Source organism: Delphinapterus leucas, chromosome 1 (assembly GCF_059928025.1).
Source record: "Delphinapterus leucas isolate spDelLeu-1000000601 "Yukka" chromosome 1, BTC_Dleu_Yukka2, whole genome shotgun sequence".
Lineage (NCBI taxonomy): Eukaryota > Metazoa > Chordata > Mammalia > Artiodactyla > Monodontidae > Delphinapterus > Delphinapterus leucas.
This window is the reverse complement of record NC_143129.1, coordinates 41864201-42008379: the sequence shown is the minus strand read 5'-3', so window position 1 is coordinate 42008379 and position 144179 is coordinate 41864201. Positions and strand designations below refer to the sequence as shown.

The 144179-nt window shown below is 39.8% G+C and overlaps 5 protein-coding genes and 1 pseudogene across 15 annotated transcripts; 1 reads left to right on the top strand and 5 right to left on the bottom strand.

Annotated features, from left to right (window-relative positions):
- LOC111184737 (C4b-binding protein alpha chain-like) overlaps nt 1–2848 on the bottom strand; it is an 11779-nt pseudogene extending 8931 nt beyond the window's left edge.
- A 13576-nt stretch (nt 2849–16424) lies between these two features.
- Nucleotides 16425–22085, bottom strand: LOC111184736 (apolipoprotein R-like). Its single transcript, XM_022593543.3, is given in 5 exon segments — nt 16425–16448; nt 16451–16579; nt 17171–17346; nt 18464–18634; nt 21894–22085. Coding segments are annotated over 5 exon segments (585 nt in total). The 5' UTR covers nt 21979–22085.
- A 16744-nt stretch (nt 22086–38829) lies between these two features.
- On the bottom strand, nt 38830–72861 carry C4BPA (complement component 4 binding protein alpha). Its single transcript, XM_022593533.2, has 11 exons — nt 72714–72861; nt 71549–71734; nt 70753–70852; nt 57843–57928; nt 57477–57671; nt 50067–50249; nt 48227–48427; nt 46937–47125; nt 41781–41954; nt 40602–40777; nt 38830–40055 (listed from the first exon to the last, which is right to left on the bottom strand). The coding sequence occupies exons 1-11, from the start codon at nt 72829–72831 to the stop codon at nt 39882–39884; spliced, it is 1782 nt and encodes a 593-aa protein (XP_022449241.2). The 5' UTR covers nt 72832–72861; the 3' UTR covers nt 38830–39881.
- Nucleotides 72862–76168: 3307 nt separating this feature from the next.
- C4BPB (complement component 4 binding protein beta) lies at nt 76169–95863 on the bottom strand. 2 transcript variants are annotated; one of them, XM_022593568.2, is made up of 6 exons: nt 95755–95863; nt 95026–95196; nt 93099–93275; nt 89214–89307; nt 87206–87329; nt 76169–86228 (listed from the first exon to the last, which is right to left on the bottom strand). In XM_022593568.2, exons 1-6 carry the CDS (start codon nt 95810–95812, stop codon nt 86085–86087), a joined length of 768 nt encoding a protein of 255 aa, XP_022449276.2. In that variant the 5' UTR covers nt 95813–95863; the 3' UTR covers nt 76169–86084. The 2 variants fall into 2 exon arrangements, with proteins under 2 accessions (XP_022449276.2, XP_022449277.1); XM_022593569.2 differs by lacking the exon at nt 76169–86228 and adding an exon at nt 86254–86452.
- PFKFB2 (6-phosphofructo-2-kinase/fructose-2,6-biphosphatase 2) lies at nt 95795–127766 on the bottom strand. Of its 10 annotated transcripts, none has more exons than XM_089908851.1 (16): nt 127658–127766; nt 126426–126533; nt 120400–120525; nt 119787–119883; nt 119293–119359; nt 119086–119160; nt 118662–118718; nt 117640–117764; nt 115619–115826; nt 114844–114990; nt 113978–114082; nt 113091–113220; nt 112259–112321; nt 111935–111999; nt 96412–96597; nt 95795–95954 (listed from the first exon to the last, which is right to left on the bottom strand). In XM_089908851.1, the coding sequence occupies exons 2-16, from the start codon at nt 126511–126513 to the stop codon at nt 95904–95906; spliced, it is 1590 nt and encodes a 529-aa protein (XP_089764977.1). In that variant the 5' UTR covers nt 126514–126533; nt 127658–127766; the 3' UTR covers nt 95795–95903. The 10 variants fall into 10 exon arrangements, with proteins under 10 accessions (XP_089764977.1, XP_089765007.1, XP_089764991.1 ...); XM_022593553.2 differs by lacking the exons at nt 95795–95954; nt 96412–96597 and adding exons at nt 102470–104782; nt 111147–111338; XM_089908865.1 differs by lacking the exon at nt 112259–112321 and having other exon boundaries at nt 95850–95954.
- A 1122-nt stretch (nt 127767–128888) lies between these two features.
- On the top strand, nt 128889–137222 carry YOD1 (YOD1 deubiquitinase). Its single transcript, XM_022593567.3, has 2 exons — nt 128889–129729; nt 130716–137222. Exons 1-2 carry the CDS (start codon nt 129387–129389, stop codon nt 131417–131419), a joined length of 1047 nt encoding a protein of 348 aa, XP_022449275.2. The 5' UTR covers nt 128889–129386; the 3' UTR covers nt 131420–137222.
- Nucleotides 137223–144179: the final 6957 nt, after the last annotated feature.

Below are 144179 nucleotides of genomic sequence, written 5' to 3'. Positions count from 1 at the left end.
TAAAAAAATAAAATGCTTTGAAAATATTTTGGAATTCAATTGTTCCATTAATAAAATGGAAGTCAATAAACAATTTATTATACTATTGATAAAGCAATTTGTTAATTGAAATTAACATTAATAAAACAAATTATTATACCTCCCACAAAGTAGTGTAAATTACTTCAATTTGATCATACTTTTAAAATTCTTTTTTTAATTTTTTTATACAGCAGGTTCTTATTAGTCATCAATTTTATACACATCACTGTATACATGTCAATCCCAATCGCCCAATTCATCACACCTCCACCCCCACCCCCTCATGGCTTTCCCGCCTTGGTGTCCATATGTTTGTTCTCTACATCTGTGTCTCAATTTCTGCCCTGCAAACCGGTTCATCTGTACCATTTTTGTAGGTTCCACATATATGCGTTAATATACGATATTTGTTTTTCTCTTTCTGACTTACTTCACTCTGTATGACAGTCTCTAGATCCATCCACGTCTCAACAAATGACCCAATTTCGTTCCTTTTTACGGCTGAGTAATATTCCATTGTATATATGTACCACATCTTCTTTAGCCATTTGTCTGTCGATGGGCACTTAGGTTGCTTCCATGACCTGGCTATTGTAAATAGTGCTTCAATGAACATTGGGGTGCATGTGTCTTTTTGAATTATGGTTTTCTCTGGGTATATGCCGAGTAGTGGGATTGCTGGATCATATGGTAATTCTATTTTTAGTTTTTTAGGGAACCTCCGTACTGTTCTCCATAGTGGCTGTATCAATTTACATTCCCACAAACAGTGCAAGAGGGTTCCCTTTTCTCCACGCCCACTCCAGCATTTGTTGTTTGTAGATTTTCTGATGAAGCCCATTCTAAATGGTGTGAGGTGATACCTCACTGTAGTTTTGATTTGTATTTCTCTAATAATTAGTGATGTTGAGCAGCTTTTCACGTGCTTCTTTGCCATCTGTATGTCCTCTTTGGAGAAATGTCTATTTAGGTCTTCTGCCCATTTTTGGATTGGGTTGTTTCTTTCTTTAATATTGAGCTGCATGAGCTGTTTATATATTTTGGAGATTAATGTTTTGTCCGTTGATTCGTTTGCAAATATTTTCTCCCATTCTGAGGAATGAGTACATTTGTGTAATATGGAATGAGTGCATTTGCAATTGACTGGTCTATAAACTACCGTCTCTCCATTAACTGAGAACTTCTCTAATTGCTTTCCTGGGGCCCTGAGAACCAGCAAGTACTTTACTCACCATGTAGGCTGGCGGGGCAGAGGAGCATGGTCAGAATCCCAAAGAGGTACAGAACTGGGGACTTGCTCCCTAACAAAGCCCTCATGGTGAATGTTGACAACCAATCGTGCACCAACCGAAGCTCAAAAATCTCAGATGTCACCCAAAATATCTGGAAGGAAGAGAGTGAACTAGCAGCAGCACTCTCCAAACTGGAGTTCAGTTGCATAACAGTCAGCAAAGCCCCAGGGTAAAATACAGGTCAGTACTGAACTCTGAGTTCGGAAGAAACTGGGCAGAAGAGGGCAGAATTAGGGCTGAGTCAAAAAGTGCACTAGAAATCTCAATGTTGCTGACTTTTTAAAAAATGCACAACGTGAGAACTGTGAGTTAAATTTTATTGGGGGCAAAATGAGGACTGTAGCCTGGGAGACAGCATTTCAGATAGCTCTGAGAAACTGCTCGAACGAGGTGGGGGGGAAGGTCAGTATATATGTGATTTTGGTGAAGAGGGAATACATGCAATCAAACACATATTTTTGCAGGAGGTCTTGTGAGGGTTACTGCTAGTCACGAGGAGCAGATGTCACCATGAGGGAATTTAGTGCTTTTCTAGATATGAGGAGATACAAGAATTGGTCTCATAAAATCAGCTCCTAAAAATATCTAACTATCTGAAGACCTGTTCTCCCAGTTTTTCCCAGAGCACAGAGTGCCTCATTTCTGCTCTCCACCCTGAACTCCTTTCAAGGGGTGTTGAAAGTTAGCAGCTGCAGTGGCACCTGACAATCTTTGTAGAGGTAGATGGCAAGTGCCCATGGCAAGTGCCAACTTGTAGTTGACAATGCTATCATCAAGATTTGATGCCAGGAGCAAGTAGACTTTTGGAACTCTGAGAGTATTTAGAAGTGTAACCCTGATCTTTTCTTTTTGTGCTAGGAGTGATGCCAAAGGCTCAACTTCTCTGTACACTGGTGCCGAATTGAATCTCGGAGACAGAGTTTTGGGTGAAGTAGAAAAGGATAGCTTGCCAGGCAAAGGGGACACAGCAGCCTCCTGCATTGAAAAACTATGTGTCTCAACTTGGAGAGGACCGTGAGAAGTTTTATTGTAATGGTTCAAAGAGGGCATGATCAGCTCATGGACATTCTTCTGATGGGTTGGTTGGTGAGGTACGTAGGAGTCAGCATCATCAACTTTCATGTTCCAACTGGTCTCGAGTCTACATACTTGTGGGAAGCATACCTTTCATTAACTTCTCCCATCTGGAGGAGGTTTCAGTAGCTGCAAAACAGCTCAAAGGTATTTTTGTGTGTATCCATTGATGGGGAGCCAGGACCTTGCCCCAAGGCCGCACTACTTTTTCTCTTGACTGTTTGTTTCTCCGTGGTCTTGGATCCCTTTCCTTCCCTAATTAACAACTGCTTGAATCTGCCCGTTGGAACTCAGGGAAGGTCATGGAGGCTGAATGAAGCCTATTTCCTTGTAATCAAAGAAATGAGGGACAAAGAAAGGCTTTGTGTCCAGGAGTCCCATGGGGCCCTACCTGGGTATCAGGAGTGGGAAATTGCTATCTTGAAATGTAAATAATTAATTTCCAAGTAAAAAGATAAACAAATGATTTTATTTTTAAGCAGTTTGGTTCAGAGTGGGAGGTTTCAGCAACTTTCAAAGCAAAACTTGAGTTCGGTCAAGCTAAGCATTAAGTCCAGTTGAGTTTGGAAATTAGTGTGCGAGGAAGCCATTCCTGAGAAGCACTGCCTATTAGGAAAAGTTGTGACTTTGGTTATGAGTTTAGGCTGCCAACAGCAGGATGAAATTAAAACACAAACAGAACAAACACTGATGGAGAAAGTTGTTTCCTTCCTGAAGTTCTAAAGCCTAGTGGGGAAAGAGAGGCATGAAAAGAATCAGGAATATAGATGGGCCTGAAAAAATTACTCAGACAATATTTGAGTGGGATATTCCTTCTTGTTATTCTTGATTTACTTAAGACACCTAATGAGTCACCCTTTGGTGCCATTCTAATCCATTAGAAGAGGGAAGAGTGGTGCCTGAAACACTGAAAAAGCATGCACCAGACTTTGAAGTGGTTGGAAGTGGTTAAATAAGACGAACATTCTTGAAGACCTTAAGAATATTCAGAATGTATTCCGTCAGCCAAAAAATACATCCAGTCCTGTGTTATATCTCTGACAAAAGCAGCAAAAGACAAGTGTTTACATGCATAATTTTTATCTTTAACGGGAAGTAATAATTGAAAATATGCCGATGTTTATTAAAAGAAAACAATGAGTTTTGGCAAATGCCTGTAAACGACCTTCCTAACAAGCTTAGCTGCAGACTGTTGTAAGAGTTCAAAATCCAAAGTGCTGACTCTCACCAGAGATAACTGAGTAAATTATGGCGTAATATTGATCATAACGTAACCAAATTTCAACCTTCCCAGAGAGGAAGGAAAGCAAATAAATCCACCATGAATTTGCTTTAATTTAGAAAGAGAATTCAAGGTACTACTGAATATTATTTAGAAAAAAAGGAATTTAAAACATTCACTAGAAGACAATTTTGAATTATCCCTTCTATCTATTAAGCACCTATTATGTTCTAAGCACTTTCCATAAACAATTCTATTTAATCTTACAACAATCCTATAATTTTTTTATCCCCTTCTTGAAAAATGTTAAGTAACACTTGCCAAAAATTTTACAAGCAATAAATGGATGAACCAAGATCTGAGCCAGATATGTGCTTTCCACTATAACTTAGTACTTTTTAAATAATGTAAATAATTGTCAAAGAAAAATAGATAACTAGGTAGACATGATGAAGGTAAGGAAATGGGGTTAAGATCTAGAAAGCAAAAGCACTGTCTCTCTCCTCCAATCAAGTAAGGACATAATCAAGAGCTCATTCATACATATCAATGAGTGATATTGATATTGATACAACCCACTCATCTTATTCTCATTTTTATACCTGTGTGTGAATATATTCAGTTCTATACAGTTTTATCACATATGTAGGTTTGTGCATCCACTGCAACAATCAAAATACAGAAAAATTCCATCATCACAAGGAATTTTTATAACCACACCCACATCCCTCCTGGTTATCTCCTCATCCCTCACCCCTGGAAACCACTAATCTGGTTTCCATTTCAAAAATTTTGTCACTTTAAAAGTGTTATATAAACAGAATGACATAGTATGTAACCTTTGGGTATTCGATGTTTTTTTCATTCAGCATAATTGCTTTGACATCCATTCAAGTTTTTGTGTGTGTCAATAGTCTGTTCTTTTTAACTGCTCAGTAGTATTCCATGGTATGGATGTACCACAGTGTTCAACCATTCACCTAATGAGAGTCCCCACATCCTTGCCAGAATTTGATGTTGTCACTATTTTTTATTTTAGCCATTCTAATAGGTGTGTAGTGATAGCTTGTGGTCTTAATTTGCATTTCCCATATAGCTAATGATGTTGAACATCTTTTCATGTGTTTATTTGCCACTTATAGATGATCTTCAGTGAGATGTTTATTCATGATTTTTGCTCATTTCCTCATTGGATTGTTTTTCACTGTTGAGTTTGGAGAGTTCTTTATTCTAGACATTAGTTTTTAGTCAGATATATGATTTAAAAATATTTTCTCACAGACTATAGCTTGTCTTTCATTCCCTTCACATGGTATTTTGCAGAGAAAAAGTTTTTCATTTTAATGAGGTCCGATTTATCACTTTTTCCTTTTATGAATATCCTCTTATGGCTTGTGGTGTCAAACCTAAAATCTTTGCCTAGCCTTATACCCCAAGATTTTCTCCTTTTTTTTTTCTAAAAGTGTTATAGTTTTACACATTACATTTAAGTCTTAGATTCCATTATGTTTTTCCTGTGTTTTTTCATAAAAGTTCTTTTGATTTTATGTTTCACATTTAAGTCCAGGTTTCATTTTGAGTTAATTTTTATATAAGGTGTGAGGTTTAGATCAAGGTTAATTTTTTGCCAATAAATGTCCAGTTTCTGTAGAACTATTTGTCAAAAAGGCTACATTTTCCCCGTTGATTTGCTATTGCCTTTATCAAAAATCAGTTGAGCATATTTGTGTGTAGATTTATTTTTAACTGTCTAGCATGAGCTGTTAATTCAACAAGTAGGTATCGAACCCCTACAATGAGCCAAGAACTCCTCTACGTGCTGAGGGTGCAGTACTATCCAAGGCAAACAAAATTTCAATACTCATAGAGCTTATTGTCTAGTAAGAAAGATAAATATATACAAAAATAAAATTTGGTGTATAACATAAGGTCAGAAAGAGAAGTACTGTGAAAATAATATAATGCAGGGTAAAGTGGTAGATAGTAATGTGTGAGGTGGGATGGGCAGCATATATTAAACAATATGTTCAAAGAAGTTCTTTCCAAATAATTGACACCTGAGTGAAGACTTGAATTAAGTATGGGAATAAACCATACAAATATCCAGGGGAAAAATTTCCCAAAAGAGATAACAACATGTCCTGTAAACTTAAAAGACTGAATATGTGTAAGAGTATGTGGAGTTCTGTTTTCAGTACAGCTGTGTAAGCTTCTATGGTTCTACTCTCCCACAGATAACTATTATGAACTCTGGACAAGATATGTAGGCAGCGAGCACCTACCTGAAGGGACTAGTGAGTGAACCAAAGTGAATACATTCTAGAAAGCAATAACTGTGAGAGGAAGGGAACAGCATAGCACGAGTTTCCATTTGTTAAGGGCATGGCGGGGGATGGCTAACAGTTTAACAGAAAACCAGCTGACTTTCTGGCCTGGAGAAACAGAAACAGAGTTTGGGGCAATAAGAGCCCTGGAAAATGAAGGGCTAAAAATTAAGAAGCCAGAGAGAGGGGGAGACCATACTCTCTGTAAACCCTGCCCCAGCCTCTGGCTGATCTCTGAATCACTTATTAATGACTGAAAACAGCCCACCTGAGGATAAAAGAACTGAACTAAGTTTTGAGCTGCTATCCAAGACAGAATTTTCAGTTCGAGTCCAACTAAGTTAATTGCCTGCTTAAACAAACAGAACCTGTCTTTTGGAGGGAATATAACAGAATTCATTAACAATGTCCAGGATACAATCCAAAATTACTCGACATATGAAGAAACTAGAAAACTTCAACCATTCTTAAGAGGAAAAAAAGTCAATAGACTATCCTCAAGATTATCCAAATGTTGAATTAGCAAACAAAATTTTTAAATAGCTACTGTAACTATGCTCAATGATGTAAAGGAATAGAAGCTTATTAATAGAAACAAGAAATCTCAGCAGAAAAACAGAAACTATATAAAACCACCAAAAGAAATTCTAGAACTCAAAAATACAATCTTTAAAATAAAAATGTTACTGGAGGAACTTAACAGCAGAATGGAAATGACAGAGGAAAGAGTCAACAAACTTGCGGATACATTAATAGAAATTATCCAATCTTAAGAAGAGAGAGAAAAAATATTGACATGTAAGAAAATAGAGTTGCAGGGGCTTATGGAACAATGAAAAGATTTAATATACATGTAGTTAGAGTCTCATAAAGAAAGAAAAGAAAAATGGGGCAGACAAATTACTTGGAAAAATAATGATCAGAAATTTCTCAAATTGGTGGAAAGAGGTATATTTAGAGATTCAAGATGTTCAGTGAAACTCAAGCAGGAGAAATATGAAGAAAACCATATCTAGGCACATTATATTCAAACAACTACAAACGAAAGATTTTTTAAAAATTGTTTTTGAAAGCATCTAGGGAAAAAACATTATTTACATACAGAAAATACATTGAATGATTGCTAACTTCTTGCCAGAAGTCACAGAAGCCAGAAGGAAGAACACAGAAGAGCATTAGATCATGTAGGGCTTGGTAGGCCCTGTTGGGACTTAGTCTGTGAAGGGAAACTAATCAAGGATTTTGAGCAGAGGAACAACCCCAACAGGTCTCCATGGCTACCAGGAAGAGCAAGAGTGGAAGCCTATTGGAGTAATCTGGACTAGAAATGATGGTGTCTCAGTCCAGGGTGATACTGGTAGATGTTATTAGAAATGACAGAATTTGAGATATATTTAGATTCTATTGTTGATCTCTATAATCATTTCTTTTTATACACTCTCAACCTTCCTTCTTTAATCTTTCTTGAACACAACTTGTTTGAAAAGACTTTCAAAAGGGAGGTGGAGAATAATGGTAAGTAAAAGAGCAAAGGACCAAAGGTCCATTTTAGGTCAAAGAATTGTTGTAATTGGAGTAACAAATAAAAAACAGCCCAAAGAAACAACCAAATTACATGACTGATTAGATGTAGAGTGCAAGGGAAAGGGAAGAGGTAAAGAAACCAGTGATCTTCAATCTTGGAGAGAATCGTACTATTTTAATAAAATATAATGACTCAGGTGCAGAGAGTAATTATAGGATAGGCCCTAATGGCCTATTAGTTTGATTCCAAGAGATGTCTCAGTAACTAACCCTTGTTCCAGTTTAGGAATGTATTGGGGGTGGGCTGTGTTAGCCAAGGAGGCTAAGTCTTTATACCACTAGTCACTTTGTATATTGATGAGGTACACCTGGCCCAGATGAGTGGGCTCAGCATTTATCAAAAGCAGCCAGTGTGTAGAACTGCTTCAATGTTATAAGGCAATGCTCAGAAGGGAACATCTGAATTTCCAGATGTTCTGATGAGACTCTTACTCACTTAGATGAAATCATCTCAACACTGAATCCACTGTGATGATTTTGAAGTTTGGAAACTTGACCTCTGCCTAACCTGGAACATGTGACTGATCTTTCTGCCCTATGTCCAGACCTTGATGACATCCTTCTGTATTTCTGTATGTTTTATATAATCAAATGATTTGATTTACCCAACCAAGCATCTGATCTTCCAATCAATCTGAGCTCCCTCTTGACATTTGTCAATACTGTAAATACTATCACTGTGTAGATTAGTGATAACAGTGGAGTTGACGCAGTCTCCACACATATTATCTCTAAATCTCTGTGGAAAAAGTTGGGACAATGAAGCTGAGAGGTATGATATTGTGAAAGCCAGGTTATTTACCATCTATAGTTTGAGATACCTAAAACTTTGAGATGCATAATGGAAGGTAGAACTTACCAGTGGGACATAATAACTATGCCCTTAACTCCCAAGGATCTGGTCTAGTAGAACAATCTGGAGAGCAACAACAATGAAATTTGATACCCTGACTATTATTTCCTGCCCCCAAAAATTCAATGAGCCAATAGGAAACCAAACAACACAGATGAAGCATGTGGCTACTGGGACTTATTCACATTGTCCCACAAAACTGGTGCCACAGTAAACTTGGGGGTGTCAGGTGTAGCTGTAAAGGGGCAAAACGTGGCAGCCAATAAAGACATTGGAAAGATGAATTCTACAGTGAGAAAAATGGCAATTTCTCCTGTATCTGAATGCATTATTAATAAGAATATTCTAAGTAAATGGAAAACCTGTCATTACCCACACCCTCCCAGATCACTAGGGTATGGAAGATCCACCCTTTTTCCAATTATTAATTTAATTTATATTAAAATATATTATACCCCAAAAAGTGCAATTAAGTATAGAGCTAGTTGACTTTTCGTACATTGAATTACACCCATGTCACACCATCCAGGTGAAGAAACAAAATATTACCAAAACCTTCATAGCCCTCCCCATGCCCCCTTCCAAGGGGGATTGCTATTCTGACATTGAACACTGGATATCTTTTGCTTGCTTTTGTACATTACATAAATGAAATGAAGCAGTATCTACTACTCTGTGTCTGGCATCTTTCACTAAATATTCTATGTTTTGAAATTCATCCATATAATCATTCATTCCATTGTTGTGGTATATTTCATCATGTGATATATCACAGTTAATTTATCCCCTCTACTACACATAAGCATTTTGGTAGTTTCCAGTTTGGGGCTATTGCAGATAGGGCTGCTACAAACATTCTAATACATGTCCATTGTTGAACAGATGTTTGCGTTTCTGAGAGTTAATATCCAGGAGTGAAAGTAGATATGTGTTCAGCTTTGGGAGTTACTGTCAAAGAATTTTCCAAGGCAGTTGGACAAATTAACACTTTCAATAGCAGTTTTTCAGAGTCATGGCTGCAATACATTCTTGCTAACACTTCGTATTTTGTCATTTTAGCAATTCTTCTTGGTATGTAGTGAAATTGCACTGTGGTTTTCTTTATTTTTTTTTTACTGAACAGGATATGTATTTTGTATCAGTCTTCATGCCCCACTGTCATCCTGGGGTTTTCATTTTAATTTCCCTGATGACTAATGTAGTTGATCATCTTTTCATATGTTGTTGGCCAGCTGGATATCCCTTTTTGTTACGGCTCTTTCAGATCTTTTGTTCATTCTTTTGGTGGGCTGATTATATTTTTCTTATTGGTCTGTAAGAGTTTTTTTTATATATTTTGGATATGAGTCTTTAGTTGGACATAGGTATTGCAAATATCACTTCCCAGCCTGAGGCTTGCCCTTTCATTTCCTTAGTGGTGTCTGTATTAGTGCTGCCATAACAAAATATCACAGATTGAGTGGCTTAAACAACAGGGATTTATTTTCTCACAGTTTTGGAGACTGGAAGGCTGAGATCAAAATGTGAGCACATTCTGTTTCTTATGAGGCCTGGGAGGGGAAATCTGTTCCAGGTGTCTCCTTGGCCTGCAGATGGCCTCCTTCTTGCTGTGTCTTCACATGGTCATCCCTTTATAGACATGCACCCATGTCTGATATCTCTGTGTGTCCAAATCTCCCCTTCTTGTAAGGACACCAGTCACATTGAATTAGGGCCCACACTAATGACCTCATTTTTTAATTGAAGTATACTGTTATTTATAATATTGTGTTAGTTTCAGGTGTACAGCAAAATGATTCAGTTATATTTTTTTTCAGATTTTTTCCATTACAGGTTGTTACAAGATATTGAATATTGTTCCTTGTGTTACATGGTAAATCCTTCTTGCTTATCTATTTTATGTATAGTAATGTGTACCTGTTAATCACATACCCTTAATTTATTCCTTCTCCACTCCCTTTTCCCTTTGGTAACCATGTTTGTTTTCTATGTCTGGGAGTCTGTTTCTGTTTTGTATATAAGATTATTTATTATATTTTAGAGTACATATATAAGTGGTATAAAATAATATTTGCCTTTCTCTGTCTGACTTATTTCACTTAGTATGATATTCTTTAGGTCCATCCACGTTGATGCAAATGGCAACATTTCATCCATTTTTATGGCTGAGTAATATTCCATTGTGTGTGTGTGTGTGTGTGTGTGTGTGTGTGTGTGTATATATATATATATATATATATATATATATACCACATCTTCTTTAACCAATCATCTGTTGATGGGCATTTGGGTTGTTTCCATGTCTTGGCTATTGTAAATAGTACTACTATGAACTTTGGGTTTCATGTATCTTTTTGAATTAGATTTTTCATCCTAAAGACCTAATTTTAACTTAATAACCTTTCAAAAGATCGTATCTCCAAATACAGTTACATTCTGAAGTACTAGAGTACCACAGATTTGAACATATGAGTTTGAGGAGGACAAAATTCAGCTCAACTCAGTAGCTTTTTTTTGAGATATAATTGACATACCACAAAATTTATCATTTTAAAGTCTACAATTCATAAAGTTGTGCAACCACTATCACTATCTAATTCCAGAACATTTTCTACACCCCAAAAAGAAACCCCCTACCCTTTAGCAGTTACTCTGCATTCCCTCTCTCCCCTATCCCCTGGCAAATACTAGTTTACTTTTTGTCTCTATAGAGTTGACATTTCATATAAATTAAATTATACAAAATGTAGTTTTTTGTGTCTGGCTTCTTTTCCTTAGCATATTGTTGTCAAGGTTCATCCACACTGTAGCATGTGTCAGTACTTCATTCCTCTTTATGGCTGAATAGTATGCCATTTATGGATAGACCACATTTTGCTTATCCATTCATCAGTTGAGTTGTTTTCACTTTGGGGTTATTATGAATAATGTTGCTATGCACATTCATGTGCATGTGTTTGTAGGAAGATATGCTTTCAATTCTCTTGCATATATGGTTGAAAATTAACTGCTGGATCACATAGGGACTCTAGCTTTTTGAGAAACTGTCAAACTTTTTCCAAACAACTACAGCACTTTACATTCCTACCAACAATGTATGAGTGTTCCAATTTCTCCACATCTTCCCAACATTTGCTATTTTCTACTAAAAAAATTACAGTAATCTCAGTGGGTGGGAAGCAGTATGCCACTGCAGTTCTGATTTGCGTTTCTCTGAGACTAATGATGCTGAGTATCTTTTCATGTGCCTACTGGCAACTTGTACACCTTCTTTGGAGAACTTAATGATATCTTTAAATAAACAGAAATGTTTGTTTTAATATTAGGCAGTTTATAAATTTTTTCATAATGCCTTTTATGTTGTGTATAAGGTTATCTTCCTACTTCAAGATCATGAAGATATACTTTTACATGTGTTATTTATTTATTTTTTTACTTTTCACATGTAGATCTATAATCCACTTTGGATTTCTTTTTGGTAAATGTAAGGTGAGGGTCAAGATACAATATTTCCATGTAGCTCTACGACTAACGTAGGAAATATTCATTGAAAAGACATCACTTCCCACCACACTGAAGAGTCAAATTTTGCACAATTAAGGTAACTATACTACTGTAAATATAAATTTTATAAACATATATGTATGTATATTTTTTTTCTGGATATAGTCAGCTTGATTCTATTTGCACCAACACCCACTGTCTTAATTAATACACCTTTATAATCCATCTTTCTTGAAGTCTTTAATAATATTAGTTCTCCAGCTTTGTTCTGTTTCAAGATTATCTTGGCTATTCTTGGCCCTTTTCATGGCCCTGGGGTCTCGTGATAAACCCAGAAAATGAACAGATCACTTGTTTTTGTACTTGGCACCATAGAAAAAATTCCATTCAGCAGAGAGCTTTAAAGATTGATCTTTTGTACTAAATCTTAGCTCATGGAATTCAAACATCCTTTTATGAAATGGTTTTTGAACACTTACTGTGAACAAAGCCCACAAATGAAATGGTAAGTACAGTATATGACAGAGGTTAGTTCTACCTTCAGTGGGTAGTGGTCAGAGATACTCAATAGAATCAAAGGGCTATAAATGATGCAATATAAAAATAATAGTATGTTGATAGAGGTTGACAGGTGGAAAGGACAGTGAAGTTGAACATAAACTTAGAAGCACACATTTCTTCATTTTACATAGTAGTACATATAAGTGTTAGAAACTCAAGAGAAAAGACTAAGTTCGATAAATCAGTAAGGAAGGGATTACAGAAATCTTCTCAGAAGGCACTGAGCATCTCCTAAGAAAAGACCGATAGATACATGTCCCATTTAAAAATAAAACAAACATACAAATAGTTAAACCTTCTTGCCCACCATGCTACAAAGAAGTTCACCAGTAGAGAAGCCTCACTCAACATGCAGAGATATGAATCAATATTTAAGGGTCCCACTCTTTTGTATGAATAGAGAGAAAGGAATGTCCCCCAAACTCCACCTATAATTAGTATTTTCAGAGACAGAAAAAATGATATTGAATCTATGATGAAAGAACAGAATAATACATTAAAAGAACATGTAGAGAACAAGAGCAAGTTACTGGAAATTAAAATGTGATAGATTTTAGTCTTCAATAAAAATCTTAAAATACAAAGTCAGGAAAATCTTCCCAAAAGTAGGCTGCAAAAAACAAGATATGGGAAGTAGGACAGAAAAAAAAAAGGTTAAAACAATATTTTACTAAAGGGAGTTCTGAGGTGGGTGAGGTGGAGGGATAAGACAAAAATAAAATGAAAACAGAAAATAACAGAAAAAAATTTTAAAAATTTTCCCTGACCTAAAGGTTATGTGTTTACAGGTCAAAAATTCCCAACAAGTACCCAAGTTAATGTATGAAAAACATCTTACAGCAAGGCCACAGGGATAAAGAGAAGATACTAATATCTCCCAGAGAGAGAGAGAGAAGATAAAAATCAACAACACTGTAACAAGAACTGGAATACCGTGGATTCTTCCATAGCAGAAATGGAAGGCACATGGCAGTGGGAAAATGCCTTCAAAATTCTGAGAACACAAACTTCTACATGCAAACAATCTATCAATTAACTATGAGGGTAGGAAAAAAAAGTTAAACATGTAAGGACTCAAAAATTTACTTCCCAGGCACCTTCTGAAGGATCTGTTCCAACAAAAATGAGGAAATACACCAGAACAAAGACTTGGAATCAAAGTAATAAAGAGAACAGCAAAGAGAAGACCTAAGATTTAAAAGTAAACCATTTATTTCAGAATCACTGAGAAGAGAGCCTGGGAAGAAAATATCCAGGAGTGAGGGTGGAGAAGTATGTGGAATTAAAACAGCATCTGACATGTCTGAGCATTAGGAACTAGATTGCTAGACTATGACAGATCTTTTGGAGCACGTAGCAAGAATCAGCAATAGAAACATAGAAAACTAAACAAAAAACAAGATAAATTATTAATGCCTTAAAAATTAAAGAGCTGAAAAGCAATATATTCACAGATCACTGTTAAGCTTACCTTGGCTTAGCAAAGATCAAGATTTGCTTAATCAGTCAATACATAATGTTTAAAAATAACAAACATAAGTATAATAAGAATATTATTTGGAAATATGTAGATAAACATCATAACACAGAGCTAAAGGAGTTGAAAATGGTTATTTTGGGGGAAAGAGACCAAAGGGTGGAATTGAGTGGATCAGAATCTTAGGGTTTTCATTAAAAGGTTTTTTTTTGGATTATTTGACTTTTTAATTATTTGCTTGTAATACTTTAATAAAATATTAAATTATTAAAAATAAAGTTGCATAAATAATAGAGGTTTAAGTACATTATTTAAAGCCCTAAAGATAAGTAATCACTAAAAATATATAAAATTAAATGAGACTGACCAATGGAGAGAGAGAAGAGAGGGAAAGTCGATGCTAGATTGATCAATTTTGTAGCAGGAAATCAAAATATATGTTTAGAGATAAAAAGTCATGTGATATGAGTTCATATCACATAAGGCAGAAGAGGGAAGAATCTCTTATTTTTTATAAATCCGTTTGTAAGGTTTGAATTCTTGTTTTCCTGCACATATATTACTTCAATAATTATAATTATGTGTAATTAATTTAGAATTAACACATGAAAGATTGTGGCATAATTCACATCAGTGTGGAAAGGTCTCCACACTGCCCTGGATGGAGACTTGCAGGGGAGGAAATATGAGACTCAGGTTTCAGAGATGCCTCTGAATCTTCTCTACAACTTGGCGCCCAGACCTGGAATGGATAGTCCTTTGTTTATCTGAGTACATTCATGGATTTTTGGATATGAAATCCCTGAAACTAGGGAAAGACAGATTGCTAAAATGCTTTCCCTAATAAAGTAAAAAGAAATGGGTTTCCGAGGCAGTGATAGCAAGAACAGATGAAGTGTGATAAGGAGTGATTTGAGAAGGGAAAGCATCAGACCAGAAAATTCGGGAGGCTGGCAGGGTCATGCTGAGAAAGTCAGCTAGAAGAGGTTCCTGGTGGCAGGGAAAGGCAATGGTCTTTTAAGATCACAGTTATGTAACATTCGATGTGAAAGTCCAGTCTTGTGCAGCCAGCCAGACATCCCTCTGTTAACTCAAGAGCATTAGTAAAAGTCTGCTATGCAACTTTCTTATGTGACTGCTATTTTGAAGAAATCAAAGAAAAGAGGTGATGTTCTCTATAATTGATCAAGATGCAGTGGAGAACCAGAGGCCAGCCTTAGTAGCTAAGTAAGCATGAGTGAGAATGACATTTGGGGAGGCAAAAAAATGGAAGAAGAGGTGACCATAAGAAATTATAAGGCTCCCCAGAATATCCAGAGATATAAGAATAACACGTGTGGGATAAGCATTGAAAGCTCTACCCAGGCCCTCAGACCTCTTTACCATTTCTGTGCTCTACTCTCAGGCTTCTGTGTACTCTGGTTTCTTAGGGTTATACTTCCACTCTTTTGGGAGGACTCCCCTCAGGCTGCTAGTCAGATTTGTAGTCACACAGAAAGAGCTGGATGCCCTGGGGGCTCATGTGCCCACAGGGTGTCCCTTCACCAATAACTGACTGGTACAGCAGAACGAAAGCCCAGTTCCTTTACCTGGAATTGGGACAAAATGTACACAAACTTATAGTCCAGGGTTCCCTTCTGGGTCAAGGTTAAGCCACCCTCCTTCGACTTTGCCTGGTCACCCTACTACGTGCCTTCCCTGTCCCATCCTGCTTACCCTACTCCTTTTCCCATTTCTCCTTTGAGAACTTGGAGAAGTTCCTTAATAAATTACTTTCACACAAATTCTCTTCTCAGGGTCTGCTTCTGGAGAATCTGTCCTAAAAGAGACACTAAAGCTATTTTAGTTGAAGTATTAAAGAAAAGAGTGATCACACTGGATGGGAAGACTTGGACATGCTCAAGAAGAATACTTGGGTTTCACACAGGCTTTCAAAGGCATCCCAAGCTGGTTATTATTGGATGGAGTGTATGTCAAGCAAAACCAAATATACCTTAAATATAAAGAGGAACTGAGAAGTTGTTCCAGAGAAAATATTGGTAATCAATAGAAAGAGAAAGGAAAAGACGGAGGAAGATGTGATATTTGACCTGGGCACTGAAGGGTGAGTAGGAAGTGAAGATGTAGTGTAAATACATCTCAGACAAGGCTCCAGTATGAAAATAGAAAAGAAGCATTAATTAGAGAAGCATCCGGAAGTGATTGGTATAGGGCCCTAATTCCTCATTCCAAGGGAATCAAAGTGAAAACAAAGACACAGCATTTTTGATAGATGATGATTTATTTCTGCCATTCTACCAAATCTAAGGAAGCAGGAGCTTAAAATGAGATAGGATATAAACCACCAAGAGTTCCACATTAGCAGTGGCGTCAAAAATTTCAAAGATTCTTCTAACACAGGTATTTTTTCAGTAAATAATAGCACTTAAGGACCAGTAGAGTTGCTAATAAGGGAAATGTACCTAATTCTCTGTTTTTAAGGGGAAGAGAGGGGAAATAGATGTACTGATTTTTAACTGGTGCTCCACTTCAAGTCTGTAGCTCCAATCTTTCAATCTCCAGAGACAGTTTATACACCTCCAGGGCCATTTTTACATCCTCTGGACTTGGAAGACACTGCATGAGTTTCCTGCCTGCGAGTACTTGCTCACAGCCCGAGAGAACTTCCTAAAGGAGATAAAAGGATGGTTTGAGAGGCTTCTCTCCAAACTGGGAAGGTATAAGATTACTTCAGGATGCCTATTGATGACAATGAAATTGGAGTATCAAGACCCTCCTTAGGACTGATGCAAGAAATCAGAAGATACTTTGTGCATCTCAGCAAAGTATTTGCCCTAAGATCGAGACCAGCATTGCTCTAAGGCAGCAATGAAACTAAGCAGAGAAGGAACAGCACTGCAGAAGATACCCAGGGAACTTCTTCAGGGTCAGCTGAAGGGATGGATCTGATGTCTATGCAAAAGCATAGCACTTACTGTAATAGAAAATGTAGAGCTGGGAGCCAGGTTGCCTGTATCTATGGAACCCTCCTATCTAGGGGCTTGGTCTTTCTTGCTATAAAATAAGAGAATTAGAACTTGCTTTAAGAGCTCAACATGTGCTTTGAGAGTAAAAGTGCTGATTCTGAAATTGATTTAAACAACTCAGAAATGAGTCCCAATAAAAGTCAGATCTCATCAGTGTTGGCTGGAACAGTGCTCTGGAGCAGGTTACAATTTTTACAATGTGATAGAATACCCCGGAGTGTCTGCCACTTACCCACTCACACTTGGGCACTTCTGGGTACCAGGTTCTGTTCTCTGAGCAGCTGATACTCGGAGAGCCGACCACACTATAGCCAGAGTCACAATGGACAGTGACAGTTTCAGACTCAACATACTGATTCTTGTCCAGAGACACAGTTCCATCTTTTATCTCTGGTTTCAGACACATAGCTGTAATGGAAACACGATTTTGATCATTTTGTGATTCTCAGAATAAGATCTTACAATAGGAAAGAATACTGGGGGGTGAGAAACACTGATAATAAATTTTGCCTGCAGTCTGAGAGTTGTTCTTTAACTACATTTATTGTATTATTATAACAATAAAATTAATAACAACAATATTAATGTTAATGTATAGCTGTCACCAACATAAGACACTATTATTGTCTACACTTTGCTGGAGAGAAAAATTAGGTAAAGACAATTTATGTGACTTGTCTATGGTTGCGTAGCTTTTAGGTGACATGATTATGATATAAACCTAGGTATTGTGGTCTAAAATCTGAGTTTTAAAAACTACTGTATGTCAAAACCTGACTCTTTTCAGCATCTTAAGTATGTAATTTCTATTCTTATGCCCTTAGTATCTTCCTGTATTAAATGGAGACAATGGTGGGAAATTAGACACTCGAGTTGCTGTTAGCCGTGTGGTAAGAAAAAAAAAAAAATTGCACACCTAATCTTGGTCTCATATCAGGTCAGCTTCTCTATGAGGAGGTGATGACATGCACCAGGTACTAATGGAGATATCAGATACTTCAAGGAGGTTTGGGATTTTTCCATGAGTCCTCATTCTAACTTTCACAGGAATTCACTAAAATTTTGCTGAATCCTCACTATTCTCTTAAATTAAAAATTATTATCTCTAACTCTTGAATATTGATAAAGGTAGCACTGTAAAGCAGTGTAAAAACTACTGTCCATTTAATGTGGTGCTGGGTTCATTGACTACTCATTGGAGAAAAACAAATTTTGACCACTACTTTACACTATAAACCCATAGGAATTCCAAGTGGGCTGGGGATATCAATGTGAAAGGTAAAGCACAAAGCTCTGGAAGATAACATAGAATATTTTTGAGACAAATATTTTTTAATACCGCACATATTTTTTAAACAGCACAGTACCACATCCAAGTATTAAATACAGGAAATGAATAAATATATAAATACATACATACATACAAATTTCTAAGTGCTGCCTCTCGCTGGGGGGAAACCACACTGTCAGAACTTGCATGGCAGTCCTACCATCTTAGCAAGGGCCATCAGTAAAGTGGAGTTACCTTTACACTGAGGAACTAGAGATGACCAATGTGAATTTCTGCAGGTGATTTTTTCTTCTCCAACCAGAACATATCCTTCATCACATTTATACTGCACCACAGTAGTAAAGGAAAAAATTGGACTCACATCTTCATAGGATCCATGGGCAATGCTAGGAAACATGTCGCAGTCTTGAATGGCAAAAGAGAAGGGTAGAAGAGAATGAGCTAGAGTTTAATTAACTATTCAGAGTGATGGACTCTTCCCATTTTATAGAACAAAGTCATTAAATTATACTGCTGAGGTATGTTTCATTTACTTAAAATCACTAGGAATGATTTATTGAGTTCTTAACCACTTGCTAGACACTGTGTTAGTCATCATATATATGTTATACCATTTAATCCTCATGCTAACTCTCTGAGGCCGTATGAGCATCAGACTCACATTAGAGAAAAGGAAACACAACTTTACAAGGTCATAGCTAGTAAGTACCAGTAACATGAATCAAATTAAGGATTCAACTCAGGTTTGTGTTAGTACAAAAGTCCACTGTCACTTTCTGGAATTCTGCTCTCGGTACTGATCATTGGACTTTCACTTTCTACGGCATCAATGGATGCTTAAAGGCCATAAAATGAAAGTTTGGGCTGGAGAGCAATACTCTCCTGTGACTTGCAAAGTCTAGCAATGCTCCATATTTGATTAAGCAAGTAGCTCAGAAACCAGTTAGAAAACTCTTACCTCCCTCACTTAAAGACAATGTCAGGAATTTAAGACAGGTCAGAAATTTAAATTATTTTAAGAATAATACTTGGGGAAGTATTTTTATAAAGCTTTCGATATCCTGTGAACACCACCTGCAGTCCCAGGTGAGGCTAATGTGTGAGAGAATTTATGCTTCACATTGAGAGAAGGACCCTCAGAAGATCACTAAGAAAACCTAATGTGGCTCCTTTCAGGCTGGGGGGACATTAGTCACAGCAAACTAGTGTCTAGCTCCTGTCTGAGAAATCTAAAAGGCAAAGGATGGGCTGTCTAGTAACAGGCACTCTAAGGCTCTAAGGTGAGACTGAAGAACAGATTTCTGTTGCTTTGAGGTTGGCCTGGACTCCTGACATTATCAGAAGCAAGGCTGAGTTAGCACTTCCAGTAGATTAGAAATGGGCTGCATGAGAAAGACAGTCATGGTGGAATTGTCCTCAGGCCAGTCCAAAAGGGTCTCCTGAGGTGGGAGGAAGCCCTCTGTAAAAACAAAATAACTCTAGAAGTCACCAGATGATACCTAGGAGATAGGAAATAGGAAATGAACAACCAGGATCAGAGGTGGATCCCTGGATCAGCCAGACTCTGAACTGTAAATTGCGCTTAGAAGATCCTCAGTGATGATGAAGGACCAATTAAAAAAGAAAAAAAAAAACTCACAAGAGAGGATAAGCTTTAAATACCCATGAGGCCAAGAGCCAGCTCAGGTTCTTGTTTCCCTTACCTGTGCTCCTCCCAAAACTTCAACTCTGGAGGGTTCAGAAAGCATAGTAACGGTAACTCCAAGTAAGTTCTGTTTTAGTTGTGAGGAAAAGAAATTCATCTGTGTATAAATCAACAGCTTCCATACAGCCTTTCTTAAACCTCAGATTAAGCACCTCCATAAAAATATAAAAATGGCTCTGAGTTTTTATAAGTAAGTACATATATACAGTTCTGTACTAGGTTTTTCTTGCAGTGTACTTTAAAACATAAGATTTAACCATACAAATAGTTCTACCACAACACTAGTCACACTTGTGCCAGAGGATTAGAACAGGAAATTAGTTCTGTAGGAGAAGGTGGTGACAGAACTGGGCACCAGAGTATCCAGGGAAGGCATCCAGGAATAAGTTGGAGATACCTTGAAGGACGGATAGAAGGTAAGTAGTTGACAAGATGTGAGAGGCAGATGGATATTGAGGCAATGGCGAAGTCTCTGGCCTCAGAAGGTCATTACTGTGAGAGAGGGGAGGCAGAATCAGAAAGGGAGTTTTACATCAGAGTTGGCAGACATTAAATGCCATTTCAAAGAGTCGGGGTCATGGGTAATGGGAAGATTTGAGGGAACAGAAGAGAAAGAGAAAGGGAAACAGAAACATGAAAAAATAATTGAAAGACTTGTTGACAAATTTGATAAGGCTTTCCTCTACTACCTCAGTCTCTAGAAGAGGGGAACTTAGAGATAAAGTTGGAGGACTGAAAACCCCCAAGCATAAAGTTCTTTATCCTGTACTGATACTATAACCGAAATTAATACTGTCCCTCAATAATGTTCATGCATCTGATATGAAAAAATCATCTTTCAAATATAGATATTCCTCAATTAACCCATGCTTTCCCCCTTACCAGTCTCAGTGAGGAAGAAAACATGGCTTCCACATTTCTAAATCAGTAAGCTAGCTCACATAAGAGCATTCAGCCATTATTTTCAGCTCGGAATATTCCCTCTAAGCTATCCCAAATCTCCCATTTTTATGCCATGACAGCTGTTTCAGGGAACAAATTCATAAATATTTTAAATTTATTATGAAAATTAATTCTCCTAGATAAAATGTTAGCTAACAAAAGAATAAAACATCACTTTGCTTAGAGGACATTTCCATCTAAATTCTGTAAAAATAAATTAATTTTCATAGTGACAGGTCTTCAGTTCTGGTAAGTTCTCTCAAATGCTTTGGCTTCTCATTCATTGCTAAAAATTTTCTTACATTTCAATAACCATGCCTTACTTTTATATAATGGTTTAGAATTCATGAAGCACTCTATATTTTTACTCTAGAAAATTTACTCCGTATTTGTAATAACAGAAAATATTTTTGTTTATGGATGGAATTTTTAAAAATTAAGCAATAACTAAGATTGTAGATGGTATAATTAACCTATTTGGAAAGTAATCTGTCTTAAGCATTTTAGAGCATTTAAATTCAAGAAATTGTTTTAAAAATTAAAGATTATTCCTTGCTAAAGCAGCCTCACAAGAATTTTTGCATTTCAACACTTTGTTATTCTAGACACTATAAAATCCTCTATCTGAATTGGAACAACTTCTTTTATACTTAAATTTTATTTCTTATTAATATAGTTCATTGCACTCTCTCAAAAAGATTATGATATACCATCATTTCACTGAACTTGTTTTGTTTTTCTTTTTGTTTTTTTACCTCTTTATTGGAGTATAATTGCTTTACAATGGTGTGTTAGTTTCTGCTTTATAACAAAGTGAATCAGCTATACATATACATAATCCCCATATCTCCTCCCTCTTGCGTCTCCCTCCCACCCTCCCTATCCCATCCCTCTAGGTGGTCACAAAGCACCGAGCTGATCTCCCTGCATTTCACTGTATTTGATTAATTCTTAATTGGGTATTTTTCTACATATGTTAGAGAAAATACCCCCTTTTCCCATAACCTCTGTACTCACCACACAAGCAGGAAGGGCACAGCAATAGCACCAAGACCCCAAAAAGATGCAGTGCTGGGAAAATGCAAGACAAATTGGTGGCCATGGCACAGTCTCAGAGGGGCCACAGTGGCACTCAGCTGTTCTCAGACACCTTGGATCAAGATGAGGAAAAGTAAGCAACAGTTGAAATGGTGTCTAAGCAAAGAAAAGCAGCCTTGGCAAAGCCCAGCTATGTGCCAGTAAAGGGGAGGGATTGGGGGAGTGACTAGAAGGCCAGGTGCTTGGCATAGCTCTGACAGGGACAAGCTCAGAAGGCCCCTTCTTGGGCAGAAGCATCTGGAGGCCTCAGGAATTCTGTATGTATTTACTATTGTAACCCCAAGACTTTCTTGCAGTTCAGATACAGAACATGATGAATTCCTTTCTGGATTTATATACATGATGTTCTCTGAGTAAACAAGAACACATGGTGCAAGGACTTCAGCTCATGATGCACAGTGTCTAATGCACAGTTGTCTCCTCAGGAGGTAGAAGCCATAGCATGAGGGGAGATAAGACGTCTGAGAAGCAGTCCCTGTCCAGGGAGTGGTGTCTTTAATCAGGGGTATGAATTGCTCACAGATAAATAGGTTTTTTAAAAGTCTAGAAAATTATGTTTCTCCCTAGATAGCCCGCAGTCTAGCCAGAACAGAGTAAAATGTCTCTCAGTGTGAAAATACTAAAGATCTTGCCCAAACAATAATTGTTCTCACAATACTTCAGTAGGAACTTCTTTTCCCTATTTCCTGGGTCTTCTAATGCACATAAAAAAGCAAATAATTCACTATAGGAATATATTCTAGTGTAGGAACTATTTTAGCCTGTGTTTGTAGCACAGAAAAAGCATGCACTGAAAGTTAAGTTGTTGGGGATGATGAGTTAAGAAGAAAGGAAGATTTATTATGACTCTCAGAATATCTGAATGATGCTGGATTTGAGTGAAGCCCCAAATTTTGTCTCTAAGCACTAAAAGACAAGTGGATGGAAGGCACATGTGTTATTTTTCATGGATTATTAACCCCCAAGACTAAGATTTCTCTTAACCATCTGGGACTGCCTGTCTATTCATCCAGATCATTTCCTAAATTTTGTCTCCTTTAGTGGGCCAGAAGAAACTACTAACGTGGATTCTATACTTTGCCCACCAACTGTGGATTACTGTTCCTAGAGGAGATGAAGATAGTTGGCTAAACAAAAGAGAAGACTAAGTTCAGAGAACTGTCCTAATGAACTTCACTGCTCAGCTGACCTGGAGTGACTCTACATATCAATAATAGCCAAAATGCTTACTTCTCAAAAATAAATGAGAAGAATTACCAAATATAGCTGAGTGAACATCTTTGGCATACTAAAGAAAACAAAATTAAATTTCAACTTCCTAGATAGAAAGAAAAAATAAATAAACCTACTAAATGGCTGCTGCCTTTAGAAAGAGGAGCCACAATAAAGCAATTTAAATGATTAACCAGAAAGTTTTGCTGAGCTGCTTTTAATCTTTAAACACATCACATACCAGAACTTTACCTAAGTTATCATAACTGATCCTCAGAAAAACCTGTGACCTGGTTCTTACCTTCCTCTTTGCATAGATGAGGAAACAGGTTCAAATAGATTAAGTAAACTGCCCCCAAACATTTCAGATAATGAGCAGCTAAGCCAAATTCTGAACCCAAGACTGCTTATAAATTCAAGATTTTTTCTTTATACCAAAATAATTTCCACTTACTGGCCAATAATGGTTTTCCTTCAGAACACTGAACCAACCATTTGGGAGTAAATCAGCATTGTTGGCCTTTACTCAATAGTAGTCTCACCCTCCAGTTGCTGCTGGTGCTGCAGTTAATGGCTTGGACCTGTGACCTCCTCCAGGGAATGTGCTGGGATGGCAAGAAACACCCCATCCTGATGTACCTAGGAAGTTATACCCTGTCCCCCAGGAGCAACGAATGCCGACTGATATTGGAATACAAAAGCTATGACTCCTTGCCTCAAGGCTGGACAATGCTGTGGTGCAATCTACACTCTAGAGCCACCATGGATCAGGTGATTCTCCACTTAACCTGAGAACAGTCCTTGATCAGCTCCTTTCTCTCCGTATCCTGCTGCTTTATTCCCCTAGAGTTGTTTTTTCTTTTTGTTTTTGCTGAAGATCACGGCATCAAAAATTCACATGCATCTGAATGCCTTCTGAAGAAGCTGACTGAAGACAGTTTGTACCACTAATGCATCTAGGAAGCAAACTCTAAGAATGGGATCCTAGAATTGGATCATTCTTCAGCCAACTGACCATCAAGACTCCATCTCTGGTGATTCATGAAATATTGATAGTCCTGGCTTGCTGTGTCCTTGCAACGAAAAACATTTTTACCTGGTAAACTCTCATGGCATGTAGATGGAAGGAGATGCATTGGCTGTGCAATATCTCTGACACTTGAGAAGTGTAATAAAAATAGCAATTATTAGGATTTTGCAAGGGACAGTTGAGTACCATTGATGCAGGCCCAGTACCCCTTGCCTGAAAATGAGAGCTCAACACAATCAATCACAATTCAAATCCAAGTGTGAAAGCTACTAGTTACTATTTAAAGAAACCGTTATCTCAGGTAGCTGGGAGGCTAATCATGCTAAGGACCAGGTTCAGGGTATAATCATAAAGGAATACTAGAACCTCAATAAAAGGTGAATTCTTAACCCTGGCAAGCCTCCTACTCAGACTCAGGGCCCTTTTGGAAGGAATGGTGCCTTTAGATTTTCAATGAGGATATCTGGGTAGATGCACTACAGAACCATGAACACCAGATTCCCCTAAACCCAAAGAGCCTATATAATTGGCCCAGTATCCCTTGTTATAAGATAGTGTCCCTGTTGCTTGAAGACTATGCAGAGGAATCAAATGTGGCAGATATCTTATAAGGCCATAATTGCCCTCCTCAAGATTTACCCCCCCACCTCCCCTCCAGGCATCAGACCAATAGCTGGAATCAAATCTCAGCATGAACTGACTAAAGGCATGCCACGCCTGCTGAGGGAAGAGAGAAATCATATGCAGGATCTATGGGACCTAGTTAGCATGAGTTTGGAGATAGGAGAGCATGCCTAGGAGGGGATCCCAAAGCGGTATAAGGGAGAGTTTGTCAGGATAGGGGATATTCTCCCTTAACACAAGATTTAACACCCTGGCAAGTGCCCTGAATGTCAGTTCTTACATGTTTCTGGATGATTTGGGAAGGTTAGTAAAAATGATGGTCAATATTAAATGTGTAGAGATGTCAGAACGGCCATGACAGGCTAAGTAGGAAGTGATCAAAGGCTCAGAGAAGTAGACGTGTTAGAATGATCTAATTTATAAAACCAGAAGACCAACCTGCTATCTTCTTCATGGGAGCCCTGAGGACAATAAGCAATGTACTAGTGACAAGGACCAAAATTATACAGTAACTTAGTTGTGGCTGGCCCTCTGAAGGCTGCATCTTATGGTAGGAGATGCTGTTATCAAACATGGCTGTTTAGCAGCACTGGGGAATATAGAATCCCAGGATAGCAGGGCTAAGTGGAAGAACTTAACCTTCAAAAGCAGGTTAGGTGAAAAATACTGGAGGGCTAGAACCAGGGAGATGCAAGAGATGTGCCTAGGATGCAAAATTAAATAAGAACTTATTCTCAGGTTGTGGAAACGCTGACCCTGAAAATGAGAGCCTCCTTAAGAGTGAGGCATGTAGGGCAGTAAGGTTGGAATGCAGCCAAGGGAAGAGGATATCCTGACCTGTAGAATCTGTGAAGAGGGTTAATAGATACGATGTTCCTTAGGGTAAGGATCAGCCAACATGGGAATTTCTTGATATATAATTAAAAGAGGTCAAAAATGAATGATACAAAGACCAAGGTCAGCTACTTCCATTGAATGTCATGATCTTTTACTCAGTTACTTTCCACCCTCCCCGCTTGGTAATTTTCTCACCAGTTCTCAGACTGAAAGTGAGGACAGATTCCTATGAGGAAGGACTGTGCAACACCATGGCAAGTATATATATTGTATACTTCTCCAGTCCTTGCCCCAAAGGAATCTTCAGTAATTTACTTAAGTCATTGTGCACTAGAATCTTTAGAGACTTGTTGGATCTGAACTATCTCTGGTACCTGGGAACATAAAGTGTCACCATGACCCCATTAAAATAGATGCTACAGGAGCCAGGCAATAAAAGGATTCCTAGTTCATGTCAATCTCACAGTGATCTATTGGGTTTTTGGACCCACCTGGTGGTCATTTCTATGGTCCTCAAGTGTATAGCAGTTCATAGGACCCTCACATTAGTACTCTGATCTTTGGAATGAAAGCTATCAAGGTAAGGAAACCTACGTTTTTAAAAAAAACTATAAATATTATCATTTACTGCTAAAACAATGAATGCTTTTCCCTTAAGATTAGAAGTTGAGGCAAGGATATTGACTCTCATCAGTCCTATTCAGCAAAATATTGGAGGACCTAGCTAGTGCAATAAGGAAAGAAAAATGAATAAAAACATACAGTTTGGGGTTTCCCTGGTGGTGCAGTGTTTGAGAGTCTGCCTGACGATGCAGGGGACACGGGTTCATGTCCCGGTCCAGGAAGATCCCACATGCCACGGAGCGGCTGGGCCCGTGAGCCATGGCCGCTGAGCCTGTGCATCCAGAGCCTGTGCTCCGCAACTGGAGAGGCCACAAGAGTGAGAGGCCCACGTACCGCAAAAAAAAAAAAAAAAGGAAAGAAATCATAAACATCAGATCAGAAATAAATGAAAAAGAAATGAAGGAAATGATAGCAAAGATAAATAAAACTAAAAGCTGGTTCTTTGAGAAGATAAATAAAATTGATAAACCATTACCAGACTCATCAAGAAAAAAAAAAGGAGAAGATTCAAATCAACAGAATTAGAAATGAAAAAGGAGAAGTAACTGACACCACAGAAATACAAAGTATCATGAGAGATTACTACAAGTAACTACATAGCAATAAAATGGACAACCTGGAGGAAATGGACAAATTCTTAGAAAAGTACAACCTTCTGAGACTGAATGAGGAAGAAAGAGAAAATATAAACAATCACAAGCACTGAAATTGAAACTGTGATTTAAAATCTTCCAACAAACAAAAGCCTAGGACCAGATGTCTTCACAGGCAAATTCTATCAAACATTTAGAGAAGAGCTAACATCTATCCTTCTCAAACTCTTCCAAAATATAGCAGAGGGAGGAACACTCCCAAACTCATTCTATGAGGCCACCATCACCCTGATACCAAAACCAGACAAAGATGTCACAAGAAAAAACTACAGGCCAATATCACTAATGAAAATAGATGCAAAAATCCTCAACCAAATACTAGCAAAGAGAATCCAACAGCACATTAAAAGGATCATAAACCATGATCAAGTGGAGTTTATCCCAGGAATGCAAGGATTCTTCAATATACACAAATCAATCAATGTGATACACCATATTAACAAACTGAAGAAGAAAAACCATTTGATCATCTCAGTAGATGCAGAAAAAGCTTTCAACAAATTTCAACACCGATTTATGATAAAAACTCTCCAGAAAGTAGGCATAGACAGAAGTTATGTCAACATAATAAAGGCCATATATGACAAACCCACAGCCAACATCGTTCTCAATAGTGAAAAACTGAAACCATTTCCACTAAGATCAGGAACAAGACAAGGTAGCCCACTCTCACCACTATTAGTCAACATAATTTTGGAAGTTTTAGCCACAGCAATCAGAGATGAAAAAGAAATAAAAGGAATCCAAATCAGAAAAGAAGTAAAACAGTCACTGTTTGCAGATGAAATGATACTATACATAGAGAATCCTAAAGATACTACCAGAAAACTGCTGGAGCTAATCAATGAATTTGGTAACATAGCAGGATACAAAATTAATGCACAGAAATCTCTGGCATTCCTATACAATAATGATGAAAAATCTGAAAGAGAAATTAAGGAAACACTCTTATTTACCATTGCAACAAAAAGAATAAAATACCTAAGAATAAACCTACCTAAGGAGACAAAAGACCTATATGCAGAAAATTATAAGACACTGATGAAAGGAATTAAAGATGATACAAACAGCTGGAGAGATATACCATGTTCTTGGATTAGAAGAATCAACTTTGTGAAAATGACTATACTACCCAAAGCAATCTACAGGTTCAATGCAATCCTTATCAAACTACCAATGGCATTTTTCACAGAACTAGAAAAAAAAATTCACAATTTGTATGGAAACACAAAAGACCCTGAATAGCCAAAGCAATCTTGAGAAAGAAAAATGGAGCTGGAGGAATCAGGCTCCCAGACTTCAGACTAAACTACAAAGCTACAGTAATCAAGACAGTATGGTACTGGCACAAAAACAGAAATATAGATCAATGGAACAGGATAGAAAGCCCAGAGATAAACCCACGCACATACGGTCACCTTATCTTTGATAAAGGAGGCAAGAATATACAATGGAGAAAAGACAGCCTCTTCAATAAGTGGTGCTGGGAAAACTGGACAGCTACATGTAAAAGAATGAAATTAGAACACTCCCTAACACCATACACGAAAATAAACTCAAAATGGATTAAACCTAAATGTAAGGCCAGACACTATAAAACTCTTAGAGGAAAACATAGGCAGAATACTCTATGACATAAATCACAGCAAGATCCTTTTTGACCCACCTCCTAGAGAAATGGAAATAAAAACGAAAATAAACAAATGGGACCTAATGAAACTTAAAAGCTTTTGCACAGCAAAGGAAGCCATGAACAAGACCAAAAGACAACCCTCAGAATGGGAGAAAATATTTGCAAATGAAGCAACTGACAAAGGATTAATTTCCAAAATTTACAAGCAGCTCATGCAGCTCAATAACAAAAAAACAAACAACCCAATCCAAAAATGGGCAGAAGACCTAAATAGACATTCCTCCAAAGAAAATATACAGACTGCCAACAAACACATGAAAGAATGCTCAACATCCTTAATCATTAGAGAAATGCAAATCAAAACTACAATGAGATATCATCTCACACCAGTCAGAATGGCCATCATCAAAAACTCTAGAAACAATAAATGCTGGAGAGGGTGTGGAGAAAAGGGAACACTCTTGCGCTACTGGTGGGCATGTGAATTGGTACAACCACTATGGAGGAAAGTATGGAGGTTTCTTAAAAAACTACAAATAGAACTACCATATGACCCAGCAATCCCACTACTGGACATATACCCTGAGAAAACCATAATTCAAGAAGAGTCATGTACCAAAATATTCATTTCAGCTCTATTTACAATAGCCCAGAGATGGAAACAACCTAAGTGTCCATCATCGGATGAATGGATGAAGAAGATGTGACACATATATACAACGGAATATTACTCAGCCATAAAAAGAAATGAAATTGAGTTATTTGTAATGAGGTGGATAGACCTAGAGTCTGTCATGCAGAGTGAAGTAAGTCAGAAAAAGAAAGACAAATACCGTATGCTAACACGTATATATGGAATTTAAGAAAAAAAAATGTCATGAAGAACCTAGGGGTAAGACAGGAATAAAGACAGAGACCTACTAGAGAATGGACTTGAGGACCCGGGGAGGGGGAAAAGTAAGCTGTGACAAAGCAAGGGAGAGGCATGGACATATATACACTACCAAACGTAAGGTAGATAGCTAGTGGGAAGCAGCCGCATAGCACAGGGAGATCAGCTCAGTGCTTTGTGACACCCTGGGGGGGGTGGGATAGGGAGGGTAGGAGAGAGGGAGATGCAAGAGAGAAGAGATATGGGAACATATGTATATGTATAACTGATTCACTTTGTTATAAAGTAGAAACTAACACACCATTGTAAAGCAATTATATTCCAATAAAGATGTAAAAAAAAAAAGTTTCAGCAGATCTCCAGGGCACTCGAAAGCTGGATGGCCCTTTGAAGATGTCCAAGATTGGGTCAAGGGAAGTGGGCCTTTGAACCACTGTATCAACCTGTGAGTGATTATGGGCTGCCCTCAAGGAGAGATCGCATATTTGGTTCAGGCAGTTCCCCAAAAATGCCCTGTGGTGGTTAAAAATCCAGACTCTCAGGCCCCATCCCCTACAAATACATCCGGTAAGTCTTCAAGTATCTGAATTATTACTGAAATGCCCCCAGTGATTCTCATATGCAACAAATTGGAGAATCACTAGTCTAACAGAGATGCTTATTTATTCATTTCTCTATATATTCCATATTCCATGGTCCATCTTTGCTTCAAAATATAGCTTTAGTAGATATGTGTCTGGATAGACTCACAGTAGCTTAACTCCTTGCAAAAACATCAATCTCAACTTACGTTTTAATAGATCAACTCAGTTCTTATAAAACGCTATATATTTGGCTATTGGAAGAATAGCTTTGAAATTGGTGATGGTGCTGTCCATGACGTTATTCACAGTTTCTAATAAAATAACCCATGAGATAAATTTTAATTTTCTATTTTAATATCACCTATTTTAGTAAGAGCAAATAAGGTCCTCTGTCAGAAATATTTTTAGTTTTATCAACCAACAGGAAATACATAACCATTGTATTTCCCATTTTTTCCTTGGTGGAAAATAAACAAAATTTAGATTATAAACCTAGATTTTAATAAATTTGCTGCTACTCTTCCAGCATTTCCTTCTTTATAGATTTAACTCTAAGCAATCGTTGAGTGATTTTGACTTCACATTTTTATTTTAGCAACTTTAAGTTATTCATGCTCTGCTATTTATCAATGTATTGCCTTTAGCTCCAAATTCACCATTTATTACACACAACTGTGATCATGAACAGAATTCCTTTAAACATTTCCGCTTTGCAGTGAGCATGATGCTAAGCTTTCTCAGTAGAGGGTGCTAGAGGAACATTGTGGGAAGAAGATACGCTCCTGCTGTTTCCTGCTGCTTCACAGCGGGTTAGCATTGTGAGTGTAAGGATACCTACTAGCACTCTGCCCCAGCCCTGTGCCCAGAATGCAGAATCCCATGGTAATTTTGCAGCCCTGAACTGGTCTGGCCACCACCTTCCTGTGGTTCTCCTGACAGTGGTGCTATTCCAGGCCTCTTGCCACACTGGCACTCTGTCTGCATGCCTGCACACCTGGCCACCAGCTGCCATGTGCCTGCACCCCATCTCTGTCTTGTAGGCTTGCCACTGGATTCCCTATCACTCTGCACACCTATGCTCCTGGCTACCATCGGCAGTCACTTCACTAACACAGAATGCTCTAGTGCCCCTGGCCAGCTTCAGGCCCACGTGCATACTCACCAGCTGCAGCTCATTTATGCCCTGCCTGCATTCCCAAGCGTGGTTTCTGTACACCATCTCTGGTCCAGGCAACTTATTGAACTTCCCCAGCATCTAGTAGGTTGCAGTTATACCTTTTCCAATGAGATCGAAACCCAAGCATTGGAAAAGGCCCTCCTTTGAAGTTTGTCCTTTCTTGAGTACTTTCCCACAGCCCTAGGAAACCATATAGAGTTTTCTTAGAGCCTATAGCTTCTCTTTTATCACAATTTAATAATTCTTTATATTTAACTTCCCCTGTTTAAATCATTGTGTGGTTTCTCTCTCCTGATTAGACCCAGATTGATAACATGTACATTCTGGTATACCTTAAAAATGGATATAATTTAAAACTTGCAATACTCAAGCTTCCATCAGGTATTGAGCTAGATGACATCTAAAGGTTCTAAGAAAAAATAGTTTTGGGAAATAAATTTTTTTTAATTACATAAATTCATGTAGAGTATTTAAATATATTTTGAATATAAGAGAACTCATCATATATTTAAATCTGCAAATAGGCTCATTATCGGTATCAGAAAATCGGTTATTTGCCTGAAATTGGTGACAAAAGGACTAAGAAGAATAACTCCTGGATTCAAAGGAATTTTAGAAAATAACATGCCCCTTTTTTGGGCTCCCATAAATACAAAATGTCAGTACAATCAATAGAGTCTCCCCTTAGTTAAAAATTTTCATGGCAGAGCTTCTGGTTTACCAATTTCCTTCTCCCCAAGGTTATTAAACCTAGAATAGCAATAATCCACTTAGCTGTAATTCATTTTCCTGTGTTCAGAGAATATTTGGCAGCTGAGGCTTTGTAGCTGACTTTCTTAGACTGAACTAAACTTTAGCACCAAATTAACATTTCATACAACTGTATACACTTTTTACTCACAACATAATTATTCAACATCACTGTGAGCAAACCTCTGAGGGAAATGCAAAGATGAACTAATCATAGTGGAAGGGAAGACATTTCATTAAAACAAAGAGACAAATGCAAATCCTCTGCATTTTAGGAAAGGGAGCAACTATTTCAGGAAAAATGAAAGTTCTCTCAATGTTGATAGTGCAAAAGTAATGTGATGGAAATAGGCTGAGTGGTAGAGGGAGAAAACAGAATCCAAAGAGAATATAGAAGCAATAATCTTCTCGTCTTGCATGGTAGAAGTTCAAGTTGTAAATAAGCAAGCAGAAGACCAGAAGCTCTTTCTCTGGAGAAACTAGACAGCAGCAGAGAAGACACTAATAAACACTAATATTGGGGGCTTCCCCACTCTGTATTTGTCAAGAAACAGGACATCCAAAAGCTCAGTGGCTCAAATCAGACAGAAATGTATTTGTCTTTCATGAAACAGGAGGCATAAGGGCATTTAGGATGGTCAGCAGTTCTGCCCACATGATTAACCAAGGACCAGGTCCCTTCCTCCTTGTTGCTTCAGCATCCCACGGGATGCTACCCTCCTCGGCATGGTGGAAGTTGGTTCACCAGCACTCTGTCAGCATCTCAGCCTTCACCATGGGGAAAAAGGAATCAGAGAGCAAGCAGCTTCTTACCCCCACCCCCTTCCCAGTTTTATTGAGATATAATTGACATACAGCACTATGAGAGTTTAAGGTGTACAGCATAATGATTTGATTTACATGTATCATGAAATGATTATCACAATAAGTTTAGTGAACATCCATCATCTCATATAGATTCAAAATTAAAGAAATAGAAAATTTTTTCTTGTGATAAAAACCCTTAAGATTTACTCTCTTAACAACTTTCATATGTAACATACATCAGTGTTAATTATATTTATCATGTGGTACATTACATCCCTAGCACTTATTTATCTTATTACTGGAAGTGTGTACCTCTTGACTGCCTTCATCCAATTCCCCCTTCCACCTGAATCTGATCTCTTTTTCTATCAGTTTGTTTGTTTTTGAAGCATAATTGACCTACAACACTACGGTAGTTCCTGTTGCACAACATAGTGATTCAATATTTTTATACATTTCAAAATGATCACCATGATAAACATAGGTACAATATGTCATTATACAAAAATACTACATAGTTACTGACTATATTCCTCACACTGTACGTTTCGTACAGGTGGCTCATTTATTCCGCAACTGGAAGTTTGTACCTCTTAATCTCCCTCACCTATTTATTTCCTTCCCCCACCCTCTCCCCTCTAGTAACCACCTATTTGTTTTCTATATCTATAACTCTGTCAAGCAGCTTCTTTTTTAAGTAAGTGACCAGGAAGTCACATCCATTGGAAAGTTGCTCCAAGGTAGGCTCTAGTGAAGAGATGCAATGTGTCCTGCTGATAATTTTAAATGGTAGAAGGGGTTCTACTTCTTAAAATCAAAAGGGGGTTAATATAGAAAAACAATTAGCAGTCTCTGTTATGACAATTTAATTAAAAATGCCTCACCTGTCCCATCAGACTGCAAGTAAGCCTACAGTCAGCAAAATTTGTTCATATACGCGGAATTTTAAATGAGATTATTCAGGCCTCACTCTTCAGAAAGAACTGACCAGTGATCATTAATAAGGGTTTGCAGGGAGCAAAATAACACTAGCTATTACAAATAGCTCCAAGGAGTCAAGAATGAATCTAGGTAGAGAGAACAGGATATTATTTTTTTTTAAGAAAAAGAAAAGAATAGAAATCATTTGGAAAACATTAAATATTCTTAAAAGAAATTGAAAAATTCAACAAAAGTGTTGGAATATAAAGCCAAGAGAATCTCCCAGGAAGTGTGTGAAGAGCTGGGGGTAAGAATGAAGACAGAAAACATAGCAAAAGTAGACAATCAACCAATCAACAGGGAGATCCAATATCAGACTAATTGGACTTCAGGAAAAGAAAACAGTGAAGAAATATTATTGAAGAAATTACATAAGAAAATTTCTCAGACCAGAAGAACATGAGTTTACAGTCTGAAAGCACTCATCAAAAACCGGCAAAGTGAATGAAGAAATAAAATGTAGCAAAGTGCATCAACATGATATTTTAGAATGTCACGGGTGATGAGTGTATCTTTAAAACTTCCAGAGTAGGGGGCAGAAAATCAGGTCAGAAGTCAGGATGTCCTCTGACTTCTCAATAGCTGTACTGGAAGTAATAAGACAGTGGAGAAATCCCTTTAAAATGAGAGGGAAAATTATTTTTAACCCAGCCTTCTACACACAGCCAAACTATCAATCAAGTGTGAAAATGAAGAGAGTTTCAAACATGCCAAGACCCAAATTTTTACTTCCTATGCATCATTTCTCGGGCAGTTCCCAAAGGATGGGCTTTAGTAAAATGAAAATTCAAGGAAGAGGAAAACATGGATCCAAGAACCAGAGAAAGTAAGAGAAGTGAGTCTGCAGGTGTGAGAGCATCCACCATGTGCTGAAGTGTGTAGCAGACCATCAAGCATCCTGTCCATGTCACTAGGGCCCTACCACTTCAGCACGGTCTGGATAACTTCCAGATGCCAGTTCTGCTTCCTTTTGCCTAGGCTTTTCCAGAACTATTTAAAGCCATTCTGATTTTGGCTTAGCGGGAAAAATGGTGGTAAGTAACACCTCCCAGAAGCAGCTCTCAATTAACAACTGATGGAAGTTAGTATCACTACCCCAGCTCCCTCACCTTTGGGTGATTACCCTGAGGTGTGAGTTCAACATCTTTACCAGTTTCCCCTGGTGTTAGGCTCCTGTCATCTTAACTGGCTTGACAACATACCTTTATTGTCTGTCTTTCCTTCCCTGTCTCACTGCCCTACTCATTTCCTGGTGTTTCCTGCATCTTCCAAACAAACTACTTACACTTTAATTCTTGTTTCAGGGTCTGCTCCTGGTGGAACCTAAACTAAGGCCAAGTGGGAGAGTGGAGGGCTCTGAGAGGAGGGTCTATTGGGACTAGAAGGGAGTTGATAAGCACCTGATGTCCCTGAACATTGGAACAATCTTGGTAGACTGAAAAATCTCTTGGAGCATTTAGGAGGAATTGGAAATAGAAATATAGAAAACTAAGCAAGCAAGCAGACAACTTCACCAAAAAGGGCACCATCAACACAGGACAGAACAAAAGAAGGTTGTAAAGAGAGGAACATGCTCACAAAACACTACTTGATTTAGTTCAGTCACAACGTGTAACTGAAATTGTGCAATAACTACACAGGAAGAAGGAAGAAATGCAGGTGATTAAATTAGAAGATGATTGAATCTTTGTTTGTATTCAATAGACAACTGGACAATTCATTAAGAAGTAGAAAAAACAAGTTAGGTAAAAATATGGTGATAAATACCAGGACAAAAAAAATGTTAAAAGAAGTGACAGTGTTTCTCTGAGACTAGGGAAAAGGGATTGCGTGGGTCCAGTTAGTGCACTAACTTGTTAAATGTACTTAGGTTTTAAATTAATTTTAAAGATAAATAAGATTGATAAGTCAAGAAATAGTGTCAGGCCTTCCCTGGTAGCGCAGTGATTGAGAGTCCACCTGCCGATGCAGGAGACACGGGTTCGTGCCCCAGTCCAGGAAGATCCCACATGCAGCAGAGTGGCTGGGCCTGTGAGCCATGGCCGCTGAGCCTGCGCGTCCGGAGCCTGTGCTCTGCAACGGGAGAGGCCACAACAGTGAGAGGCCCGCGTACCACAAAAAAAAAAGAAAAAGAAAAAGAAAAAAAAAAATAGTTTCACTTGTAATGTGGTTTACAATTTATAATTTTTATATAATGTATAATTTTATATAATTTATAACTTTAATTTAAAGTTATAATTATAATTTTATTTAAAAATTAAAACTTTAAGTGTGAAATTTAAAATGAAAAAAGAAAAATGTAATGGAGTTGCACTGTTTACATCCACCTTTATTGTTTCAATATTTGTTTATGTGTACACGCATTTATTTTAGATATTTTGAGAGGCATTTAAATAAAAGAATAAAGTAAAGAATGGAGAAATAATTCATATCAGTGTGAATTATAGCCTCTGTATACTTTATACTTTATACTCACAGAGAATGGCAAGGAAGGAAACATGAAGGATTGACATTTAAAAGCCTCAACTAGGGCTTCCCTGGTGGCGCAGTGGTTGAGAATCTGCCTGCTAATGCAGGGGACACGGGTTCGAGCCCTGTTCTGGGAAGATCCCACATGCCGCGGAACAACTGGGCCCGTGAGCCACAACTACTGAGCCTGCGCATCTGGAGCCTGTGCTCCGCAACAAGAGAGGCCGCGATGGTGAGAGGCCCGCGCACCGCGATGAAGAGTGGCCCCCACTTGCCACAACTAGAGAAAGCCCTCGCATAGAAACGAAGACCCAACACAGCCAAAATTAAATAAATAAATATTAAAAAAAAAAAGCCTCAACTATTTCTGCTTTACAGCTAAAGAATGAAGCTTGAATGTATAACTGATTCACTTTATTATAAAGCAGAAACTAACACACAATTGTAAAGCAATTATACCCCAATAAAGATGTTTAAAAAAAAAAAAAAAAAAAAAAAAAAAGAATGAAGCTTGAGGTAGAATTCTTTATCTGAGCACATAAATAATACCAAAATATAAGCATACTTAGCTATTCAATTCTAATCCACTAATAAAATGATGTGGAAGTAAGAATCAGATAGTAGAAATCTTAATTTCATTTATGAAAATGAGAAAAATTATTCTTTCCCAACCTATCCCAATATCCAAACCAGTTTCTCTGTATCAGTAAAACATTCTTAAACACAGCTACAAAAATCTACCAAGGATTTCTATGTATATAATACATTTAAAAACATCAACTATCTTTATCTAATAATCAGTGAACTCATTAGTGAGTATAATTGCAAGCAGTGTTCAATGATACTATATAGTATGAAATAGAAATTACATTTTTATTCAATTGTAGAGAAGATATGCACTATAGTTAAAAAAATGAAATAATGTGATATAAATAATAAATGATATAAATTATAATGAAATAAGAAATTAATTCAATCAGCACATAACAAAATAAAATAAATAAGCAAAGACATGGTTTTCAAATTATTACAGTACTGAATGAATGAAGGCTTTTCTAGTGAGGTTTGTTGGCAAAGGAGGGAGATGGGAGCATATAATCACTCCTGCTGGTGGGAGAAGATGAGTGAGAAGTAGTAAAAGCCAGTGAGTGAAACAACAATTGCCAGATATTTATCCACATCTAATCGCAAGGAACTGGCCAGCGGCTTCTCCTCCAGTCCTTGCTGATGCTGGAAGTAGAGAGAACCATTGCAGGAAGACACAGACTTAAACAGAATGGACATCTCTTTGGGTTTCCTTTGCTTACAATTATCCAGCTCCTGCTAACATGAGACTATGCTGGCTATTTAAATTTTTTTAAAATAAATACATCTGCCCTACACCCTCCTCATAAGGCAATGGAAATTATTTTTCTGTATGTTCTAAACTTTAAATTTTTGGTATAAAATATCCAGGTCCCTTCTCTTCCTCTCACACAAACCCTCAATGAGCACCAAATTGAACAGGTTTCTCTCTTGCAGATTCTTCTAATAAAGCTTTCCTAAGCCTTCTCAGCTCACTCCCATTCCTAACAGGATATTCCACTTTCTTAGATCATATTTTTGGTGATGAATGTGAAGATAATTATAAAACACAAGGTATTTGGACAATGAGAGCATATGATGGTGCAATCCCATTCACAAAGTGTCTGAAGAACCCCTGAGGCTCATACTACATCCTCACATCCCAAACCAAAAAATAAGAGGAATAATATTTGTTACAGGGGATTGGTGAATTTTAACTGTTTTTTAGGCAGTGTGAGCAAATATATGATTTGTTAGAATTCATATAACAAGAAATACCACAATTGGAAAAGAGCCCAATGGAGGACGAAGAACTAAACTGCTCACTGTGAAAAAATGAAGGGAATTGTGTTAAGGGCTACAAAATCCAACTGTTGCAGGAGTCTAATAAAGGCAAATGAGAGATTTGAGTAGGGAAAAAAGCATAGACTGGAACAACATGTCCACAGAGAAAAAGCAACTGGAGAAGACATCATCTGTGTTCTTCCCACATCCCTGCTCTGGAGATTACCACAAGCTTCCCCACAGAGCCATTGGCTACCCGTGTGTCTCGGCCTTGATGTCTTATTGCTGGCCCCACCGGCCCACAGTGGGGTCAGATGTGATTGGGTGTCAGTGCTGCTAGAGCAAGTCTTTACCAATGAGAGGAGGGTACTGTTGAATAAATACCCCAGCTCATCCTCCTTAGAAAGACAACTCGGGTTTGTGTTCCCCATGTTCCCAGAAGGCAGTCAGCATGATTGAGCTTCTGCTTGCAACAGCAATGACCTCTTGAGGCTGTCCTCACTCCCCCATCTTACTACCCCACTCAATCACAGTGCTTTCTGGGGCACCTCCCAAGGAAAGTAGATCCCCACTTGTCTCAGGAGAAACCCAAAATAAACATCAACCAAAAGAAATTCTGAGTAAAAGGACCAGACAAATGGCTTTTAAGACCATGGTTATGGTAACTCACTTAGCAGTATTTCTATATGAAGATGAATGAGTATATTATACATAGAGTGAAATACAGTATTGGAATTAAAAAATAGTGAATAAAAAAAAAAAAGACCATGGACAGATACCTTCTATATTAAGTAGGTTACTATAGCAATTCAAACCTATCTAAGGTTTAGTGAAAGCCTGCTACACACCCTTGTCTCATTGGAGTATGTTTGGGGGAACTAAACTAAAGAGGTCACTGTTCCCCCATAGAGTTCTGTGTATAAAGGAGATAGAACAACCAAAGGAACTGAGATATGAATGAGAGAGAGATTTTAGAGGATGCAAGTGTTGGAGGAAGTCGCCAAACACCCCGAGACATAAATGTGATTAATATGGGGTTTCTCCTCATGTGGGGGGTAGTTGCTTGAGCCATTTTAATTTCTATTAAGGAAAATGAGGACCATATCAGAACAAGGACTTGGGAGCACAAAGGTGGCTGCCGGGTGGGCTTCCACTCATCAGGCTTTCAGAGTCTGTTCCTGAGGATGGAATCAGGAGATCAGACACAGACGTGAATCTCCTTCTCACAAGCCAAAAGCCGAAAGGGAGCATTAGTGAGGCAGAGGTCAAGTGCATGGGGGTTTAGAAAAGTGCGTGACTGCTTCAAATGGGGGACAACGGACAAGGCTTTTGGGGTGTGTTGATGTTTAATCTAAATACTGAACACCTGAGTGACTTGTACATGTGAACTGTGGAGTAAAGGCAATCCATGGAAATGTATTGGTGTGAACCCATGTTCATATGTCCAAGGTCCCTACAGTAAAATAAATATATCAACTTTATGTATGGGTTTTTTCATAGACCTCATTTCACAGAGTCCTAATGACCACGAAGACAAAATACTGTTGGATATGTAAATTGTTTAATTGATAAAATGTGTACTCTGTGTCCAGAAAAGCAAAAATATGAATCAGAAAATGGTCAATAATTCTACAGTCTCAAAGCACTAAATATTAACCAATTACTCTTTCTAGATAATTATTACCACAATTGATGGTGTAAAAGAGATGGTAATGGTGATTAACTGAAGTGATCCATATTGGATTTAAGGCAGCAAGGCACATTTTCCACCCCTTCATGGGAAACATTACGGTGAACCCTCCTGAGTGGCTTGCTTTGCCTCATCTTTCTGAAGCTCCAGTGTTTGAATCTCCAGGTACAGCTTATACACCTCCAGGGCCAATCTCACCTCCTCTGGATTTGGGAGACACTGCATGAGTTTCTTGCCTTTGACCACTTGCTCACAGCCTTCAGGGTACTCCTAAAGGAGAAATATGTGATGAGTGTACTTAAAAGGCTTCTCTTCCAATTGTTAGGGGGCATAGTTCATGCTGACAAAGGCAGGACTACAGATTCAGGACCAAGACCCACCCAGAACTGGTGGATGAGCAGGAAAACAAGAAAACACCTTGGACCCCACCATCTTCTTCCTCAGAGGAATATAACTCTGCTCTGAGACAGCCTCCCAGAAAGCCTCTGTGGGAACAGAGACTATTTCTGCTGACCATTCAGAAATGGGACAACAGTATACCATATCCCCTAGAAAAGTAAAGTTAAGGAGTCAGTACTCCCAGGTATCTGAGACCCTCCACTCCAAAGGGGCTCAGTTTTCCCTGTTCTCAAGTGAGAACAGGAAAACTTGCCACTCCTTTCTGACCAGAGGGCTTCAAGGCAAAATTGAGAGTTCCTTTGCATGAATGAATCTTGACAAGTCAGATGTCACCTTTACTGGCAGGACAGTCCTTTGAGGGAGACACCCATTTTAGGGTTTGTTAGATTGTAAACTTCCTTGAATTGTGCCACTTACCCACTCACACTTGGGCACCTCCGGGTACCACGTTCTGTTTTCTGAACAAGTGATACTTTGGGAACCAACCAAACCATAACGAGAGTCACACTGGACAGTGACAGTTTCAGGTTCAACATATCCATCCTTATCCACAGATAACCTTCCATGTTCTATCTCTGGTTTCGGACACAAAGCTGAAATGGAACATAATTTTAAGCAATCTGTAGATCTAAGAAAAAGATATGAGTCTACGGTACTAAGAATGAACTATATTGAAGTGCTGCTAATGGTTTTACCTTTTCTTTCATCTTGAGAACAAAAATAATTTTCATTAACATATTTATTGAGCATTGGCCATGTATTAGACTTTGGGTTAGTACTTTATGTGATTATCTTATTTAAGTCTCACTATTTTATCTAGGAGAAAGTGAGATACAGAAAAGTTAAGTAACTTGCCCAAGGACATAACAATTTTAAATAGCATGACAGAATATAAAAAGGGCATGTGACCCTAAATCCTCATCTATCAAATCAACTACCTCTCGTATCTTGAGCCCTATAAGATGCTGAATACAAGATTTTCCCTCTCGCCTATTATCCTCCCGTGTGCAATGGAAACAATGGTGGCAAATAATCCCTGCGGTTGCTGATGACAAGGTGATATTAAACTTGTGTGCATGTAGCAATCAGACCCGATCTTGTCCCCTCTTGTCCCCACACAGCTGGCACACTAGGAGTCCCCCACTCACAACATGCCTACGTCCTGGGCTGGTGGTGCCCTGCACTGGCTCTGATGGAAATACCTGTGACCTCACCACGAGGCTTGCAATTATCCCATGGGAGTCGACGTTCATGCTAGACCAACTTTCCATGACAATTTTGCTATGGGCCACAACTACACTCAGGTAAGATGTACCAACTGTAGAATATTTCTGGAAGTATACAAGAAACAAAGAATAGGGGCTGCCTCACAGAGGCTGAATTTTGCACCTGGGAGAAAGAAGTAGGGGAGATTAATGTTTCTGTTGTGCCCTCTGTACTTTTTGCTTTGGGTACTGTCAGAATATAGTAAGTATTTTAAATAAATCAAATCAAATCAAATATTTTTTTGCTGCCTCTGGCAGAGAAGAAACTGTGCTCTAAAGCCTTTCAGGATAGTTCCCCCACACACAAAGCTGAAGAGAGAGCTGGAGTTACCTTTACATTGAGGGGCTGCAGATGACCAGCCTGAAGAAGTGCAAGAGAGTTTGTTCTTTCCAACCAAGGTGTACCCTTCATCACATCTGTATGTAGCCTCAACACTTCTAAATACAATTAATGGCCCGGCAAGTGTAGGATGTCCATGGGCAATGACAGGAGGAGAATCGCAATCTTGAAGTGAGACATAAAAATCAAAGAGGGTCAGAGTGTCGAATGCTTATATCAACACTTCCCAGAATCTGTGTGGTTTGTAGGAGGCTTCCTTCTGTCCTTCTATCTTCTCTGCCCATCTGCTCACTTAGCCAAACCCAGGACCTATGCTGCCTTTCTGTAGGCGTGAGGCTGGGGAACCTTAGAAAGGCTCCAATGGAATGACAAGCACTTAAGATTTGTTTCATTTTATTGACAATTCACTAAACTTGACACTATTTAGGAGCCATTTTGGCATGAAGGCTGAATTCAGTCCAAAGTCTCATTGTACTAGTGGTACACTCCTCTGATTTCAGGCTAAATGCAGAGATGTACATCTGGGAGAGACTGTAAAGATGCGAAATAAATCCACAATCTCTGACTCATTGCTCCCAATCAAACCTGTCCATCCAACCCCCCAAGAATATACTTACTGTCTTCTAAAATATTTTAGAAAAGAGCTCATAGAAAGAATAAAAAAGGTGGCTTGCAGGTTGGAATAATAGATGTGGCATGGTGCTGAGTACCTCTCTGAAAGGGAACACTGTCAGGTTCCACAAACAGTGCATGAGAAATTTAAATAGAACAGGGCACCAGGAAAGTCAGGTACAATATTAAACTGACAGGCTATAGTATCTACAAGTACCATCCTCAGATGCCTCCTTGAGGCATAGAAAACATGATGCTGACCATGAGATTCAAATGCTGGAGTTGCCATGGCACGTGGTAGAAAGAGAGGTTAAGTGACTCAGAGAAGAGAGCATGCTGGAGTGGATGTACCACACACATGCTGGAAATCCCACCAAATGATTATGTTCCCCGGGAAAGCCTGGAGGATACAGGTACCAAGGTCAGAAGGAATATCCTAACAAGAAGAGCACCCGTATCAAAGGCCAGAGCTGATGATGCGAAGAACATTAAAGAACAAATTTCACTCTTAGCAATCGCAGTCTGAGAGGTGCTTATATGCTTCAGAAGCTAAGTAAATGTAATGATCATAATGAGTGGCAAGTTAGAGAGACAACCGGAGGCGCCTGAGAGTTAGGAATATGGTTAATAGAACATGGCATTCATGAGGGGGAAAATAGATGAGCAGCCAACCAGATACTACTCAGTTTGTACCATCGAAAGAAATTAAGGATGGATGATCAGGAGGCTGTTGGCATTTGGTCCAATAAAAAGTTATAATCCTTTGTTCAGTTTCTGGACCTGTGCCAGTTGTCAGGTCTGGAGATCATCGACTAAAGAAAAAAGACAGCTTCCAGAAGTAAAGATACTACAACACCTTGGGAAGTATACACAGTAATGAGTGCCCCAGTCTTCTAAGAGAACCTATGTCTATTTACATAGGTAACTGTGCACAGGTGAGAGGTGCACAGTAATCCAAGGATTATTGAACATAGAGCTTGAGTTGACATGGATACCTGGAACCATCATGGCCCCCCTATTAAGCCATTTGGTGGCCTTTTCCATTATCTTTTTTTGTGTGTGTGTGGTACGCAGGCCTCTCACTGTTGTGGCCTCTCCCGTTGCAGAGCACAGGCTCCGGACGTGCAGGCTCAGCGGCCATGGCTCACGGGCCCAGCTGCTCTGTGGCATGTGGGATCCTCCCGGACCGAGGCATGAACCCATGTCCCCTGCATCAGCAGGCGGACTCTCAACCACTGCGCCACCAGGGAAGCCCCATTATCTTTGAAAGTATAAACAGGATAGACAAAATGGGTCATTGGTACAACCTCCACATTGGTCCTTGGCCTATGGGGTTAGAGCTGTCTTATCCAAGAAAGCCAAGTACAAGACATTGATACTACCTATACCCTCCCCCTGGAGGCAAAGAAGGTAAGTTTTTTTAAAATATCATGTACTGAAGGGTAGGGGAGAAGGAGAAATTTGTGCCACTCTTAAAGAACTAAAGATGCAGGAGGGGTCATCATATCCCCCTGTACTTCACCAGTGTGTCTACTACAAAAATTAGGATTCTGGAGAATTCCAGTAGACTACTGAAAACCCAACAGCATTTTAGCCCCTATTGCAGCCACTGTACCAGATGTGGTATCTTTGCTAGAGCAGATTAATATGTCTTCGAGTAAGTGAGGCCACTGATTCAGCAGAGGCCTTCTCTTCCATCCCTATCAGAAAAGAGGGTCACAAACCGTTTGCACACACGTGGAAGGTTCAAGATCAAATATCTGCATTTTAAGACCTTGGCTGTAACTCACCAGCCCCTGTCATAATAGAGTCTGGAGATGTCACGACCGTGTGGACATCCACAGAATATCATATTGATACAGAACATCAATGGCATCATGTTAATTCTACTGAATAAGCAAGAAGTAGATGGCATGATGATGTTCCAGAATCTGGAAGGTAGGGAAGGAAGAAAAGAAGTAAGCTCAGAAAGGCAGGTTCACTAGATGTGGGCAGGTTTTATACTGTAGGTGAAGCTATATGGACTAGAAGGAAGAGAAGAAAAAAGAATAAATACCAAGAAATAAAAGGTAATAATTGAACTGTCTATGGGCTCTTTTCATTGATTCAGAAAAAAGAAGGAATCCAGGAAGTTCAAAAGAATGGGAACAAACAGTGGGGGAAAAGAGAAAGTTGGACTGAGGGGGCAGTATTTTTTAACAAACTTATCCACTCTTAAAATCATTCAGGGTATACGAACTTTTTTACCTAATGTGGGGTTTTTCTTTGTTTGTTTTGATTTCATTTTTCCAACTGAATGAGGCTGTAGTAAAAGACTTTCACTGCAAGTTCATTTGTTGCGTTCAAATTATACAAACAATGTTAAGGGTTAAAAAGTACCACACATAAAAAACATCAGCATCAAACAAAACACCAGCTTTACACATTTCCTAAATTCTAAATTTACATTATAAAAGCAAATTATGAAAAAGGCATGGTAGGGAATAAACAATGTCATACTTTCTCTTTCTCAATGGAAGTCACAACAGTTACTAATATTTATCACCCTGTGAAGTTCATTGTTCTAATTTCCATTATCCAAAGAGGGAGTCTGTCCTTAAGGATATCCAAAACCCTATTATGCTGTGGTATTAGCAGCATCCTTGATACTGGGACAAAAGCCAAGCAGTTTGTTCTATGTTCAAGTTGTTGATCCATAAACAGCACAATAATACTAGGTTTCCTGGGAGGGTGCCCACATGCTTCAAACAGTGGGTTCCGAGATCAATATACTCACAGCTCATCAGGGTATAGGAACTTCCAGGTAAAAATGCAGAATAAGAGATTCTAGCATTGGAGCCTTTCTGCAGTTCACACACACTTCAGATGAACTAAGAGTAGATTTCCAAGAGAAGAAATCAAACTTAAATTTGATAATTTCATCTGCTTCTAGATTGTTCTTTAGTACTACTCCAACTCTTAACCTCCAAAAAGCTATGGGAAGAATGACATTCATCTCTAAGATCTGATTTTCTATCCTTTCATTCACTTAGCAGATTTTTTTTTTTTTTTACTAAAATCTTGTCTTTGTTCAGTCCACTTCCTCTTCCATCCAGGCCTTTCCAGCATAGGTGATTCCTGCTGTTGATCACAGCTACTAGCCGCCAGGGTCTCTTGATGGTGTCTTAGCACTTTAGCACTCTATCCAATACTTCTGAAGACTTTTCCATGTATCACCTTTCACCCATTTTGAGTTCTTAGTGGCAAGTTCTGGCATAACTCAGTGATGGGTAGAGACGAGTCTTTTCTTCTTACATGTATCACCAATAGGAGAAATTATGCCTTTGACAATTCTAATTTTCCTCTTTCATTCATGCAGTCCTTGGCCAGCTCAAACAACCCGAGGTGCGTGTTGATTATAGGATTAAAAATCCACAAGCAAGGAGAACCCCTTCTGTCTTCTCTGAATTTTCCATGCTAAGAATTTGAAGGTGTTGATCTAAAAGGAAAGCTCCGACACCTCCCTTGTTTTTACAAAGGAAATTCTGCAAATCTGAGGCGTTTTGCAAGGTAGGCTATTGGAACCATTCCAACTTGTTTGTCAACAGTCTTCTCTAAGTTGGGCTGTAGCAGTGGTTTCACATCCGAACTGTAACTCTGTTCCCAAGGCTAGAGGCAAATTTACTGAGGTTTTTTCATTTTACAGAGAGACTGAAAGAATGAAAACTTTCTGCTCCACACTTGAATATGACCTTGCCTTGGGGACTGTTGTATTTGACCCTCACAGACTCAACCATCTTGGAACCCCTATGCTTGACACAAAAAAGCATCCTGGGCTGATTCCCCTAGAGACCAGTTTCTCAGGGGCTCCAGGTGAGGGCTTACCATGTCCTCAGGGCCAACCAGCCCATGTCTCTTTTACCTAATTTGAAACCTTCCCTTAATAATCTCCATAATTTTGAATGTTCATACCAGCATTATTTACAGTAGCCAAGATATGAAAGCAACCTAAGTGTCAATCAACAGATGAATGGAAAAAGATGTGTATCTATATCTATGTTTTATATATATATATGAATATTACTCAGGCATAAAAAAGAATGAGGTTTTGCCATTTGCAACAACCTGGATGGACCTGGAGAGTAGTATGCTTAGTGAAATAAATCAAACAGAGAAAGACAAATACTCTATGTTATCACTTATATGTGGAATCTAAAAAATAAAATGAATGAATATAACAAAACAAACAGATTCACAAATATAGAGAACAAACTAGTTGGGGGAAGGAAGCTAGGAGGGGCACGATGGGGTAGGGGATTAAAAGGTACAAACTACTATGTATAAAATAAATAAGCTACAAGGATACATAGTACAACACAGGGAATATAGCCAATTTTTATAAGTGGAACATAACCTTCCAACATTGTGAATCACTATGCTGTATGCCTGAAACTTACATAATATTGTACATCAACTACACTTTAATTAAAAAATAACAATCTCCATCATTTTGCTGTAAAAAACTTCTAGAATAACATGCTTCCATAAGCTCTTACCTGGGGCACATTCTGGTGTTTTGGGACTCCATGTGCCATCTGCTGTGCATCTAGCACGATATGTATATTTCTTATGACATGTATATGAAACCTCATCTCCATAGAAATAGGTACAGCTATTGTCAATGTTGCTTTTTCTCAGTGGAGTGATTCTGCCATTGTTCAGTTCTAGTACTGGGCAACAAACCTCTAAAAAATATAAAAGAAGGCTAATGGTTAGTAAAATCACCATGAGGAGGATCCTATGGCTAAAAGTCTAATTTCTACCTTTAGAAGATCTCACCACTGAAGAGAGATTGGGAAAGCAGAGGCAATTTGAGTCTGCTCTCCCTGGCCCAGATTTGCTAAAGCACTCCAACTCATTTGTTTCCAATTCAGTTGTTTCCAATACTTTGTTATTTAAGTGGTGGCAATAACTTTTACTAAATATATTTTAATTCAGTGATATTGTTAAAATATTTCATTCTATTTCCCCAAAATGAGTCTGAACGACTGCAATTGAACTTTAAGTCCTAATGTGAAATGACTAATCTTTCAATAAGTGGGTTACCATTTTTCATTATTTGTGCATTTCACATATTTTTCAAATTCCAATCTACAGAATAAAGTTCCCTGTATTCTGGGCCTCAGTGTCTTTACCTCTAAAATGGCAAGAGTCTGATAGATGTGTAGAAGAATGCATGTTGTCAATTCCATTGAGGTCCATAAAATTGCATCCATATATCTTTCAGCCCCTCACTTACTCCCAAGTGAGACTAGACAGAGTCTCCTTTCTATCCTACTGAGGCAAAAGCACTGGGTCAGGGGTCAGAGTCTGTCTTCTAGAGGCAGGTCTTTCAGCCCACAGTCTCATGGCTCAAGAGACATGAGACACAAGTCACCTTGCAGCTGCTTGAGTTCATGACTGTTTCACAGACTTTCCTTCTGTCGAGCACCCCAAAGTCTACATTGGGGAGGAAAGGGCTGTGACAGAGGTCCGACTTGGGCGGTGGTGGAGCTGTATTCTCCATTGTGCCTTTACCAGTAATGAAGCTCATACTTAATCTTCATAACATCTGACTTCTGTGTTTTGTCTCATTTGATTCTGAACCAGGATAAGATTATAATTTCTCAGCTCCTCAAGCTCCAAAACATTTATGGTCCCTTCTGGCAATAATTGTTCACTATTGTGTTCAATTAGTATAATTCTAAATTTATCTTGAGGAAAAAAATTATATTCATTTAAGATGGAAAATCCTAGCACATACTGGATATTTAATATATGAAAAAATTTTTTAAAAAGAAACTCACCCTCACATTGTATGTATGGGGTCCACTCCAAATTTCTCTGACAAGTCACAGTCGTGGGCCCATCTGCCTTGGGTTTATAGCCAGAAGTGCAGAAGTACCTCAGTTCAGTCCCAACATCATACACTTCCTCTTCTGTTGGCTTCTGGTAGTCATATTTTCCCCAGGTGGCATGGGGGATATATGGTAAGCCAGCACAGCCATCTGCCCATAAAGGAAGAACAAGGGAAAAGGACACTGTTACTAGGGATGCAACAGTGATCAATGAGCCTGTCCTATCAAAGGGTGTCATGTGCTCATTCAGCCAGGAACCAGCCTGCCATAGCTGATGAATCAGTCACACCAGAAAACACACATGGACATGTACCCAAATGTGCAAGGCACCAGAGAGGTTCTTACTAAGGGCACTAACAAGTGGTTTCTGTGTGTCGTGCCAACTATTCAAAATATGAATTCTTCTTCCTCTTCATTTTACTTCAGAAAGTTTGGTATCTGAATTGAAGCATTGGGCTTGCTAGGTGGATATGACTGGAGAAATGTTGCAGACAAATAAATCTAACTCTTTTGTTTCCTGGCTGATAGGAGAAAATAAACAAGAGTCATTCCCCTTATCCAGATGACACCAGAAACTTTATCATTTAAAGGTTTGGCAAGAACAAACCATGCACAAAGTGACTTCTGAGCCTAAACCTTGTACCTTGTCCTCTTCACTCTTTGCTGCTGCTACTGGTTCACAGTATGGAAATGTAATAGAAACATCTGTCAAGTTGGATGTTTATTTTATTTTTATCTTCAAGGGTAAGGGTCTTTTTTAAGTTTTATTAAGACACAAGTCACATAACATAAAATTCACCCATTTAAAATACACTATCCAATGGTTTTTACTATATCCACAGAGTTGTGAAACCATCACCCCTATCCAATTTTAGGATATTTTTGTCAACCCAAAAAGAAACTCTGTACTCATTAGGACTCACCTCCTAGTCTTGCCTCCTCCCAGGCCCTGGAAACCACTAAAATTCTTTCTCTCTCAATGGATTTGTCTATTCTGGACATGTCAAATAACCTCTGTGAATGGATTTCTCATCCTTAAAATGAGGATAATAACAGTGCCCACAATTCTGGACAGAATTCATTGAATTAATTCTTGTTATGTACTTAGACTAGCACCAAGTTATCATTGTTACCATTAAGATAATTTTTAACAGGGAACTCTACTTAATGCACTGTGGTGACCTGAATGGAAGGGAAGTCCAAAAGGGAGGGGATATATATACATGTATGGCTGATTCATTTTTCTGTACAGTAGAAACTAACACAATACTGTAAAGCAACTGTACTCCAATAAAAATTAATTTTAAAAAAAGATAATTTTTAGTGATCCACATGAGTTTATAATTTCAGAGTATCAGAATCATAGTTAGTCCATACAATAATTTTGTGCAAGTTAGAAAAAGGCATTCTTCCCTCAGGACACTTTACTATATATCTTTTAAAACAATCACCATAATATAATGATTTTTGCTAGAACAAAGCAATTTTCTATCAACTGCAAGAAAATTATTGAAATAAACATACTAATGCACAACGTCTACAATGCTACATCTCTCTTTAGGGTTGTAGTGTGCACAACTGCGTGTGGCAGCCTTTTGTGATGTTATATGACCTTGCACAGTGTAGTGTAATCATTCTTTTTTCCAGCAAGAAAAAAACTGAGGGATTGATCTAAATTTAAATTTTTACTGTGATTCAAATGGGCTTAGGCATATAAGTATGTCCCCATCAATATTTCTGGATATCTTTAGATGCCAGACATTGAAACTCTTTCATGGCCCATACTTACTGAGTTCACAAATGGGAGGAGGAGGATGCCAGCTGTTATCAGCTCCACAATGGATTAACTTGTTGCCCTTGAGACGATAACCTTTATTGCAGTCAAATACAATAGTCTGTTTATAAGTATAGATAGGTCCAAATCCAGAGATTATTTTTCCATCATTAACCACTGGCTGAGGACAAGTGATTTCTAAAAACTCAAAAGAAAAGACAAATGGGTTATATATATATTTATATATATGCTTTTTCTTTCAACTTTTTTGTGTTTTTTTTTTTTTGCGGTACGCGGGCTTCTCACTGTTGTGGCCTCTCCCGTTGCGGAGCACAGGCTCCGGATGCACAGGCTCAGCGGCCATGGCTCACGGGCCCAGCTGCTCCGCGGCATGTGGGATCTTCCCAGACTGGGGCACGAACCCGTGTCCCCTGCACCGGCAGGCGTACTCTCAACCACTGCACCACCAGGGAAGCCCTTTTTTCAACTTTTAAAAGCCTCAGTAAAATGAGATCCCATCATGTAGGTTCTATTGTGAGATGATTGTGGATAACTCTAACTTCTTCACTTTCCCAAGAAAAACTAGCCATATATAATCCAGGAAAAAAACATATCTTGAGGTCCTCAAAACCCCTTCCTATAATGACCTGCTCTCCTGGATGATTTTGATGGTGGGTCAGTGGTCAGTGGTAATGATGTGATAGTCATGATGCAGAGGTAGCCAGGGCATCAGAGAGCTGTACCATCATAAGCAAAGAACAAATTGCCCCTGCCTCCTACCCCACAGCAGTCAGTCATCAAGTCCTGTCAGTCCTGCCACTTTAATTCCTCTAGGATTCCTCAATTTCTCTCCAGGCCCACTGCCACGGCAACAGTTGAAGGAGCTTCACTACTTAGCAAGATAGTTGCAACAGGTACCTATGGGTTAAGTTTTGTCCCACTCCAAATTGTTGTCCATTCTGCAGCCAGAGTTATCTTTCTAACATCCAGCACATTTTGGTTAAAGGCTTTCAGTGCCTGCCTTTCACCTTCATCCTGAACTCATGAGAGTTCTTCAGGCATTTTAAATGGTTTGCAGTACCATGCTCGTTTATCCCCAATTTGATTGTGTCCTGTGCTGAGTCAGAATAGTAAGTGATATTGTGTGGGTGCTTAGTAGCAAAGGAAGATGCCTTAGATTAGCAAACTAGCAATGCCACAATATTTCTTCTTGCTCAATTACTGTTTGCTTTGTCCTGTTGAACTTCCGGTGTTTAATAGGTTTTACTTGCTCTGTAGGTATATGTGGTTGACATGAAAAGTGCTAAACAGTATATCCAGTTCTGCTTCCTGCACAGACAAAAGGTGATATTCCTCAGTTCCCTTAGGATGAGTAGCGTCTACACATTACTAGTTTTGGACAAAAGGCTGAAATGCAAAGTGATATGTGGTCATTTTCAGGAAAAAAGCTCTTAAAGCCAGGGGACAATTTGATTTTCTCTCTTCCTCTACTAAAGGGATTGTGAAAGCACATTTTGATATCATAAGATTGAAGCAATCTGGATTGCTGAGATGGTTGCTAAACTAACACCTAAACTATAGCTTCCCTAGAGAGTTTCCTGGACAGGCAGCAAACTCATTATGTATGAGAATCAACTTTTACTTTGCTGCTGGGACACCCTTACCCCAAGCCCATACCCATTCCAGCTCCAGCCATCCCCCCAGGGTGGTTCTTGGGCAGAGCACCCTGGGGCCCCCTCCCACATGCACCCATTCCAGCTCCAACTGTACCATAAAGGCAAACCCAATGCAGTGAGTGCCAGGATCCCCCAGCCCATGCTCATTCTGTTTTGCCTAATTCATAGACACAAACATGGAAAGTCAAATAAAATGAAGAGACAGAGGAATATGTTTCCAGTGAAAGAATAAAATAAAACCCTATTTTTAAAAACCCTAATGAAATAGAGATAAGTAATTTACCTGATAAAGAGTAAAAAATAATGATTTTAAAGATGCTCACTGAACTCAGGAGAAGAGTGAAGGAACACAGAGAGAACTTTAACACAGAGTTAGAAAATATAAAAAAGAACCAGTTAGAGCTGAAGAATACAATAAATAAAATAAAATACACTAGAAGGAATCAATAGCAGGTTAGGTGGTACAGAAGAATGGATAAGTGATCTGAAAGAATAGTAGAAATCACCCAATCAGAACAGCAAAAAGAAAAAAAAATTAATGAGGCTAGTTTAAGATGCATCTAGCGCAACATCAAGGAAACTAACATTTTCATTAATGGAGAACAGAGAAGATAAAGGGGAAGAAAACTTGTTTGAAGAAATAGTGGCTAAAAATTTCTCTAACCTGGGGAAGGAAACAGATATCCAGGTCCAGGAAGTACAGAGAACCCCAAGCAAGATAAATGAAAAGAGATCCACACCAAGACATTATCATAATTTAAATGACAAAAGTGGGCTTCCCTGGTGGTGCAGTGGTTGAGAGTCCACCTGCCGATGCGGGGGACACGGGTTCATGCCCCAGTCCAGGAAGATCCCACGTGCTGCAGAGCGGCTAGGTCTGTGAGCCATGGTCACTGGGCCTGAGCGTCCGGAGCCTGTGCTCCGCAATGGGAGAGGCCACAGCAGTGGGAGGCCCGCATACCACACACACACAAAAAAAAGACAAAAGTTAAAGATAGAGAATTTTAAAGACAGCAAAAGAAAAACAACTTGTCATGTACAAGAGAACCCCTCATAAGTCTACCAGATAATTTTTCAGCAGAAATTCTGCAGGCCAGAAGGGAGTGGCAAGATGTATTTAAAGTGCTGAAAGGAAAAAAACTTACAACCAAGAATACTTTACCCAGCAAGGGAATCGCTCACAATTGAAGGAGAGATAAAGAGTTTTACAGACAAGCAAAAACGAAAGGAGTTCATCACCACTAAACCAGCCTTACAGGAAATGTTAAAGGGTCTTTTGTAAGCAGAAAAGAAAAGGCCACAACTAGAAATAAGAAAATATATGGGGCTTCCCTGGTGGCGCAGTGGTTGAGAGTCTGCCTGCTGATGCAGGGGACACGGGTTCATGCCCCGGTCCAGGAAGATCCCACATGCTGTGGAGCAGCTGGGCCCGTGAGCCATGGCCGCTAAGCCTGTGCATCCGGAGCCTGTGCTCTGCAATGGAAGAGGCCACAACAGTGAGAGGCCCGTGTACCACCAAAAAAAAAGAAAAGAAAATATATGAAAGAAAAAAATCTCACTGGTAAAGGCAAATATATAGTAAAGGCAGTGGATCTGCCACTTAAAATAGTAGTATAAAAGGTAAAAGACAAAAGTAGCAAAATCAACTATAACTATAATAAGTAGTTTAAGGGAGAAACAAAATAAAAAGTTGTAAACTCTAATGTGAAAAATGTAGAATGGGGGGGCAGAAACAATATAGTGCTCTTAGAATTCATTTGAACTTAAGTGACTATCAATTTAAAATAAAAAGATATATATCAGTTTATTTTATATATATATATATATATATATAAACATCACGGTAACAACAAACCAGAAACCTACAATAGTTATGCAAAAATTAAAGAGAAAGGAACCCAAACACATAACACTAGAGAAAATCATCAAACCACAAGGGAAAAGACTAAGAGAAGAAGAAAGGAACAAAAAAGAACTACCATAAAAAACCAAAACAAAACAGAAAACAATTAACAAAATAGCAGCAAGTACATTCATATCAATAATCACTTTAAATGTAAATGGACTAAATGGACCAATTAAAAGACATAGGTGGCTGAAAGGATAAAAAAAATTTTAAAGGCCCTTTTATATACTGCCTAAAAGAGACTCATTCTAGAGCTAAACATACACAGACTGAAGGTGAAGGGATGGAAAAAGATACTCCATGCAAATGAAAAAAACAGGAAAGCTGGGATAGCAATACTCATATCAGACCAAAGAGACTTTAAAACAAATGCTATAACAAAAGACAAAAAAGGACATTACTTAATAATAAAGGGTCAATCTAAGAAGAGGATATAACATTTATAGATATCAATGCACCCAACATAGAAACACCTAAATACAATATATTAAACAAATGTTCACAAACACAAAGGGAGAAACTGATAGTAATGCAATAATAGTGTGCGTATATGCATAGAATATATGCTGCATATATGCATGGAATCAAATAATGTTAGGGCTTTCTAAAGGAACAAGTCCAATTGTCTCTCTCAAATGCCTATATAAATGGGCAAGTAACATCTGGCAAAGGGTAGTATGGCCTTGCATCAATGGATAGATCATCAAGACAGAACATTAATAAGGAAATATTGACCTTAAATGACATATTAGATCAGATAGTTTTAATAGATATATACAAAACATTCTATCTAAAAACTGCAGAATACACATTCTCAAGTGCATATAGAACATTCTCCAGAATAGATCACATATTAGGCCACAATACAAGTTTCTATAAATTTAAGAAGATTGAGTTCTCTTTTCCAAACACAATGATATGAAATTGGAAATCAATTATAAGAAGAAAAATGGAAAAATATAAACATGTGGAGGCTAAACAACCTAATACTAAACAACCAATTGGTCAATGAAGAAATCAAAAAGAAAATCAAAAAATACATTGAGAGAAATAAAAATGGAAACACAATTTCCCAAAATCTATGGGTTGCAGCAAAAGCAGTTATAAGAGGGAAGTTCATAGCAATATAGGCCTACATCAAGAAACAAGAATAATCTGAAATAAACGATCAAACTTTACACCTAAAAGACCCAAAAGAATTAGAAAAAAAAAAACCCTAAAATTAGTAGGAGAAATGAAATAATAAAAATCACAGTGAAAGTAAATAAAATAATGACTAAAAAATATAGGAAAAAGGAATGAAAAAGAAGAGAGATGGCTCAAACAAACTCAAAAGTAAAAGAGAAGTTACAACTGATATCACAGGACATTTATGACAAACCCATAGCTAATATCAATATCAGTCATTAAAAGATGAAAGCTTTTTCTCAAAGATCAAGAATAAGACAAGGATGCCCTCTCTCACTACTTTTATTAACCATAGTATTGGAAGTCCTAGCCACAGCAATCAGACAAGAAAAGAAATAAAAAGAATCCAAATTGGAAGGGAAGGAGTAACTGTCACTATTTGCCAGTGCCATGATACTATATATAGAAAACCTAAGGACTCCACAAAAAAAACTATTAGAATTAAGAGATGCATTCATTAAAGTTGCAGGATACAAATTTAATATACAGAAATTTGTTTAATTTCTATACACTAATAGCAGACTATCAGAAAGAGAAATAAGAAAACAATTCCATTTACAACTGCATCAAAATGAATAAAATATCTAGGAATAAATTTAACCAAGGAAGTGAAAGTCCTGTACACTGAAAACTACAAAACATTGATAAAATATATTGAAGATGACACCAGAAAATGGAAACATATAATGTGTTCATAGATTGGAAGAATTAATATTGTTAAAATGTCCATACTACCCAAAGCAATCTACAGATTTATCAATCCCTATCAAAATACCCATGGCATTTATCACAGAACTAGAACAAATAATCCTAAAATCTGTATGGAACTACAAAAGACCTCAAATAGCCAAAGCAATCTTGATAAAGAAGAACAAAGCAAGAGTTATCATGCTCACTGATTTGAAACTATACTGTAAAACTTTAGTAATCAAAACAGTATGGTCCTGGAACAAAAACAGACACAGATCAATGGAACAAAACAGAGAGCCCAGAAATAAATGCTTATATGGTCAATTTTTCTAGGATAAAGGAGGCAAGAGCATACAGTGGGGAAAAGACAGACTCTTCAGTAAATAGTGTTGGGAAAACTGGACAGCTACATGCAAAAGAATGAAACTAGACCACTTTCTTACACCATATACAAAAATAACTTCAAAATCGATTAAATATTTAAATGTAAGACCTGAAACTATAAAACTCCTAGAAGAAAACATAGTCAGTGACCTCTTTAACATTAGTCTTATCAGTATTTTTTTAGTTGGGTCTGTCTTCTCAGGCATGGGCAACAAAAGCAAAAAAAAAAAAAAAAATGGGACTGCATCAAACCAAAAAGCTTTCACACAGCAAATGAAACCAACAGCAAAACAAAAAAGCAACCTACTGAATGGGAGAAGATATTTGAAAATGATATATCTAATAAGGGCTAATGTCTAAAATCCATAAAGAACTCATACAAATCAATATAAAAACTCTGATTAAAAAATGGACAGAGGACCTGAATAGACATTTTTTTCAAAAAAGACATACAGATAGCCAACAGGCACATTAAAAGATGTTCAACATCACTAATCACCAGGGAAATGCAAATCAAAACCACAATGAGATGCCACCTCACATGTGTCAGAATGGCTATTATCAAAAAGACAAGAAATAAAAACTGTTGGCAAGGATGCGGATAAAGAAAGAACACTTGTGCACCATTGATGGGAATGTAAATTGGTATAGTCACTATGGAAAACAGTATGGAGTGTCCTCAAAAAATTAAAAATAGGACTACCATACAATCCAGGAATTCCATTCCTTACTATTTATCTGGAGAAAACAAAAACACTAATTTGAAAAGATATATGTGACCCCAATGTTCATTGAAGCATTATTTACAATAGCCAAGATATGGAAGCAACCACAGTGTCCATCAATAGATGTATGGATGAAGAAGATGTGCCATACATATATATATATATATATATATATATGCCATAAAAAAAGAATAAAATCTTACCATTTGCAATAACATGGCTGGAATTAGAGGGTATTACGCTAAGTGAAATGTCAGGCAGAGAAAGACAAATACATGATTTCAATTATGTGTGGAATCTAAAACAAAACAAACAAACATAAAACAGAAACAGACTCATAGATACAGAGAACAAATTGTTGGTCACCACAAGGAAGGGAAGTGGCAGGGGGGAAGGGGGTGCAGAGCAAAATAGATGAAGGGAATTAAGGGGTACAAACTTTCAGCTATAAAATAAATACATCTCAAGATGTAACATACAGCATAAAGAATATAGTCAATAATATTGTAATAGTGTAAGGCGACAGATGGTAACCAGATTTGTGGTGATCATTTTGTACTGTATAAAAATATCAAATCACCGTGTAGTATACCTGAAACTAACATAATATTGTGAGTCAATTATATTGATACTTTAATTTTAAAAAAACCCTTTTACTTCACAAAGCCAATGAGATATCAGTGTTATTTATTACCACATACTGGTACTTCATGCATAAGCATCAGTTTACCAAAAAAATGACTGCATCATTGCAATAATTAGTTTGTCTTTGAATCATTTCACTTCCCCCAATACATTTACCTTCCTTTTTCTTTTAAACAAAAAATTCAAACCAAAATTCATCTTTATGACTTACTTTTACAAATAGGAGGGCTTGGATTCCAGACACCTATTGTCTTATTTTCCAGTCTGCAAGAAATGGAGGCTGTGCCTAACATTGAGAAGTCAGGGTCACAGCTGTAGGTGACAGAAGAGCCATAAGTGTAGAAGTCTTCATCTCCACCATTGTGCTTCCCGTTGCTGATGGCTGGAGGAGGCTCACACTTGACAACTGAGATGAGTGAGTGAAGAGGAAGAAATAATTAGGGAAAGCATCCTTACAAATCTAACATTCATGATGCAAATTCTAATGAAGGGTATAAGAAGCAGCAAAGATGCACAGGAGTTTTATTACATAACATGGTTTAGGTTTAGAGGCAAGTCAAAAAAAGTCTTTACTTACTTTCGCAAATGGGGAGAGGATCACTCCAGCCAACTCCTTTATCTTGGATCTCACAAAAACTAGTGGCTGAGCCAGTTAAGATATACCTGAGTAAGATAGGATCAAAGATTTTAATGGAATTATTCCTACTATAAATTAAGTTGAATAAAGGAGTCTGAACAAATGGATTTATTACTCAATATTAAAAATGAAGAAATAATGTTTTTTCAGGTAACATTTCCTATTGAGAACTCCATTTTGTAAAATGTTATCACTGCAATGAGATGTGTGTGTTCACTTGTTCTTTTATTCTGTAATCTATTATTGGACGCTGACTAGATATCAGGCATGGAGTTCATTCAGAGCTCAAGCAGGACAATGTAGAGTAAAAGACTCATTTGAGCGTGTTCTGCAATTTTCTTTGGATGAGTGTACCAGCCAGATTACTGGCGCCAAACTCTCTTGTCCTCTGCTTTGCCACCTCCTGACGTCCAGATGCTTGCCCTCTCTCATACACCATTAACTCCCACTTCATGACCCCCCATTTCTATGGCTCTTGACAAGTCCTAAGCTTTCTTCAGTTTGTTTTACTACCCCCCCATATGAGTTACAGTAACAGAAAAAAAAGAAAAGCATCATTAGTACAATTTCAAATTGTACTATTATCAAGGAATAAACCTATAATGTGACTGAACACTAATATAAATGTTACCTTCAGCAATCTAAGAGGTCCTGAAATTTATTTACTAATAACTTTTTAATGATAATTTAATAGTAATTTTACTAAGGTAAACTACAATAAGAATTAAGCATTTCTTTATCTTGAAATTTCTTAAAAATGTAATTTTTCTAACCTAGCCAGGAAATCAAGTGAAAAGTGTTGTTTTTGGTTATTCCAATAGGAACACGTTGGTGTTCCAACAGGATGTTAGTTCTGAATCTTCTCACTTTCCCTCTTGGGAGCCATACACAGTAAGGGAAACATGAGAAAATCAAACAAAATGAAACAATAATATCCAAAAAGTGGAGAAAAAATGTTAGATATAGATGACAAGCATAGGAGAATCAACATATACTTAATTGGACAACCTGAAGAAGGAACACAAAACATAACAAAATAGCTATCTTTAGATATATTTCTGGTAAATGTTACAGAAATAAAATAATATTTTAATCTACATTTTAAAATTGTACATCATATAGCAACAAAAAATTGAACCAAATTGTCCATATCAAAACAGCTAAGAGTAGGATTACTAGATTTAAAAGATACAGAATATCTTTGGACAGCCAAGCAAAGACTAAGTCACATATAAGAGTAAAAAACCCAGAGTTCTCTAAAGCAACATCCTCCAGAAAAACAGACACAGCAATATCTATAAGATATTCAAGAAAAGAAAGTATGAGCCAAGGGCTTTATATCCAGCCACATTATCTTTTAAGTAGCAAAGCCTCAGACAGTATTTAAAGCTGCAATAATTCAACAGTAATTTTCACTCAGAGACTTTTCCTTGGAAATCACCAGAGGACAAACTATAGCCAACCCAGAGATTACAGGAGAAACTAGCAAAAACAAAAACAAAAAACAATTGATAGTACTGAGCATGCAGATCCAAGACAAAAAGGTGTGGTTAAGAGTGACTGAATGAAATATAAATGTTATGTGCTCTGACAAGCTGAGATGATATAATTAATAAAAATAGGAGATCCACCAGAGGACAGACAGCAGAAGCAAGAAGAACTACAATCCTGCAGCCTGTGGAACAAAAACCACATTCACAGAAAGATAGACAAGATGAAAAGGCAGAGGACTATGTACCAGATGAAGGAACAAGATAAAACCCCAGAAAAACAACTAAATGAAGTGGAGATAAGCAACCTTCCAGAAAAAGAGTTCAGAATAATGATAGTGAAGATGATCCAGGACCTCAGAAAAACAATGGAGGCAAAGATCAAGAAGATGCAAGAAATGTTTAACAAAGACCTAGAAGAATTAAAGAACAAACAAACAGAGATGAACAATACAATTACTGAAATGAAAGCTACACTAGAAGGAATCAATAGCAGAATAACTGAGGCAGAAGAATGGATATGTGACCTGGAAGACAGAATGTTGGAATTCACTGCTGCGGAACAGAATAAAGAAAACAGAATGAAAAGAAATGAAGACAGCCTAAGAGACCTCTGGGACAACATTAAACACAACAACATGCACATCATAGGGGTCCCAGAAGGAGAAGAGAGAGAGAAAGGACCCAAGAAAATATTTGAAGAGATTATAGTCGAAAACTTCCCTAACATGGAAAAGGAAATAGCCACCCAATCCGGGAAGCACAACGAGTCCCATACAGGATAAACCCAAGGATAAACATGCTGAGACACATAGTAATCAAATTGGCAAAAATTAAAGACAAAGAAAAATTATTGAAAGCAGCAAGGGAAAAATGACAAATAAAATACAAGGGAACTCCCATAAGGTTAACAGCTGATTTCTCAAAAGAAACTCTACAAGCCAGAAGGAAGTGACATGATATACTTAAAGTGATGAAAGGGAAGAACCTACAACCAAGATTACTCTACCAGGCAAGGATCTCATTCAGATTCAATGGAGAAATCAAAAGCTTTACAGACAAGCAAAAGCTAAGAGAATTCAGCACCACCAAACCATCTCTACAACAAATGCTAAAGGAACTTCTCTGAGTGGGAAACACAGAGAAGAAAAGGACCTACAAAGAGTTAGTTTGATCTGTTTAGGATTACACAGTTTGTGTTAGAACCAGAAGTGTAGTTTACTGATTTAAATTTAAATGCTTTTTCTATTCAGTCCTTCTGTATTGCCAAAACTGGCACATTCTTCACTATGTCAATATAGCTTATCTTTACTCATTTAAAAACCAGCACATATATCTATATGAGATATAGATATATAGATACATGGATATAGATATCATTCTTTGTCCAAATATATATTATAAGCCTTTTCATCTTAAAAGAATGAAACACCTACAAAATTGTGGTTTCATTACAGATGCATGAAATGCAGGATATTAAAATTCTTTTAATGTAGGATAACTTTTAACCACACTCATTTTTTCTCTTCTTTCTCTATAATTGTTTATTTCCCTTACTATGTATACTTAAGCATTGCTTTTGAATAATCCTAAGAGATTATGGGACACTAAGATAGGCTGTAACTTTCAATTTTATCAGTTTGAGCCCTTCCAATCCCAAAGGTCATTTTAAGCCTATTTACTATTTAATATAAAATTACTTGGCTTTCTCAATGCAAAGTGATTGTTGGGTTTAATTGTAATATATAAACAATTTAGGCCATTTCATCTTGGTAATATATCTTGAGAACAAAAAGCCATGATGTATTCATGGAGTAAGAGTCTAGAGTTACAGCCTTGTTGTTGCAGTCTGCAATCACTATGTTTAGAATAACCTCTGTGTGCAAAAAAAAAAAATCTTTAAGCCACAGGTCCTGAGTTGGGGGGCGTATAGTGGTGGTAGGATGAAATGGAAATAGTCCATATGGTTTCTGCTCTCATAGAACTTTCTAAGTGATTTCACAGTTGGTCTAGTGCTCTTTAGTACCTTTCCTTAATAAGTAAATGCCTATAAATAAAATGGATAATTGTAAAAAAAAAAAAAAGAAAAGGAGATGAGGGACAGAGTGGAAAAAAACCAAACTCATTGATTGCCTCATCTGTGAGGGCTGGAAGTAAAATCAAGCTATAGACATATATAAGTACTTAACATTAATGTTGAATACAAAGTAAACACTAAGATAATACAAATGACATAAATTTACTGGTAGAAAAGACAGAGGGGTGGGGAGGGAAGGAGAGAGTACAAGATAAGTTTACTGTTACTTATAACAAGGAACAAGTTTAAAAATAAAGATAGAAATAAAGAAGGTATTTAAACATATATCTAATTATATAAAGGTATATAATAATTATATACAGGTAACCACTAGAATCAAATTTTGAACTCTCCTAAATGTATATATATATAACTGCACATATATACATATAGTACAAAATATGAAATAATATGAGAAAATTAAACCTATAAGTATCACTAATATCAATAAATGTAATTGGACTTGTCTCCTTTTGAAAGAAAAAGACCTTTTAGTTGCAACAAAATTCGACTCTATGCTGTATACGGGAGACAAATCTAAAAGTACCTCAGATAGGTTAAAAACAAAAGGAGGGGCAAAGTTATATAAAGCAAATGCAAACAAAAAGAAAATAAGGGATACTGGTTTTAATATCCTATGAACTGGACATCAGAATCAAGATCCTTAAATTACACAAAATGGGCATATTATGGTGTTAAAGATTTTGATTTGCAGTGAAGAGCTATAAATATTTATGTACCAAAAAATGTAGTAGCAATTTTAACAAAAAAAATACATGGGTCGGGGCTTCCCTGGTGGCGCAGTGGTTGAGAGTCCGCCTGCCGATGCAGGGGACACGGGTTCGTGCCCCGGTCCGGGAAGATCCCACGTGCCACGGAGCGGCTGGGCCTGGGAGCCATGGCCGCTGAGCCTGCGTGTCCGGAGCCTGTGCTCCGCAATGGGAAAATACATGGGACATAAGAAAAGTATGCTATTATTTATCAAAAATTTTTGTGATATTAAATAATTATGAAATTAATTTACTTTAATTCTTATCTTTAAGCTTGAGATATATAAAGGAAAGCATAATTAAAGATTCAAAAGAGCTAATAAATAAAGTATACCTCTTATGTATATATCAAAGTCTGTATACTAAGAGTAAACAATGTAACTTCATTTCAAGTGCCTATGGAATATCAATTAAAATTGATTATATATTATGAAGTACATAATATTCTAAAACGTAGAAACCTTAACAAATTCTAAAAAGTAGAAATAATACAAGTAATATTCTCTGTTAGTCCAGAAGTCTTAGTAACCAATGGAGGAATGCTTCTACCATTTAACACAGCAAAAGTTCCATTAAACTAAGGTTGCTCAATTTAGCAAATAAATAACCAGGATGCCTAGTTAAACATGAATTTCAGGTAAACAATAAACATTTTTTAATATAAGCATGCCCCAAGTATTGCATGGGACATACTTGCACTAGAATTAAACCAGGAATCCTGTATTTTATCTGGCAAATTACCTGGCAAATTAAACTTGAATTTGGGTCTCATCAAGTCTGGTTCCTCAAGCAAATGAATAAACAGACAAAGAAGGGTGTTACTTTCCTGACTGAGGTGATTAATCCTGATTAGCCATGGGAAATTGGGTTGCTTAAAAGCAACAATGGTGATGATGTATACGTCTGGAATGCAGGGAGATTTCCTGGGCACCTTTTTGTACTATTTTCATGCCCTCTAATTAAAGTCAATGAAAACTATAACAACCCAATACAGGCAGGACTGCTAATGGCCCAGACCCTTCAAGAATAAAAGTTCAGGGCTTCCCTGGTGGCGCAGTGGTTGAGGGTCCGCCTGCCGATGCAGGGGACACGGGTTCGTGCCCCGGTCCGGGACGATCCCACATGCCGCAGAGTGGCTGGGCCCGTGAGCCATAGCCACTGAGCCTGCACGTCCGGAGCCTGTGCTCTGCAACGGGAGAGGCCACAGCAGTGAGAGGCCCGCGTACCGAAAAAGAAAAAAAGTTCAGGTGATCCCATTACCCGAGGAACCACGATCAGATGAAGTGGTTACTGAGGGTAAAGTGGATATGGAATGAGTAATAGAAGCAAGTAGTTATAAATACTAACTACAACCACATGACCAGTTGCAGAAATAAGAACCATAATAGTTATAAACATTTCTTTCTTATTTTCATATGAATAGATTTGGTCTAAATTAAATTTTTTCTCTTTATTTTTTCATTCCTCTAACATCTAAACAAGATGTGTTAATAGTAGTTTAGCTTATATCTCAGTATTTAAATTACAGGATATCAAAGGGGAGGTATGACTTTGCTTAAAGAGGATCGTCTTTGGGGGAGAGAGTTAGCATGTTTTCAGTTTTATGAGGTATAGTTGTATTATGTAAGTTGGAAGCATAATTTTGCTATTGCTTTTATCTGGAAGTTAAGCTAAGTATGGTTAAAACAAGTGCATATAAATACCAAATTTGACAAGGGATGGACCCTGGTTGATTCAAATTATGTCAACTTAACTAAGCAGAAATTACTTTTTCCAGAATTTTCTTCCATGCATAGCGCCAAGTTAGTGTTGTCCATAAGAGACGATGGAAGTGAATTAATACCCAAGTTCTGTATATGCTTGAAAGATCAGAGCAGAGCACAAGACGTGACTGCAGTTCACACATATTGTTGCTTCTCTGTGCTATCACCTTGTTGGCATTGGGCACAGCCAGGACTACAGCAAACCCAGCTCCTGGAGGATGTCCTCCTTCATGTACTCCAACTCCTGATCCAAGTACGTTAGCACTGTGGGGAAGGGCAACAGCTTCTACAAGACATTCCCATCTTTGAAGCTGAAGGCTAAGAGGCAGTGAAAGAACAATGTGAATCCCAGTCAATACTCATGGGTATACTCTAATCCATACTGTGACTTCCAGTCTATACTCCACTCAACCATGTGGGTCCCATTTTGGTTTTGCATCTCCCACTTCACATTCACCTTCCCTTTTTGACTGCCTGCCCTGCGGACCTCGGGCCACGTTAGCAAACATAGAAGAAACAGCCTCCTCTACACTGTTTCACCAGCTGCCAGTACTGTATCAAGTCAGATTCCTGTAGTAAATCCTTTATTTTATATTTATGTATATATAACCCTAACCCTAACCCTAACTGGTTGGTTTTTTTATATACATTTATATATGAAACAGATATAATATTATTTATATTTATATTTCTCTGAATGAGTCCAGACTAATATAACTAACTGATATAAATAGACAAGAAAAATAAATTAAAATAAAAGAAACATAAAAAATGGAAAGTAAGAGGTAAAATAATCACTATTTGCAGAGGATATGATTGCAAACTGGGTAATCCCAAGAGAATTCAACTGTAAGACTATTATAAATAATAAAAGAATTCAGAAAGTTAACATGCAGAAATCAATAGTATATATATATATATATATATATATATATATATATACATATATATATATAAAATGTTAGAATATTTAATGGAAGAAAAGACCCAATTTAAAATAGCAAAAATAAAATGCCTAGGTTTAAACACTTCAAGAAATGCAAAATCTATGTTAAGATAATGTTGAAACATTCCTGAAGAAACAAGAGAAAAACACTAAAATGAATGGGGCAGAACATGCCACCCCAAAATAGGCCACTTTGGCATCAGGATTATTTTCAGCTAAAGACACCTGAAAATCAGCAGATGCAAGAAGAGGTTCCTGACCTCCTCTTTTCTTCCTGAAAGCAGATCAAACTCCCAAGTGAAAGATGCCTTTTCTATACCAGGAGGAAAGAACATTTTTGTCACCAGAGATGGAGTATTGATTTCACAGAGAAATCTGTACTGAAGGCCTTGTTAAAAATAATGCTTATCTCCCTTTAGCCTCCCTATATATTTTGATACTTTTCCACAATTACTATTCTTTCACCAACCTAATATAGAAGCACTTAGGCCTAACCACTTTGAGGTTCTTCATTTTCCTGTGAAGGCTCCCATGTACGTATAAAAGTAAGATTGATATACTTTTCTCCTATTAATCTATGTTAATTTAATTCTCAAGCCTAGTCAGAGACCCTAAGAGGGCAAAGGGAAAGTTTTCCCTTCCCTACAGTAACATATTCTTGTCTAGGGAGACTCAACATTTAAAAAAAAAAAAAAATCAGGCTTCCCTGGTGGCGCAGTGGCTGGGAGTCTGCCTGCCAATGCAGGGGACTCAGGTTCGTGCCCCGGTCTGGGAAGATCCCACATGCCACGGAGCAGCTGGGCCCGTGAGCCATGGCCGCTGAGCCTGCGCGTCCGGAGCCTGTGCTCCTCAATGGGAGAGGCCACAAGAGTGAGAGGCCCGTGTACTGCGAAAAAAAAAAAAAAATCTATTCTCCCAAAATTAAGTTAAAAGCTAATCCAACACTGATTTTTTTCTTTTATTCTAATTTAACTTAATCTATTTTTTTATACAGCAGGTTCTTATTATCCATTTTATACATATTAGTGTATATATATTAATCTCCCAATTCATCACACTACCACCACCCCCAACCAGTTTCCCCCCTTGGTATCCATACGTTTGTTCTCTACATCTGTGTCTCTATTTCTGCCCCGCAAACCAGTTCATCTATACCATTTTTCTAGGTTCCACATATATGCATTAATATGTGATATTAGTTTTTCTCTTTCTGACTTATTTCACTCTGTATGACAGTCTCTAGGTCCATCCATGCCTCTACAAATGACCCACTTTTGTTCCTTTTTATGGCTGAGTGATATTCCATTGTATATATGTACCACATCTTCTTTATCCATTCATCTGTTGATGGGCATTTAGGTTGCTTCCATGACCTGGCTATTGTAAATAGTGCTGCAATGAACACTGGGGTGCATATGTCTTTATGAATTATGGTATTCTCTGGGTATATGCCCAGTAGTGGGATTGCTGGGTCATATGGTAATTCTATTTTTAGTTTTTTATGGAAGCTCTATAATGTTCTCCATAGTGGCTGTATCAATTTACATTCCCACCAACAGTGCAAGAGGGTTCCCTTTTCTCCACACCATCTCCAGCATTTCTTGTTGGCAGATTTTCTGATGATGCCCATTCTAACTGGTGTGAAGTGATACTTCATTGCAGTTTTGATTTGTATTTCTCTAATAATTAGTGATGCTGAGCAGCTTTTCATGTGCTTCTCGGCCATCTGTATGTCCTCTTTGGAGAAATGTCTATTTACGTCTTCTGCCACTTTTTTTATTGGGTTGTTTGGTTTTTTAATATTGAGCTGCATGAGCTGTTTATATATTTTGGAGATTAATCCTTTGTCTGTTGATTCGTTTGTAAATATTTTCTTCCATTCTGAGGGTTGCCTTTTCGTCTTGATTATGGTTTCCTTTGCTGTGCAAAAGCTTTGAAGTTTCATAGGTCCCATTTGTTTATTTTTGTTTTTATTTCCATTTCTCTAGGAGGTGGATCAAAAAAGATCTTGCTGTGATTTATGTCAAAGAGTGTTCTTCCTATGTTTTCCTATAAGAGTTTTATAGTGTCTGGTCCCACATTTAGGTCTCAAATCCATTTTGAGTTTATTTTTGTGTATGGTGTTAGGGAGTGTTCTAATTTCATTCTTTTACATGTAGCTGTCCAGTTTTCCCAGCACCACTTATTGAAGAGGCTGTCCTTTCTCCGCTGTACATTACTGCCTCCTTTGTCATAGATTAGTTGACCATGGGTGCGTGGGTTTATCTCTGGGCTTTCTATCCTCTTCCATTGATCAATATTTCGGTTTTTGTGCCAGTACCATATTGTCTTGATCACTGTAGCTTTGTAATATAGCCTAAAGTCACTGAGTCTGATTCCTCCAGCTCCATTTTTTTCCCTCAAGACTGCTTTGGCTGTTCAGGGTCTTTTGTGTCTCCAAACAAATTTTAACACTTTTTGTTCTAGTTCTGTAAAAAATGCCATTGGTAATTTGATAGGAATTGCACTGAATCTGTAGATTGCTTTGGGTAGTACAGTCATCTTCACAATATTGATTCTTCCAATCCAAGAACATGGTATATCTCTCCATCTGTTGGTATCATCTTTACTCTCTTTCATCAGTGTCTTATAGATTTCTGCATACAGGTCTTTTGTCTCCCGAGGTAGGTTTATTCCTAGGTATTTTATTCTTTTTGTTGCAATGGTAAATGGGATTTTTTCCTTAATTTCTCTTTCTGATTTTTCATCATAAGTGTATAGGAATGCAAGAGATTACTGTGCATTAATTTTGTATCTTGCAACCTTACCAAATTCATTGATTAGCTCTAGAAGTTTTCTGGTGGCATCTGTAGGATTTTCTATGTATAGTATCATGTCACCTGCAAACAGTGGCAGTTTTACTTCTTCTTTTCCAATTTGTATTCCTTTTATTTCTTTTTCTTCTCTGATTGCCGTGGCTAGGACTTCCAAAACTATGTTGAATAACAGTGGTGAGAGTGGACATCCTTGTCTATTTCTGACCTTCTAGGAAATGTTTTCAGTTTTTCACCATTGAGAATGATGTTTGCTGTGGGTTTGTCATATATGGCCTTTATTATGTTGAGGTAGGTTCCCTCTATGCCCACTTTCTGGAGAGTTTTTATCATAAATGGGTGTTAAATTTTGTCAAAAGCTTTTTCTGCATCTATTGAGATGATTATATGGTTTTTCTTCTTCAGTTTGTTAATATGGTGTATCACATTGATTGATTTTCATATATTGAAGAATCCTTGTATCCCTGGGATAAATCCCACTTGATCATGGTGTATGATCCTTTTAATGTGTTGTTGGATTCTGTTTGCTAGTATCTTGTTGAGGATTTTTGCATCTGTATTCATCAGTGACATTAGTTTGTAATTTTCTTTTTTTGTAGTATTTTTGTCTGGTTTGGGTATCAGGGTGATGGTGGCCTCATAGAATGAGTTTGGGAGTGTTCCTTCCTCTGCAGGTTTTTGGAAGAGTTTGAGAAGGATGGGTGTTAGCTCTTCTCTAAATGTTTGATAGAATTCATCTGTGAAACCATCTGGTCCTGGACTTTTGTTTGTTGGAAGATTTTTAATCATAGTTTCAATTTCAGTGCTTGTGATTGGTCTGTTCATATTTTCTATTTCTTCCTGGTTCAGTCTTGGAAGTTTATACCTTTCTAAGAATTTGTCCATTTCTTCCAGGTTGTCCATTTTATTGGCATAGAGTTGCTTGTAGTAGTCTCTTAGGATGCTTTGTATTTCTGCGGTGTCTGTTGTAACTTCTCCTTTTTCATTTCTAATTTTATAGATTTGAGTCCTCTCCCTCTTTTTCTTGATGAGCCTGGCTAATGGTTTATCAATTTAGTTTATCTTCTCAAAGAACCAGCTTTTAGTTTTATTGATCCTTGCTATTGTTTTCTTTGTTCTATATCATTTTTTCTGCTCTGATCTTTATTTCTTTTCTTCTGCTAACTTTGGGTTTTATTTGTTCTTCTTTCTCTAGTTCCTTTAGGTGTAATGTTAGGCTGTTTATTTGAAATTTTTCTTGTTTCTTGATGTAAGCTTGTATTGCTATAAGCTTCCCTCTTAGAACTGCTTTTGCTGCATTCCACAGGTTTTGGATCGTTGTTTTTTCATTGTAATTTGTCTCTAAGTATTTTTTGATTTCCTCTTTGATTTCTTCAGTGATCTCTTGTTTATTTAGCAATGTATTGTTTAGCCTCCATGTCCAACACTGATTTTTAAATATGCCTAACTTTAAAGTTCACATAGAAAAATATACAAATACATATTGTCAGGAAAATCCTAGAAAAGAAAGGTAATAAGATAGAACTACCCATATTATCATTAAAGCATATTATAAAACATCAGTAAGTAGATGACTGTGAAATGTGTATATTAATGTATAGGCAAAACAACAGCATTGAATAGAAAGTCCAGAAATAAACCCAGATATATATAAGAATTTCATATAGTATCAAAAAACACTCTCCTATCAGTAAATTGAAGATAGACTTTTTAATAAATAATGTATGGATAATAGGAAAGCCATATGGAAAAATACAGACTGGGACATGTACCTCATACTGTATACTCTATAATGACTCCAAATGGATCAAAGCTTTAAATATTAAAAAATATGAAAGCATAAAAAGTAATAGAAGAAATCTAGGCAAATAGTTCAAAATCTTGTATTTGGGAAGACCTTTTAAATTAAGACCTGAAATTCAGAAGCCTTTTTAAAAGGAAGACTGATAAATTTGACAACATAAAGAAATTTCTCTTCAAGAAAAAACGTACCAAAGCCAAGTCAAAAGAAAAATAATATACTTGAGGGAAAAGTTGCAGCTCATATCAGAAACAAGGTCTAAACCCTAATACACATAGATTCATGTGAATATGTGTATGTATATATCTTAGAAATTAAGAATAAAATGGTCAACAGGTTAATAGAAAAAAGAGGCAAAGTACATGCCAAGTAATTCACAAATATTTATTCACAATAAGTGTAAACATCTCTTGAACATATTAAAATATGCTCAATTTTACTCAGAATAAGTGAAGTATACATTTAAACTATAGTAAGATTTCATTGTTACCTCTAAAATAGGAAATTTTTCAAAATTTTTACAAGGTTTGAAAGTTTGACAGCACACTTAGTTGGAAAGTTTATGGAGAGACAGACATTTGTATACTCTGCAAAACCATGTAACTCCTACAGAGAGCAATTTGGAAATAACTTTCAAATTTTCAAATATATGTATTCTTTGACCCAGGAATCCCACCTTGGGAATTTACCCTACAGATATGACTTATATGTACAAGGTTATGTATTAGAGCATAGTTTAGAACAGCAAAAGATTGGAAATATTCATGGATCCATCAAAGAGATTACTAATCCATGATACATCACAAAATAAAATTCTATGCAGTTGTAAAAGGGAATTAATGAGAGACCACTCTATGCACAAACATAGAGATATCTCCTGTTTATATTGGTAAGTAAAAAATAAAGCAAGATTCAAAACTACTTTTCTTATTGGAAAGGTGCAAAATAAAAATATATACTAATTTCTTAGCTTGTATATGTAAAAGTAAACACTGAAAAGGTACATAAGAAGCCAGTAAAGGTGGATCCCTGTTTAAGGATGGAAAGGAATGGTGCAATGGCAATGGACTGGAAGTGAGAATTCTCAATGTATACCTTTTTATATCTTTTTTTAATATATGAATACATTAGCTATTTTTTAAAAATTAATTTAAAAGAAAAGTATCGTCTCTAGCTTGCCTCTCACTCACCCTTCTGAACAGCTGAATTCTATTTGTGATCCAAAAGAATAATCTGTCTTAGCTGTCACTTGCCCGTTAAGTAATTCTCCTGGGTTTCCGCATCGTTTCTCTGAGAGAAAAATTAAAATGATGATTAGTGATTACATGTACTCATGGATATGGCATTAGAAAAGAGAGCTGATGGATCACTGTGGTCATGAAGTCTATGGCCCAGGATTTAACACACTGACCAGGGAGCTAAGCTCCATTCTACATCTCCAGTGTGTACTTTGAACTTAAGCCACTCAAAATGCATGTCCTTGGTCACAAAAGAAACAAAAAAAGTATAGATTGTGTGTGTATACCCCTACTACTGGAAAAACATCACAGAATTTATTCTCAACTAAGTGAATCACAGCATCTTCTTCCAAACACAGCATATATTTGGGGTGAGGTTTCTTTGAAAACTGCGTTGCCATTTTCTAGCAACATAACTTTTTATAATTTTATAGAGTGAATCTAGTTTTCAACGTACTAAAATTGAATTTGTAGTTCACTTCCAAAAAAAATTTCTTACTGAATATATTGTAAAGGATAGACATTTTCCAATGCAACAAGGTGGCTCCCAATTTTTTTGTTTTATTCATTTGTTTGTTTATGTTTTTCAAAAAGTGGCACACATGTGTACATTGAAATCAGTAACTGACAAACCGAATTGTTTCTTAGTGACCAAAGACACTCATTTGCATTCATAAAGCTTAGTTCCTGAGATAAATTTGCAAAGAAGTAAAAAGCACAAATAAGAAAAATAAATGTTCATACTTACTGACACAGAATTCCCTGTATTTCCAACTGCCTGTTGAGTCACAGGTAATAACGTAACTTCTTGAACTTGTCCTACTGTAGCCAGGGCGGCAGCTGTATTTCAGAGTAGTTCCAGTTTCGAACTCTGTCTCATTCAACTCATTTATTGGAGAAGCAAATTGTAAATAAGGTGGAGGACCACAATTGCCTGGACACCAAAATGACAAAACACCAAAAGTTATAGCTTGGGACACAGCATCTTAAAATTTCAGTAGCATTACTTTAGAGCAGGAACCATTCTTTTCTCCTCTAATCAAGAAAAATAGTAACTCCTATTATCCCCACTGTTCAGTGAATCCAGTGAGTAATTAGTAATACATGTTTGTTGATTAATGACAATGATCCTGATAAAAGCCATAAATTTTTCACCCCTTCTCTCCTGTAAATGAGATGATTTAACTTAAAAGGATGGCAGACATGATTTCATCAGCCTATCAGTTTCCCCATATCTGCTGACTCAGATATATCCATGCAAATCCAGAAGTCCTACAATTTCCTTCAACAGAAACATTATTTCATTAATAATAACATTATGTAACATAGGTTGACTCAGGGAACAGAAACTGGGTGGCTGGGAGAAGGGTGAGAATAACATTTCTCATTTGTACATTTTTGTACCCTTTGGATTTTGAGTGATCTGAAGGGAGACGTATAGAGCCCTTGAAGCATAAAAATCTTCATCCTGCTTTGCCTGCAAGAATGAAATATAGGGCTGATTTACCTTTCAGGAGCCACAGTAGAATAATATACTTCCCCTGTCCATTCTGGATAAACCCACAGACAGTGAAGATTGTTTAGTCAGGCTGACAGATAATACAGATTTGTTTCAAGTCTTGGTTGGGGACAAATAGTTTTGGAAATTCCTGGAGAAGAAATTCTAAGGGAAAATGTCTATAAAATGGACTCTTTTATGGGTAAAGCAAATTCCCTCTATATTCTAAATAATTCCAAATCCCCTTAAGTTCAGAATTCCAAATAAATTCCAAACTTCTGATCAAATAAACCCTTTGTTGCTGAAGCTGGATTTCTGCTAAAAGCTTAATCAGCTCTCCGCTAGTCTTGAAAGTGAATGAGTAGATGATCTTGAATGTTTGTTGACAATCTGAACTTGTCTCCCTATTACTCACCAAGAACAGTAGCCAACAGAGCAGCAACCAAGGTCACTTGGAACAGAATTGGATCAGAGACTCTCCAGGGTCCAGAGAAAGGCCAAGATGCCATTGTCCCCTTTCTATGAAGGATCATAACTGGAGCTCTCTGTTGCTTCGCTGACACTTTTCTGCTGAAAAAACTCAATTTAATAAACAATCATTGAATTCCTATTTGTCATAAAGCACTAGGATCAATACTATGGGATCCATGTCTTGAAGAAATTACAGCCTAGAGTGAAAGAAAAGATAGGCGCACAAATGTTACAGCACTAAACAGTGGGTGTTAACCTCTGCAGGAGCACTCTGCTCTTAAGAGAGATTAATTCCAAGTGGAGAGGTGGGAGGTGGATGAATCTGAGTCAGGTATGCTGTAAATGTTAGAAAATGGATGCAGGGCAAATTGGGGGAGCAGTAGATAACACTACAATTTGGCTGCAAAGTAAGGTGTTGGAGATGGTTGTTAAGTAGGAGGCAGCTCATAGGTGTGTCTGAATGGGTTGTAAGGGCCAAGGTTAGGAACTTATGGACACTATTCTTTGGGGAGTAAGAGCCATTGTTTGTTGTTTAGATTTTGGTTTTGCTTTATTTGTTTTTAATATGTCCTTAGAGTGACACATTATTGTGCTTTAAGATCACTAGAGTGGATGCATACATGATAGATTGAAGTGAACAGAGAGGAGAAATGGAGAGGTTGATTAAGAAGACAATTGTGATTGGCCAGGTGAGCCACAAAGATGATCTGACCAAGGAAACAGCAGAGGAGTTAGAGAAAAGGAAACAAATGTAAAACAAAACAAAACAGGACTTCCCTGGTGGCGCAGTGGTTAAGAATCCTCCTGCCAATGCAGGGGACACGGACTAGATCCCTGGTCCAGGAAGATGCCACATGCCACGGAGCAACTAAGCCCGTGCATCACAACTACAGAGCCCATGCTCTAGAGCCTGCGAGCCATAACTACTGAGCCTGTGTGCCACAACTACTGAAGCCCGTGTGCCTAGAGCCCATGCTCCACAACAAGAGAAGCCACCACAATGAGAAGCCTGCACACCATAAAGAAGAGTAGCCCCCACTTGCCGCAACTAGAGAAAGCCCACACGCAGCAACAAAGACCAAATGCAGCCAAAAATATTTTTTTAATTAAAATAATAATAATAATAGTTCAAAAAAATTTTTAAAGCAGAAAATGATAAGATAGAGAAAAAGAGTTGGATCAGTATGTATAACATTGGGAGTTCCTCATGACAACTGTCACCCAAGGCAATAAACCAAGCAATTTGCAGTTTTGGAAAAAAATCGTTTTATCTATAGTTATAGATATATGTAGATATATATAGATATATAAACAAAAATAAAAATATATGGGACAAATGTACTTTCATTACTTAATCAGACTATTTAAAGACATATTTAAAGCAAAATCATGAAGGATGTTTTTCTCTTCACCACACTCCTGTTCCCGTTGGAAATAAACAGTATACCTTAAATTTACATTAGAAATAGTCTCTGTCCTCAAAGGAATATATGAAGTTAAGTCCCAATGAAATACTAAATTTCATCTTTTATTCTGATATTTCTGTTAGATCCACACGATTCTTATGCTCCACATGTGTCCATAATTCATACTAATTGCATATCCATTTAGATAAAGGGAGTCCCCTCAGTATTTCCCTCAAAGATGTTTCTGTCCCAAACTGAGGGGAAAAAAGTTCATAGTGGCCCTTCACACTATGTGGAGGGCCCCAACTTCTTCATTGAGCAAGGACTCATCTAAACTTATCTTTCTAAAACTCAGTTCTCACATTCAGTCCTCCACCTGCTGTCAGTTGTGGGCAACTCCACCCCACGTACATCCTATCCCATGAGCTCTGGACATGGCCACTAGAACAATTCCACCAAAAAATAAGTTTAACCTGTTGAACAATTTATCAAATACATTAGTTACTAAAAATATGTTTGCAGAATTTGTACTGAATGAATTGAGAAGAGCCAGGACCAGGGTTCTGAGCCCCTTTCTTGTTTCCCCCTCTCTCTTTTCCTAATACCTCCATCCTGATCTCTAGTCTCTACTCCTTCTGTGCTAGCAGTCTCATGAGACTGGAGACAGTTGCAGGTAACAAAAATACTGAAAATGCTGCTTCAAAGAACATATTCATTCGCTATGTTCAAAAAGAATATTTATAATCATTGAATGTATTCAAAATGAATATATCTTAGAACAACATTAAGTAGATTGATAATGTGATAAATTCAACAGATCGATTTCAGTGAACTGATCCTTCAGGAATGGGCATTCACCAAACTGGTTTCCAGTGATTAACTTTTTAGTTATAATCCAGCTGGTCTGGACACCCTGGATCCCTGACATTTCCAAACACTTTCTTACCTCCTACCCCTGCCCGTATCATCTTCCCTCTCACACTTGCCTCTTTAATTCCTACTTATTCTAGCAGTCCCTTCTCCAATGTCCCCTCCTATCCTCCAGACCAGACTCCAACTTCCAATTACAATTGAGTGTTTATAACTCTGATTCTGACTTAACTGACATCTGAAGTCTGTCTTCCCCACTGGACCATAAGTTCCTTGAAGTCAGAAGGTGGGCTCTTAATCATGCCCTACATGGTACCTAGCGCCGTGCCTCATTCAAAGGGCTCAATAAATGTTTGTTGAATTTACACTCAAAAGCACCTAGTGCTAAAATATGTTTTAAAGAAAAATAACACTGTTCCATATCTATTCCTACAGTGTTCGCTGTGTCAAGGTCAGATTTTAGCTGATTTTTAAAAAAGGCACATCTTGGGCTTCCCTGGTGGCACAGTGGTTGAGAGTCTGCCTGCCGATGCAGGGGACACGGGTTCGTGCCCTGGTCCGGGAAGATTCCACGTGCCGCGGAGCGGCTGGGCCCGTGAGTCATGGCCGCTGAGCCTGCACGTCCGGAGCCTGTGCTCCTCAACGGGAGAGGCCGCAACAGTGAGAGGCCCAAGTACCGCAAAAAAAAAAAAAAAAAAAAAAAAGGCACATCTTAATAAGAACAGACCCTAGCGATTTTACTCTCAGCTATTCCCCATCCTTAACCCGAAGTTATCATATCATCAACCATAAAACATAGGATAGTAAGGAGGGAAGGAATAAACAAACACCACAGGTTATGACAGGAGCTAAAAGGCAGCCACACACACAGACCCTACCCTGCGGTGAGGGATTCACATCATGCAGTCTTGTAACAGGGCCACAGACACAGTGCTGGGGACACAGCAGGATAGTATGTGGCCAGACCCTGGGCATGGAATCAGACCCAGGCCATGCAGGTTCAAACCTGGTTCCACCACATGGGAACTGTGTACCCATGGGCAAGATACTCAGCCCTCTAAGCTCCTCTAAGCTTCAATTTCCTTTTTCATAAAATAAAAATAACTACACAGGTCTCCCAGAATTGCTGAGAGGGCTTGGTTTGGTGCATGGACCGCACATAGTAAAAATTCATGAGAAACGTTAAGGAAAAGGGTGACAGAACTGGTGTTGGAACGTGATTCTGACAGAATGAGAACTCCTAGAGTCAAAACATCATCATGATAATGATATAAAATTATAATGGCTGCAATTCCAGGGAACTTTAGCTAAGCCCTGGTGAAGAGGAAAACACGCTGGACTTGGGCCAGGAGTCTTGGTCAGGTCTTCACTGTGGCCCGTGATAACAGTGAAACCCAGTGTCGCACCCAGAGCAGCAAAGCTGGCACCCACGGCGGGGTCCATCCTGGGCTTATTCTTCCCTCACCAGGATGTCTTCCTGGAAGGAACTCATCCACCCCATGACTTTGACCATCATCCATGAATCACTCACAGACCTCTGGGCCCTGTTGTCTCCTGTAAGTGCAGAAACATACATGCTCCATAAGCTCAATTGTTAATAAAAAATCTTACTCTGGGGCTTCCCTGGTGGCGCAGTGGTTGAGAGTCCGCCTGGCGATGCAGGGGACACGGGTTCGTGCCCCAGTCCGGGAAGATCCCACGTGCCGCGGAGCGGCTGGGCCCGTGAGCCATGGCCGCTGAGCCTGCACTTCCGTAGCCTGTGCTCCGCAACGGGAGAGGCCACAACAGTGAGAGGCCCGCGTACCGCAAAAAAAAAAAAAAAAAAAAATCTTACTCTGCCCTATTACTTACCACATGTCAATTTTGAGCCATTCAGGCCTGCCTCCTTTACTCTTGTTGATAATTAGAAAATTCCTGTGCTGAGCCTCATGACTTCTAAAAGTCAGTGAAAGAAATCTCAGCAAAATAAGAAGGAATTATTTTCTCTTCCCCTGAAGCTACAGAAAAGCAGATATCTACATCATAAAATTGACCTGCAAATGTTATATCTAACAAAGGAGATTGTTTCTCTGCCACTTGAGCATAGTCTTCAACCCTGGAAAAGTCTATAATTCTGACTGGTTATCTTAGCAAATTATTTTTTGTCTTGGATAATATTTAAATTAACTATTCTGTTTTTGAAAGTTATAAATACTTGTGCGTTTTCTTTGCAAATCCAAAAATAAATTGCTACACTTTCTTCTTCACTTGAAATCCTGAATGTAAATTAAAACTTTTGACTGTTGGATTTCTTTTTTTTTTTTTTAATTTCAGCTTTATTGAGACATAGTTAAATTGTAAGATACTTAAAGTGTACATCATGGTGATTTGACAAGCGTATACATTATAAAAGGATTTCCCCCTGCTCCCCCATCTAATTAATTAACACATCCATCACATCACATATTTATCTTTTCCCCACAGTTTCATTGAAAAATAATTGGCATACATCATTGCATAAGTTTAAGTTGTACAGCATGAAGATTTGATTTACACATATTATGAAATGATTACCGTAATAGGTCCAGCAAACGTCCATCTTCTCATATAGATACAATAAAAAGAAAACAAAGAGGACTTCCCTGGTGGTCCAGCATTTAAGACTTCTCCTTCCAATGCAGGGGATGTGGGTTCACGCCCTGGTTGGGGAACTAAGATCCCACATGCCCTGAGGCAACCACCCGGAGCCCGAGCACCACAGCTAGAGAGCCCACGTGCTGCAACTACTGAGCCCACACTCCACAACAAAGATGCCCCGTGCAGCAACTAAGACAAAGATCCCCCGTGCAGCAACTAAGACCCGATGCAGTCAAATAAATAAATATATATATACTTTTTTAAATGTAGTAACACTTAAAATTTAAAGAAAGAAAACAAAGAAAATAAAAAGGAGAAATTTTTCCTTGTGATGAGAACTCATGATTAATTCGCAACAACTTTCCTATATATCATGCAGCAGTGTTAGCTGTAGTCATCATGTTGTACATTGCATGCCTAGCACTTATTTATCTCATAACTGGAAGTTTGTACCTTTTGACCACATTCTTCCAATTCCTCCCCCCACCCCACCCCCACCCTCCACCTCTGGTAACAAGAAGTCTCTTTCTATAAATTTGTTTTGGGTTTTTTGTTGTTGTTGTTTGTTTGTTTTAGATTCCACATAGAAGCGTATCTTCTTTTTTTTTTCTGGAAATAACATTTAAGTTCTACTCTCTTAGCAAATTTCAATTGTACAATACAGTGTTATCACCATGTTTAACATTAAATCCTCAAATCTTCTTCATCTTATAGCTGAAAACTTATATCCCTTTACCAACCTCTCCATGTTTCTCCCACCCCCCAGTTCCTGGAAACCACTTCTTAGATTTCTTATTTAAGCAAAAACCAAACAAAAACAAAAACCCTTTTTCAAAATTTGTTATAATACGACTCAAGGTTCAGCTCGGTATTTCCAACTGCTTCATTTGTATCTCCCAGGCACCTTGAATCCAACATATCCCAAACTAAACACACTATCTTCCTTTCAACACTGCTTCACCTTTGCTTTCTGTCTCAGCTAAGGTAATAATCACCATCCAATCTCCCAGACTAGAAACCTGAGTCATCCTAGCCTCCTCTCGCTTGACACCTTTCCATATTCAGAGTCACCAAGTCTTGTCCCATTGGCTGTAGCAACACTAGAATCTGTCATTCTCTCTTATACCCACTTCCATAGTCCTGGTTTATGTTCTCCTAGTTCCCTTCACCCCACCTTCCACCACAGCAAAAGCCTTCAACAACTGTAAGCCACCTTCCATGTTGATGCAGTTATATTCCTAAAAAGCAATTTACTTAAAAATATCCATGATCCCCAATTCTCTAGGTCCCCACAACTCTCCCAACTCTCCCTCTACTTCTGCTCACTTAAAACATTGTGCTTCAACCACATGCAAGTGCTTACCTTTCCCAAAACATATCCTGGAACTTTCTAAACACCTTCAAGCGTTACCGTATGATGTCTCTTGTACGTGAATACTCTTACCTCCAGCCTCCCCGTGATGCACTTTCCAGATCAAATGCCACCTCCTTGGTGAAGAATTGCCCAACCCTCTCCTCAGGAAATATAAGTCTCTGCTATGCCTCCCTAATACTCTGCTGATACCTTCATTGTAACACCACACTGTATTGTAACTATTCACTTTTGCCTCTTGTACTAGATTATAGGTCCCTTGGAGACAAAGAAGGTGTTTATTCAGCCTTCCACTTTCTAACCCAATATTAACTGGCATAATAATAGTTATCCAATAAATGTGAAATAAATGAAATTTAATTTTGTTTTATCTTCAGAGTGAGAATGAATAAATGAAATTTAATTTTGTTTTACCTTCAGAGTGAGAATGACTAAATACCTACTGAGGACCAAATGAAATAATATGTAGGAAGTGCTTTATAAACTTTGAAGAGATGATTCAGTGATTCAACTTCCCTTACTAGTTCTCAGGATGTGCAGTGGCTCAGTGGGCCAGGTGTAGCATTTACAGTTCATCATCATGACCCACTGTGGTCCCTCAGCAGAGCCAGCACAGGACTCAGCAAACCAGAGTATGGAGATGGAGCCTAGGACTTGTGAACTGAGGAGACCTGAATTTGAGTCCCAGCAATACCAGTCAATTTCTGTGATCTTGAAGAAGCTACATCAGCTCCTCAGATCTCAGTTTCTCATCCTTAAAATGATGACATTAAACTTGGATTATCTTTCTATTCCCTACAAACCCTAGAATTCTGTAATTGCCCACTGAAAATCTAAGACTTCCCTAGCAAATGCCCTCTTATTTCAATGACATCATCACCTTTTAAATTCATATAGAAATGAAACCAGCTCAAGAACTATAGGCACCATGGAGGGTCTCTTATGAAAAATGCCATTGGCACTTGCCAAGGCAGTACAATTTGAGAGCCTCAGGGAAAATCCTCAGCCTCCAAATTTCTCCTCCCATTAGAGATTACTTTTTAAGTCTATGTATTTATTTTATCTAAATTCCCTTTTTAATAATTCAGATACCTCTGGAAAGAATTAATTTTTCTCCAATCTCAGGTGGAGTGTCTCCTGACTTACACCTGCAGTCTCAATCACATAACTTTCAGACTCCAGAAAGAACTTGCTTCCACAAAATTCTCTTCTTTCCTAGAATTTCTTTATCTCTCTATCAGCTCCTTCCTTCTGTACCCATATTATATTCAAATGTATCTCTACACTTAATACAAAACTTCTTTGATGCTTCTTCCTCTTCTGGGCACTCTACTTTGTATTCTCCTTTAGTACTACATTTAGGGATAGAACAGGAGTCAGCAAAGAGAAGCGTGGTTGAAGAATTAAAACTAAAACCAGGGAAGTACTACGTCTTGCCCAACCAAGGGAGAAGGGAATTTCAAGAAGTGAAGTTAATCAACATTGCCAGATTCAAAAAGTGAGGGAGAGAAAGGAGATGAGGACAATAAAGGCTTCTAGCTTCAGAAACTAACTGGAGGCTGACCAATATCCTCCTTATGATTAAATCTAAAGGTCTTTGCTATCAGTGGTGGAGGAGATGTAGAGGGGTTAATAAAATCTCTAAAGGAAATTGCACCAATTTTCAGAATGTAGACTCTGAAAACCAGGTCTCCTGTGGCTCCCTTTGGGACATCTGGCTTACATCCTGCCTCAGCTGCCCTACGTGGAGAGGTAGTAAAGGATTAACAAACACACTCAACTTTTAGATGCAATAATAAGAGCATCTTCTTACTTCTTTTTTGCTTCAGTGTATTTTATTAGTATGCATTATTATTCCCCTATTTATAATAGAAAATTGAGGCTCAGTAGGGGTTAAAAGTACTTTGCAAGTCACACTGTCCCCTAATACAGTATCCCTGAAAAGATTTCTGTTGAAAACACCCCCAAGTTTGGTCTCTGCCTTATCCTTCTAATCTTGTATTCCTTAAAGGGCCAAACTACGAGCCTTTCCCCCAAGGTGTCCTGGATACTCCACTGACCTGCAGGTAGCCGAGGAAGAAGACTCTGTCATCGTGCCTTGAGTAGCTTGTAAGTGAGGAAAACTGCTTTGTTCTGTAATAGGCTTAGTTCCTCCCCAGATAAGAGTTTACCAGAACACCCTGAAGCTGGCTGGTAATTGCTCCACCAAAAAGTCCCTGAATTCCAGCCATGTGGTTGGCTGTTCAGGGACGGCCAAATAGAAATGGATGGGCAGAGACTCCCTACTGGCTCAGTGAATGATTAACAGCATAAGTAAAGCAACCGTGTTTATCTAATCACCTTCCTCTTCACTAGCCCTCTTTCTTGATAACATGTCGCAATTGTTTACTTTCTCCTCTGCCAACCATTTCCCCTAAGTGGAAAGGTAATATAAATTTGACGCCAGAGTTCTTTTTTTTCCTTTTATAAACAAAAGAGGGTTATACAAGATGCAAACCAGCTAGCCTGGAAACCTTAGATACTGCAGGATTCAGACTAGGTCCACAAAAATGATCCACTTTCTGTGATTCTAGGTCCAGCAGGCTTTCTTTGGGTTCAGGGACAGATGACCTTCCCCTGTACTGGTCTCCAGCCCACTCCAAGAAAGTACAGAGGGTGCTAAGTTGCTTGGCACATGATCAGTACTCCAGAAATACATGACCTCCAGAAGTTGGTCTATCACTGAGTGCTCCTCAGAAGGATGCAACAAAGGGCCAGCCGTGTTTGTTATCACATGTGGTCCTAAGAAGGACCACAAACCCTGACATTATCCAATTAAGCTCTTAATCCTCAGGATTAAGGTTTGTATGCTCAGGGGACTGCTACTAAAGAGCAATTCTTCCTGACCACTTCACCTTTTCTGTAATAAACACCAAAAGTCCTATAAAGTTTTCAGAAAAGGAGTTGAACCACAGCAGAAGATTTGACGAAAGATAGGAGATTTGAGCAGGGCTTTGAATGAAAAGTGGAAATTATTAGATGAAAATGAGAAAGATACTAGAGGTAAAGAGAACATAGACCAGGAATTCCCTGGTGGTCCAGAGGTTAGGATTTGGTGCTTTCACTGCTGGGCCCAGGTTTGAGCTCCAGTCGGAGAACTAAGACCCTGCAAGCCATGTGGCAGGGCCAAAAAAAAAGAGAGAGAGAGAAGCGTTTAAGCATGGACCAAGTCACAAAGGTGAGGCTGATTTGATGATTTTTGATTTGACAAGAATGAGTATAAAAGAGGATACAAAACTATGCAGTCTTGAGAACAAAGTTGGAGGAAATATAACCTTTAAAGCTGGGTCTTCAAATACCATTTCTCAATCAGCTGGAATCCTTTTCTTTACTTGCCATAGTGACTGTTCCAAATTTTTCTCTCCAGGTCACCAAATTGTCTTACTCTCAGCAGATGATCTTGCCTCCTACTTTACTAAGAAATCATTCCACGTTAGCTTCTATCTGCCTCAGATTGTCTTCCCTATTCACTCCTGTTTCAGAAAAGGTTTCTTTTCTTTCCTTCCTTATTTTCAATGTATCTTCCATCCGGAAATGTTCCCTCAGTCTTGCCAAAACCTCAAATTCAAGTTTTCTTCTGCTGTGAGATGTTGAACTGCTCAAAAGAATCTCCTATGTTTCCTGCCTACTTTTTCTCTATAATCACTCCCCACCCCTCCCACTGTGGTCTTCAATCTGGCTTCCTCCCACCTTTACTGACACACCTCTGTGAGCTGCGCCCTTGTCTCCAAATCCAAAATTTCTTTAACTCATCACTTACGACTTCTTGGCAGCCTCTAATGCTGCAGATCATCTCTTTTCTGAAACTCTCTTCTCCTTTGGCTCCCATTACCCTAAACATTCCTGATTTTCCTATCTTACTAACTGCTCTTTTTTCATTGTTATTACCTGTCTTCCTACTTTTCAACCCTAAATATAGATAAATCCCAAGTCCTTCCTTTTAAAAATGTTTCTCTTTACATCTATCTTACCTGTTCTCATGGCTTTAACTATTCCCTCTAAGAGGGTTACCCCATAACTACATCTTTATCTCTCATTACTCTCCTAAACTCAGACTTACATTTTTCATTGCACCTTTATACTCAACAAAGGAGAACTTCTCATTTCCTGCCCAGAAACTTTACCTTCTGACCCCAAGATTAATCCAGCCTTCCTGGAATGGAATTTCAGCCTCACCTTTAAACACTTCATCTCCCTCATCCTCCAATGTTCAATCAGTTAACAAGTTGTTTTGATCTTGCAATGTCTCTCAAATCTGCTGTCTCTCTTCTATTTCTAATGTCATCAAAACAGTTCAGGTCATCATTGTCTCTCGGGTAGATCTATTGCTATAGACCTTTCATTGGTTTCTCTGTCTCAGTTCTTTTCCTACTACACCTGACCTACATACTGTTGTGAGAGAAATCTATGTTCTGTCCTTATCTCTTCCTTGCTTGAAAGTTTTCCATCTCTACTCACTGCCTACGAAATAAAGCTTAAATTCTCTAACTTGCCCTTTAAAAGCCTCCATAAACTGGCCTTTTTTTAACATCTTTATTGGAGTATAATTTCTTTACAATGGTGTGTTAGTTTCTGCTTTATAACAAAGTGAATCAGTTATATATGTTCCCATATCTCTTCCCTCTTGCGTCTCCCTCCCTTCCACCCTCCCTAACCCACCCCTCTAGGTGGTTACAAAGCACTGAGCTGATCTCCCTGTGCTATGCGGCTGCTTCCCACTAGCTATCTATTTTACGTTTGGTAGTGTATATATGTCCATGCCACTCTATCACTATGAATGAAATTTTAGTCAATTTAGATTAATCGTAGGAGTAGGAGTTTAGATTAATCGTAGGAGTAGGAGTAACCATTTACTTGGTTAAAAAGCTTATGACTCTCATTTGCAACAATATGGTTGGACCTATAGGGTATTATGCTTAGTGAAATAAGTCAGGCAGAGAAAGAAAAATACTCTATGTTATCCCTTGTATATGGAAACTAAAAAAATAAAATAAATGAATGAATATAACAAAACAGAAACAGACTCACAGATATAGAGAACAAACTAGTGGCTACCAGTGGGGAGACGGAAGCAGGAAGAGGCAAGATAGGGGTAATAGATTAAGAAGTACAAAATACTATGTATAAAATAGTTAAGCAATAAGGATATATTGTACAGAGCATGGAAATATAGCCATTATTTTTTGTAACTTTAAATGGAATATAATCTATTAACAATTGAATCACCATGTTGTACAACTGAAATTAATATAATATTGTGAATCAACTCTACTTCAATTTTAAAAAAAGCTTATGACTTTTTACTACATTTCTCAAATCTTCTTTCCACTTGGAACATCCTTCTCCCTAATCTTTGTCTCTAAATCATAATCACTTTCAAGGACCCAAAAACCCATGCCGTTTGGGCTTCCCTGGTGGCGCAGTGGTTGAGAGTCCGCCTGCCGATGCAGGGGACACAGGTTCGTGCCCCGGTCCGGGAAGATCCCACATGCCGCGGAGCGGCTGGGCCCGTGAGCCATGGCTGCTGAGCCTGCGCGTCCAGAGCCTGTGCTCCACAAGGGGAGAGGCCACAGCAGTGAGAGGCCCGTGTACCGCAAAAAAAAAAAAACAAAAAAAAACTGTGCCGTCTACCTTGACCATTTTCGTGCCTCGTCCTCCTCTTAAGACAGAAGTCAGCCTCCTCCCATGCAAGCGCCCATAGCAGTTTTCATGAGAGGGGTGTGCTTCATTTTAAACACACTGAATTAATGATATGTATATATGTGTCTATTAACAGACTGTAGCCTACCCGAGAGGCTGTTTCTTGTTCTCCCTCATAACTTCCCCTAGAGATTTTCCATTATTTCAGGCTCTTTTCTGTATTTTGTTTGTATTTTACCAAGAGTTCCTATGCGTTTGGAGTAGAGGTCAGAGTCAGAGACGGGAGAAGCTTGTCATACCAGATCGGTATAAAATCTTGACAAGAAAACCTAAGGATTCTTATTTCTTTTGCCCTCTGAAAAAAGAATAAGAAAATATATTCAGGGCTTCCCTGGTGGCGCAGTGGTTGAGAGTCCGCCTGCTGATGCAGGGGACGCGGGTTCGTGACCCGATCCGGGAGGATCTCACATGCCGCGGAGCGGCAGGGCCCGTGAGCCATGGCTGCTGAGCCTGCGCGTCCGGAGCCTGTGCTCCGCAACGGGAGAGGCCACAACAGTGAGAGGCCTGCATACCACACACAAAAAAAAGAAAATATATTCATATGTGTTGCAACATCTCAAACTGAAAAAAGAATAAGAAAATATATTCATATGTGTTGCAACATCTCAAATTGAGGGCTAAGTTTCATCCAAAAGGCAGTGAGCAATATTACCACAGAAGGTTTGGAAACGTGGTTATATAAACAGGATGTCTGGGAGATCCAGGCGAGAGTTTGGGTTCTAACTCTACTTTTGTCTCCATAAGTCATTTTAAGGCTATAGCTGTTCTGAGCCTGTTTTCCCAAAATGAGACATTAATTTTTGCATCATAAGTTTTGATTAATTGGGGGTTAATTTTTGTTAATAATTTGCATCTCATTTTAAAAAATGAAACAGTAATTCCCTGGCAGTCCAGTGGTTAGTACTCCACGCTTTCACTGCCGAGGGCCCAGGTTCAATCCCTGATTGGGGAACTAAGATTCCTCAAACCCGTGCGGCACCGCCAAAAAACGAAAAGAGAAAAAAAATAAGGCATGTACCTTAGCTGTGATCTGAGCTTCCCATTCTCTTTCAGACAGGAAATTAAACCTTTCCCTCCCCATTAATGCGTTTCTAATTCTGGTCTTAGACAATCACCACACTTGGTCATTCTACATCCAACACACACGCACACACACACACACACAGACACACCCCATGTGTCATGCAACTGCAGCTGGTTACTATGAAGTTGCATTTCAGCCCAAAGAAAGAAAAATCTGAAACCAATTTCAGAGCCAAGAGGAAATTTTATTCATAGGAGTATTTCTATTACCCAGTCTGCTCAGACAATGTCAGGGCAACATTTTTGTCTTCAACTCAGCTTTCCTTATTTCCAGAGAACATTGTACTTTCTCCATCATTAAGCCACTTTTCTTTAATCTTTGTGTAAAGTTCTCTATGGCTTTGCAAAGTTCCTTACTCTCCTGAAAGGCAAGCTGAAGAAAGAACATTTTTTGAAGTTAACAATTTAAGAACTGAGACTCAGCTCTATACTCGGAAGCTAATGAGTAGTGTTTAGGTGCCCAAATGGGGGCTCACAACAAGGCTAGCTTCAGTACGGATCTGGGTCTTCAACATGATGAATCATTTAAATTTGTAGGTTGGCTGGGGGCTGCCTAGGGCCCCTTTCAGGATGTTGCCAAGTGTCCCTCTCTTCTCCCTGGGGTACAGAGATATATATAAAATCTTGCAACTTGGTGTGTCTTGGGGGAAGTTATCACTGCCTGCCCCTGGGGTACTTTTTTATTTTCTGAAAATAAAATTTAGTGGCTTAAATCTACTTGTCATCTCAGTAATAAATATAGACTAAGAGAGGAGTCTCAATGAAAATGGATCTGTTCAGCATTTTTGTGATTTTTTTTGAGGTCTAGAAAAAGTTTAGAGACTTTTTGCAGCAATACTTCCAAGTCTAAGACATAAGTTTATGTACCTTGCTCTTTATATATTTTATTTATTTATTTATTTTTGCGGTACGTGGGCCTCTCACTGTTGTGGCCTCTCCCGTTGTGGAGCACAAGCTCCGGACGCGCAGGCTCAGCAGCCATGGCTCACAGGCCCAGCCGCTCCACGGCATGTGGGATCTTCCTGGACCGGGGCATGAACCCGTGTCCCATGCATTGGCAGGCGGACTCTCAACCACTGCGCCACCGGGGAAGCCCTACCTTGCTCTTTAAAGCACATGAGACAACAACCCCTACCAAAAGGGCCTCATGAGGTATTAACGATGGTGGAGAATGGGAATTCATATACAAAAACATGAGTTACTAGTTTATAGGCCCCACTCTACAATCAGGCCAAGACCAATCCATTCAAAGACATTCCAAATTGAACAGCTATTTACTGAGCATATGCCAAGAGCGACACCAGGCCCTGGAGGCACAGCTGTGAATAAGACAGAAGAGTCCACTCTTACCAGTGCCTTCTCCAACTCCAACTCAGCTGGTTTGGGAGCTTCTCGGATCAACTCACAGACCGGAAGGGTACTGCTCCACTCCCCATCAATGCACTGTCGCTGCTGTGTGCCCACCAGGTAGTACCTGGACGCAAGTAAGAATGGCAACAACGTTTACACTTCCACTTCTTGAACTGGGCAACTAAAGCTGGTTTTATGTAACAGTATTTCAGTATTTCACACTGTAATAGAATCTACTTTTCTGCCCCAGAACCCTAATGCATGCTTAAGTTATCTCAATATCACAAAGCAGTCATAAAGTAAAACCATTCTCCTGGGGCTGGAGAGGACCCAAGTGATGAGTCAGACTGTAAGACATGGAGGAGTGAAAAACTCTAAATATGTGTTTTTACACACACAGTTTTTGGGTGGGAAGGGTGAGGGAGGAACCTCTTCATTGTTCAGTACTTTAAAAAGGCATCTGTCGGGCTTCCTTGGTGGCGCAGTGGTTGAGAGTCCACCTGCCGATGCAGGGGACACAGGTTCGTGCCCCGGTCCAGGAAGATCCCACATGCCGCGGAGCGGCTGGGCCCGTGGGCCATGGCCGCTGAGCCTGCGCTTCCGGAGCCTGTGCTCCGCAACGGGAGAGGTCACAACAGTGAGAGGCCCGCGTACCGCAAAAAAAAAAAAAGCATCTGTCATCTATGCTCTAAAAAGGAGTAGAAAGCTAGAGACAGCCTTCAAATAAATCTTGGGGAACTGCTTAAAAGGAGCCTCAGCTCTTAATCAGAAAAACATGAGAGTTGATGGCAAAGTGCATTGGAGGTAAATAATGAGATTGAAATGCCAGTGAGGTCACATGACTCTGAGTTAATAAGATTGAGGCCAGGAAAAGAAAAGGTTAGGAGATCTGTAAGCAGGTGACCAGGCAGTCTAAGTTAAGGTTAGACTTTAATTACTATGCCCTAAGAATCTCTACTCTAAATAATTCTATTTCTGTACTTCCATATATTCTGTGGTGGGTTTTTTTTTGAGTTTTTTGTTCTGAGACTGTTTAGAAAAACATATTTTTTTTGCGGGGGTGGCTGCATTGGGTCTTTTGCTGTGCGTGGGCTTTCTCCGGTGGTGGCGAGCAGGGGCTACTCTTCGTTGTGGTGTGCGGGCTTCTCATTGCAGTGGCTTCTCTCGTTGCAGAGCACAGGCTCTAGACGCGCGGGCTTTGGTAGTTGTGGCACATGGGCTCAGTAGTTGTGGCACACAAGTTCTAGAGCGCAGGCTCAGTAGTTGTAGCACACAGGCTTAGTTGCTCCGCGGCATGTGAGATCTTCCTGGGCCAGGGCTCGAACCCGTGTCCCCTTTATTGGCAGGTGGATTCTTAACCACTGCACCACCAGGGAAGCCCCAGATAAACACACATTTTAAATATTTTATCTTGTCTTAGCTAAGAGAAAAAAGAGTGATACTTCTATTAGGATAAATAGGAGGATCAGTCTGTCTTCTAGGGCTTGGGGAGAGCTGGCAGTGGGCTAAAGCAGCTCTCAAAATCAGAATGTGTAGGACTTCCCTGGTGTCACAGTAGTTAAGAATCCACCTGCCAATGTAGGGGACACGGGTTCGAGCCCTGGCCCGAGAAGATCCCACATGCTGCGGAGCAACGAAGCCCATGAGCCACAACTACCGTGCTTGTGCTCTAGAGCCTGCGAGCCACAACTACTGAGCCCACGTGCCACAACTACTGAAGCCCGCAGGCCTAGAGCCTGGGCTCAGCAACGAGAGAAGCCACCGCAATGAGAAGCCCAAGCACTGCAATAAAGAGTAACCCCCGCTCTCTGCAACTAGAGAAAGACGCAACGCAGCCAAAAATAAATGAATTAATTTTAAAAAATGTTAAAAAATCAATTCAAACAAATATATATCAGAATGTGCTAGGTAATCAGGGGACTAGGCTGAGATAGACTGGGTCTTTTCCAAAACAAGGCTACTAGTCAATGGGCAAGTTCTCATATTTAAAAGGCTGCAATACACTTACCTCGCTTCACAGTAATAAGTAATGGTAGATCCCGAGTTGAAATCTATTCCTTCAAAATAGCCATGAGTTGGATTCTCAGGAGGGCCACAGTCTCCTGAGAGACAGGAGTATAAGAATGACAGCTGTGAAGTCCTGTAATGCTCAATTAACAACGCCAGGCCCCTAAGTGCAACTGTGTAGTCCAGCACCTGCCACCTTCACAAGCCCATGTGGGATCTGGGACATGTTCTCCATTCATTTCCTTCTGGTCAAATCATATTTATCCATGAGAAAGACTCCCTCCCCTGGCTCATTCTATGAGTCATTAGTGATGTGAGAGTACCTTGTGATTGGCAGGAACTTGAGGAAGGGAAGGTTAAGTTGTAGAGATGCTAATCGTCAGTGTACAAGAAGGGAAAAATTAGGCTATAGGTAGAGATGGAAGAAGTAACTCCTGAAACAGTAAATAGTGTGAACTCAAATGGAGGTTGACTACCCCTGTGTGACAGTTGTTCCATATGAGAGATTCAGCAAAAAACGGAGAACAGAGCTGTGAGGAAAGAGGATGAGTCTGTAAAATTATGGAAAGAGAGTCGGACAAGGTACTAGATGTTGTGAGTTTTGGTTTTGGCTCTTCCACTGACCACATGGCATGAAAGAAGCCATTTTACCTTTCTCAGCTTCCTTCTTTTTAAATTAATTAATTAATCAATTAATTTTTTTTTTGGCTGCATTGGGTCTTCGCTGCTGCACGCAGGCTTTTTCTAGTTGCAGCGAGCGGGGGCTACTCTTCACTGCAGTGCGCAGGCTTCTCACTGCAGTGGCTTCTGTTGTGGTGGAGCACGGGCTCTAGGCCCGCAGACTTCAGTTGTTGTAGCACATGGGCTCAATAGTTGTGGCTCTCGGGCTTTAGAGCGCAGGCTCCGTTGTTGTGGCGCACGGGCTTAGTTGCTCCACGGCATGTGGGATCTTCCTGGACCAGGGCTCGAACCCATGTCCCCTGCACTGGCGGGTGGATTCTTAACCACTGCACCACCAGCGAAGTCCTCAGCTTCCTTCTTAATCTATAAGATGAGCAGGCTAAATAATATTATCCCTAAGGTCCCTTTCAGCTCTGAGGTTATATGAGTCTAAACTTGTTGATCAAGATTAACAGCTGGGCTTCTTTGGTGGCTCAGTGGTTGAGGGTCCACCTGACGATGCAGGTGACATGGGTTCATGCCCCGGTCCGGGAAGATCTCACATGCCGCGGAGTGGCTGGGCCCGTGAGCCATGGCCGCTGAGCCTGCGCGTCCGGAGCCTGTGCTCTGCAACGGGAGAGGCCACAACAGTGAGAGGCCCGTGTACCGCAAAAAAAAAAAAAAAAAAAAGATTAACAGCTAAATTAAGAATAATTATGTATTTACTGAAACACAAAGTCTTCAAAACAAATAGATAACTAAAACAGCAAAGCATAAAAGAGCATGTATAATATAATACTATTTTTGTAAAACACAGGCACATACCAACATATATGAACAGAAAAAAAAAAGTCTGAAAATTATATACCAAAGTACTCTGTTATCTCTTGGTGGTAGGTTTGTAGGTAATTAAATGTTTTCTTCTTTTATTTTCTGTATTTTTCCACAACAGATGTATTACTTGAGCAGTTAATAAATAACTTTTAAAAGATCAAAACCTGAGTTCAAAAGTTGTGTAGAAGAAAGGAAAAAGAATTTCAATGAGTTGATTAAGGAACTCCAGTGTCCCAAATGGACACCTCACCAAAGATATACAGATGGCATATGAAAAGATGCTCTACATCATATGTCATCAGCAAAATGCAAATTAAAACAACAGTGAGATACTATTACACGTCTATTAGAATGGTCAGTCTCTGGAACACTGACAACACCAAATGCTGGGAAGGTTTTGGAACAACAGTATTCATACATTGCTGGTGGGAATTCAAAATGGTAGAGCCCCTTTGGAAGACAGTTTGGTGGTTTCTCACAAAACTAAATATACTCTGACCACATGATCTAACTCCCAAAGAAGGTGAAAACTTACATCATAGAAAAAAAACCTTCACATGGATATTTTTAGCAGTTTTATTCATAATTGTCAAAACTTGGAAGCAACCAAGATGTCCTTCAGAAAGTGAATGGATAAGTAAACTGTGGTACATCCAGAAATGAAACATTATTCAGCACTAAAAAGAAATGAGCTATCAAGCCATGAAAAGACATGGAGTAACCGTAAATGCATGTTACTAAGTGAAAGTAGACAAACTGAAAAGGCCACACAATGTATGATTCTAATTGTATGACATTCTGGAAAAGGCAAAACTATGGAAACAATAAAAAGATCAGTGGTTGAGAGGGGTGGGGGAAGTAAAGTGATAACAGAGCACAGAGGATTTTTAGGGTGTGAGAATACTCTGTATGAGATTATAACGAGGTACATATGTCATTATACATTGGTCCAAATCCATTGAATGTACAACACCAAGAGTGAACTCTTAGGTAAACTATGGACTTTGAGTGATAATGATGTGTCAATGTAAGCCTATCAATTGTAACAAATGTAGCACTCTTGTGAGTGACGTTGATAATGGAGGGGGGCAGGGGGGAGGCTGTGCATATGTGGGAACAGGGGCAATAGGGGGAATCTCTGTATCTTCCTCTCAATTTTATTAGAAACCTAAAACTGCTCTAAAAAAATAAAGTATTGAAATAAATAAATTTGCAATGTTAGATGTGTACCATTCCAAATGAGATTTTAAAATTAATTTTTTGTGTCCTATTTTTTAATTTAAAATTCTGGTTAGGAGTGCATTGTAATACCAAGTCTGCCCATCCAGGATCTTTTCTTTTAGTCATGTCTTATTTTATGTCCTTTGGTAAATTTTCCTATAGGCGTCATGAATGGAATTATTTTTACATTTCAATATCCATCTGATAACTATTACTAGAAAGTGAAAACTTGATTTTTCAATGTTTATTTTGTATCCAAGAATGAAGTTTTTAGTAGAATTTCTTGGATTTTTCAGGTGTATTTTGCAAATAATGATATCCTATGACTCACCAATCATTCTAGGACTCTATCCTATAGAAATAGTAGCATAGACATAAAGATGTATGTGTATAGATATATATATATATACAAGAACATTCATTTCATCATTGTTTGTAATAGCAAAAATATGGAAGTATAATAAATGTTCATCAATATGAGAGATATGGAATAAATCATGGCATATCCACATGTAGTTAAAAAGCAGGAGGTAGAGCTATACATACCGATCTGAAAAAGATTTCCATGTATCTTGTTATATGAAAAAAGAAGGTATTTAAAAAATATGTATAGCAAAGTCCCAACTTTGTAGGTATATATGTGTGTTGGTATGTGTGTGTGTGCATTTATTTAAAATATCTGTGTAAACATAAGAAAAAGTCATTAAACACATCCAACTAATTACCTCTGAGAGCTATGAACTATAGTGATAAAAGGAGGTATTTTCAACTCTTACTCTATGTAATTTTGCAATGATGAGTTATGGTCTTTTTTCCCCCTGTTTCTGTTTATCTTTCAAAAAATAAAGTTATCACATAATCTTGAAATTTTAAAAAAATATAGTCTGATGTCCCAAACTACCCTGTGTTAGATCTAGTAATACAGGAATCCTACTTGGGGCGGGGGGGGGGAGGCGGGGGGGGGGCGGGTGTTGTTTATTGTTTGGGTGCTGATCATTTCATTAGAATGCATTGCTTGTGTTGAGCTTGGCTCTTTCTTGGCTGCCTGCTAGATCCTAAACCCTTCCCATATACAAAAAAGAGGACAGTGTTGTGGGCATGTGGTGAATGGCTAGACTTTTACTGCCGATCAGTATCTTTGGGATTTACACTTTTTTTCTCTTATACTTACTGCTTTTGCAGACAGGAAAGGGAGGCACCCAGGTGTGGTTCTCTAGGCACCGGCTCCAATTGCTGCCCTTGAGGACGTAATGCTCATTGCACTTAAACGTGACAGTGTCATTCACGTTCACAGGCTCCAAGGAACTAAACTCACCATTCACCAGCAAAGGGTCAGGACAGTGGCCCACTGAAGAAGAAAACAGGCAGAGATCTGAAAGGGCTATGCGGAAACCTACTGCAGCAAAGGCTAGACCTCCTCAGGCTTCATCAAGAAAATTGAAAATGAGAAAGTAAAACTGCACCTTTTAATATGGACTGGTACATGGTACGAAACCATATCAATGCAGAATGAGAAAAGACTGGGTTGCCCTTAACTGTGGTAGAAAATGTCTTGATCATGCACAAGAGTGACAACTGACATTTGAACTTACTAAAATTAAGCACGTAACTGGAAATTACCAACAGCATGTTCATCGTTCTCTTATGTTAAGCATTGCTCAAAATTCTTGAGCCCACGTTTGAGGCAAATGTTTCCTTCCCTTTCATCCTGTCAAATACACACATTAGTCATCATTTTTTACTTTGTTTTCTTTTGTTCTGCCCAGGTAGAAAAACAGGAGAATACAGAGATGTGAATTTGGTTGTATGAATAAAGGATAAACATACAGGTGTGCTTTAGGTATAAAGGAGAACTTTACACTCTAGGTTTAAAGGAGAACTAATCCAGCTATTCCTAAAAACAGTATTAATAAAGAGAATGTGGACTAATTATTCTCCATCTCTACAGACACCACAAATGAGTTTTATGTACCTGAACAAATCACTTAGATTTCAGTTATCACATTTGTAAATTGAGAACATAAATTTTCCCATTTCAAAAATTATATGATGGGGCTTCCCTGGTGGTGCAGTGGTTAGGAATCCACCTGTCAATGCAGGGGACACGGGTTCGAGCCCTGGTCCAGGAAGATTCCACGTGCTGTGGAGCAACTTAGCCCATGCGCCACAAGTACTGAGCCTGTGCTCCAGAGCCGCGAGCCACAATTACTGAGCCCACATGCCACAACTACTGAGTCCACATGCCACAACTACTGAAGCCCGTGCGCCTAGAGCCTGTGCTCCACAACAGAAGCCTGCACACTACAACGAAGAGCAGTCCCCACTCACCACAACTAGAGAAAGCCCGCGTGCAGCAACGAAGACCCAACGCAGCCAAAAATAAAGTAAATAAAATAAATTTATAAAAAAAAAAAAATTAGGGGGCTTCTCTGGTGGCGCAGTGGTTGAGAGTCCGCCTGCCGATGCAGGGGACACGGGTTCATGCCCCAGTCTGGGACGATCCCACATGCTGCAGAGCGGCTGGGCCTGTGAGCCATGGCCGCTGAGCCTTCGCGTCCGGAGCCTGTGCTCCGCAACAGGAGAGGCCACAACAGTGAGAGGCCTGCGTACCGCAAAAAAAAAAAAAAAAAAAAAAAAAAATTGTATGATGGATGAAATGGAAATAAGATATATTTACTTCAAAATAATAATAATGCAAAGCAGAATTGTAGATTTAAAAAGTCATGTTGATCATACATATGAATTCATTTTACACTTCTGTCTTTTGTATATATTTAAAATTTTTCATAACTTAAAAATTTTAAAGCAATATGATATTAAACAAATTACAGCCCCCCCCAAAAGTAGTTTTAATATGTAGAAGAAATCCTTTCCTTCTTGTAGGGATGATTGCGTCTACTAATTCAACTAAATTAATACTAAGAGCTGATTATGTACCTACTAAGAGAAGTTCCACAACTAGAGTGCTTTAAAAATGTATTACTAGAAGTTGAGAATTTTTTTTCTTATAAAGTCTTACCATGGCCTACTGGAGGTACGATATGAAAGAATACAGAGGGATGACAAGGTGAACAAAGTAGCAGAAAGATCAAACTTACAGCGGCACTCTGGAGCAGAGGCATTCCATCCCTTAGATGCATTACAAAAAAGGGTTTTCTCTCCTACCAGGTGGTAGCCATTGTTACATAAGTAAGTCCCCAGAATTTGTCCTTCCCCCTCCTTTGCAACAAATATGCTATTGTCCACTGGGGGAAGTTCTGGACAGATCTCTGTTGGAGGGGAAAAAAAAAAAAACAGATTCGTTTGACGTATCACATGCCCTGAGGAAGCACTTACTAGATTCCCCATTCAAGTGTCTTTTGGCTTGATTATTAATTCTGATTCCTTGTACTCTTCCATGTCCATGTCCATCCACATCCCTTCCTGCCCAAGGATTCCCAAAGTTTTGTTTTCAAAAGAATAACAGGAGTTTTACTCAAGTTCAGCCATAAGTTATCCACTCCTAAAAAAAAAATCCCCTTTCCAAATAGTGGTCCTGGAGTTTATCATAAATAAGACCTCTCAAGATTTTGAAATTGGTACATTTTTTGTTCCCAGAACAGAAAGGGAAAGTAGCAGACAACGGCCCACTTCATAGAGCAAAATCATTAAATATTTACTACGTCCCTATTGAGTTCAGAGCATTAGGCCAAGTAATTTGAGATTTTTCAATGAAGGAAATATATTTTATAAACTTCAGTTTCATTAAAACCCCAGATAGAATGCCTCATAATCCACAAACTGATATCACATGCCTTACAAACTGAGGTTTAGAAAAGCATACGTACCATCTGAGGCAGAAATCAGCCACATATTCACAAGGCAGCACATAAACCAGAAAAACATCTTGCGATCAAAATTGTTTGACCTGGGTTGGAAATAACCCAGCCTAGGATCCTGGTTTAGATCAAAATAGGTCTTCTTACAACACTTGAGATCAGACCAACCACCTCCTTCCTAGAGAAGGGGTTGTCTTGATTTCTCTTCCCTGGAAGGAAAAAAAAAGTTTACAAGAGGAAATAAGAGTAGCTGTAAGGAAGTTGGTACAAGGAGGGATTTTGCAAAAACCCAAAGGGGTGATAAAAAAGAGTTGTCGGTTTTAAAACTCAGTTTCAGAAATAGCCCAAGTGTTGCTTATGTAAATCCAGTTGACCAGTCCCTTTGAACTGCAGGCTGATCCTTCCTCAACAGATTTGGGCCAAATGGTCTTGCCATGACCTTCACATCTGTCGATATTTGCCAGTATTTACAGTCCACCTTCTGCAACTCTCTCCAGCATTGTGGGTAGAGGCGGGGAGGTGGGGGTGGAGGTGTGCATTCCTTGTGCTTTCCCAAGTAAAACCCAACTCTGGGTGCTACCTCCTCCCCCGTTCTTAAATACCAGGTATCCTAAGACTGTAAGCAGCATTGAAGTCTAAAAGCTCAAGGAAGTCAACTAGCCTTACCTGTCTCCACCCTTCCAGACCATATGGCTTCCCAGAAAGGAGCTGGTCCTGGTGGATTCCAAACTTGAGAAGGACTCCGAAGTCCTGCAGCAACATAATGTCCTCATTTGCCAGCTCTGCACCAGGCTTCCCATTCCGTGGTCTTCTGTGCAGGATTTGACCTGAGTCCAGAGTCAACCAAATGAGCTAAGAGAGAGATGAGGGGAATGCTTTGGTCTTGGGAATGAAGCATGTAAAATTGCTTTTGGGTTCCCATAGCTTCTTATTCACGATGATTACAGCCATTAGCTAGTTGTCTGTGCTCCAATTACAAAACTGGGGTAAAATTCCTACAACATCTTAAGTTTAAATAAAATAACAAATATAAAGCATAATAATAAATATAAAGGCATAAAAACACAGTAAGGTCTCTAATATTATTCTCATCCCCACCCATTATCATTACTTTGGTTTTTTTGCGGTACGCGGGCCTCTCACTATTGTGGCCTCTTCCGTTGCGGAGCACAGGCTCCGGACGCGCAGGCTCAGCGGCCATGGCTCACGGGCCCAGCCGCTCTGCGGCATGTGGGATCTTCCCAGATCGGGGCACGAACCCGTGTCCCCTGCATCTGCAGGTGGACTCTCAACCACTGTGCCACCAGGGAAGCCCCATTATCATTACTTTGTAATGATTTGTTCATGTCTTTCTCCCACACTAGACTATGTTAAAAAACAAAATTCAAGATCTAATTGGCTTTATTCAACAATTCATTAATCGGGCAGCATCCCACCTAGTAAATACAAGGGCACTCTGAGGAGTTGTACAAAATGGAGGGTTTTTATAGAAGGAGAGTGGGGCAAGGAAGTTACTAGCAAAAGAAAAGGAAGAATTGTTTCAGGATAGGTCACCTTCTTTGGGGGAAAAAATGAGAATCTAATCATGCAGATTACCTCATTAGTGCTGACCAGAAAATTCCAGACTGGCCCAATTAAGAGTATATTCCTGGGGGCTTCCCTGGCGGCGCAGTGGTTGAGAGTCCGCCTGCCGATGCAGGGGACACGGGTTCGTGCCCCGGTCTGGGAAGATCCCACATGCCGCGGAGCGGCTGGGCCCGTGAGCCATGGCCACTGGGCCTGCGCGTCTGGAGCCTGTGCTCCGCAACGGGAGAGGCCACAACAGTGAGAGGCCCGCGTACCGGGAAAAAAAAAAAAAAAAAAAAGAGTATATTCCTGGGGAAGGTCAAAATTGCAATTAGATCAAGTATTAATATTAAATCTAGGTTTGGCATCAGGACTTTAGCACAGATGACGTCATTTGGGACCTGTGGCTCCCTCTTTAACAACTGTCAACAACTCTAGAATAGGGATTGTGCCTCATCTGTGTTTGCATTCCCTTCCTCTGCATTGCATAATGAAAAGTATTGATAGAATCGTCTGCTAAATGAATAAAGCAATGCAGAGTAAATGAAAAGAAGAGTCACCCAGAAACTCTACCACAGCCCCTCAGATCCATACTGATAACTTATTATATACTGCTTTTATGGTTTTTCTGTGTCTTTGGTCAACTAATATGTGAGCTCCTACAGTGCAAGCATCTTTTAAAGTATAATTTTCAAAAAATTAATAACATGACATTCATGTAAATATAAAATGAACAAGTGTCAAAGATTTCACTCAACTCATTAATTAATGAGGGAACCATTAAGATGCTACAGTGAATTTAAAGAAGAATTTGAGGAACAGATATATAATATATAGTCAGTCAAAGGCATTCTAAAATGACTTTTCTACTAGAAGCAAAACTGGTTAATATACAGGGCAACAAATTGTAATACTTGAAATCAGATTTTCTAACTGATGGAAATTAATTGAATCTCTACTGGACAAAATTCTTTTGCTTTGCCCTGATTGGGAATCATTTGCATTGTTCTCAGAAAAGAATCATTTGCATTCCTACCCATTTTCTACAAATTAACCTCTACTCTTATAAGGGAGTTGTAAAAAACCCTAGTTAATAGAAAGTCAACCAAAATTACACACCCTTATGGAATCAATAATCCCTAGAGAGTGTCTGCTAGAGAATACTCAGTAATTCATAAAAAAATGTCTCCAGGGCTTCCCTGTTGGCGCAGTGGTTAAGAATCTGCCTGCCAATGCAGGGGACACGGGTTCGAGCCCTGGTCGGGGAAGATCCCACATGCCGCGGAGCAACTAAGCCTGTGCGCCACAACTACTGAGCCCGCACACCTTGAGCCCGTGCTCCGCAACAAGAGAAGCCACCACAATGAGAAGCCCGCACACTGCAGCGAAGAGTAGCCCCCACTCGCTGCAACTAGAGAAAGTCCGCATGCAGCAACGAAGACTCAACACCTCCAAAAAACAAATAAATAAATAAATCTCTTTAAAAAAAAAATGTCTCCAGTGATCTCTGTTTGTTTAGTTCCAAGTTTTGAACAATTTTTAACATACCACATATTCTATTTCTTGAGGAATACATGTTCCTCAGTATCTAGTGTACATAATGTTTGTACAATAAATAATAAAAAATGAAAGAAAATTTTGTTTATTGCTACATAAACATGAGTATAAAATAGAGCATTATTACAGGAAATAATTGCAAATAAGTCTTCGTCTCAACGGCTTATTTTAGATTCAGAATGATTAGGACTTTAGAAAGGTACTATATTGCTTATAATACTGTCTTCCTAACATTTCTTCGTGAAATGTAAAAATATTTACACTAAGTGGGATATAGAGAGACTATAAATATCCTCACAAAGTTCAGGTCAGGTTTTATGGTCAAATAAATTAAAAGAAAACTTTGTTTTCAAAGCGTATTGAATTTTGTAATTCCATATAAGGGATTACGTGTTTTATTATGGGTGTCCAAGGTTGAATAAACTAATAAATGAGCATTAACTGACCCTTCTAGACTGTTGAACAATTTGATCTGATCCAGATTGTTTCCTGGAGAACTAGGGTAATAAATCAGGCGCACAAGTTGTACTCAGACTGGTTTGATTACTTTACAAAGGGATGGCGGCCAGTAATTAGCGGAAGAGATCAGAAGGTGAGGGCGGAAGGGTAGAAAAACAAAAGTCCGCAATGCCTAGGCTGGGGGAAGAGCTGTGGGGAGTTAAACAAGGGGAACACACCCTGTGATGTGTGTGTGTGTGTGTGATTTTAAGAGAATTGGGAAAAGATTTTTAAAAGTTCTACAGTATGTTACGAATGAATTTCCTTCGGGTCTTTGTCAAGACAATTCAGAAAAGATCTAAATTGCTTCTCTGATTATTTTTTATTTACCGAGTTGATGTTTCTTGAATGCCTCATCAAGAAAAACCTGGGCCAGAAAAGTAGGCTTTACTCAGATTACATGAGAATAAAATATATAAATTTTAAAAAGGTCAAACTGTTCATGAAGCATTGTAGAATAAGCTTCGCTTGTGAGTCAAAACAGACATGCACTACAGCAAGATCAGACTTGATGAATGACAAATAGTGTGTCTTTAAGTGGTGGCAATATAACTCTTCAAAGACTACTGCTCACCTTGTTATGTCCCTTCAGACTTACTGCAAAGTCCCTATTACCTACTGAAGCAGATTGCTATTCATTCCCAAAATCCCTTCCATCCTTCTTCTTTAGTAATTAAACCACAATTATAGCTGGCACAAGGTCACTTGGAATTTTTTTTTTTAAATACATTTCAGCCTGCCTGCAGTAATATATAGCCATGAGCTATGAGAATAAGTACTGCGTGCAACATTTAGAAAACACCCTTAAAGGAAGTTGGTGTACCCTTTTTGCTCCCTTTTTACTGACTGGAATGTAGACATGATTCCGGTAGCTTGATATTGTACTATGAGGTAGAATCCAGCACATTGTAGGTGAGAGTAACCTTCTGCATGTGTAAGGTGCTGTTATTTTGGATTTGGTGACACCTTCAGCTGAAACCAACTCTAATCTGAAACACTCATGAATACAAGAAAATAAGGGCCAACTGGTATTTGAGTGAAAGGACCCAGGAATTTAAATTTGGAAAAAAATGTTTAATAGACTTTACTAAATTGTGCCTAGAGGCTGTTTTCCATCCCATGCACAAATTCTAAAAAAGCAACGGATGAAAGAGAAAACCTAGGAAGTGAAAACTGAATGTAAACAATAAGGTAAATGGATCCCTAATGAAGAAAACCCAAAGGGATAAACAAGCTATTCCCGGAAAGTAGGCTGGATACTTGGTGAAGGTCATTACACTTTTTGAGGCGAGGTCCCATTAGATCTGGAATGCTCTTCCCAAGGGTTCCTATGCTTCTGAAATTATTTCACTTAATTGCAAGGAGAAACTCACCTATAGAATCTGACTTAGTTTTCAAACGTGCGGTATCACATATACAACCGAAAAGCGTACCTAAATGTCTTTGGGAATTCAGAAGGGAGTTATTCTGCCCCAAATGCAGCTGGCTTAATGAGAATAAAAGAAGAAAGACTTTGTTCCCTCAAGTTAAGAAAACGAAAACATTACTCTCCATGATTAGCAATGTTATCTTATTACAATCTATTCAAATTCTTGACTAATCCACAATGTCCAGTTAAAAAAAAGTGAGCATTTCAGAATCTCATATATTCCCCTTCTCTGCTTAAGAGTTAATATCAAATAGATGTCTTCATTTTTTATGTCAAAGGAAAGAAAGGAAGATGAGGTGTATTTGTATGTGTGTAGATTATCATCTACCTCCTGGTTGAGGTCCAAGGATAGGCTTCAGGAGGTCATGACCCCCCACTAAATTGTATGTACAACTTATGTGTGTGTACCTTTTTATGGGGAGAGACTCCTTAGCTTTTATCAAATTCTCAAATGATTTCAAGACAATGAGTGTAGGTTGGATGGTGCAGAATACTTCAAAACCATAAAGCATGGTAACAGGCTATTGCCAGACTGCCAGAGGAAGTATCAGTGGGGTTGTCACCAACAAGGACAAGCTAGTGAACCCAAAGGCTGACCCTCCTCATGGTGAGTCCCCAGTGAAGACCCTGGAGAAATTTAACACATGATGTAACAATTATGGCTACAGAAATAAAGCAAATAATGACCCTTACCCAACACGGGAGCACTCTCCAAAAAGTCATTTTCTAATCCTGATCATCTTTTAAGTTTCCAGCTATATTAAAAAGTAGTATGTTATGTGTTTATTGGGCCCTCACCATCACAAATCTTATAATTTGACAAAAACTCCATCATTATTGAGGTGAGTCACACAATAAGGGTGTTCATTCACCTATTTAAAAAACAGGGAGAATGATCAAAGACACTCCCCAGCCTTCTTCAAACAGTGGCTTGACTGCTGAATAAGGGAAAACTTAACAAAAGGGCTTGGAGAGTTTTCCAAGGAAATCACACCCTTGACACCTTCGTTATTGTTACTCCTCCAGATACATTACTAAAGCTCATACATTTAGCACTTTCTCTCAATTTCAAACTGGGAGAATTCCTAAGTCATTTTCATGCTATCAGAGCCCTTGAGCTTATAGAATTGATAATTGTTTTACTGTTACTATGAACGTTTCATTTTATCTCCATTGCTAACCATCCTGTAGTGTTCCAAGTTCCTTATTCATAAATATTTGCATAACTATCATCTAAAAATGGTTTTGGTCAAGGTCATTTATAAGGGGGAGGCATTCCCTCCCAGAAGGGAGGGATGGGTTACAGACTTGCTGTTAGGTGTTTCCTTTCTAATAATAAACACTAGAAAGAGGACAGACTGTGTTTTAGCCATTGCATGGCAACCAATAGGTGATCATTAAATATCCATTAAATAAATTAATAAAGCTCTAGAATGTTGATAATGCATGGCAGTAATGATCCCACTAATATCATTTTGAAATGTTAATGGAACTTGATAAAGGCAGAAGTCACCAGTTAAAACCACCAGTTGGAAATATATACACAATCTAATAATTTGAGAATCATTTTAAAGAAGCTAGCTTCAAATACATTATGCATGATGTTACTATTGTGTATGTATAATGTACCAAATATTACCTTCTTTTGTGTGCGATTTTAAAAATTAGCTGCACTTTTTAATTAAAAATAACTTTTATTACATTTCTTATTACAAAAGCAATACATATTATTCACAAATTTTAGCATGATCTTATTTATCCAGGAGGTAAACTTTTCTCCAGAGAAATGTATCTCTTGGTTTATACTTATAATAAAAATCAATGAAAAAAAAAAGTATTCAAAAGAAATCCACTGTGCCTTCACAGAGTTATTATCCTTTTACAGAAGACGGATACCTACATTCTGAAATTTTAATTTAAGGTAATACTATGGACTTTAAACTTAAATACTCAAAATATCTAACTTTCTACCAAACACAAATTACCTTACATTCTGATTAAATACATGCAGATATTAATATGGGGACTTAAAAATACCTTACATGGGCTTCCCTGGTGGCGCAGTGGTTGGGAGTCTGCCTGCCGATGCAGGGGACACGGGTTCATGCCCCGGTCCGGGAGGATCCCACATGCCATGCCGCGGAGCGGCTGGGCCCGTGGGCCATGGTCACTGGGCCTGCGCGTCCGGAGCCTGTGCTCCGCAACGGGAGAGGCCGCAGCAGTAAGAGGCCCGTGTACCGCAAAAAAACAAAAAACAAAAAAAAACCTTACATGGATGAATAAATAACTAAATAAAAACATTTATCAGATCATCAAAAGACAGTGTATTTAGATGCAGAAAGAAACCTGCATCACAAGAACAAAATCATTACAGTACTACATGCTATGAGCAGCTAGATGAAAATTACCTGCTACAGAGCAGGGTCAGGAGACTTTCTGAAGGCAGCTTTGTGCACTTAAAATAAGCTCCTAGTTGGTTGCTGAACTGCCAGCAGCCCAGCACATCACATCTTAGGTAACAGGGTCCTGTATCATCCACAGTATACAAGAACCATTTGGGAAAATCGCATTGCATCTTCTTGCTACTCACCCTCTTGACCAGCAAGTGGGCATCCGAATGAAAAGGGGGAAAAAATTTAAAAAGCTAATAACTTACTATTGTTTTTTTTAAAAAAAAAAGATTGCTTGTAAGATATAGTATCCTTGGGAGCTTCCATGCCTTCCTTCAGCAGCAGTGACATATTAAAATCACATCTGCAGGGACATATTTATACATTTGACAATCACTGATCTAAGGAATAATTACCTGGTTTATCTTTAAGGGAAACCACATGATTAATGCATTGAGGGCTTGGTTCCCCCCCATCCCATTCCTCCAAGGTTCTACATAAGAGAACAATAGACCACAATAGTGACAATTAGCTAAGAGGAAGGGATTAGAAGACCAGATGCTCTTGAAGTCATAACCACAGCTTTCTTAGAGACAGCATCACGGTAGCAGACCCCACAGAAGGGCATGTCTCCCTGCACCTGTTCTGAAACCAAAAGAACTCCTTGGGAGAGTTGATTCCCAAGGAAACTTCTTTTACTTCTTCATGTGATCCAAATGGCACCCTACTTTTCTCTCCAGCCCTCACTTCTAACCACGAGAGAGGATGATGTCAGCCCTCTTCAGCTTTGAGAGGCGCACAGTATCAGGTAGAAAATACAGTAGCTACAAAAGAGAACTCAGAAGAAGGGTACATATTTTGTGGAGTCTTGTAGTCAGATCCTGCCCTCAAGGGGCCTGAAACAAGAAAAACTTCTCTAAACAAAAAGATTGCTACTAACGCTGCTCTTCCGTCACCGCAGAAGAGACGTTTTAGGGACTGAATTTCTCAGATACCCTCCATTCACCTGGTGAATTTGTCTCGTTTCCAATGTGACAAAAAAGTGACCGCAAACCTATGTATATTGTACCCTAGCCTGCGCACTTGTAGTGGATGTAGAGACCAGCTCTTACAGCACAGAAATGGTTTGCTGGAGTTCAGCCCTCTCACTTGGAAACAATTAAATCTGAAGAGGTACATTTGCACACTAGGCAAAGAAAGCCAGCTAGGGTTACAGTCACAGGTCAGATGTTAAGTGCCAAAATGGAACAGGATTGACCAACTTGGGCCAAACCTAGCAAAGAGATGATCAAAACGAAATTGGTTCAGGCTGTGAAATGTTTTGAGGCACAGGGAAATCAAGTTTTTCAGTGTAACTGATATTCCCATTAGGCATGAGGGGAAGAAATGTGGTGCAGCTTTTTCAGGGCTCATTTGGGTGGCCCCGAATGTCCAATCCCCACTGAACTTCCTGTTCAAGCCCCTTTGGAGCTGACATGCCAAGTTTTTCAGTAGGCCAGTCTCCCGGAGAGGTCTGGCCTCAGCCTTCACATCATCAGGAGAGCAATGGGGGGGAGGCCGGAGAGGAGAGCCTATGCACAGCCAGCGAGGTCTCCGCCTAGGAGCCAGAGAGGAAGAGAAATAAAGCCATTACACCGCCGCCAAATGACTAACGGAGGAAGTTGAGCAGAACCCTCACCCACCCTTCCAGTGCTCCCCGCGGCTCACATCCCCACATCCGCACACGTGGTGGGCTAGCAGACGCCCCTCTACCCTCGGGAGTCAGACAAACTCTAATGGCTTAGTCCTGAGCTTCTTTCCCTGAGGAACCGACCTTGTGACCATGTTGGACCAAGCACTCCTTTCAGACCTGGAGCTAAGCTACATATCCAAGATAGGAGGTGGAAGCAGTAGGGAGCCCCGTGGTAAAAGGAGAGTATTTAGGCTACATCAGCCAAAAGACCAGGCCAAAAAAATGATACTGCGGGCAGGGGCTACTTGGTTTCTGAGGAGGGTCCCTACTGCTGTAGTTATCCCGGTCCATCCTGAAATCAGTCATCAGAGCAGAAGTCAACTTCCTCCCATAAACTGGGATCCAACGTTTGAACTTGTGAGAAATTCTTCCCCCGAGAACAGTGTTTCTCGAATGTTAAATGTGCGTCTGAATTGCCTTGTCATCCAGTTAAAATGAATATTCTGATTCAGCAGGCCTGGGATGGGGCCCAAGAGCCTGCATGTCTAATGAGCTCCTGGTCCTTGTTAAGGTAACAAGGAATAAATAAGGCATGAGAATAGTGACACAATCCCACCCTTTTTTCCTATCCCAGAAGAAGTTAAATGCCATTCTACCCCACCAGCTGTAATCTCTTTAGAAACAGGAAGGTAATATTTTAGAAGGAAGAGTCCACTAAATTCTAAGAGATCGCCAAAGGTTGTTTTTTTTTTTTTCCCACAATAAAGAATGAGTTCCATGTTGCTAGTGCGAGTCAGAGCACAGTGTGGTCAAAGGTAATTTTTTCTTAATTCTTGTAGAGGCGCCAAAAAGTACACACGACTAAGTTCAGGTGCCTTCTATAATGTCCTTCCCACCTTCCCCAGAAGGTGGTGCAAGAGAGCCACGCCTCCACCAAGGACTCCAGTCACTCTGTGGACTGGCTTTTGCTGGTCTGACGCTCAAGTGCCAAGCAGCCTGAGGCAAAGTTTTGGGGGTGGGGGAGTGGTGGAGAACACAACCCAAAATACAAAACAAAAAACCCAGAAGCCTTCTGATAGATTCAAGTTACTCAACAATTTTATTTACCCATTCTACACACACACACACACAAAAACACATTTCAAATACAATTATACACCTTATGTGGATCTGAGTGCCATATTTTGACATCAATGTCACCAGATTAAATTAGAATGCCCCTAAGGATTAACATTCCTTCTTTCAACACAGCTTTGCCTAGGAAACATGCAGGATAGCGCTATTGCTTCGGTTCCCAACTCAGTCCATTCCATTTAACCCAGTGGTGCTCAGCCCACTCCCAATCCCTCCAAAGGGCACAGCTGGCAACAAGTCCTTTGTTTTTGCCACAGCAAAACCATCACCATTATCAGAATGAATTCATTTTGTTACTTCAACGCAAGAAAAAAAAAAGGACACAAGCAATTCAGATACAAAAAACACTGAGTAGCTAAAAATTGGTCATGGATCCCCAGTGAAAGCCTTACTGAAAAGAATACTTTTGCCAAAATTTTCTTTGCATTTTTATTGATTATATTATAATTAAGAGGCAAATGGGTAGCGGACTAAAAACAGCAGCATTATCCAATGGAATGCAGGGAAGCTGAGGACACAGAAAGTTCAGAAAGTGAAGTCCTGCCCAGAAATGGGGGAATGGATAGGATGACTTCAAGTAAAGGTAACAGTGTCAGGCTCTGAGCAGGCATTTCCTTAGCTGAGTTTACAAAATAACTTACAAGTGATGTTCAACCTTCATTTTCTACAAAATGATTAGAATTTGGCTGCTACTCTAAAAGAAATATCTGTTAAAAATCATAGTGTATAGAACTTCCCCTAAAGAAAACATGTGGAGTGGTTACTTCCTTTCTTTGTAGGACATGTACAATAGACAGAGAATTGTAGTAACATGCATACAGTGTCAACTGGTACAATTAGAAAACAGTCAGACTTGTCAGCTTACAGATCTTATAGAGCCTGTTGGTTAGTCAGCATAGGGACCCTACCAGAATCTGTCAGGCAGCATGCGGACCCTACCACACTCTGTCAGGCAGTCAGCACACAGATAATTCTAGATACAGTGTTCTGGACATGATGAGTCTAAATTAAATTCCTGGACATACTTCTGATGTCTGTGTCACCTCGATCGGAAGTCAGAGATCAATCCTGCCAATGTTGCAACCTGATTCAAATTAAAATATTTAATTCCAATAAAATTATTTAATTCAAAGTAAAATATTTTAAAACACAAGTCAAAATGTATACCAGAAAACCTATGTAAAGTTATCAAATTTCTGGAAAACAAACACAACATGGCCTCTGGGCTTAACAAAGACAATGGAATGTACATAAGACTATACAACCCAGATAGAGTTCCCTCAATTATTAGGCACTTATTCCCCTTGTCCTTTGGCTACCCCAAGCATCAGTGAGCTTCTCTGGTACTCAGACCTTCTACTCACAGATACACCATAAGACGGATTTATTTCCAAACAGCCGTATCATGTTTCTTCAAAATGCCAGTGTCTCTGAAGATCAAATGTGGGTTGCAAAGAGGAATACCCAGATCCTCACAGAAAACACTCAACCATTCAGTCTAGGATACAAATATCTTGCACTCCTAAACCTAACTTCTTGGGAGGTAGTGGGTGGGTGGGGGATGGACAAAAAAACACAAAAAAACAAAAATCAGAGATAAGGATATGGGGCAGACCCCTGGCATAATGCGTGTTTTTAACAGATTTTCTTATTCTACTTTCCAACTGAATGCAAAACAATCTCCTTACCAAAACAAAAGCAAAAACAATACAGATAATAAATAAGAGCTAAATTCCAATTTAAGGATTAAGATATAGGAAAAGAAGCTAGTTGTCTAAATCTGCTTTAGATTCCTCTTCACATCTGTCACGCAATTCCTCATTTAGCTTTAAAGCAGGGAAAAGATAATCAGTGATTATCAAAGATAATACAGTGATTTTTTTCCTTTCCTAATTTTCTACCAGTAGATTAAATGCTAAAGCCTTCACCTATTTCTCCCATAACACAGCGGAAAGCCTCAGCAAAAGGTACTCTGGAGTTCATCCTTTCTTACTAGCATTCGTGATAAACACATAATCAGAGTAACGTGTATATACTACCGACACACACTCAAATAAGAAGGGGAGAGGAGGACAGGAAAGAAAAGATAGGGAACAGGAATTCTCTAAAAGGTAGAATAAGAGCTCTCTTCTATTCTATGCTCTCCTGGCTCCTTTCTGCTGAAACTTCTCTGGAGGGACCTTGCTCTAAAAACCAAACAACGCTGAAATCCTTGCTGTTGTCAAGTTCTAATTTCTCATGTCCAATCTGAGAATTATAAGACCACCTCACTCCTCTTCTTGGGGAAGCAAACTAACACATGGGGAGAATGGCAAAATGTCGGCAGGCTGAGAACCCAAATGAACATCCCAGTGCCCTGTGTCTAATGCAGGGGTTTATAACAAGGTAAAACAATGCTAGTTTGTTAGAGAATTCTCTTCTCACTAGGAGTACGTACAGCCCAAAGCCAAATCTTGGATCAAAATGCTCCTTCTCATGCATTAGTTCTGAATCACTCTCACCTCACAGCAAGAGAAAAGACTGAATGCCCATTTGGGCTAAAGATGCCACCAGCCAAGCAAAGCTAGACAAGACAACCTTGTAAAAGTGCCACACACACACCTACTAGACCACATCATTCTGGGGGACATTCCCACCTCCCAACCCTGTTAGTCTCATACATGTAGGACAAGAAAAAAGTCAGAAAGAATCTCTACTCCACTTTGACATCCACATTTACAGACTCAACGTGTTGCTCTTTCACAAATGTTCATTTATTATAAATTATATGCTCTTTCTCTAAAATAACTTTTTCAGGGCAAGGACCTTTTCTGCTGCTTTGGTGTCTCCTTCTCCCACCACCACTCCACCCAGCCCAAAGCCCCACAAACATGGACACTAGGTACACATTATATAATGGCTAAACAGGAATAGGAAGTTACCTTATGTCTGGAAGGCAATTTAGAGCAGAATCTAGGCAAGTGGCCTTTGAGATTGGCTGTGATGTCCTACTCAGGATGTAGGAATAAAGGACTCAAAGTCACAAGCCAGCTGCCTGTGATGATAACCTTTATCATCCCACAAGTTTTATCTCAGTACCTCTCTCCAGGGTGCTTAAAATTCTCAGCTATTATCATAGGACATTTATACGACATAGTGATTTGTTCCACATCACCCTGCAATGTAAAGTGTTAAAGCCGGAACAGGCTGCTGCCTGAAGTAACAATGGGGGGGTAACTTCATTCAATACTGTGATCTGCTCACACATCTAACTCCAGGGAACTGTCCTTTCAAAACCATGAGGAATTCAGAATTCCCAGGTTGACGCTTAGTCCAAGGAACTACTGTTTCTCCACCCAACAACACAAAATAGAGTTCTAACCTGGAGTATGATTCAGAATCATCAGAGAAGCCATTTAAACACATGCATGCCCAGACCCGAATCCCAGAGACTGAGTCAGAATTAAGCCTAGAGTGGACACAGGCATGTGCATGTTTCAAAAGTTCTATAGGGGATTCTAATGAAGATTCCTAGGTGAGAAGCACAACAAAAGGCATCCTATTACCAAACAAAAACATCCCTGGCAAATAGCTAACTTGCTCTCACTGGTCACCTCTAAGAGACAGATTGATAACTTTAAGGTACAGAGTCCTCTCTCTCTTTTAAAAATCTCATGAGAACTCTAGACTTGCCTCTCAGAAAAATGCACATACGTATATTCATATATTTTGTATACAAAAACTGGGGGAGGTATACCATCGTGGGCCACCAAGGGGCTAAGAATCCCTACTCTAAACATAACCTTGCAGAAAAAAATAAAATGACACAAGTAAATGCGTAAACAGTCAACAGTTAGACCCCACAGGATTCTAAGACTACTCTGGACATCAAGATGATGTAAATTAATACCCTAGTGAGGGAGATGTAATTTATCACCAGGCTTTCCCAATATCTGGGGAAAAAAATTGCTCACGCAAAAAATTTTTTGACTTAAAAAGGAGAATGTGTTGAGAATTACTAGAATGTGCTGAAAATTACTAGTTCACTAGCAGCTCTAGTGAACTCTTCTCTGCCTTTCCCTTGAGCAATTCAAACCTCAGTGGTGACTCCTAAATCTAACTCTGTCCTTCTCAACACTCCCGGAGGTCACTGGCTTTGGCAGGAAAGTTCCTGTAGTTGGCAAAGAAGCCAGGAACCACTGGAGAAAATGTATGACACTCCTCCAGGAGCCCTGTAAGAGCTAGAAGCTAGCCTACTCTCCTAAACCTTACCCCTCTGCAGCCCAGAGACCTCACACCTCTGCAGCCCAGAGACCTATGTCTGAAAAATACAAACCAAGATATTTCACACAGGCTGAACAGGCTGAAAGCCAGCTTCCCCCCGGGTACTGAAGACTTTAGGATTGTTTCTCATGAAAGGAGGCAAGAACTCTCACCCTATGTCTACCTGCAGTGTCTAGAGCACCTGTGGATGTTCTGTAGCCTGGGCTGACCCTTGTAGGACCTGGCTTGCGAGGAAGGGAGAAGGGAAAAGAAAGGCTCCCCCAGTCCAGATCCATCTAGGCCCGCTGCACAGAACATCAATGGAGGGCAGACTTCTCTCCCACCCACTGCCCCTTCCCTCCTAGACAGACACACAACAATGCCACGCATCACACTGGGCAATCCAAAGGGGACATGAGAGGGGGGAAGAAAGCGGGCAGGTCAGGACTGTGAGTAAAGCACACCTGGAAGAGACAAAGGTGCAGGGGAAATGGGCTTCTGTGTCCCCCTCCACCCTGCCCCCACTTTACCAACACAAGGACATTAGTGAGTTTAGACACTGTGGATGGACAAGAACCACGGCATGCTCAGCCTCAGCCCCAGCTCTGCCAATCACCCCAGGAGAGTGGATCCCTTTTCCTCCTCCTCCAGACCGCCCCCCCCAACTGAGGACCTGTCCTAAAACACCCAACTCGCCAGCTTGCCCCTGGGCGGGGAGATGTCTCACACCGTATACTAGCTAAGGTTGGTCTGGAAACACGTGACCTCACATTCTCTGCTAAGATCCACAGCGTGGGGCTGGTGGGGGTGGGGGTGGGGGTGGGGAGGTGGGAGCTGGAAGTTAAATGACTCCTTGGTGATTAGTGACAAGGGCAGGAGGCCAGGATGGGAGGGAGACACACGGTTACACCACCGGAATGCTGACTTGGGTCTTCGGCTGGTCGGCCCCTTCTTGCATGTCCAGGGCACGGAGAGGGCTGAGGGGCTTGAGGGGCCGGCTCCCAACACTGTAATTTCTTGGACGCCTTACTGTATTCGAACTGGACAGAGGCGTAAAGCTGTTCCTTCTCATCCTTACAGGGGTTTGGTTCTTGGGGAAGTTGTTCTGATTGGAAACGAGGGACACCACACAAATGAAAGCCAAGCCAAAAGCTCACTCATAAACCACAGCAGCCTCCTGCAGATGGGGTCTCTCCTAAGACATGGGCCACGGCCTGGTCCCAAAGCCCCGGGAGACTAAAGGTTGTGGGGGTAGAAGCTCCTTGAGCACCATACTTCAAAGCAGGAAAGAGGCTCAAAGAAAGGAAGGGGGTTATTTGAGATCACACACAGATTACCAGGACAGACCTAGGAACAAACCTATACCTCCTGACCCCGCCTTACAGGCACCTCTGGATCCTGCTTTCTAAAGGGAGCGCTTTCTGGGGGGAAAATTTGCATTTCATTTCTGCCAAACACTTTCCATAGTTCATTGGATTTCCAAGAGCCAATCCGCAAGGTTAAGACTCAGGAAAGAGATACTGATTTTAAAAATTAGTAATTCCAACATCTCTTCTTTTTGGAAGTAAGCAAACTACATGGGACATGAGTTCTGGATCGGTTTTCCTTTGGTACGTAAAAGAAACCCAGTCTCTCGATGTCAAAGGTTCAAAGACTCGAAGTAGTGGGGAACCAGCATGTCATCCGTGGGGAAATACTTACAGTTGGCTTGTCACGGTGAGTGTTCACAGCCTCCACGTTAAGGTTAATTGTTTCCACTTTGCAGCCTGAGAAAACAGAGGAAAGTGGAGAGGGCTTCAGGAAAAAAGCTCAAAGAAAAATTCCTTAGTTTCAGTATGGTAATAAAAGAACATATATATTCCCCAATACATACATACATCCCTTTAAAAATGGAAGGCACTGATGGAACTTCCCTGCTAGATACAGGTGAGGAAGTTGAACTTCTAGGCAAACTTCAGAGAAAATTCAAAAATCCTGACCTTCCTCTATCCCCACCTCCTGCCCAGCTCCTAGGCTCATAGTTACCGTAGGCTACAGGAGTAAGTTTGAAGATGGTATGGAGAGGGCACCTCAGGTACGGTAGCTCATCTGAAAGCAGAAAGACCAGGTGGAGGAAGTCTCAGTATTATGAAGCAAGGTTAAGTTAGTGGAAGAGAGCATCTAAGGCGCTCCTGAGTTTTCTTTACCCTGACCTGGAGTTAGACATCTCCTCCTCTAAACCCCCAGACAATTATCAACATAGCCTCCAAGGAAGCCACCCCAGCTACTGAGTGGCTAAGAAAGGAAAAAAGCCCACTTTAGATCCTTCCCTGCAGGCAAAACGAGAGGAAGTGCCGCAGCCAGGGCCCCACACAAGGGAAGACTGGGGCACCGTGGGTACCCCAAAGGTCAACCTGCAGGCTTCCCAGCAGCTCAGGTAGATCAGGAAGGGAAGGGAGGGGAGTATCAGAGAAGACAGCAGCACTTCCTTATTGCTCTCCCCAGAAACCATCTACCCTGAATCCAAAGGATGAAGATGCTTCTAAGATAACACCCTCCTAGTAGCCCAAGTAACAAGCCGGGAATGTTCAACCACTTTTCTAATGCTGCCAGGAGTGTTAGCGCAGTGCTGTCCCTTTAGCCAGGCAGGACCAAGAGCTAAAGCAGCAGTTGCTCTCCACTGGGGGTTTTTGTATCAGCAGAGTAAATTCAGCAAGTAGTTGGCCCAATGGCTGCTGGGAGCCCCACACTGCTGCCTGAAGAATGTACTCTGATTTGAGTGGAAGAGTGGGAGGTCTCGTTGCCAGGGATCCTGGTGCCACCCCAAGTGCAGCCCCCTCCCTGTGGATGTGTGCCCGGCCCTTCCCTCCAATGGCACCTGCACCCTTGTCCAAGAAGTAGGCCAGGAGGCAGCGCATGACAGCCTGGTGGGAGATGACGAGGACGTTGCCCTGACGCTCCAGCTCCATGATGACAGGCTCCAGCCGCTGTACCAGGTCCTGGTACGACTGTGGGGGAAGTGGGGTGGGTTGGTAGGAGGTGCAAGCTGGCAGCCAAGTCGGTGGCTGTGTCCAGAGTTAAGAGGCCGCTTCTCCTTTCTCCCCAGCTGGCTTTCCTCCTGGAGGTTTGGCGCCTTCGTGTCTCCTGCTAACCACCCCCAGCCCTGGTACCTCTTGAGAATATTCAGACTTTTCAAGAGCAATGTTCAGACTGAGAAAATTGCAGGTCAAGAAGAGAAAATCTGAATGCAGCCTGTGGGGTTCTTTTTCTCTCGACAGAATAGGCAAGAGTGCAAGGCAACAAAGGCTCCTAGGGATTTCCTAGACCCCCCTGTTGTTTTATTTACCTTTGCCTCACACCCCTAGACTATGAAGCCACTTGGACCAGCAAGCAGCCTTAAACACCACAGATGAGGGGAAAATCATTCATATCCCATATATTTACTTGGGGCCTATACCTGCTTGGGTGGGGGTGGAATGAAAAGAAAAGAAGTTACAAAAGACCATGTGGATTCTAACATATACTCAGCAACAGAGGCTATCTTGTTACCCTTTCTCTGAAGATCTTAACAAATCAATGAGGCATTGGACTGCCGACTGCCAGAGCTGAATTAAACACAGCAGGCCCCAAAGGTAGGAAGAGAAACTAAATGATGTCTTAAGTACTCTTTCTCGGTCCCCAAACTCACATTCAATCCTTCCCCAAAATTCAAGCTAAGCCCCTAGCAAAGGGTGGGGCAGTCACCCCTCGTGAGGGAAATCTCACCTCCCCTCCAGGATATCGATACAGGTATTTCTCTTCATCTCGAAGCGCAAACTCGTCTGGGTACCGCTCCTTAATCTCCGCATAAGTCATCTCCTCGCACACGCCCTGCAGGAGCCACACAGCTGGAAGAGGCGAACTGGACCCACACAGCCCCCCAAATGAAAAGGCGGCCGTGAAGAATATTAGGCATTCGTGCCAGGTACTGGGCTGGCTCCCTTCATGCACTGCAACTGACCGACTAGCAGGGTGAGAGGCCCCTGGGAGAGGAGGCCGCCTCTCTAGCTTAAGCTGCTGCTTTCTCCTACTGCTGTGGGGAACTTAGAGGTCAAGAAAAGTCAGCAGGATAAAAGGAACAGGAAGCAGGGAAGGAGGGGAAACTGCAGGCACTAGGGAATTCTTGTAGAAGGCATAAAAGGGTACAGAGGAAGGAAAGAAAAAGAAGTGCCTACTTTTGCGCTCAAGGACACAGAAAGCCAAGAACAAATTGGAAAGGACTTTTCCAGAATAGCTGACCAGGTGGCCTAAGCAGAAATTAAAGAAGTGAGTTGTCAGCTATTGCTTTTTCCTAGGAGGAAAATATATGAAGGGTCCAAATGGAGCTTCACTCTCTCCAGGTGCCAGGGGCTAGGTCAAAAATTGGTTCAGGTCCCACCACTGGCACAGGTGTGTCAAGCAGGCAGGAAGCCCTGATTGGGGGTGCATTGTTCCCATTTATTCCCTAAACTGGCCATAGATTCAGCTTCCTCAAAGTCTCTACTTGGTGGTTCTAGTTTTCTAGATGAACGGCCCACATGGTGACTTCTGAGTGTTCCTGCCTGAATAGGAGACCCTTACTGGCTTTTTAGCCATCAGACCTTCCTACTCACAGCATCAATCTCATTCAGAATCTTCCACTGCTCATAGGTCACCCCCAGAGATTCAGCGGTCTGGATAGTCCTCTTCAACTGACTTGTCCACACTTTGAGGTCTGCTATCTCCTGTTCCTCCAGAAACTTCCTTAGAGCCTGGGCAAACTGGGGTGTGAAATAAAAATTTTAAAAGAAAACACACACACAGGGAATTCCCTGGCGGTCAGTGGTTAGGCCTCCACGCCTCCACTGCAGGGGATGCGGGTTCCATCCCTGGTCAGGGGAACTAAGATCCTGCAAGCTGCACATGGCACGGCCAAAAAAAAAGAAAGAAAGAAAGGAAATACAGACACAGACACAGACACAGACACAGACACACACACACACACACACACACACACACACACACACACAGAGGACTGTTAACTCAGCCTGAAAAGGACAATGTGTATGACCCCAGTCAGACTCTGAAAGGTGCTACATAGTTATAATAAACCCAAGAGGAAATGAACTTTAACCAGAGCATCCTGTACTGTGCTGAGCATACAAGTTGAGCTCAATAAATATGGGACGGCTGAATGATCACAGCAGAAATGGTTCCAAGTTACGCACCCTTCAATACACAGCTAGAACCAGTGAATAAGCAAACGTCTCTTTACTTGCTTGACTATCTGAAACCACAGCCTAAACTCCAATAGGATTCAGTAAGAAGTAAGGGGATCAAAGAGATGACATCCACCATGCCCTTCTAACTCTAAGCCTGGGAAATCCAGCCTGCTGGCTAACTACTCACCTGTTTTCCCCGCACAGAGAGGCCTGAGTCACCCCCAATCTTTCCCAAGAGATTGAACTCGCTCTCTCCGTGCCGGCAAAGGTAAATGGTGCGAGGATGGACATGGATATTCATGAGGTAGTAGACGATCTTGCTCTGGATGTAGTCCTGGACTTTGTTCACTAGAAATCGCTGGCCCACGTTTATCACCTTGATGAAAGAAAGATCCCTGGGACAGAGCAGGGAAAAAAAAAAAAAAAAAGTCCCCTGGGTATGAAAATCTGAGGATAACAGGAGGAGGGGAAAGGATCTGTATAGTTACTTGAAGGCTCCCAGCAGCTCTTCTGCCTCTCCTGCCACACCCCGACCCAAATGTAAGGAATCAAATGGAAAGAGATGGATGGCTCCTCAGAACAAAGATGCAGTAAACTTTCCTGAACTTCTCATCAGGCAGTACCATTTCCTCAGTGCCTACACTGTGCCAGGCACTGTAGCTAAGTTAGATAAACAGAATTCAGGCTTCCCCTCAGGGGCTAGACTAGATGGATGACCTGAAGATTTTGCTAACCCTGAAGTTTGTTGAGAAGCACAGCGCCCACCTGAGGCGGTCAAGACGGAGTCAGAGTGTGGCATCTACCAGCGGGGAGGGGCGAGGAGGGGGGTGCAGAACCATAGACAGAGATCTCTGTGCGTTCCCCCCCATCTACATAAATCAAGTTTCTCTCAAAGGCACTCACATAGACTGTTTGCTTTGTGGCCATCATGGAATTGTTCTCACCATAAAAATAATAAGTGTTTATTCCAAAAAAAATTTTTTTAAGAAAGAATGATGCAAATAAAAATTACCCATAGCCCTACCACCAGAGGTAACATCTACACACACACACACACACACACACACACACACACACACACACACACACATTCTTCTAGAATATTTTTCTATGTAGGACTTTGGGCTAACCGAGGAATATACTATTATACCATATCTAGGGCAGTGGTTTTCAACTTCTGTATGAAGAAACACCTGCAAACGCTAACATTGTGGGCAACACACTTGAAGGAACTGAAAGACTCGAAAGATGAAGCAGACCACTGAAGCGATTTAACCGTGGCTATGCACACTGTCTTGCCATTTGCTTGGCTTCAGGGCTGTATTCTTATCTGACTAGAGCTGTACTGACTGCATGCTTTTTCAAAGGCCACCTTCTCACGGGTCTCCCTGCGCACATGTCATTCTTCAACATGGACTTGGCATCTTGCTACGGCTCTTTTCGCCCACACACGTCAAGTTAACCTGTGTTCTATACCACACTGCTGATAGGCACTGCCACAGTAAGTAATATCTAAAAACCACTTAAATATATATATTTATATATGCATACACATGTACAATATATTGTTTTATGCAAAATAAATTTACATATTATGTTATTTTGCATATGGAATATACGCACATATATTCATATGTATTACTATATATTTTTATACATGTACATATATATATATACCTATACACACACAATAAACTTTAAAAATTGATCAAAAACTGATGACACACCTCTAAGAGGTGTCCTACAATACCCTAATTCAAAACTACTGATCTAGAGCAGTGGTTCTCAACAGGGGGTGATTTTGCTTCCCAGGGGACATTTGGCAAAGTCTGGAAACCTTTTTGGTTGTCACAGCTTGGGAGTGCTACTGGTATCTAGTGGGCACAGGTCGGGGATCCTGCTAAAGACAGCTACAGCACAAGACAGCCCCACAGCACAGAATTATCCAGTTCAAAATGTCAATCATGCTAAGGCTGAGAAATCACGCTCTAGAGGACGGACCAGAAGAACTCAGGATAAAAAACACTCCAGTGTTCAGGTATAAGATTCAATCTGCCTAGAGGCCACAAATCCATACCTTGTTTCCCTGGAATGATGTAAACAGAGGTCTGGATGGTCAGAGGGAAGTCTAGGGACAACGGGAGAAAGGCTCTTTTCTCAAATGAGACCCCTGCCTCAGGCCCTTCAAACCTTGGCCTTAAACCTTACTTGTCATAGTTGTCTGGGTCAAGGGGTTGATAGGTGACTTTGTAGCACTCAATTCTCTTTAGGAAGTCCTCCATCACATTCTCCCTGTTCCTTTCAGGGTAGTCAGGGCTCGACACCTTTACCTCCTGGAATCACAGGGAGAGCAGGGCCTAGTCAGAGGTCTGCCCTTAACAGCCCTCCTGCCAACAGCCACTGCTAAATAAAGAAAAGGAAGGCCATAGAAGTGGCCTTTCACTGGAGCATTGGCAATCCCCATTCACTGAGCACCCCCACCCTGTCCTGTGACCCTGGCAACCAAGAAGGGAAAGACAATTGGGGAGTCATGTGCCTGCCCTTGGCTGAAGGACAGAGGCAGTCACGCAGCTGAAGCAGTTCTTGGGCCCCAATCCTTTTATGTACCTTCCTGGGAAAACAGAATGGGATCCAATTTCTCCCCAAGGGCAATTAGAATAGGGTGCTTGATCTGATACACTGCTGACTCAGACCAGACACCTCTTCAGCAAGTTCCCACACTGCTGGGAGAGCACCACCATGACACAGTGCATGGATATCCACTCAGCACAGCACAGCACAACCATCAAATGGGCACTGGCATAAGCTGCGACCACACACAGCACGAGGTGCCCAGTGCACAGAATGCTGACCTCAATATTAGACAATTGGTGGGCAGATGACCTTCCTGTAAGGTGGCCCTGACAGATAATAAAGAGTCTGATCTATTCTAAGAACATACCTGGGTCTCAACATCTAGCTAATACCCAGAACACAGGGCCAGGGCTACTACAGTTTAAGTTTGGCCTCTGTTCAACAGCTAATTCTTACTTTCTTCCTCAAAGCCTCTTTCTTTTCCCAAGGGAAGAGTGTGGAAGTACAAAACGGTGTTCTGGCAGATCAAAAAGATCACCCTGTGTTGTTAAACATGTCTATTTCTCTCTTTCATTACCGGGTTGACTCCCCACACCACCCCCACCAACACACACACGAGGCATAAAGAGGTGGTGGTGTGAGGGGATGTCACCTACCAGGATGTTGGCAGCAATGACATCGGGATCATCGCAGACAGATTCCACAAAGAACACCTGGCCAGGGAGAGAAGGCAGTGATCAATGAGTCAGTAATGGCCAGGCTGTTAATTAAGAGCACACGCTCATATCTGCTCCACCGCAGCCACCACATCCCCTGGGATTTTCTTTCATGAAAGTGACCTTCAAGGCCTCTTCATTTAAAAATAGCTCTTACCACGTCCCCAGGGCCTCATACATACAGGCTAAGGAGCTGAGAAAGGACCTGAAAGAAAACACTCAAGGACTGGCGGTGACTCACCAAGAGGAGAGAATCAGATGTCCAATCCTGTCCTCACCCACCAGAATCAAACAGATCTGTGTGTCCCTCCTAACTCCCCACCTCCACTCACCCCTCCTCCTCCAGCTTGGAGGCAGATTCTACCTTGAAGGAATTCTCCTCGGCAAAGTTCAGAATCAAGGCCCTCCTCTCTCGAGTGGTATTGGTAGCATCAAACACCTGGGAAGAGAGCCCACAAGACAGATGAACGGGGACCGAGAAATGAAATCCCACCAAGGCGGACCCCAGGTGGGGCGGTGCAGCCAGGCTGCTGAAAGCGGGGAGACGGGGGAGGAGGCAGGTGAGGCTTACCGCAATCTGCCCACTGTCCTCCGTGAGATACGCCTTCACATCCTCCAGCGCCACCAGAGCACACTGTCTGCCAAGAGAGCAGAGGAATCAGCCAGAGGACTGGGCCGGGGCCAAGCTTAGGCACAGACAGAGACACGAACAGCTGGGGCGCCACAGGGATCACACCCCTTCCTGTTCAGTTTCCCCACTGATCAAAAATTTTCCCTAATTAGGCCTTTCAACTTGCCCGTTGAGATTTTTCTACCATCCTATGTCTTTCCTCTTCCCCTGTCCCATGCACGTGTCTTACCCCTCTGGAGGCTTAGCCTACAAGCACACACGCAACTTTCTGAGCCCCGTTCTACCCACCCAAGCCCATGGCGAGCTGCCCAGCAGATAACTTCCACTTAAAGTCCCCACAAGATATTTACTGAAAGGGAAACCAAGCCCCATCACATCCAGTCTCATGACGGCCAAGAAAGAGCTGGCCTGGCAGTCAGGCCTAGAAGACTCACTTGCGTATCTTCATGGCCTCCTCGTTGTCATGCCGGAAGAAGTCATAGGATTTATAGGACTTGACCGCTTGACGCCGATACACCCCAAGATTAAACACTGCAGAAGACACCCATACCCTCCAGCAGTGAAACAATACGATGTCCCAAAGGGGACTTCTTGGTCTAATGTCAGAGTGGCCAAGGGGATGGAAAAAGCACCATGGTATGTTGGAAACAACACCAGATTAAGAATCAGGTTAAGTTCAAGTTCTGACTTATTAGAATTTGGACAAGTCTTAAATTGTCTGACTTTCAATTTCCTCAGCCATTTTGGCTATTCCACATGGATACTGCTAGATAACGTAGATGTAAGGGATTTGGAAATGTAAAGCTATATACTCATTTAATTCTTAATACTCCTATCAAAGGCATTGCCCCCAAACTAGGCCAATTCAGCCAGGCCAGGAGGAACAAGTATATGGACAGGGAATAAATCCAGTAAACCAGGAAGCAACCACTACTGCTGCCAAGAGAACCCTGTATCCTTGATGCCAGGGAGAATAAGTCTCCCAGAGGCCTGTGAGGCCCAGGAACTGATCACTTCCTTTCCCAAGGAATGCATGATTGCACCTACCTCTGGTGGGCACCCCAATCCAGTTGAGGTAGCGTGTGAGTTTCTTGGACACGTAGGTTTTGCCCCGGGCTGGTAAGCCAATCATAACAATGAGGGTCGGGGAGTTGGTCATGTAGGATGCCCACGCTAGAGGGAAATGGAACAGAACAAAACTAAATAAAGAGGGGTCAAGTAAGGTTTGTGCATGGGGCTGGGACTTCATGGTCAGGTTTGATCCTCATACACCTCAATGAGGCCAGTGTCCAGGAGGACTGGAAAGGCAAACCGAGCAGATATCGGGGAAACCCTCCTGAAAGAAAGTCAAAGGGTCATGTAGACTTCCAGAAAGTACCCAAACTAAGACACGTCTTTCCCACTTGTCCAAGGTCTTCACAGGGGTGCACAAGATGGAAAGAGAAAAAAAAGTGGCCAGGATTAGAAAGACAGTAACCATAGCATCTTCCTTAGCATGAGAATATCTAGTAACACGGCAGTGATAAAGCCATGAAGGAAAGTCTTGGGCCTGGAGATTCTACCAGTGCAGCACTGAGCCAGTTCCTATAACAGATCCAACAGAGTTTCTATCCTGAGGATCCCATCTATCCCTTCAGAACCACAGGCAAGAGTCTGCCCACGAAAAAAGAGCCTGGCCTTAACCCGTTTTGGCCTTTGTGCTCAGGCCACGAGTTTAAGCCAGAACTTCTAAACCATTTAGACTGTGTCAACGCCTACCTGACATAGGTTCTGACTAGACCTCAGGAAGCTTCGTGGTAAAGCTGGCCCACAAGGGCATCACAGCCAGCCTGCCTCAAAGGCCCAAGTGAAAGCAAGACAGTTTAAAAGGAGGAATAGCAATTGGTCCGCCCTTCTTCAGAATACAATTGATTTCAGGAATGCTCATTTACAGAGACAGGTCTCACTGGGCAGCTGGGGGCAAAGTAGATGCCCAGAGGCCAGGTGACTTGCCTAAGGACACGCAATGAGTCATGGGAAGGGCTGGCCCTAGAATCCTGATCTTGTGCTTCCTTGGCAGCTTTTCTCCATAAAAAGAGCCTCTCATTCCGCCATCAGCTTGCTCACAGGCGCTGGCTCCTTCCTGTCCATCCTGCCACGGAGGAGTGGTGGCAGAGTGCCCTGCAAGCTGCCAGCCACATTCCTGGGGCCAAGACCCAAACTGAGGTCATCTGGGAGGGCTCAGATGGGAAAGGAGGGAGGCCCTGTGTGCAGATGGGGAAGAACCACTTTTGTCTTCGTCTTCCCAGCACTGCTTTTCAGAAGGTGCCCCACAAGTAGTTGCCACTCTTCTTCCCTGGGACAAGGTGACCCTGTCAGGCTAAGAAACAATTCAGCAAAACTGGGGTACTTGGATGGGAACGTCATCCTTTCTTTTTTGAGAGAGGAATGTAAAAAGATCTCAGTGGAGAAGTGGGCAGAGAGGTGTGGGTAGAGAACAGAGCTCGGAAGGAAGAGAGTTTCCTAGGGGTGTTTGGCAAGAAGTACCCAGAAGCCAAACAGGGCCCTGGCGGTGAGGGAGGGGTGGATGCCCAGACTTGGGGTCAGAGGGGTTGGCTTTTAGTCCTTTACCTACTACGCACACGGAAAATTCCCGGGCCTGAGCAGGAGCCCCTCCAAGGTAGGCAACGCGCAACAGAAGTGATTTCCATCTCTGTCCAAACAGGGAGCACAAAGACAAGCAAACGCCACGCTGCAGCCTCCGCTGATGTTCATGCCTGATCTCTGACCCCTAACAGATCAGCTGCCTCAGGTTTCAGGAGTGAAATCCTCCTGAGTCTTCACTTTCTGCAGCCCTGCACTGCACTCTTCTCAATCACCATGGCTTGGCTCATTACCTGCACTTCTAGTACTGCTTGGTCCACACCTTCCAACCCATTAGGCACTTCTCCCAAAGGTCCTGTTATCCTCCCTGAAGCTGAAAATGAACTGATACATGGGAGACGCTCTGAGGCCGACCAGGGAACCAGCTGCTCCATGTTTACCAAACTGGACAGAGAGTTCTAAGAACAAAAGAAAACACAGGCCACCAAGGACTCCCCATGGTGGCCCCCAGCACCACACCTCCCACCTCTGCCCATAACACACCCACGTACACTTGCTGCAACCAGAGCTGCTCAATTTCCGGAGGACAAAACTAAACCACACTTCCTATCTCTAATTGCCACATGGGCAAAACTAGGTACATTCTGTCCTGCCTGTTAAAAAACAAAGCCATCACCACCTTAATTTGAACAGTAGACACTTGTATGCTGATTAATTTTGGAGACAATGTAACTTACCCCTTGACAAAGAACGGAAAGCTGTTTCAATCCTGAAATTCTCTTCTACCTTCTTTACACAAGGTTGAACTCACTTTCTCAATCTTAAACTTATTTTCCCTTCATGAACACACTTCGAGGGAATGAAGGTGTGATAACTTCCCTCCTACGGACAGAAAACCTCAAGCCTAGAAAAGGGAAGAGCTTGGCCCACAGTCCCTCAATAGAAAGTCAAGGTCAGGGCTCTGACCAGACTCCTGGTTTCATGACTGCCCAATCAGTCCTAGTACCAGCTCTTGTCAGCACCTGACAAAGGGAGCCATGTGGCCAGCATAACTCTGCTCTCTAATCTAAACCTGAAGGGTGGTCTAGAAGGCCAATGGTTCCCGGCTTTCTCATGACCAAGTCATCTTCCACTTTTTGCTCTAAACAGCCCCAATATTTTGAAATATGCTGCCCTTTAAAGTGTGCTTCATTAGTAATATCTTCTTTTTATTCATCAGAAGTCATAAAACTGCCAATTATGTCCTGCCGTTTGACTGATAAGCATAACATATCGAAGTTCTGCAGCCAAACGCTAAGAAAGTTTATGTTTTAGTTAACCATCGAAGCTATAGTTTAATGCCCAATTTCTATCACGCGCTTTGAAATATTAAAAACAGCTAACAATACAGAACTTTTGAGGGATGCTGATCAATGTTTCAAAGGTGTCTACCTTTCCTCCTGTTATTTCTGTAGGGAAAGCTGCTAGCACAAACAGGTGTATATGCAAGGATGCTCACTACAGCATTGTTTGTGACGGTGGAAAATTAGAAACAATGTAAATGTCCATCAGGGAGAGGCTGGCATATCCACACAAGGCAATACCATGCAGGATGAAGTAAATGTGAACTTATCAACATGAAAAAAATGTCCAGAATATAGTTTAAAAAAAGTGTGTGTGGGGGGGTGATGGTAGAACAAAATATGTACAGTGTGGACCTATTTCCATTAATAGGATACACCAGAATAAGATTTTGGAAAGAATCAAACATAAAAGGGACAGGAGAAATGGTGAGATTTTCTTGCTTTTTACTTTCTTTCTGTATTGTGTGAATTTTTCATGAACATGTATTGCTTTTATAATTAGGAGAAGGTTCATACAGGGACTCGTCTGTTCCAGACCTATTCAAAATATCAAAGAATAAAAGAAACAAAGAAGGAAAAGCATGTAGACCTTCCCTGCTACCCCTAATTCCTGTTTTCACTGAGCCCTGAAACCAGTTATCTGAGCACCTTAAGGGCACCTCAGACAGCACCAACCCCCCTTCTCCCCCATCCCTGGAGCAGCTGAAATTCCAGTACTGCTCCTTTGGAGGTTCTGGCTCCCTAAAGACATTCTTCAGCTCTCTAGTTCAGGCACTTCCCAAGTCAAAGTCAGCCAACGACAGGTATAATTAACAGCAATGGGATAACGGGAAAGCTATTAATAAAGCAACTGCTGGGTGTGAACACGAAGCAGCCCAAGAAGCCTGTTCCAAGATACAGGAAAATAGCAGAGAGAAGGGAAATAAACTAACACATACTCTCATAGACTGTCACAGTCCCACAGTCCAACCACGAAAGGAGAAGGGGGGGGCGGTAAATGAATGACAGTGGCTTCAGGATAACCCAGATACCTCCAGTGGGGGAGAAGAGGGTAGAACTTGGAAAGGAGAGATCAGGAATTAGAGTCTAGAGGAAGGAAAGAGACCTGGGATTACTGCTTCTTTGACTAATCAAAAGCCCTCAAGGCAAAAAAAAATGCAAAAAAAGTTAGGAAGGCAGGTAGGAGAGTCCCACGGAGAAAAAGCAGAACCAGAAGGACTGACACTGAGCATTGCACAGGGTCAGAGACTTCCACAGTTATCAACTCCCCCTGACCCCCAAACACCACCACCTGTTCTCTGCTCTTGTTGGGCTCAAATGTCCTAGTAGCACGAGGGCACCTCTATTTAAAGTGTGCATTCCATATCCCCAAATCTGGGTTACCATATTGTCAAACAAGAGGAGAAAACATTTTTTACTGAAAATATAATTCTTCACAGAGCTCTTTTAAAAAGTGAGCTCCCAGCACAGCATCTAGACTATAATTCAATCTATATATAATGTTTCAGGAACAAACACAACATGCAAATAGAGTCACCAGTGAAAAATAACACAGTTTAGCCACATGCCCAGTACTCTTCTAGAAGCTGTCCTGTATTTACTCATTCAATTCTCACATCACTCTGGGGAGAGATACTATTAGTATCCCCATTTTATCAAAAAGTAAACTGGGGCATGGGGCAGAAAAGCAAGTTGGTTAAAAGCCCACAGTTAGGCAGTAGTAAAACCAAGATTTGAACCCAGGCAGTCTGACTCCAGAGGCTGCACTCAAACGTCATGCTATACTAGTTATCTTCCACAGGGTGTTTGCCCTCAGTACCTGGCTTCCTGCCCTGGCGGAGAAAGAAGACCCTAATCATAGAGGTGCACCAACCCCAGTATCACACCCAAACAACCTGCCTCTGCTGCAGCCCAAACCCCCAAAAGCCTCATCAGTGCTACGTGAAAAGAGATGACCATCATGAATCACGAGACTGACAAGGTCATGACATCAAGGTTGAGACTCTGGGGAAAGCTTGCAACATGAGATGATTCCAGGTCTCATGCTAGTTGGCTGTTTCCACCTGCTGATATATATAACCACTGAAGTGAGAAGAACTGACTGATAGCGTTCCAGAGGGACCTGGTAGCAGGGACAAGAGTTAGCTTTCCTAGAGGTTCCCCAAAACATCTGGGGACAAACTGCTCAGGACCTTTTGGCCTAGGCTCTGCAGTCTTGCAGTCTATAAGGATGCTTAGGCATGCAGATGCATGGGGACAGGAAACAACACTTCATCTCTCTGCAAACCCACCTGCTGTCTCTGTCTAAAAGATGGGCATGGAAATGCTCCTGTGAAACCCATCCCCAGAGCAATGAACCTGCAGGGAAAATAGTCTGCAGAGTGTAAAGACTAAACCTGTGAGAAAGTAAGGTGCCCAAGACATGGCGAGAAGTGAAATATCAGGGCCGATTCCCCTTAGGTCTATAGAAATAAGCTAATGGTTCTTACCTGCAATTTCTGCTGTGAGCAGCACCCTCACAAAACTTAGCCCAAGAGATAAAGGGAAACTGTTAACAGTATCAACCCCAAGGAATTCCTGCACCCTGCTACTCAGCCTTATTCACTGCGTGTACAATAACACTGGCTCTAACTTTCAGCATCAATCAACTGTGCAGATACCCCCAGGGTGGGGGAGATAGAGATTCAGTTAAAGAAAGCAGGAAGAATATGCTGGGCTAGGGCTTCCCTCGTGGCGCAGTGGTTGAGAGTCCGCCTGCCGATGCAGGAGACACGGGTTCGTGCCCCGGTCCGGGAAGATCCCACATGCCGCAGAGCGGCTGGGCCCGTGAGCCACGGCCGCTGAGCCTGCGCGTCCAGAGCCTGTGCTCCGCAACGGGAGAGGCCACAACAGTGAGAGGCCCGCATACCACAAAAAAAAAAAAAAAAAAGAAAATGCTGGGCTACACCAGCAGTCTAGCCCCAAGGACAGACAATTCACTGAGTCTACTTGTTTCAGAAAGGAAATTCCCCTGGTAGACTTTGTTTTAAATTACCATGTCGAAGAACTATTTCTCACTCCCACCAAGCAGCAAAGTCTAGAATTACAGCAATATTCTCAAGGTAAAATCCTGGGAGACAGCAGCCCCTCCTCTTTACCAACACTCACAACATTTCTTCTCTGACATTCGTAGATTTGTTTTCGTTTCATAGTTGTTGTTGTTCTGTTCTGAGGAAGGGGCAGAATTCCCAGACATGGCAGCTCTTCAGGGGATGTCTGGAAGGGACAAAGGGGATGTAAGGAAGGGAAGGAAGGAAATATCCCTCAAAACACTCAAAAGAGGATCAGTGAGGTATAAGTGAAAGAACCCTGGGCCAAGGGTCAAGTCCAGCCCTCCTTCTCCCAGTTAATAGCTACATGCCCTAGGATAAGTCATGAATGTCCCTAGCCCTCTATTTCCTTATCTGTGAAGAGTTGCCCCAGAACCCCGATCTATAATGCTGACTTAGGAGTTTACATTCACATGAATTATCTCCTTCAATCCTTCCAATAATCCCATAATAAAACAGATTTTGCTACCATTATTACTTCTCCCCATTTTACAGATTGAAAAACTGACGTTTATCAAACTAAGTGGCTTATCCAAGTTCCTTCCTGACCTCAGATTCCAATTTAAGAATCTGGGGAGAGTAGTGGCAGCAGCTGGGGGCGGGATGGGTTGCAAATAGATCAAGTTCATTATCATAAAGTAATTGCAGTCCAATGGTAGAATTCAGTTCTGAAAAAAAAATTAGTGGGGAAATCTCAAACATGTTCCCTTAAGGAAAAACTGTAGCTAGTCCCGGGGACAGCCCTAGCACGTCACTATTTCTCCTCTGGTGTTTTTACTCTCAAGCCCTTGTCCGCACCCTCTCCCCATCTATCTCCTAGGAAGCAGTCTATGGAAGAAACACTGGGGAGCAAAGAGGTGGCAAATAACTTCTCTTATTCTGGTGGTAAATAACTTCTCTTATTCTGAAAGATCACTTTCAGAATAAGGGGTAAGTCCTGACTCGAACGGGGGTGGGAGAGCCCCGAGTTCGCTGCGCAAACCCAGACAAGGGACTCGTGAGGAAGGAAAGTCCTACTGCTTCAAGGATCTTGCACTGTTATTCCACTGACCACACAAATCCTCTAACTCACACGTCAGCTGCGGCTCTGGGTCCTTAAACGTCCGCACTCCGGCAATGCCTGGGGGCCCGCACTTCCCCGAAACAGCTAGGCTTCATCTTCCCGCTCCTCATCAGGGTTCACGCAGCCCCCCTTCTCTCGCCCGCCTAACCCCTTCAAGGTGCTGTACAGCCGTCGCTCACCCTAGGATCCCTCCTAAGATCCCTCCGGGCTGTGGCCCCAGCACCTACCCGGTAACGCGACAGCCACGAGCCGACACGGTGGCCGGGGTCCGGCACACCAGTCTCCGGCGAATCACGTGCCCTGCCTGGCTCCGCCCACTCTCGCGTTGGCCCTCACCTGGAGAGAATCGTCCACCAATCGAGCGCCCGCAGGCTCCAGGGGGCGGGGCTCAAATCGGAATCGCTGTCGCTAGCTCCGGAAGAAGGTTGAAACTGGGAAGGAGAAAGATCACAAGCTCGCAAGTTTACCAGCACTGTGGCTGTTAGTTACATCGTTGCCTGGCAACTAATAGGGATGGGGGCGGGGTTAATTAAAAGCACGACGTTTTTCATACTCTCGCGAGAGTGAACTAGTAGACGTCTTGAAAGGGTGTGACTTTCTGGTGACGGGAAAAGTTTTTGCGGAGATTAACGCTCTCCTCCCTGAATGCCAGCGGGACCTCGTTAGATCCATGAATTGAAAAGTAAGCTATAGAAGAGGCTTTGCTAGAGTAAACTACCAAAGTACTTAAACTGATTACATCTTAGGGTGTTTGCGTATTCCCTTAGGTCAGACACTGTAAACTAAGAAAATCAACTACTCTCATCGCTGAACCAGAGGCTTCCCTGGACCCATGCACATACTCCAGTGGACTTACCACCTTATTTATTCTCCCGCTTACAGCCCACGCTGTAACGTCTGTTATGGCCATCTTGAAGAACAAAAGAGGAAAATTGCTCCAGGAGAAAACTGGCTCATGAAAATTTTGAAAAGATGCATAGTTTCCATATAACTTATTCAGAGGCAGATTTTTACAGTGGAGGTGAGTTTGCACATTTCAAGCGAACTTTTCACAGTTGCCCCCAGGCCCATTTGATGCTTGATTGTGGTGATAAACCCCCTCTAAGCAGGGTAGGCTTTGCTCCTCTGGATCCAGGATAAAAAAAGAACAAGTACATATTTCTCGGAAGAGAGGTAAATTCAGAGATGTTTTTATTCCTCTTTCACCTGGGGATTAAATTCAGCCTTCAAAACAGCTCAAATAGTACCTCCTCTTTGAAGCTTTTTACAACTCCAGTATGTCACAGTTGCCCTCTCTGTGCCTATACAACTCCGTTTTATCCATTCAGCAAGTATTTACTGAGCACATATTTGCGAGGCACAGTCCTTTGTTCTAGGGATACAGGGTTGAAAAGGGTCACATAATCTAGCATTATCACGTTGCTATGAAATTCAGTAGCTATGTGTCCTTTACACACCACCCTCTCTCTCGATTCAAGTTACAGTCTTATGCAGGTGGAAAGGCCAGTCTTCCGGCCCCCTTAACCTCAATGAGTCAATGTTTGCTGCAGCCATGAGTCTAGCCACGAGTATTTGTTTGTCTTTGACTGGTCATTTGAGACACAGACCATTCTTGGCATTCGTTTGCATTCCGAACTATGATTCTGTTTCTCCCGGTGTAGTTTGGAAGCCCCAATTTAATCATTTCCGACCTAATTGCAAGGATACATTCCACTGTATTCGATTCAGGAACTCCTTCCGCCGCTCTCTTCCCTTAAGCTTATACGCTTCCGACGCGGAGGGTACCTCACTCACTCTACAGGTAGCAAGACCAGTCGTACGTTAGGAATACGGGTAAATCTTCATCCTTTGCCTCCTGAAGGGGGTGATGGTGAGAATCATTTATCACTTTAAGAGTGTGCTAAAACAGAAGCCGCAGAGTATCGCGAGAACTGTAACAACCAGCGACATCTCGCGATGTTTGGACCGGCAAAGGGTGGCTATTTTGGAGTCCACCCGCCAGCTTCTTACCCCGGCGGCGTCTGCCAACCTGCTGCCGGGACCAAAGCGGGACCCACGGGTGTCTGGCCTGTGGGCGGCCGGATCGACACGATGTGGCGGCTCCGCTGCAAGGCCAAGGATGGCACCCATGTTTTGCAGGGGTTGTCCAGCCGGACCCGGATGCGGGAACTCCAGGGCCAAATTGCCGCCATCACCGGGATCGCCCCCGGCTGTCAGCGAATCCTCGTAGGATACCCGCCCGAGTGCCTGGACCTCAGCAACGGGGATACCATTCTGGGGGATTTGCCCATTCAGTCAGGTAAGGGAATCGAGGCTAGGCCAAGGCTAGTCCTGAGAGGTCGGAGAGAGGCATAAGGGAGAACAAACAGGGCGAGGTGGTGTGGGTCAGCTGGAGGCTTGGAGGAACAGGATAGGAAAGATAAAAGAACAGAGAACTCTGACGGAGGCCAGGGCAAGTGTCTAGCAGGGAGGGCCCAGCCTCTGTGAGAAGACTAAAGCCTTGGACTAACCTTTCCTCAATCTGCTTTCTGGTCTCTCTTGAAAACGTCTCATTCATTTTGTTTCCCTCTGCGTCCGCAAAAGTATTTTAAAAATGGGACCTATTTTCTCTGTCCTGATGGCTCTTTTCCCCTATATCACTGAAATAAGACAGCCGGTCTGAAGGATGTAGGATACTTTTTTGCTTTCCTGGTTCATTTTTGCAATCACCTTCATATATACTTACTTTGACAGTTGTATTCATTTTAGAGTTTGCTCTGACACACCCAGTAAAGGCCCTTTCAAGTTCTAGACAACAGCAGTTATTTCTGTGCAGTATTAAACTTGAACAGCAATAATGGTAATTAAAAGCTTTCCGTTGTTGTATCAAGGATCCTGTAAACACTGAACAGGGTAGGTATGTAAGTTTCGTAAGGAGAGGACCCCCTAGTGGCCGAGTCTGTGACAAACACCTTTTGGAAGTGTTTTTAAACTGCAGAGAGCAAGCTTAAGAAAATTTTGTTCTCGAAATGTATCTTTTTAAGCAAGTATGAAGGTGTATAATTCAGGCCCCTTTACTAAATGAGGTGCAGCCTAAAGTGTTTTGCTCTTTGTTCCATTTGCGTCTTTATGAAGATACAGTGAACAGAAAGTGTTACTGGTCACATGTTTGCAAAGCTGTATTCTCTCTAGTAACCCCAGCTTATACTTTAACTCCTTCTGTTTGTAATTTACAGACTTGGTTAGTGAACACCCAATTTCATCTATACTTTCTCTTCAGTTCTGGATTTGTTTTATTTTTGACAGGCGACATGCTGATTGTTGAAGAAGACCAAACCAGGCCCAAAATGTCACCTGCATTTACAAAACATGGTGCTCCTAGTTACATCAGGGAAACTTTGCCTGTGCTTACCAGAGCGGTGGTCCCAGCAGACAACTCTTGCCTCTTTACCAGTGTGTACTATGTTGTTGAGGGAGGAGTCTTGAATCCAGCTTGTGCCCCTGAGATGAGACATCTCATAGCACAAATTGTAGCAAGCAATCCAGACTTCTATAGCAAGGCAATACTGGGAAAAACAAATCAAGAGTACTGTGACTGGATCAAAAGGGATGATACTTGGGGTGGAGCTATTGAGATATCCATTTTGTCTAAGTTTTATCAGTGCGAAATATGTGTGGTGGATACACAGACAGTACGAATTGATCGTTTTGGGGAAGATGCAGGATATACCAAAAGGGTCCTGCTTATTTATGATGGCATCCACTATGACCCGCTTCAGCGTGTCTTCCCCAACCCAGACACCCCTCCTCTGACCATTTTCTCCTCTAATGATGATATCGTTCTTGTGCAAGCACTGGAATTAGCAGATGAAGCTAGAAGCAAGAGACAATTTACTGATGTAAACCGCTTCACCCTGAGATGCATGGTATGTCAGAAGGGATTAACTGGACACGCAGAAGCAAGGGACCATGCCAAGGAGACAGGCCATACCAACTTCGGAGAAGTGTGATCCATGCATAATGAGGATTGACGCCTACTACCTCACAGATCCAGAAGGTTCTGGGTTTTCCAATAAGCTATTCGTAACCCTAAAGAACAAAAGGACACAATGCTTGAACCATCCTTTTAACCTAAAGCCACTAAGACACTGAATTCCTTGTTAAGATTAAAATTAGTGTGCAAGTTTACAGATGTGTGTCTACAGTGGTGATACATGCCCTCTCTCTGCTGGAGTGACAGAATATAGGTGGTCCTTGCTACCTACTGACACTAACCTGAAGATTGAGTTTTAGTATTATAAACTAGCACCCAGCAGCATTAACTTGTAGAAGAAAACAACTTCATATTTTGGGTAATGCGAAAGGCCTCAGGTGAGGCCACCGGACATAAACCACAGTGTCTCTGGTAATTGAGTCCTTTTAAAAACTGAGTTAATAGTTTCTAAATTATGAATTGATTCCTCAAGTGAAGATACTCAGAATTGTCAAAACTGATTTATATTGCAACTTGGTAGACTTTATAAATGTGTACTTCACCAGTTAAAAGTACATAAGAAGCAATTTTTACAGGGTTGAGTCTACTCCTTGAGAATGTTACCTAACAACAAGAACTGATAGTGCCCAGTTAAGGATTTCTAGTGTTATAAAAGTAGAATGTATTAGAGAGGAGGTGCCTGAGCAGATTACTGAAGCTTTAAAAGACCGTTGGCCTCATGTTTTGTTTTGTGTTTTTTTTTGTGATACGAGGGCCTCTCACTGCTGTGGCCTCTCCCGTTGCGGAGCACAGGCTCCGGACGTGCAGGCTCAGCAGCCATGGCTCACGGGCCCAGCCGCTCCGCGGCATGTGGGATCTTCCCGGACCGGTGCAAGAACCCGTGTCCCCTGCATCGGCAGGCGGACTCTCAACCACTGCACCACCAGGGAAGCCCAGCCTCATGTTTTAATGCAACTCATTTATTCATCTTTGTCACATTGGATAAAACTTTAAAATTAAGCAGGATATTTTTTTTAATTGTAGTTCCTTGAAATTTGAATGCTCTATTTTTGCCTTTCTACCTAAGATTTGCCTGGAGGGATTTGATTTCCTCAGCCTTTTGTTAAGAGCACTTCCTCCGACTCCTAAAAAAACTTTGCATCTAAAATTATAACATGCTTTGGTTTGGTTTTTGTGAGATCTTTGGCTACCTAAACAGAATTTGTTTTCATGCTAGCCTTATCCCACCACTAATGCTCTTTTAAATGATTTCATGTGTCTGAAAATTAGCACTTTTATCCACCATCTTTTACCTTGACTTTTGCATAGTTTTAAAGTAATCGGGATAATAATATTGAATGAATTTGTTTCACTTACAAAATATGACAGTTTTTAAATCTTTGCCTTATTCAGCCTTCTCAGAATTCTGCTTCTTACTGATATTAGATGTGTAGCCATTTGCTTGGTGGGCTAATCCACAAGGCACACCCTCTAAAACTTAGCTTCACTATGAGATCTTCCAGATAAAAGTTTTCTACCTCTTTTCTTAATTCTTCTGACGATCAGGGATGCTAAATTATAATTTGTTATGCATTATCTTACATAATGTGAAGAGGCCTGATGTTGTAAAGTTTTATTATCTTGGTCTCATTTTTGATTAAGTATCTCACTTAGAAAACCAATGGTATGGGAATTCCCTGGCAGTCCAGTGGTTAGGACTCCGTGCTTTCATTGTCAAGGGCGCGAGTTCAATCCTTGGTTGGGGAACTAAGGTCCCACAAGGCGCGTGGCGTGGCCAAAAAAAAAAACCCAATGGTATACTTTAAAGCACATGTATATTTTAGCATATCTTCTTGGCAAATGTTTCAAAATTGAGATTTACTTTTAGCACTTTCACTTGGTAGAGATAGCCATATAAAATTAAGGAATATGTAAACAATTTAGGAGAAATGTACCTTTAAGGAACAATTCACAAAATATGCTTGAAATCATTAGATGACATTTCTTGAGTACCTTTTGTGTGAATAGGTCTTTTAGGCATTATAAGTTATTGTGGTCACTATAGCTCAAAAGTGTTTAATTTTCTATTTAAGCCTTAAAAATAGCACTTGTGAGTTTGTGAAACTTAATGTTTGGCGATCATAATGTGTACAAGTGAATATGATTGAATATCTCTTTGCACCTGTCATCAGGTCTAAAAGGATTTTGTATCTTATTTCCCCCAGAAAATATTAAATTTAAAGCTGTAGGTTAAGAGTATACCACTGGGTAGCACCCATCAAATTGAGCTTTATGCATCATTATTCATAAACCTTGCCTTCCTTTCTTAAGTATTTCAGGGGCCAAACTTGATACTTGCTTACTGGAATTTTAGAGAAGTCTACTCATGCAACAGATATTTATTGAGTAATTTATAATGTCAGGTATATATTGATGTTTCCCAGCATAAATTTCTGTTGCTTTAAAATTGAGTATCCTTTATCTATCAATACATTTGATTTTTTTTTAATTTTTTATTGAAGTATAGTTAATTTACAATGTTGTGTTAGTTTCAGGGGTACAGCAAAGTGAGATATATATATATATAATTTTTCAGTCAATACATTTGATTTTAATTTAACAAATTTCCAATTTAAGAAATGGAAAGAAATAGAACCTGATATTTTATAAAATTAAACCTGTTATTTTAAGTGGTTTTGTTTGCATATTTAAGCTTATGCTTTTATAACGAGTCAAATATTTATTCAGGGGCTCTTAGTTTATTCTGTTTTACCTGTTAATTAGGCTGTGCATTCTTCAGTTGGACACTGATAGATCGCTCTCAATTATGACTTTTTAAATTAATCAGCTGTTGAAATTCAGCACTGGGACTTTTAAGTGATGTTCTGATCATGGGGAATTCAAGATGCAGCACTATTTGCAGATCATTTAATTATTGAGGATTTAAAAACCTAAACTTGTGCTAATTCTGAACTCAAGCTTGTAAGCCTCACAGAACTTAGATGTTTTTAATTGTACTTCTTATACTCTTGAAATTAGTTTATTAATGTCTGTAAATTCTAATCTTGAGAATTTTGAAATCTTGCAACAGGATTAAAGGAAACTTTTTCTTAAATTTGCTGTTGAGTAGAGTGAAACCCCTCTTCCTATTCATTCAGTTTTTGACTGCCATACAAGATTTTTTTTTTTTTAATTAAAACGAAGATAGTTTACATTGGTAGCAGAATGAATGAAGATTGTGCTTTCCCATCCCCCACTCCTCCTTTCCCTTATTCTTCTTTTTCTTACTCTTCTTTGGATTTAAAGATTAGATGTAGGGCAATGAATGTACTTCTAGATAGAGAGAGTGATTTCAGAAGTTAATATCTCTGGGAATTTTGTGATGTGATAGCCACGTGAAGACATCAGTATGGTACATCTTCTGTTAGTGGTTCATGGTTGATTTCTTAATTGTTTCCCATGAATGGATAATGGGCACAGTCAAGTGATACCCTTGAAAGGTTTGGGGGCTGGTCAGCTTGAGGCTGTTGGCAAAAACTAATATAGTCATACCACTTGATTATTCCATGAAGTTCAAGTCCCAGCAAAATCATAATCAGGAATGAATTAACATATTATTTAGCTATACATGCCCGTAAATGTGCCTAACTTGCCTGTCTAGCTTATCCTTTCTATCTTGTGTAGGCATTAAAACATGAATGTTGCAAGTTGCCCTAACTGAACATAGTTTTCTATGTCTTTTTTGAAAAAATTGAATAGGGAGTATAGAAGATTAGCATCAGACTGATTTTTTTTTTTCTTTATGTGTCAGGTGGCCTTCCTAAACTTCCATATATTAAGATTTTTATGTTCTTTCATGTATTGAGAACACACATTTGTTATTATTTGCAGCACTTTAAAAATATGAAATAAAAGTTTACATGTTAGCCCTCTCCGGGGACCTTGTCAAAGACATTAAACTATAATTCTGGAACTGCCAACTATCAGTCCTTCTTAATCAACAGTTACCATCAGTGAATAGTGTATCCAATGGTACAACATTCTGGTGTTTTGGTAACAGTAGAACTCCATTTCAGTAACTATTAGCAGCATGCTCTGTGCCCTAGCATTCAAAGTGTTACTTTTTTCTATAATGTGATTGTTCTTTATTCATTGTACAATGCAGTATTCAAATTTGTCCTTGTAGCACAAAGATGACTACTACAACCTTGAAAAGATTAGATTCTTAAAACCCTTCATTTGTTTCTAAGCAAAACAATTTTGAGCTGATTTTTGAGTCAAAGGCCTTAAAAGCATCATGTGTAAGCAACATCATTAAGTCTAAAGTGAAACACTTGATTTGAATAAGCTAGTTTATTAACTAAAGATGTTTTCTTACTAAGAGTTATGGTATTTCGGCACATTTCATCCAACTTAAAAGATTATAAAACTTACCTAATTGTGGAAAGGGGCTTGTTTGTTTGTTTTTCCTTCTCCAGAAATTAGTTGGCATTTTGTTTACAGTGCTTTGAGTATTTGACTTAGAAGAAATTATTACATTGATATTGAATTGTGGGGTACTGCTTTAGGTCTTGGTTGATAGAATTTAGAGGAGATTGGTAACCCTGCTGTGCTGTTTCAGAGTAAAGGGAGAAAGGGGCAAGAACATAAAGTGCCACATAAACAGAAGAGATCTTCAAATGAATGCATTCCTAGTCTTGAATTATGCTTTTCAGAAAATTTTTCAAGCAATGCCTTTGCATCACCTTAACCCTCCTCCCCCATTTCTTGGCATAGAATGTAGCAAGGCCATAATGGAAAGGCTTGTCAGTACAGTATAAAACCATGACTACAAGGATTTTGCTATAATGCTTTTTTTTTTTTTTCTTGTGGTACGCGGGCCTCTCACTGTTGCGGCCTCTCCCATTGCGGAGCACAGGCTCCAGACGTGCAGGCTCAGCGGCCATGGCTCACGGGCCCAGCTGCTCCGTGGCATGTGGGATCTTCCCGGGACCGGGGCATGAACCCGTGTCCCCTGCATCAGCAGGCGGACTCTCATCCACTGCACCACCAGGGAAGCCCTATAATGCTTTTTTATACTTGTTTTTAAAAATACAAATCTATGTCTAAGAGTTTAGGGATAGTGAAGATATGATTTAGTTATGTTGTAGGCAGACAGGTTAACCTAAGAAAGGTTTACAATTCCTACTAAGATTACATGAGCGTGACTCTATACTGGTATAGGATATGTAGTTAGTTGTAGCCTGTAAGTTACTTAAAAGGACCAGGGCACCTAATTCTTGTCAGTTTTCCAGTTCACCTTGGTGCCATTCATCACATAAGCTGTTTACAGGAAATATAATTTCCTTAGCAAAGAGTAACTTTTTTTCCTTTAAAAAAGTATTAAGTTTAAAATACAGAATAAGTACATATAGTTTGTCAAAAGGAATAGAGAATGACAATAGTCCTATATTTCCTATATTAATGCAGTAGAGGTTGAAATTCCTGAAGCAAGAAGAAACCCATAAAACTGTCAAATTTAGAGCTTTAAAATATGACTTGAAAAGTATAGGGAAGGACAAACAACAAAGTTCTGTTTCACTTGGCATAAGAAAATATTTTTTCTTAATGAAGATGGACAGTGCTTTCTTGTTTTAAAAATATTTTGCCTATTTGCCAGCATCTTTTCAAAGTTAACGCACTGCTGCTACTTGGGAGATGTCTACTTTCATTTTGTACAACTCGTATGTGATTTTGCCATTGTCATTAAGATGCATTGATTTTATGAGGTGTATAATTTTAAATACATAAATATTGTATGAATTGACTTGTTTTGAAGGAATAAATGAAGTGAAAATATTGTTGTCTGAGCATATTTTGGGGAGGGCAGAGGGCCAGTGAACAGCTGCTACAGTCAAGTTACATATTTATCATCACTGCTTTGACTTATGTACGAATATCTGCCAAATCTCACTCTATAGGTGGAGTCTTAACCACTTGGATAAGAGAAAGTAAAATGTTTTTTCTTTTTAACACCAGAGGGCATTTGAAATTTCCCGTCTTTGACTCCAAACTTTCTGGTATGCAATCAGCTCCTGAAAGTTGTAATTCAATGTCTGTTGCTGACAAAGTGTCAAAGTGGAAAGGCTGAATGTTCCCTTTCATTTATAATAGACTGAAGTCTGTGTGAACTTAGATCTATCTGTTTGGAAACTGCAACATCTCTCTGGGAGAATTTATTTCATCTTTGATAATATCAACATTTAAACATTTATTTGAAACAGCACTGGAGTTAGAATTGGCCAGAGTTTCGGCTCTCTAACTAAACTGAACTACTTACCCTTTCCTTCTCAATGAAAGCATAAAAATTATGGAACTGGAACCATAATGCAATCTGATCAATTTGTGCATCAGGACAAAATGTGTCTTTGGGGGTCAACATAAATCCAACCTTAGAATAAGTCAAGCCAAACATCATATTAAAAGGTTTGTAAGGAGTCTCCTGGGATATGTGGTGGTAGTTTGTTGAACAATTAACTACCCATAAGGCAATGCTTCTCAAAATGTGTGCATCACATTGCCTGGGAACTTTTTAGAAATGTAAATTCTCAGAAGTCAGAAATAAATGAGACCAACAATCTGTTTATCAAGCCCTCCAAATAATTTTGATGATAATAAAAATTTGAGAACCACAACTATGACCACGGTTATATAAACGAATCAGTGTCAACTTCCAGAAACCTCTGATGGCTTATGTCAGTCCTATATCCTTGGCCTCATGCAGTCCGTCTTCATCCACTATTTAAAGACAGTTATTAAAGTTACAGATAACAATAGATGACAATTCAAAAATCTCAGCAGGCTGAAAAATCCTAAGATTGAATACTCATAAATGTGAAGTCCTGCCCTTAAGTTCTAACACAACACATTATGTGAGTCCAGGATGAGTAAAACCTGGCTTTATAGTTGAATTGAGGAAGAAATAGCAATAGTACTTAACTATTATTCTGATCCCAACTGGGTGATATGACTTTGGTTGCAGAAATAGTTGCATTTTAATAGTTAAAAGATCTAGAAAAAAGGAAGCAATAGTATTAATGTATCCTGCTTTAATCACATTGCATTGGTTTGGATGAGGGTTTTACTTGTAAAACATGATGAATATCGAAGGTTTGACAGCTGTAATGGGATATCTGAAGGAACTGTAGACAATTAACTGTAAAAGAGAAAAGAGGTCTCAGATTGATGTGACGGCTAACTTCAAATCTGGGAAAGTGTTGTGTGAACGATGAAGTACATTTATTCTCCGAGGCTCTGAAGTACATTTATTCTCTGAGGCTCTGAAGGAAAGAACTCAGACCAGTAAGGGGTGAATATTACAAAGTAAAATTTACCTTAAAAACCTAACACAAATAGAAAGGGATGCTTTGATATTAAGGTCAAATATTGTGATGTAACCTCCTGCATAGTGAAAAATAGAGCTACAAGTCATTAGGCCCCTGACATCTTGAAAATTTTGTTTCAAATGCTAGTTATGAAATGAATAATTAAAAAAAGAACTTCTTCGCTAGGAAAAAAAAAAAAAGCATGTGGTTTTCTTTTTTTTTTTTTTTCCCTCTTTTTCTGCTCTTACCATCCAGTTAGTGTTTGGAAAGGAATCGCTTACACTCTTATTTAGTAATAAGGTGGAGGCTACAAAGTAGGGCTTCAATAATTAGGAGTAGTATATACTATGTTTATTATATCTCTAAATCTAAAATGAGAGGTTCAAGAATAGAAAAGCATCTCAAATACATTTATGTTTTAAAAATTTGTTCTGACTTGGATTGTCTTTATCTCTGTTGTGTTTATAGATTTTGAGGGTATTTATCAGATGACATCAAGTGCCAGGGTATCATGAACATATTTTCCTACACTCACTAAAACTTTTATGACTTCCATATGTGTGAGTTTAGTAAAAAATCAAGAATTCATGAGAAACCAGCTTTGAGAATAGTCTTTTGTCTTTACTTTGGTAACTGCCTTCCTCATAACTGCTTCTCTGCCATTCTATCTTTCTAAAATTCCTTCTGTATAACAAGAAGAGTTTTCTGATCTTACTATGATGGCATTTCTCTGTATTCAATTGAAGGGCTTCATTAATTAATCTTGTTAATAATTAGAGTAGGTGTCACAGTGACTTGGCCAGGTCTAAAACCCTAATGATGGCCCTCTTGAATAATTGCAGTAGGCTGAAAGCTGTTAATTTGGAATTGAAGCTTACTCAGGAGTCAAGTTCAAAATCAATGCTGAGGTTAAATACAACATATAGACAAAATTATTCCTGATAGCCTCTTAACTGGCTCACAAAGTAGAGTATATAGACATAACCGTAACTTAGTAAGTCCAACAGAGCTAGTCCCCATCCCAGTGCTGGGAGAGTTTATGCTCACTCTTGGGTTACAGCTCTTTGAGGTCCCAACCTGCAGTGAGTGTGGTTCACTAGGTCCCAACCATTAGTGGATCTGGACTCCAATCTGATCCCTTGCTTCTGTGGAGCTATCAGAAGCATCCTTCAGCATCTCAGCCACCCATTCTGGAATAGAGGAATGTCTCCAGAATAAAAGTGGTCCAAATGTTTGTTGCATCACACCTGACTTCTATCCTCATCCTGATACAGGCCTTGGCAAGCCTTCAAATTCTTCACTGTATTTTTGGCTTTCCACTGCTTCAGCAAGAAGGGTTTGTCTGAATGCCTAGCCCAACATTACTGGAAATGGAGGTCCACAGCAACACCTTTTTTATGATATTCAAACAAAACTACCATAAAATGTGTTTTAAAAAAAGGTATAACGTTGGAAATGGAAATATCACTTATGAAGCAAATGATTTAATAATTTTAGGGCTTCCCTGGTGGCGCGATGATTAGGAATCCGCCTGCCAATGCAGGGGACACAGGTTCAAGTCCTGGTCTGGGAAGATCCCACATGCCGCAGAGCAGCTGAGCCCATGCACCACAGCTACTGACCCTGCGCTCTAGATCCCGCGAGCCACAACTACTGAGCCTGCGCACCACAACTACTGAAGCCCACACGCCTAGAGCCCGTGTTCTGCAATAAGAGAAGCCCACACACTACAACGAGGAGTGGCCCCCGCTCACCACAACTAGAGAAAGCCCGCGTGCAGCAACAAAGACCTAACGCAACCAAAAATAAATAAAAATAAAATAAATTTATTTTAAATAATAATTTTACCATCAACAATGGAGGGGGGGATAGTGAGAATTTGTCAGTATTTGTTTTAAAGGAAGAAGTACTTTATCAAGTAACAATGAATATGTCTAACACAGTTCACTTCAATCCTGTTGGATATTTATGTTGAATTAAATAGAAAAAGAAAATGTGTCCTTTATCATAGAGTAAGAATCATTTTTAGAGTTTATTACATGGGATATTTCACAAAATTATCCATCCTAATTGTGGACATAACTTTACAACTATAGAGTTCCAAACTTCCTTTTACTATGACTTAAATACTTTGTATTAGGATTGATAAATCTTTCTCTTATGAATTTTATTAGACTGAATTACTTCTCCCAGAGCTTGAATATTATGGAATAAACTAATCAAGTTTTTTAAACCTACAAAACTAAGGAACAGACTTTGAATTATGTTCACCTTCTGCCAAAGTGACTCTTCCCATTAGACCCTTCCTTTAACATCCAGCCGTATTTTTTTTACTCTTACTCTATAACAGTGAAGACTGAGAAAATGATCTTGAATTTGGCTAGAAACAGCTAAAGTCAATATATCTCAGATAAATTGTCAAGCGGTTTTCTTTAATTTTACTTCTTGTACCATATGGTATCAACTACCTCAGGATTACAGGGATAGTCATTCACTCAATAAGCATTTTTGAATGTTCATGTTGTTCTAGGAACTGCTCTAGGTGCTGGGTATACACAGGGTAGGGGAGGGGAAACACAATGCTATAAAGAAATAGAAATACAGGTGCTATGACGAGAATAATGGGGTGGGAGAATCTAAAGTGATTAATCTGGGAAAGCCTTTTTGAGAAAGTGACATTTGAGCTAAACCTGAAGCATGAATAGGAGTTAGCTGATGAGTAAGAAGAGCATTCTAAGTAGGGGCTATAACACTTGCAAACACCATGTTGCAGGAGGAAATGAAATATTTTCCAGGCCAGCCTGGCCATAGTGTGGTAAGCAGGGAAAGAGGAACATGAGATGAAGTTTTAGAAGCAAGTATTCAGATTCGCAGCATCTATAAGCACTATATTAAGCACTTATCCTAATTCATATTTACCACATGTTATTTGCTTATTTTATGTGTGTCCCCAAATAGTTTGTCCATGAGGGCAGGAACCAGTTATTTCTTATTACCATTCTATTCTGAACACCTAATAAGGTACTAGATATATAGTAGACATTCAATATTTATTTAAATAAATGAACATATAAACAAATGATGTTCACGTGTAATTTAGGAATATCCTAAGAGCACTGGGAGGACAAAGCACTTTAAAGAAGGCATCAGATTTATGTTTCTCCAAGTTATTTTAACTGCTCCGTAGGGAATGGATTAAGGGGGCAAGAGTGGAAGTGGAGGACCAGTTAGGAGGAAGCTACTGCAGTAATATGTATATGTGATGACGATGGTGATAATTATAATAGCATATGTTGAGTGCTTACAATGTACAGAGCATTGTCATGTATTATCTCATGTAATCTTCACAATAACTCTATGAGATAGATATTATTATTCTGTATTTTGTAGGTATGGTTACTGAGGATTAGAAAAGTTTGATAACTTCTTCAAGGATCAAAAGCCAATAAATGGATAATAGCTTGGACTAGGTAATGTCAATAGAAGGGGATCATTTTAAGATTTATTTCGGAAATAGGATCTCCAGGACTTGGTGACATGAGGAGTAATAGGGATGCATCTAGAATGTCTCTCAGGATTTTTACTCAAGCATCTGGTGGATGAAAGTGACATTTATTGGCTCATGGAAGATAGAGGGGAAGAATATTTGGAGGGAAGAGAGAAAATAAGACTTTGGACATGTTAGGTTTAAGATGTTTGTGAGTCATCTGAAAGGAAATGTCATAAAGGCAACTACAGGCCTGAAGTTAAAAAAATATGTCCAAAGATTAAGATCTAAATATTCAATTTCTTGACCTATAAATAGTTACAAGATATAAGAGTGGAAGAGATCAACTAGAGAGAGTGTGTAAAGAGAGGAAGGCTCATCACCAAACCACAGAGAAACTACCAACATTTAGAAGTCTGTTAAAGAAGGAGAGCCACCAAGGATAACTGAGAGTTCAGAAGAGATCAGAGGTGTGTAAGAATTTCTTGTCATGATATCCAAGAGAATATGGTTATTTAAGAAACAGAACTGTTTGTTGGATGTTATACAAAGGTCAAATTAGAGGAATCTTAGAGGAGTCTGTAGAATTAGGCAAGCTAGAGCTCACTGATGAACTTAACAAGAGCTATTTCAGGGAAATAGTAGAGAAAGAAGCTAGATGGATGTGGGTTGGAGTAAATAGGATGTCTGGTTAAAGATAGCAGGTTGAACATATTCATTGGTCGTCTACTCTCCCCAAACAGCATTAAATAATAATTATGGGATTTTAAAAAGGCAGAAACTCTCAAGGACAAAGAGATGATAAATAATACTAACAAAATTTTGGAAGATAGCCAGGAGTTGGATGAGTGATAACTGACCTAGCAGATTTGAAAAAGCTGAATCCTAAGGCAGCAACCCTATTTTTCCATGGAGCTCCCCTCAAATTCAGGAATTGGTGGTGTTAATACCTCTGGAAACAGGGGTGAAAAAAAATCATGAAAATGGAGAATCTGGTTAAGAAATATACTTTTCAGATCTCCTCTCTCACTCCGAGCAACTAAGTGCTTGCTACATCGCCTCTAGTTGAGGGCAAAACAGAGGGTCTCTGTACTAAAATAAAGAGGATGACGCGGTGTTTTTATATGCTGAATGTTGAGACAAAAAACCTTCTTCTGCCACTAGGCTCCAAGAATGCTAGCTGCCAGAATTATGCCCTTCAGCCAGGATTTTGGAAAACTCTTCTCTGAGGAACCACACCAACAAAAAAGACTAATGATATTGACATGAAATATTTTCCAACCAGCTGGCCATACATGATCACTCTACAGTAAATTCCACAGTAAACCAGCCCCATCCACACCACAAAACTTAGTTTTTGCCAAATTCTTAAATTTGAGTGGATAGTCATGAATCATCAGACATCTGAAGATACTTTTAATAAGAAACACAAAAGTGAAAACAAACTTAGGAAAAAAAATAACATGGAATAAACAGAGACTATGATGACAGAAAAATACTAACATTGTATTTACACATATATTCTTAAAGTAGTAAGAGAAGATTTTGCATCGATGAAACTACAGAAAAATATGATAAAAATTCAAAAACAAACAGTAATTCTTTGAAATTAAAAATACAATAGCAGAAAGAAAATGCAACAGAAAGCTGTAGGTAAATTTTAAGAAAGCTTCCAGTAACAGAGAGATAGAGGTCCAGTCCAGGAGGTCCAACATCCAAATAGTAGAAGTTCCAAAAAGAAAGAACAGAGAAAATGGAGGGAAGGAATCCAACAACTAATAGTTCAAGAAAATGTCCCAGAACTGCAGGTCATGAGATTCTAGATTGAAAGGATTTACCAAGTACCCAACATAGTACATAGATCCACTCCAAAACACAGCATCATGAAAATTTGAGAATACTGGAAACAAAGAGAAAGCCCTAAATTTAGAATCATAAATCCTTTT

What these genes read in the sequence shown, in the direction of transcription:
- C4BPA (XM_022593533.2), bottom strand. Translation starts at nt 72,831, where the DNA reads ATGATCCTTCATAGAAAGGGGACAATGGCATCTTGGCCTTTCTCTGGA. An exon ending in GAATTCAGCTGTTCAGAAGG is followed by an intron (nt 57,929 to 70,752) that starts GTGAGTGAGAGG and finishes TATCTTACTCAG; the next exon opens with GTATATCTTAACTGGCTCAG. An exon ending in TGCAGCCCCTCAATGTAAAG is followed by an intron (nt 40,778 to 41,780) that starts GTAACTCCAGCT and finishes GTTCCATTTCAG; the next exon opens with CTTTGTGTCCGAAACCAGAG.
- C4BPB (XM_022593568.2), bottom strand. Translation starts at nt 95,812, where the DNA reads ATGTTTTTCTGGTTTATGTGCTGCCTTGTGAATATGTGGCTGATTTCT. An exon ending in GCTGATTTCTGCCTCAGATG is followed by an intron (nt 95,197 to 95,754) that starts GTACGTATGCTT and finishes CCCCTCCAACAG; the next exon opens with AGATCTGTCCAGAACTTCCC. An exon ending in CTCTGCTCCAGAGTGCCGCT is followed by an intron (nt 93,276 to 95,025) that starts GTAAGTTTGATC and finishes TTTCTTCTTCAG; the next exon opens with TGGGCCACTGTCCTGACCCT.
- PFKFB2 (XM_022593553.2), bottom strand. Translation starts at nt 126,513, where the DNA reads ATGTCTGGGAATTCTGCCCCTTCCTCAGAACAGAACAACAACAACTAT. An exon ending in AATGTCAGAGAAGAAATGTT is followed by an intron (nt 120,526 to 126,425) that starts GTGAGTGTTGGT and finishes ATTTCCCTCTAG; the next exon opens with CGTGGGCATCCTACATGACC. An exon ending in TCATTGCTGCCAACATCCTG is followed by an intron (nt 117,765 to 118,661) that starts GTAGGTGACATC and finishes CTGTGATTCCAG; the next exon opens with GAGGTAAAGGTGTCGAGCCC.
- YOD1 (XM_022593567.3), top strand. Translation starts at nt 129,387, where the DNA reads ATGTTTGGACCGGCAAAGGGTGGCTATTTTGGAGTCCACCCGCCAGCT. An exon ending in GGATTTGCCCATTCAGTCAG is followed by an intron (nt 129,730 to 130,715) that starts GTAAGGGAATCG and finishes TATTTTTGACAG; the next exon opens with GCGACATGCTGATTGTTGAA.